A 141,924-nucleotide genomic window follows, 5' to 3' on the forward strand; every position below is an offset into this window, starting at 1 on the left:
AGGGAGGAAGCAGCAGCTTTTCCACAAGATCATTTGGCATAACAATTTTTTTCCTTATTAAACAAGAAGGACTGTGGGAGGAGCAGCTTCCTTCACCTTCTTATTACCTACAGATATTTCAAGCATGCACGTTTGTTCTAAAAACAGCTTTATACAGGTATTTCACAAGAATACAACACTTAGATTACTCCATGTCAGAAACAGGTCCTGAGGAAAAAAAAGACAAAACAAAAACAAAACAAAACAAAAAAAAAACACAACAACAAACAGTGCAAGGAAATATTGTCTTAATTGATGATACAGCAACTCAAAATGATTGCCAATCCAGAAGGCTTTGTCATACAGCGAGCAGCCCGAGTTGCTGCAGGCCTTGAGCCCTCTCCCCCTTTTTCCCCCCCAACTCTCCCAAGTCAGAGACTCAAGGGCCACCTACTCTCATTTTTAACTGCATGCACATCACAAATTATAAATGTGCAAGCGTGAAAAGGAACAGCAAGGCATCAGAGCTGTTTGAGGCACGTGGCACAGCGCAACAAAAGCCTTTTTTTTTTTTCCTGTAACACACACACCAATTCGCCTACCAATTAATTTGAACTGAGTCACCTACCAGCAGCTTTACCAGCTAAATAATAATCACCTGGTGCATGGTCTCAAGTTGCTCGAGTTTCAGGTTCAAAGCTTTAGCAGTAACGGATACAAGCCCCAAATGGGAGACTCGTCCCATCCTCTGGTTCTCACAATTAGCAACAGCCACTTAAATTTTTTTTTTTTTTTTTGCATTTCCAACAGCTGTAAATCACCACTGCAAATTCTTAGCAAAATACAAAACCGCAGCTTTACCTGATGACTTCAGCTGAATACTGAATACATCTCAGCACACAGGGGGAAGACATTTAGGGTAACAATTCACAGAAACGCTACGACACGCCCCCCCCCCCCAACCATTTGATAACATCCACTTGTTGCATTAAGGCCCCAGCTGGCTGAATTTGGCTTTGACATTCTGCCTGAAGTTTGACTGCAGGAGTCACGGTTTTTAAGTGCAGTAATCCAGCCCGAGATACAAGTGACAGACAGAGTTTTCATTTTAGGAGCTAGTTTCCAGCAGGGTCAAGTTTGCAGCTTAGCAAACACGGTATTTCTAAAGCTTTTCCCTCGAAGAAGACACAACAGCCAGTGCTTACGGTACCACACAATCTAAGCCATGCTATTCTGCTTGGCACTAGACAAAAATTAAGAGTTACAAACTAATTCCACATTCAATGTTTATTTATTTGTAATACAAATAGAAACGTGTGCCCAAATCTCGCCTTGAAGTTCTACCCAGATTGTTTAAAAAAAACCTACAGAACATTCTTTCATCATCTGACCGTTAAAAAGCTGCATTTAAAATAAACAGAGTTTTCAGTAGGCTGTCAAAACAAGTGACATTTTACTGTCGGAGTATCTGCAACTTCTACCAAGGAGAAGTACTTTCTCAAGCAACAGCGTTATTATACAATCAGTTGCTTATCATAAAAGATCTTATGATAGGACAATTTTTTAAAAATCAGGTTTCATAGAGATTTTCATAATGAAAGGAGTAAAAATCACAGAAAATCCTCAAGTCCAATTCAGGGAGGCACAGACTCCATGCTTCTTGGAAAAGCCAGTTTCTAGCAGTTTCAAGGAAGACTCTCTTTGGCGACAGACTACTCCATTAGGAAGATACAGCATTTGGAATCCAAGAGTGCAGTTTTACATCCTTTGAGTCAAAAAGGTGCATGTTGATCATTGAAACCACAAAAAAAAAAAAACAAGTTAAAAGTATTTTGAAATGTTGGGACACACACAAACACAAATACCCTATAAATTTTCTAGGTATCCATGCATGATCTTTATATATGAGCAACTTAGCTACCTAAAAAGAAACCATGACTCTGGTTCATCTCGGTCAATGTGCAAGTTACTTTGTCAATAGTTATTCAGTACTTACTGTAGTAGTATAAATGAAGAGCTTGACATTTCAACTACTATGAGATGAACATATCATAGCTGAATTTAAACCTGTATTTCCTAACAGAGCATTCCATACGTCTGTAGCTGTTGATAACTGCTGTTCAAGATTTAATTAAAAAAAAAAATAAAAATTTACAATGTTACCAACATCTTCAGCATTAACTGAAAGGCATAAAAAGATGGTGAGGTATGAGAGCAATGGACTGCTCTGTACATTGAGATTTCACTTTTAACCAACTACCACATAATTTCTGATTTTTCTTTCCCACCTCACTCCAAGAAGTTTTAAAATTTGCAAAGCTACTGCCTCGGTAGCGGTGACACGGGCTTTCAGAGGTGCCTCTGTAAGTAACTACCTAAAGCATTCGGCTGCAAATCGCAAGTGGAGATGTGTATTGGCAAGAAAACATTCTGCACAAGTTACACTGGGATTCTTTTCATTTTGTTTATAAAAACAAGAGATAACGAAGCAATTCATTTAATCAAATGAAATGACCAAAATCTCAAACATCAGATTTGACTATAGGAAAACGATGTGGCTTTTTTTTTTTTTTTTTTTTTTAACCCCCCGCCCCACCCCCCCCCGCCCTGCCCAAGACCTGCGTGAGAACTGAGGCTGCAGACTGAATCCAGAGGAACCCAAAACCAAAAGAACAGAGAAAACCAACTCCACGTCTACACATGTATTCTGCTGTCTGCAGCTGATGTCGTCCCGGGATAGCACCACCACGAAAAGATTTTACGTAGCCTAGTGAAACTTGACAAATTCTTCCAGAGTTCTGGGGATCTGGTTTTGGTAGCTGATGTTATAGATCCGTACTGCTCGGGCAGCCAGGCACTTGAGACTCAGCTTCATTTGAGTTTTAAGGAGTATTTCAGACACCCCTGTTGTACTTTTATCAAGAGGGGTTTTCTTCTGCTTATTCGTCATGTCTGTATGAGCACCAGCCTCCACCAGGCTAATAATGATGGAATGCAACGTCAAAAAGTCACTGATGGGCCTGTGGTATTGGACGATGATGTGGAGCGGACTATTCCCTTCGTTGTCCACAGCGTTCACGTCAGCACCACAGTCTAGCAGGAGTTTTGTGACGAGCGCGTTAGGAAAGCTGCAGACATCGTTCGTGTGGAAGTCGTCAACCGGCGTGCTGGAGTTGACAGCGTGATGCAGCAAGCTCGAGCCATCCCGAGTCCTGGGGTCGAGGTGAATCAGGTTATAAATCTGTTTGTTGATTCGTGACTGATCCTCTTCGCTGCACTGGGTCTTGGTAGAGATGCAGACTAAGTAGAGAAAGGTAAAAATGTTGCATTCGTAGTTGTCCATGGCTGTGTGGATGTCAGTGTCTTGGGTGGTTTTGATCCGGGACATGCCTTGTTCGATTTCCAAGACGCTGCACCTCAGAACGCTCTCGATGTCCTTGGCTTTAACGGGCTCGTTTAAGTGTATCATCTGAGAAAAGACTTGAGCAAACCTCAGGAGGTCCTTATGAGTGTTCCTGTTGCCTTTTTGCCTTAGATGCAACGCATGGAGCCATAGCTTGATACACTGTTCAAACTCCATGTTATCTGCGTAAACAGCCCCACGGTAAATAATGGGGTGAGAAACATCGATATTGTCCGAGCCCAGGATTCTTTCCCGCACAATGAGGCCTTCCATGTGCAGGGCATCTCTGTCCTGCCTAATAGACTCTAATTCCTGAGGAGTTCTGCATTCAGTCCTGTTTCCATAAGCTTCTATTTGTGGAAGAACTTCTTTTTCAATTATATTCTCGCTGTCGCGGTACCTCTCCAGCATCGCTAAATATAAATAGTGGTAAGTCTTCATTATATCATAGTTCTCTCTGTCGTTTGCAAACGAGGCACCCAGGAGTTCCAGAGCTTCAATCCGGCTTCTCCTATCGCAGTTGGCGTGAGCGAGCAGCAGCTCCACGACGTCGGCTTTGCAGCTCTCGGCAGCGACCTTCAGCGGAGTCATCCCATGGCCGTTGACCATCATCGCCGCCTTCCACTTGACCAGCTCCCTCACGATTTCCAAGTGCCCGGCTTCGGCCGCGAAGTGCAGCGCCGTGGCACCGCAGTGGGCTTTGGCGTTGGGGTCGGCATGCTGCTCGAGGAGGTACCTCACCACGTCCGTGTGCCCTTTGTAAGCCGCGATCATAAGGCAGGTGTTGTCGTACTTGTTGGCGATGCTGATGTTAGCATTGTTTTCTACCAGGTATTTCACAATGTCCAGTCTGCCGTCGAAACACGCAGCCCTCAGGGGAGTCGAATTGGTCACTGTAGTGTGATTCACGTTGGCGCCGTGACTCACCAGCAATTTGACTACTTCAAAGTGGCCGGCTCCTGCTGCACACCACAGGGCTGTGGCTCCGTCAATGACAAAGCTGCCAACGTAAAGACAGAAACGAGCAGTTAAACTGACGCTCCTGCAAAAGCATCTCTGCCAGACGGCCCAGCGGGATGCAACAGCCACGTACGTACCCGGCCATTAAAAGACATTTTGTACCCATCCTATTTTTGTACTTGAAGGGACTTACCGGCATAGCCAGGGCAAAAGAATGACAGACACAGACCTCCCAACAGAGAGACACAGTTGAAACTTCAAAGCAGCCAGGGGATTTAGCCACATTTCGCACGAGTGCTTCCCAGGCTGTTTTGAAGTTCCTACCTGCGAGCTCCAGCCTACAGAGGCCTCGGGAAGAAGAGTTACAAGAATTACCGCTTCTTTGATGCCTTGTGCCAGAAACTGACAGGTTAAAGAAAAAGAAAAAACTTAAAATTGACATATTGACATGAGAAAAAAAAACAAAAAACAAACTCAGACAGGAACAGTACAGCTATACAGCACACCGGCCCTGGCAGCAAAGCTGGCTTAAGAATTTCGCACCACTTCACTTGTTCCCTCTCCCCGAGCTGCAAAACTGCCACTGCTTCCACTGCGCCGATACTGCTCGTTCGAGAGACTGCGCCGTAAACCAGAGCAGCAGTCTGCTTACACAAATGGTACTCCCGAAATAAAATTTTAAAAAGCAGAAGTTCTTCTGAGCTGGACTGTTGCAGGCATCTGTTTTACATCGCGTCCTTCTAGACAGCTTGCTGGCACTCGTAAATGAGGGGACAGTTAACTTTAGCAAAGCATCACAGTTTCTTAAGCTGTTTTCATTCCCAAATCCAGCACGGTGTGTAACTACAAAGATAAAGGCTGAAGTCTTTTCCATTCCCCTGATTTTTGAAGTAGCACTTAAATGTAGAAACAGGTGGCGTTCACACTGCAGTCAATGCACACTCAAGGCACATCCCAAATCACAGAGGGACAAATATCTTATTCCCACACGTCCAAACAGTCGCGTTTCCCAAAGTTAAAATATCATAAGACACCAACTTAATTTTAACTTTAACAGGGATTGTTATCATTTTATGAAGCTCTCACAGAGCTCAGCAGGAACAGTTGTGTGGCTGTTTCTAAATCCCACACCCCTAGACAACACTTTAAGAGCTCTGGCATGCAGGGATGCCTACACCTTTGTTCAGAGAAATAAGTTACTTATATTGTAAATAATCACATTAAAACACTTTTACGTTAAAACATGAGGAAAGTCAGGGCCTAGGATTTGTTAGCGAACACGAGGTAATTTATTGGTGCTCTATAGATATGTATTTACAGCCGCTGTGCCACCTTATCTCAAGAAGAATGACAATAACGCCAGGATCACATGCCTCCTTCTCTTCTCACCAGGCTGCCACTGTGCCCATTGTCCCTCAGACAACACCTCCTTTAATCTGCACCAGGCAGAGGCTCTGGCGAGGAGATCACCATCCCATCGAGGCACGGCATGAGAAACAAGAAAATTCAGCAGCAGAGGGGGCTGACAGCCCTTCCTAACGCTGTCAGCAGAGGCCCTTCCTTCGCCTGAATTCAGGGCAAACCTCTCCCTAGGTATTCTCAACCAGTTCTTGCTTGTGAGAAAAAGGGCTGGAAGAGGAAGAAATTTAAAAAACCAAACCACACAGGGGAGCCAGCTCCTCCCCCTTCATTCAGCATGTAAGAACGAAGCCAGTCTTTCCCTGGGCCAGGTGGAGCTGCACAGGCGTAACTCCAGCTCATCAAGTAGGAACCAGATGAAAGATATCAGCGGGGACTCATTATGATCCCTCTCGCTCAGTATCTGATGTGAGCTCTCCCCTTTGTTACCTGCAAAACCTGAAGCTGTTCAAAAGACCAATCTACCTTCACCATTAGTCAGCCTTACATTTAAGGCTGACATACGGGCAAGAAGTTGACAAGCGCTGCGGGGGAGTTTGAAAAACAACGTTTCTCCTTCCTTCTGCCGCGGCGGCACACCGCCTGGGCACCTGGATGTCACGGCCAGGCTTCACCCCAAAGAGCCCCGGCTGGGTCCCAGTTGAGTGCCTAGCACCCAGTTCCCATCTTAAAATGTCACTTTTCACTCTACGCAGCCCACTCGCTGGCTCCCAGCAGCGGGGATGGGATGCTCCTTGGGCAGTCTGGACACCGAAAAACCTTCAATTTCTTGAGTAAACCAAAGCCTGGCTCCCGGTGCGGAGGTACCACCCTGCCCTGACCCGCTGCCTGCCGTCACGCACGGCAGCAAGCCGCGTCGCCGAGAAAAAAAAAAAGCCGCTCTGGCCCAGCGAAAGTTATTCTGCACGCCGTTTCAGGTGGAGGGAAACATCAGAAGGGCAAAATTTACAGCTCCGGCAGGAGGGGAGGGAGGGATGCGGGACAGCCAAGGGGGATTTTTAGGGCTACCGAAGCAACGGCCCCGTCGCCAACCGGCCTTGAGCCCCTTCGGGCGGCAGCGAGCTCTACCTACCCGTCGAAGCGGACCGTGCCGGTCTGCTGGGTCTGGACGCGGTAGTGCTCGAGGAGCAGGCGGACCACCTTGGTGTGGCCGTTGCGGGCGGCGATGATGAGCGGGGTGGAGCGCTGCCCGCCGTGCTGGCTGACGTACCCCAGCAGGTACTTGATGTCGCTCTCGGAGCGGTTGAGGAGGAGGGCGGCCAGGGTCAGCACTCGCCCCTCGCTCGCCGCTTTGTACACGTACCCGGCCAGGCCCTCCATCGCCGCCTCCTCCTCCTCCCGGCTCCGGCCCCGACGGCTCCGTTCGGGCCTACCGGGCTGCCCCGCCGCCGGGGCGGCCTCTCCCTCCGCCTCCTCCTCCGTCCTGCCTCGGTGCCCGGCGGGGGGCACATGCGGCCCCTTCGGGGCCAGCTGCCCCCCGGGCCCGGCGGCGAGGCGGCACAGCCCCAGCGCCCACCCACCCACCCACCGCTTCACCGGCCCCGGGAGCCCCCGCCGCCCATCCCCCGGCCGCGCCGGCGGGGGGGGGGGGGGGGGGGGGAGGCGGGACGCAACCCCGCGGCCGGAGCGCTGCTCCCGCCCTGCGTGAACGGGGAAAAGGGAGTGGCTGGGGGGGGGGGGGGGTGCACGACGACGACACCGGAGAGCGGCAGGGCCGGCACCGGGGCCGCGCGCGGGGCACCGCTACGGGTCGCCGGAAGGGCCCGGCCGCGCGCGCTCCGCCCCCCGCCGCCGCCGACTCCGGAAGCGAAACCGGAAGCGCCGCACCCTTCCCCCCCCCCCCCCCCGGCCTTCCCGTCCCCCGGCAACCGGAGGCAACGCGCGGACGTTCCGGGCCGCGGGCGGTAACACCGGCCCGGTGGGGATGAAGCTGCCGCCGTTCCCCGCCCTGCACCTCCCGGCAGCGCGCTACCAGGGAGAAAATAATTGTTGAGTTGATTTGGGGTGCTGGGCTCTCCCGGCTCTCAGTGGGTTGGGCTGGGTCCAGTTGGGCTGGATTGGGTTGGGTCTGGTTCGATTCGGTTGGGCTGGGTTCGGCTGGGTTGGGTTGGGTTCGGCTGGGTTGGGTCTGATTCAGTTGGGTTGGGGTGGGTTCAGTTGGGTTGGGGTGGGTTGGGTTGGGTTGGGTTGGGCTGGGCTGGGTTGGGTTGTGTCTGGTTTGATTGGGTTGGGTTCGGTGGGGCTGGGCTGGGTTGGGTCTGGTTCGGTTGGGCTGGGTCCAGCTGGGCTGAGTTGGGTTGGGTCGGGTTCGATTGGGTTGGGTTGGCTTTGCTTGGGTTGAGTTGCGTTGGGTTCAGTTGGTCTGGACTTTGTTGGGTCTGGATCAGTAGAGTTGAACTGGGTTCAGTTGGGTTGGGTTAGGTTCGGTTCATTTGGCCTGGGTCGGGTCGGGTCTAGTTCAGTTCAATTGAGTTGGGTTGGGCTCCGTTGGGCTGGGTTGGTTGTTTTGGGGCTGGTTCAGCTGGATTGGGTTGGTTGGATTGGGTCCAGCTGGTCTGGGTTGGGTCAGGTCTGGTTCAGTTGGGTTGGCTTGAGTTCAGTTCAGTTGAGCTGGGTTGGTCAGGTCTGGTTCCGTTGGATTGGGTTGGGTTGAGTTCCGTTGGGCTGAGCTGGGTTGGGTCTGGCTCAGCTGGATTGGGTTGGGTTCAGTTGGGCTAGGTTTCGTTTTGTTTGGTTCAGTTTGCTGTTTTCTTTAAAGAAGGGACCAGCAGCTTTCATCACCTTGGCCATGACTCCACCTCAACAAGCCCATCACGCCCAGTCCCAGCACATGCAGGATCTTCATCCTCAATTCAGGGACACCACGACCAGCCTCGCTGCACACGTATCAGCTTAACCGAGGGATAAATGCAACCCAGCTGCTTGGCTGCCTCTCCTTTCCTCTGTACAGATCATCTCCCAGAGACCTTCGGGAGATGCCCCACGCTGCGACCAGTAACATGAAACCGATAAAGGCCGCGGTAAGTAACGTGATACACAGCCTGCGCCGCTGTCTGTTGCGTGCCATTGTTTTCGAGGAGATACGGTATCAGCCGTATTAATAGTTAATTTAAAATCATGCAACTGGAGCCACAGCCCTTTGTGGAAAGTTTCGTGCAGGCCGGGCCGTGCATTATGTATGGGAGCGGCAGCCTGGCTGCGTGGCCGGCGTTGCCGAAAGGAGCCCTGGAGAGGCGAGAGGGAGGCGAGTCAGGCCACGGTCAGCTCTGTGGTGTTCAGTCAAGGAGGATCAGCTTTTAACAGCCACGTACGCTTGTAAGGCACAGCGCAACAAGCAGGGTTCACGGTAAGTTTAAGTGGAGCCTGTCTCCATTACTCCATTACCTCAACAATCTCCTCCACTTTTCAAGGATTTTTTTTTTTTTTTTTTTTTTTTAACTAGCAAATGCTGCCTGGATGCTGCTCGTGGTCCCCCGTGGGTTAGCACGAACAGCGCGGAGAGCATCCCTCGAGGAAGCACCGGTGTTGCTCCCATCCCTCCTGGCAGCACCAGAACTTCGCTCTGCAGCTTCTCGGCGCCTCATCCGCGGTCTGGACCACGACTCCTCAGCGGAAAGCTACGGTGCACCTACCAGTTACCATCTCGGCGCCGTAGCTGCCCACGGCCACGGGAATAGAGACACAAACATGTCGGTGCTGTCACCGCCGAGCTCCTGGCTCTGCCTCTGCCTGAGCAGGACCCTCAGCTCCACTGTGCTCAGCGCCAGAGTCCTCCGGCTGCCTGGGAGCCCCCCGGCAGAAGCCAAAGGGTTTCAATGCCCCAAACCACCTTCAATCCCCATTTCCCCTGACCGGCAGCACAGCCGAAGCTGGGTGTACACTTGAGGACCTCCACTTCTTTCCAAACCAGATCCACCTCCTGATTTAGACCCTAAACTACAAGTTCCATCGGGGTGCAAATCCTTCCCCGCCTCACACTTTTACTGCCCCTGAGTTGTTCCGACCTGATGACACTTATCTGGGCAAAATGGACCCGACTCATCCAAGCAGTAATGTCTGTTTGCTTTACACCGCGCGGGTGCAAGAACACCAGTCGTTTCGTTCCAGGGTAACAGAGACGAGACCTGCCACACGTACTGATTTGCTCGTGGCAATAAGCCAGATCTGTGGCAGAGCCACGCTGCGCTCCACCACTTAATTTCCATTAAGCCTCACGCTTCAAACGATACAGTGATTGCAGGGGATGGGCTGTTTTTTTCTATCTCATTCTCCACCAGCCCTTTCCCACCTCTGAATCTCATTTTCGTGGCCAGGCGAGGGCTCATATCGAGATCCGTGGCGACACCAGGGCCAAGAGCTTTTCATCTAAAGAGCGATTAAGGAGTTAAATATCATCCTTCTGCTTTTCCTCTGTTGTAATAACAGCAAAGATGATCCGCTCGCGCTTTGGAGAGGGAAGGGAAATAAAATACCCTGCCTGGATTTTGTACGGGGAGGGGAAGGCCGGGCTGGGCTGGGCCGAGCGGAGCCGAGCTCAGCCGAGCCGAGCGGAGCCGAGCTCAGCCGAGGCGAGCCGAGTCGAGCCGAGCCCCGCCGACCCGAACTCAGCCGAGCTCAGCCGAGCCCCGCCGAACCGAACCGAGCGGAGCCGAACCGGGCGCCGAGCTGAGCCCAGCCCAGCCCAGCCCAGCCCAGCCCAGCCCAGCCCAGCCCAGCCCAGCTCAGCCCAGCCCAGCCCAGCCCAGCCCAGCCCAGCCGTTCCCCTCCCCCGGCCGGGGCGGTCCCGGGGCCACCGGCCGCGCAGCCGCCGCTCGTCCCCCGGCGCCGAGGCGGGGCCCGGGCCGAGCCGGGCGGGCACATGCAGGGCGCGGCGCGGCGGAGGCCGTTCCCGGCGGCGGCCCCGGGCTCCCCCCAGCCCGCCGGGCCGCTCTACCCGGGCAGGTGAGTGGCGGGACCGGGGGGGGGGGGGGACGGGAACGGGGCACCCCCCCACCACCTTTTCCCCCGGGATCCCCAGCCCCCCCCCCCGGGGTACAACCACCCGCCCCATCCGGGATGCTGCGGCTATCCCGGAGGGTCGGGGTCCCTCTGCCTGGTGTAGGGTGCCCCCCCCCCCCCCTCCCCGGTCCCCCCCCGCCCTCCAAGCTCAGCCCCAGCACCGCAGCCTTGTGCAGAGCATCCGGACTTACCTAAGCTACCCCAAGTGGTCCAGGCTTTGACAAGCCTCTTGCAGGGACCCGCATCTCTCCCGGAGCGCCCCGATTTATCCAGGGTATCACCATCCTCTTCCTCCATCCCTCGGGTTGGGAGCGGGGGCTCAGGTAGAGCAAGCTGAGGCTGATGCCGTTCTGGTCTGGGCGCCCCAGGAGAGGGATTCACCCCCTTTTCCCACAGGGAGAGGAAGGGCCAGCGGTGCCTGAGGGCTGTTTGACTTCAGTGGGGTTGGATCAGGCCTTGCTCTGCAGAGGCAGAGGAGGAGGAGGATCTTCAGAGTGGAAGATGAAGGTGATAGAGCATCCCGAGCACCCCTCTGCTTGAGCACCAGCAGGCATCTCTGCGTTTTCAGCGTTCAGCAGAAGTGCTATAGGAGTTGGATTTTGCTTTGTCATGCAAAAGTTAAAAATAGTTGCACTTAATTCAGCGCTTAAGCTCTTCATCCTGCTTCTGTGCTCGCTTCTCAGCCAGGAAGAACCTTCTCACGGGGATGTGCCGGCTTTTATTAACAACGCTTTGCCTCGCTGTCCTGCCTCCTCCTCCCTTTGGCCTCTCAACTGTGTTGTTACTCCACAGATCCCGGTGCCGGCAGCCGGGGAAGCGCAGGTTTTGGGTGGGGATGGAGACCTGGCATCTGCTCCCTGCCTCCTTAGGGCTTGACAGTGTCACTTCTGTCATCTCTAGGCATGGAGCGGTCAAGAGCGAGGACACCTTCAAGACCTCCCCGTTTCATTTTGATCTGTGGTTCTACTTCACTCTGCAGAACTGGGTGCTGGACTTCGGGCGTCCCATCGCGATGGTGAGGGTGGCAGAGGCATCGACTTATTTAGGGTGGAGGGCGGCGGGGCAGACCCGTGGGCTCTTTTCTCCACCAAAAGGACACTCTTGAGGAGCTGTCCTTGAGATGAGAGCTGCTGCGATGTACTGGAGTAACTGGTACCAAGCTCCTGTCACAGGGAAACTTGTTCCGTGTCAGTGATCCCACAACTTTATGTTTTCCTAACCAAAGTTACCTGGAGAGGTTCCTACTGCTCTTCTCCATCCCTTGCCTGTATCTCCAGAGCGTGGGGCTCCTGCTCTCCAGATAATGCGGGGCAGAAGTGGCTGTTACCCTCAAATGTAATTTTTTGTCACTGGCGTGTGTACGTGGCAGAGGGTCGGCCGCTTCCCGGCATTCAGCTTTGGCCGGCTGAGACGTGAACACGCCGTGTGTTTAGCACCCACGCCCAGATTGCGCTTTCAGGGACTTACTGCAAGAATTGCTGCCCAGCTTCCTCACTGAATGCAAGCTGACAGTTAGCAAGCAGCAACAGTCCCAAGCAAAGATTTTTCCCTCTCCCTGTCTTTCAGCCGGTGACGGGGCTGTAATAGTAAGCCGGGTGGTGAGCGTATACTGATGTGCTTTTTGTGCTTTTTTCCCCCCCCTTCTCAGATAATTCTACCTTTGGAGTGGTTTCCTCTAAACAAACCGAGCGCTGGAGATTATTTCCACATGGCTTACAACGTTATCACGCCCTTTCTCCTGCTAAAGGTAAGCCTGGAGATGCAGGTGTTACGTTGGTTTTTTTTAATGTTACGGGTTGTAAAAACGGGGCAAACAATACAGTTTTGGAAAGGCTGAGTTTGTTAGGAACTTGTTGAATAAATGCTGGTTATTCACAAACTCCTGAGTCGGCCCCACTGTACCTTAGAGGTTTGCCTCAAAAAGAAAGAATTTGTGAGGCCACCTTTTAAAGAGCAAGGCAGCGACCATCTTAATACAACTCAATTTCCTGAATATACAAAGCAAATCGCTTCCCCCGGGAACTCCAGACTCAGGAGGAGTCAGAGCCCTTCTCCCTGGCTGAGCCAAGGTGAATTTTTAAGACAGCATCCGTCTGTGACTTAAAAGACCTTACGAGACAGCTGGAACTACAGTAGGCTTTCAAAATTGTTCAGAGCTTAATTACACTTGCTCTTGGACATTAGAATTGTATCTTTAGCTTGAATTTATCTTCCTTCAGCTGCCAGCCACTGGATTGTGTAAACCATTTATAAGGTTAAAGACTGTCGTATCATTAGAAATCTTATATTAAATACTTAGCAGCCAGAAGATATGAGAAGGCAATTATAAATGTATTTTAACCTTCATTAGCTAGAAATTGAATTACATCCCAAGATGCAAATGATTCTCTCTCTCTCCTGAGTCTGTCTGGGAGATTTTAAATGCCAGTGTGACCAAAAAGGAACAGTCAGGATCTGGTCCTTTGGGGGATGTGAAAGCTTTGAAGCTCGGTCTGACCCATTGCAGTCTGACACAGCCAATTTCTGCAGGCTGGGTGCTCATCAGATTAAAAATTGCTGTCTTGGACTTTCCTGGCAGCACAGCATGAAGGGTTGGTGCACAGAAAAAATCCACTTGTTATTCAGGGTGCGTTTCTTCTGCCCAGTGTCCCCTCGCAGGACGGGTCCCACCATCCTTTTCCATCAGACAGGAGCTTTCCCGGACCTTTTTCTCTCCTCTCCCTTCTGACTCCTCTGACGTTCATACAGCAGTTACAGAGAAAGGGGAAGTTAAGCCTCAAGATTAATACAAATAAGGAGCTTTTCACTGTTCATGAAGGGCTGCAAAGCTGATTTGGCAGCAGGGGGACGGGCGGCGAAGGCGGCCCCAGCTGATGGGTCCCTCCCCGACCCGAGGCCGGCTTGGCATCCCCTCCAACACCTGCACCCCTTGGGCTGGGATTCGTGTCTTCCAAGGTCTTCCCCGGCTTTGCAAGTGGAGCGGGGAGCTTCTTTCCAAAAAGAAGCTCCTGCCCCTCATCCCCAGCTGGGCTTGCAGGAGCTCCCCCAGGCTCGGAGGAGCACCGCGCTCCCCGCCGCCCTCGCGTGCCTCCACCCAGACCAAAGCAGCCCGTGAGCTGGTGCAGGGAGGGCTCATCGCTAAAGCTGGCGTTCAGAGGGTCGCCTCAACCCGTTTTGCTGGCATAGGTATTTCTATGGTGTAGATACATCTGTTTAGATATTTCGAGATACGGGTTTAAATGCAGCTTCCTCTCGAGAAGCGAATGCTGAGAGGTGAAGCTGATTCCATTAGGAAGAAAGACTAAAAAAATTAAAAAATCCCAAACACTTTAACAAGAGTCCTTTGAAAAATCATCCAGCAGAGAATAATTACAAAGGAGCAAGTGTTCCTTAAGGCAGGGGAGCGAAGTGCATGCGCCCCGCCGAGCGCTGCCGCTGGAGGGCACAGCCAGCCCTGCGGATCCACCAGCCCAGGAACCAGAGAAGGCAGCTGCCTTTGTGCTCCTCCTTCATCGGGTCTGAATCGCAGCTGGTGAAGGAACCACTTCGCAGACTCTGCTAGAAAGCACCGGCTCACCGATTCGCTCTAAGTGTTGGCTCAGGTTAAGGGTTCTGGTATATAACCGGGGCAAAAAAAAAAAAAAAAAGGTGGTTTTATTGTTGCAAACAGGGACAAAGCGCGCACTCGAGCCCAAAAGCCACGCAGGCTGGTGGAGACGTGCCTGAGATGCGCTGAGGGAAGGTGGCTGAAATCAGGGCAGCTGGTCCTGGGGCGGTCACACCGTTTTCCCCGGGGCAGCACGCCCGGCAGCTTCCTGCAGGCCTCTCACTCGGGGTGGGTTTTGCTGCTTTTTTTATTTTTTATTTTTTTTTTTTTGGCACAGCACCGTCAAGTCGGAGAGGGCCGAACTTGTCGCGTGTTGCTGCTGGTACCTCCTCGCTGTTCAACACGTCTCTTGTGTTTTCAGCTCATCGAGAGATCCCCCAAGACCTTGCCGAGATCAATGGTCTACGTCAGCATCATCATGTTTGTCATGGGAGCCAGCATCCACCTGGTTGGAGACTCCGTAAACCATCGCCTGATTTTCAGTGGCTACCAGCACCATCTCTCTGTACGAGAGAATCCCATCATCAAGAACCTGAAGCCAGAGACACTGGTAAAGAGGCTGTGTTTTATACAAGCACTTAAAAAAAATACATTAATTGCTTGGTCTTATTTAATAGCATCCTGTTCCCTCTGCCCTTTTAAATCTCTTTTCATTGCATTGCAGATTGATTCCTTTGAGCTGCTGTACTACTACGATGAATATTTAGGTCATTCGATGTGGTAAGCATTTTACAGTCTGACTAGCGGCCTCAGAACATAATAGAAGGAAGGGGAGATCTGACCTGATCATAGCTTAATATGTAAAAAAATAAAACGCAGGTGATGAGAGCTGGCTGGGGATAATGTTCTCATAGCCAGGGCTATGATTACAGTGGATCTCTCCCTTGGAAAATTGCCCATTCCCCCTAGTTTTGTCCCTGTCTCGGTGATATTTCTCGGGTGTGGCAGTTGTTTGACAGCTGTAGGGGCCAGAGGAGCTCTGGCTCATCTCTTCTCGCCCCTCGGGACCTCTCTGCAGGGACACCCGGGTGAAGAGAGGTTCCAGTTCAGGTCTGAGGGCTCCGCAGGCTCCTTGGCTGTCACCGCTCACATTTTTGCTCCTTTGGGGGGGTCGACCCCAAAACAACCAGGCTGTGCAGCCCCCCCCCTTGCCCTTTGCTCTCTCCTTTCGCTGGACGCAGCCGTTCGGTGACCCTCCAGCGAGAGGCAAGGGCTGCTCGCGGAGCCAGACCAGTGCCACCCAGTAACAGAGACCATGGTGATCCCACGTCCTGCTGCTCTGCCTCCACCAAACACCCCAAAAAGGACTCTCTGGCCCTTTATCCGCTGCCAGATAATCCTTAAGATTGCTGAGAGCGGAGGGAAATCTCTCCCCCATCAGGCTTTCCCGATTTATTTGCCGTTCCTTGAGCGCTGTGAAGCAAGCAAATCCCGTTCTCTTAAATAGAAAAGGGCTCTGTTGGGTTGTTGGAAATCCTGCTCCGCGGCCTGCCTTCCTGCAATTCAGCTTTTAAACACACCACCACGCTCTTACGCAGCCCCCTTAGAGCCCGGGAGTGTAACGAATGCAATTGTTAGCAGAGCCCTCGAGCCCAGAGTTGGACCTAAGCAGCAAACTTGGGCTTTTCCTACCAGAGCCCCAGAAATCTCATTATCTGCAGGAGCACCCAGGACGCACAACAGCCCTGTGACACTGCCAGAGAGGTGATGCCCTGACCGGCACCCCGGGCCCCCAGTTACCCTCTGCTTCCACCGAATTAATTTGTGGGCTCAGCACAGAAATTCATTACCTACGTGCATCGTTTGGATTGGGTGGGGAGGGATGCTTAAAAACTTCAGGGTCCCACCTCTGATCGGAGTCGTTTATATCTGCAGGTATATCCCTTTTTTCTTGATACTGTTCATCTATTTCACCGGCTGCTTCACCCCCGTTGAAGAGGAAAGCAGGATGCCTGTGGCTGCTTTGCTCCTGATGGGGCCCAGCAGCCTTTATTACTGGTAAGTGGCTCCTGTCCGCTCCGGATGGGCGAGGGATGAAGAGGGAGCACCGCGGGCAGCCCCGCAGCGTGCGGGATGGGGTTCCCCGTTCCCCAGGGCAGCTCCTTGCTCTGCAGGTCTGAAAAACCAAATCAAACCCCGTCGAAATTTGCAGCTTCTTCAGCCTTTGCAAGCTGGGCCAGCTCCAGGGTCACCCAGCAGCATTCCCGTCCCTGCTTGGGGGTGTTTCTTCAACCACAGTCCGTCACCTTGTCGTTGCTGGAGCTCCCGGCTTCCAGCCCCCACGGCGCTTGCCGTCTGGCCCCCCCCAGCCTCCACAGCCCAGTTCGCCGGGCTGTTAGACGGTTCCTCGATGATTTGGGGGGCAGGCACCCGGCGCCTGCAGCGCAGCCACCTCGCCTCAGCTTGTCGGGGGGGCAGGGGGATGCTCTCACTGTCACCCGCTGTCCGGGCATTTCAGGCAGAGCCCCAGCCGCCTGCGTGACGCTCGGCCGCGGCCTCCCCGGCTCCCCCCGCGGCTCCAAAATAGCCTTTTGAGAGAGGTCTTATTTATTTCCCATTTTCATTAGCCTCATCGTCCCAAACTGTTTCCCTGATGGCAGCCAAACAACTTTTCATTCATCTTCAGAGATGATGTTCTCTCTTGCCCATGGCTTTGCCCTCCCCCCCCGCTGAGATTGTTTTTATACAGAAAATTAATTTTTGATAGTCAAAATCATCAAGCTGATTGGGTCAGTTCCCAGTTACCCCATTGCACTTCCTTTGAATATATCAGCGTGCAACTCTGCAGTTTGTGTGCTGGCAGGGAGAGTAATTCCTCCTTTCCCCTGCTAACACCCTTTCAGGACCGGCCCCTGCCAGCGCAGGGGGAGCAGCCGATTTTTGGATTAAATGAGCACAACATCCACGGGTCAGAGCCAGAGCCTGGCTTTGGTTCTGCCTTTAAGCATCCCATTCACAAACTGAGCCCGGCACCTTTCAAATCCCACACCGGGCACATGTTTCTTTACCCATTCTCTTACCGAAGCCTCTAGCGCAGTTGTTAAATTACCGATAAGAACCACGAAAAGAAATCACAGCTTAAAAGCTGGCAGTAGGAAGCAGCACAGCTTCGCTGGCCGGGAAGGGGGAGATGTTGACCCCGGGTGAGGCTGGAAGTGCCGGGGGCTGGCGCTCGGTGCTTTCCCCCGGGGAGCACTAACGGGTGGTTTTGCTTTTTAGGTACCTCGTGACGGAGGGTCAGATTTTCATCCTCTACATTTTCACCTTCTTTGCCATGATGGCTTTAGTGATGCACCAGAAACGCAAAGGACTCGTCCTGGACAGCAATGGGCTTTTTCTCTTCTACTCCTTCATCATAACTCTGGTCCTCATTGCTCTTTGGGTGGTTTGGCTGTGGAATGACAAAATTCTCAGGAAGAAGTACCCTGGCGTGATCTACATCCCTGAGCCGTGGGCGTTTTACACCTTGCACATGAATAACCTCCATGCAGCAAAGGAAAGTTTATAAGTTTTGATATTTTAGAGTGATTTGAAGAAAAGAAAAAAAAAAAAAAATCTAGTTTTTCTAATGTAGATGTATTTCAAATAAATTCCTGACCAACATTAGCTGCAAGACGTGTTGTATGTTAACTAGACCTAACTAGGAAGGGGTGTTTTCGAACAAAAAGGAAAAATAATCTTTGCAACATAATGTTTTTAAAGCCAGGGTGGTGGCAGGGGTGTCTCCTCCAGCTTTGCTCCGGCCCAGCCCTCACAGCTGCACAAAGCAATTCTGTGCTGGACTGTTTCAGGTGTTTGCAGGACAGCACCAAATCCCTCCCGTGTCAGAGCAGGGGTGCAGCATCCCACCCCCGTCCTGGGAAGGGTCTGTGTCTGCACCCAGCGACGGATCCGCTCCCCCCAGCCGAGTAAAGGGGCTGGGAAGGGGCTGAGCTCAGCTGTGCCTCCCCCAGGACCCCACCCCAGGAGCCCCGCCGTCAGCCACCGGGGTTAAATCCTCACTGCTGGGCACAGGTGTGGTGCAGGAAGGGCCAATTTCTGCCCCAAAAGAGCTTTGGGCAGGGGGTGAGCTCCAGCATGAATCCCACTCCCCGTTTCCCCAGCTTGGGGTGATGGGGCTGAGCTCCTGCGACCTCAGCTGCGTCCCTGCCCTGGTTTGAGTCTACAAAATTTGTATCAGTGCCCTGCGTTAACGGAACCCAAGTGGGACGAAGATAAAAAAAGCTATTAGTAAAACATACTGAACAAAAATATTTGGTAAAAGCGGAGCGACTCCGGTTGCTTCCTGAAGCAGCTCTGCTCTTTGAAGGGAGCATATTTATCCCACGGGATTTAAGGACTCTGAACGTGTCTAACAAAGCAGGGTCTACCCCAGGAGGGACTGGTCCATGCTGTAGGGGTCACTACGGCCACTAAATATTTCATTCTTGGCTCTGGATCTCCACCCCAGCTTGGCACCAGGCACTTGATCCCCACACACACGTGCCAGCCCTGCCTGCACAGCTGCTGTTTTTTTTTTTTTTTGAGGGGGGGGATACGTCGAGCACTGGCAGATCCAGAGAGGCAGAGCATCACCCAGCCGAGCCATCACCCAGGGGCCAGAACGGGACAAAACTGTAGATTCACGTGCAATCCTTGCTTTTCAACGGCTTCAATGTCAACCGAGTGGCAGAAGCGTAGCGCTGGAAGGGACCTGAAGACGTGAGCCCCCCCCCCCCCCCCCCCCCCGCCACGCACCCCAGCTTAAACCCCAGCAGCTCTCCAGCTCCTCCCTCGGCATCATTTCCCCAGCATCCCCCCAGCCGAGAGCTGCAACCAGACTTGACAGTCCTGGAGGCCCTCTGCTCCTAATCAGATTACTTAAATAAATGCTTATAAAGACTCAGCCAAGGAGGAGCTTTTTAAACCAGCTCAAAAATCCCTTGTCTTCTCAGCCTGGCTGCAACGTCCCAGCCTCTCCCTGTTCACCTTCCCCTGCAAACCCACCGGGCAAGGCACAGTGCCAGCGATGCCCAGCGCCCTGCACCCAGCTCGGCCAAGCCACGCAAAAACTCAATTTAACTCCTTCTCCTGCCCACCAGCAAAACCCTTCCAGCAGACGACGGCGAAGCTGTAAATCCCCCCCGCGCCCTTCCTCAGCAGGCAGCAACAAGGCTGGATTTGTCTCCCAGCAGCCAAGCTTAGTGCAAGGCGCCCAGTTATGGGAGATGATCAAACCTTTCGTGCTCGTCCCCACCCAGCCTGACCCCAAACACCCTTAAACCCCGACCGAGGGAAGCGCTCGCCCCGCTCCTTGTGACAGCATCGCTGCTCGGGGGCCCCTCAGAGCCCCCAGGTTTTGGGCAGCTTGGGGGGAGCCTTTCTCCCCACGGGGCGAGCAGGAGCCGTGCTGGCAGCGGGACCCAGCCCTGGCAGGGATCAGGTCTCGTAGCCATAGCAGCGGGGTATTTATTACAGCCCGGCCACACTCCACCCCGGGGCTGGCGGACTTTAGCCCTGAATAGAAAAGAAAAGTAGCAGCCGACACCTCCGACCCCGCCAGGCAGCGTCAAACACAAGGAGAGCCCCCAAACCAATGGTGAGTGAAGCGTTTCGGCTGATACAAACTGCTCGCCCCTGCTCCCCCATCCAGATTTTAAAGCTGGTTTGTTTTGTTTTAATAATACTTTTTTTTTTTTTTCTCCTCTCCTTCTCCTACCCTTCTTCATGCTACAGGCAAAATTTCTTTCCCAGGATCAAATTAATGGTACGTATAGTTTTGGTCTGGTTTTGGCTTGTTTTAGGTTTTGTGGTTTTTTTTTTTTTTGTTAGTAAAATCAGCCTAGCAAATTTTTACATATGGCATTTCCCCCAAAAGAAGTGTCTTGGTCTGGGCTTGTGCTCCCCCCACTTTGCCCTCCTCCCAGCTCTCGAGGGAATCTGCTTGCTCTGAAACCACAGAAATCTCCCTGATTTCATTAAGACAGTGCTGGGCACCCCCAGGGAGCTGAACCCCCCCCCCGCGAGACCCAGCAGAGGTCAACCAGCAACCTCCCAACCCCATAAACACGTCAGCTCTGGCCAAGGCACCAGGGAGCAGGAGAAATTCCAGGAGACAATTTGCAGTACTAGGAGACTTCACCTATGATGGGAGTGAAGGTGAAGGAGGAAGAGGAGGAAGGAGAGGGTGCAGGAAGCACAAAAATCCTCGTTGTGGGGCACCGGGGCTTTCCCTGGGAAAGGGGATCCCTGCCTCGGACTGGAAGGAGGAAGGGTTTGCTACGAGAACGGCAGAAGCAAGCTGAAATAAGAGCATTATTGTAAACGTGTAAATCTGCAGCCCCTGGGGGCTCGGCAGCTCTGCAGGATGGGTGCCGGGGGAGGCCACAGCACCCACGGGGCACCCTGCACCCACGCCTGCAATAAGGTGTAGGGACGGAGAGGAGGAGGGTGAGGGCACCTAAATAAACCGATTTTGATCTGCCGGGCTGCTCTGCAGCCGGGACTGTCCCCCGCGCAGCACAACTTGCCCGTCAGCGCCGAGCGGGACGAGGAGCGGAGCCTGCGCCGGTGCTGGGAGCAGAGCGGGGGGCGCAGCCTTACCGAGGTCAGCTGCAGCCTCCCTCCGTTATTTATTTGAAAACCGCGAGGCCAGCGCCGGCGAGACTCCCCCGCCAGACTCCGGCAGCTCGCAGGCTGTCGAACGCGACATTATCAGTTCTTTTGCCTTTTTTTTTTTTTTTTTTTTAAATCCAGCCGGCGGCGGGGGGCAACTGCCAGATGCAGCACAGACAACGGCAGGGACCAAACCAGCATCCTCCACCGCTCCTCAAGGCTCATTCCTTTAGCATCCTCTCCCACCCCCCCATGAAGGCAGAGAAAAGTACTTGTTAACAGTATTCTATATATTTGGAAGCCCAACTCCGCTTTCAGACTTGCTTCATTAGGCCGAAGGGCGCCAATTAGCTCAGCTAGTCCCAAGCCTGAATTTTAATTGCCCTTGGCACTTTACCCCAGGGTCCTCCCCCACCGTCCATCGTCTTCCTTGAAAGGAGACACCCCGAAGCAGACACAATATCCCCGCTGGAACCCGACCAACGCCGCCCGGCCGGGCAACGGGAGAAGAAACGTCACTGGCAGATCAATGTAATCTTACATGGCATAACAGAGTTTTGGTTTTTAATTAGAGTTCAAGGAATGTTTTTCCCTGTACGACAAGAAACAAAAAGGCAAGATAAAAGCCTCCGACCTGATGGCAGTGATGCGGTGCCTGGGAGCCAGCCCGACGCCGGGAGAGGTGCAGAGACACCTGCTCTTGCAGAAGATTGGTAAGCAAAGCGCGGCGGCAGCACATGAATAAAAACCCACACTGGGTTATTGTTGGAGAAATTCAACTTTTCTGTGGCCAGGAGGCTACGTGCAAAGACAAGGAGGCTCCCTGGAGCCCAGGACTTAATACTCACTCTCAGGTGAAACTGCCCAGGCAATGCAGGATAACCCAGAGCAGTCACCAAAACCTAGTCTGATGTGCTAGATGGTGAAGTCAATCCAGTACACAGATTAAAATAATGCCACTCAAATAGAAAAGCTTCAAGAGCAGCAAGAGGCATACGTATTGATTATGGATTTTGAGGCTGGGAAACTGTCCAGTCCAACCAGCAGAGGCAGGAGTGATATTCATCTGCAGATACGTGTAAATAAATTCAAAGCACAGCACAAAAACCAAAGAAGAATCATGAGACAAAGCGGGCTGGGTTAAAAATGCTGGATGTGAGGTTTCAGAGCACAGGTCTAAGAAAGCTGTAAATGGTTTTTCAGGCCAGAAGAAAGGCCCCAGCAGTGGCCCGCCCTGGTGCAGACCAGTCAGGCAAGAGGTGCCCCAGGAAAGGGAACTGGTGGGGAGGGGGGTGATGCTTAGGTGTGGATCCGGACTACAGAACTGAGCCACTCCTAAAGAGTCTGCTCTTATTTTCACAGACAGAAACGCAGAGTTGGATTTCTCCACTTTCCTGAATATAATGTACAGGCAAATGAAGCAGGAGGAACCCGAGAAGGAAATCCTCACGGCCTTGTCCATGATAGACAGGCAGAATAAAGGCGTTATCAGCGTTTCGGAGCTGCGAGCCAAACTTACAAGATTAGGAGAAAAGCTTTCCGAGGAAGAAGGTATCTTGCAATTCAAAGATGTATCAAATGCCACCCATCTTCTTATTTCCTTCCTGATTTCCCTCTGTAGTGGAATCTGGGATCGGGCGCTTCTAGCTGGGAAGCCCGAGGGACCTGTGGTAGCAGGAGCCTCAGCGGGGGGGGGGAGGAGGGATGTGTGTCCCCCCTCACGCCCCCGACGCGCAGAGCACCAGGGCGTCGAGGTTTGAACCCGGCCGGCAGCCCAAGCCCACGCAGCCCCTCGCTCCCCTGCCCAGGGAACGGGGGCGGGATTGGAGGGGCAAAGGGAGGCTGGGAGGTCAAGATAAAAACAGTTTAATAATTGAAATAAACCCGAAACAATCCTAGAAAGTATAAACGGGCGACTGCTCACCGCCCGCTGAGCGATGCCCGGCCCGTTCCCGGCCAGCGGTCCCGAAATACCGAGACCCCACAGTCGCAATCCTGGCAGTGAGAGAGAACCCCCCCCCCCCATCCCGGCCACCCCTCCTCTCTATGCTGAGCAGGACGTTACACGCTATGGAATATTCCCCTGCCCAGGTCGGGTGCTCTGCCCGCGCTCTCCCCCAGCTCCGTGTGCACCCACCCACGGGCAGGACACGGGGAGGAGGTGGAGAGCCCCTGAAATCTCCGCAACCACCGAAACCATCAGCAAGTTATCGGCCTTCTCCTCCTACCACATCCCCTCCCGACCCCCAAACACAGCGCTATCCCAGCTACTAAAAAGAAAAATTAACTCTCTCCCAGCCCAAACCAGGACACGAGACATCGTGCCCAGCACCAGACCCTTCCCCGCGCAGCCATACGATGAGCTCGTGCTTTCGCTTAAAACACTTCGCCTACGTAAACAGCTGCCCCCGAACCGCGACACCTTTTTCCCTTCCTCGAAGCTGTTTCCCAGATGATGGGGTTTCACCCCGAGCTGCTTCGCTGTATTTATAAAGCGAGCGTCTGCCCCACGCAGGGCCCTGGGAGCGCGGCGCCCCGCCAGCCGCAGGGATGCTGTACGGAGCACCCGCAGCTCCCCAGCAGCGCTGCTGCGGCGAGCTCTGCGGCCAGGGCAATTTGGAAGAGGGAGGGGGGAGGCTTTTTAATTAATATTTTTTTTTTTTTTTAAAAAAAAAACCACCTTCTTTGTCAGAATTTTGTTTCCAAGGGGCACAGTAGTAGGGAATTTCCAGGAAGCTGGAAATTATCAAGACCTTTTAGACAGGCGATTTTGCCCTCGGCTTTTTAGCACGTATATAAACTTTCTAAATGCGCACCCTGCTTCTCCAGCTTCCCCAGGCTGCAGGAGGGGGCTCAGCCCTGCAGACGGGGCGTCCTGTCCCCTCCCTGCTCCGACCCACATCACCTTTGGCTGCTCGTCCAGCTCTTGCTGAGCCCTCGCCCCTCCGACCCCGCTGCGGGGAGCGGGCGCCGGAGCTTTCAGGTTGCTCGCTCTCTGCCAAAGACAGCATTCGAAAAAACTCCGTTTGATACAGGCAAAGGAATGAGTTTTACCAGGGTTATGGGGTTTGCTCAGACCCCGTTAGGCTTCTTGAGGCTTTTAGAACCATCCTTTCTAGCGTTAAAGGAGAATTTAATGAGAGCAAAGCCGGTCAAGTCCAGTCGCTGTCACCAGCTTCACACGTGATACACCAACAAGGCATTTCTCCCGAGTGTTTTCTTCAATTGTTTAGCTGGAATAATAATTCATGCAGCTATTTGCATCTGAAAACACTTTCAGAGCTATTATGAGATCCGAACAAACAGTGAGGACGTGGAGACATCAGCCCTAATTAAAAGCATGCGAGCAAGAACCGCTATTACATGAAGAAGATTTGGGAGCTGCAGGAGGATTTCCCGTTGCTTTGGTGTACAGGCAGCGCATCTACTCCCAGCCTGTATCAAGGCACTCTAGATCCTAATGTAGGAAGCGATGCCTCTCCTCAACGAGAAATTCCCCCTTTGGCTTGACACACTGAACTCCAGCTTGCTAAGCTGCTATAAATATTTGATACCGGAACAGACTCAATTTCATGAGCACCCGCGACCGTTCGGTAACTACCGGCACGTACCTTCATTTACAGTGGCTCCAGAAAAGCCTCCACTTCATTTTAATTTAATGTCCTTTTACCAAATGAGAACCGACACATTTTTCTTCTGTGTTATTTTTAAACGTCCTGGGAAGGATTAATTATTTTTTTAATTTATGTCCTTAGAAGCGTTTGATTACCGCCAAGGTATTCTTTTTGGAAGGAAGAGAGAAAAAACTGTTACTCACCTTACAGTACCAGCAGTTTGCGCAACGGTCCCTCATTCACCCCACGCTGCAACCAAATCCTCCCGGCTGCAGCTCCCACGAGAGCTACGCTTACCCCCCCCTTCCCCCCCCCCCCCATACATTGTCTGCAAACAGAAGACTCACAGAGACCTGCCACAATTATTTACAGTAAAACAGCTTTTTTTTTTTTTTTTTTTTTTCCCCCCCCCCCCCACTGAATGCCTCCCCTCTCCCACGACCTTCCCGCCCCGGATTTCACAACTGGAAAGGCAAAGTTATTACTCCGTGTTCCAGTACGAGTACTTGGAGTTTTATTTAACCCGGCACAGCTTGGGTCTCCCCGGTATCCCCAGCCCCGCAGCTCGCGGGTAAGAAGGCGAAGCGGCCTCGCGAGACCTGCCGGCGCCCGCCTCGCCAAGGGAGAGAACTCGGGCCGGGCTCGGTGCCTCCAGCCCACGACGGAGGACTCGTCACCAGAGCATCACCACGCTCAATCTCTCCGTTTCGACCGCCTACCGACGGGCTCCGGCCACCGAGGCGAATTAAATATCAAGTGACAAACGCAGGCCCGCCTGCCCCATCGGCCGCGGGCTCGGGGGAGGCACCGGCACCCCGGCCAAACCGGACACACGCCAGCAAAAACCTCTTCTGGGCTGCACTAGAGACCTTATCAAAGGAAACTGCTGCCCCAAATGTTTATCAAAGAAAAGCTGCTGGGGCTCTTCGCCGTTTCTTTCGGCGCCTACGCACCATCCGTTCAGCGGGCAGTGAACGAGCCAGGGAATTCACCTCCTCTCAAGTCACCCGAAGGATGACGGCATCTCCTTCCCAGTAGCCGCTTCACTCAGCAACTTAAACATCCCTTCTCTGCGTGTCGTTCGGTACTGTAAGGTGAGTAACAGTTTTTTCTCTCTTCCTTCCAAAAAAGAATACCTTGGTGGTAATCAAACGCTTCTAAGGACATAAATTAAAAAAATAATTAATTCTTCCCAGGACGTTTAAAAATAACACAGAAGAAAAATGTGTTGGTTCTCATTTGGTAAAAGGACATTAAATTAAAATGAAGCGAAGGCTTTTCTGGAGCCACTGTAAATGAAGGTACGTATTTTATTGACATGATTTGACAGGAAAAATACCTTGTAATGGTTTAGGCGGCACAGAAGGGCAGCATTTTAAGTGAGGTAACTGCTGCCGCTGCCAAGGCGTTCCCGAAGCTGGGATGAGAAGCGTCATTACTGCCGGGTGCCAACTGCAGCGTTGCCACTTCTGCTGAAGTATTTTCAGCGAGAGCCTCAGAGCCCCAGCTGAGAAGGCATTCTTTGCCTTCAAACACTAAAGGCCCGCCGACACTAACAAGCGCCACGTAAATCTCCTGAAAAGCCGGGCACATCAGCTGCACGAGCCCTTCGTTCCATCTCGATTGAGTAGGGACAGGTTTGCTATTCGAGGCAAACGGGCCACTCCGACCAAGAGCAATTAAAAGCCGATTCGGACTAAATTTGTGATTCTTTTCCAGTGTGCAACTCACAGATGGGTATCTCCAAAAAAGTTAGATGTGAAAATCAGAATCGGAGTGCCAACTGATGCTTGTTTAAAACCGTAACCAGGATGGCACCTCCAACTGATCCCAGAAGTCACTATTTCTAACAAAAATGATTTGAAAACCCAAATCCTGAATTGCTCTTCTTTTGACTGTCACAAACTCCCTAATACATGCCACTCAAAAGTGTATCTTTTATTCTTTCTTTCAGTGGATGACCTGCTAAAAGAAGCCAAAGTTGGACCAAATGGAACAATGAAATATGATGAATTTGTCCGCATGATTTGTCTTCCTACAGCTGACTATTAAAATTCAAACCGAAGAGATTTGATAAGAGCAGGACCCAGAACTTTGAATTCAGTTTTCCCTAGTTACTACTTAGACTCAGGAATCATCATTTGCATTTAAAAATCCTTATTTTGCCTTCATGATAGTGCTTATGCTTACAACACAGGTTCCCACCCCGTCTCCGGAGAAATGCTGTCACAGAATGTGAGCTCTCTCTTATTGAAATAAATTGAATGTGACATTCCCTTGTGTAACATGTGTCGTGCTTAAAAAAATAAAAAAAAAAAATCTTATTTTAAAGATGCATTCGAGTCTACAGACTGCAACACAAACGAGAACTGGTAGTTAGGGTCTCACGGTGACTGTGTTCCAAGAAGTCAACATCACCCATTTGCTGCTTCCACACACCCAAGCCCAGACACGGTTCTCCGCGTAGAAAGAGATTCCCCAGGAAGCTTGATCCTGTCACGACAGTGGTAAATTCGGTGTAACTATGCGCAGCTCCCTGGTATTTCTCAGCTCCATGCTATGATCCCAACCAGACGTTCCCCAACACGAAGCTGTCAATTCAAGCGGGCAATTCCCCAGCTCCCCCAGCCCGTGATGCTCACCGGCCGCAGAGGACAGCAACTGGTCTCCACGCACAGGAATGGGCTGTGGTGGCTGTCTCCTTCCTCCTCCTCCTCCTTTGCACCTCCAACAGCCAAGACGTCTGCATTCTTGTGCTTCTCACACTATTTATTAAGGTGCAGGGTCCTGCAACGCCGAGTTTCTGTGCAGTTCAAAACGCAGTTTAGGCAACACGCTGAAAATGCTGTGCTTGGTAAATATATCTGTCACCAAGTTCTGGGCTAGCTGCCCAGAACATACTCCCAGAGACAGCCTGGCAGGGCAAAACAGAGGCCATGAAAAATCAGCTTCTCTACCGCAGGAAAAAAAAACCCCACCCTATCTCTCTTGACTTTGACTGATTAAAATCAATGTGACCCGCAGCCGTCGCCACCGATCTTATTCCATCTACGTCTCGGCAGCCTTAGCCGAGGTCCTCAGACTGGTATGACACGTGGGGACAACACAGAGCCGACCGATTCCCTCGGGAGGCTACTGGAAATCTGCGCAGACCTCATTCGTGCAGCACACCCAGCAACCCGTGAAGTACGCAGGAGCCGCTCTCCCCGCCGTGTCCGCGGGGGCTCCGACCCACGGGAACCCCCTTCCCCGCCCGCCAGCCGTGCCTCCCCTTCCTTTTTTTAATTCTCAATCTTTAATTGCTGCAGCAACTAACTCCATCTTTGGTGAATTTGTGACACGACCAGCAATTGAATCATTACAGCAACCGCAGATACATCGCATTTATCCCCTGCCGAGGCACCCAGCAGAGCCCAAACACCGCAGACTAAGGCCACCGCCAAAACCATCGCACACCGCTGCAACACTTGGAATCAACCGGGACTGTATCCAGCACAGACCTGCTTATAAACTCAAAAAAACAAAGCAGGAGCCAATCTTAACCCTTCCAAATCAGTACCAGTGTCTCCAGAAGGGTAAAGTTGGGATTATTCTCATGGATCCGTTATTACGGGGGGGTAAAAAAAGCAGAGAAGATTAAATGACACGCCGAATGCTACGCAAGAAACGGGAGCAGATCCAGAATGTATCTTAAATTATTTAAGACAAATGGCAGTTCTGTGCCCAACCTCCCCTGAGTCGGAGCCAGGCTGCAGAGCCTGCAGCCCACACAAGGCGGCAGTCCCAGCCTAACCCAGTAAAGCTCAGACTGGGCTCCTGACCTGCCAGGGTACTAACCCCAGGCCCTCGGAAGGATGGTGCTTCGAGGGCAAATGAACTCTGCTCCATGTAAAACCGACACGGCACGTCAGGCCTGTCTCCCGCATCCCTCCCCTCTTCTGTGCGCTCTTCCTACCCTGCAGACAGAAAATAAAACAAAAAAATCCCTCGTTTCTCTGAAAATTAAAGTTACAAGCAGCTCGACACTCGGGTAACATTGCAGAAAACCACTGCACAGCGCAACAGAACTCAGAAAAACCAAGAACAGGTTCCGACCGACAGCAAAAGGCAGGATTTCCTTTGTAACTCTTTTCCAACTGTTCACAGTTAATCTCAATGTTTGGACAAAACCCCCACCTACCTCGCCGGAGCCTTTCTGCACTAGTGCCTTTGGGAGGGGCTGCCCCCCCCCCGAGCTGTTCCAGACCTTTGCTACAGAAGCACCAGCGATGAAGGCGAGCAAAAACCTCCACTGCTTTGAGTGTAATTAGCTTCTGAAACAAGGAGTTCATTTCGAAGCATTTGTTTCCAATATGCATCAATAGCCAAATTACAAATGATCCAACACACAGCTTAATTCTTCCCTATTGACCAGAACAGTTGATTAACAAATCCTTTCAGCTGCTGACAATATAAAAGCTTGTATGTCATGGGGATTGATCAGCTCAAAATCACTTTGGATTACTCCAGAACACATCTGTATCATAACAGGCGGTTCCTACCCTCTCTGGGTGGGTAAACATTACCCAAATAAAAGCTAGCAGAAAGGCACCGCGCTTCACACACACTCACAGAACAAAGCGGCATTGTTGGGGCTCCCAGGGACAAGTGTGAGGCACTCCACGCCACAAAACACTCAGCAGCAGAGCATTCCTGTTCAAAAGGGACCTTTGCAACTCCCAGTCCACAGAAAACACCCTCCTCCCTCCCCTTTTTCATCCCCCCCCCCCTCCCCCCCCAGGAAACACAACGTAACTGAATGCATTTTATTACATCTAAAGATTTCTACATAAACAGGTAACATCCAATAGGTAAACCTTTTTTTTTTTTTTTTTTCCAATGCATATAATAAATATTTTCACTTGGTACTTTTATACAAACTGACATTGGTCTACTATACATTTTTAAAAGCCATTTACTGGTTTGGCATGCCGTATGGAAACTAAGAGAAAGTTTTAAGGCAATGAATGACAGATTTAAATTCATGGAATTAATGGTAATTTTAATAATCTGCTTATATACATTTTTCCCTTTGTTAGTTAAAACAATTAACAGCAGCACTTTCGGGGACCATCAGCAATTTTCCCTTGTTAGAAATCTAAGCTCTGTTAAAAAACAAACAAACAAAAAAAAAACAAACCAAACAAACAAACAAAAAAAGTTACACTGCTAAAACAAAATCCTTTCTATCTAAAATGTGCTTAAAACCCTGAAATGTTTAACTGCAACAAAGAGTTAATTTTCAAAACGTTCTCCTCACAGTCCTTAGCTCTGCGTTGGGAGGCAGGTCCGAGAGAGAGTCCAAGGAAATTCTATCAGTCATCCCGTCCTCGAAGGGCTCACCGAATCCTCGCCACGGAGAGGAAAGGGCAAGCCCGGAATCGCTGTCACATCTACCGCTACGGAAGCGCGACCAAGTTTTTAACAGGCGGCACAGGTTAGAGTTTAGCGCGTTTTTTTTTTTTTTTTTTTTCCTCTTGGAAAGGGCCCATCAGAAAGCGCCCCCGGGAGCGATTCGAAGCCGCTTCCACCCCGCTGTTGGGAGAGGCGCGTACCCCCAGCCCCGGAGCGGGTGGCCGGGCCAGCAGCCCGCAGGCTCCGAGCAGCCCCGCCACCCGCCAGGGATGCTTCACCGACGCCCCGGGACCGACCGGAGGTCGGGGCTGGCAGCCGCCCTTCGCAGGGAGCTCGTGGAGAAACCCCGGCCGAGCCTTCCCCCGAGCCACGCTACCCGTGGTCAGAGGCACGGGGAATCACCAACTCTAGGGAACACCCCGGCGTGGAACAGGAGTACTCGCCAAGCCTGTGGGATTAATGCCACAAAGGAGGACTTCAGAACGGTTCCATCCCTTCTTTGTAGAGCCATGAGGTTAAAAAATAATAAAAAAAAAAAAAGGACAACGGAGAACTGAACGGCCTTCCTTCCCTGCGGGGTAACGCGCGAGGAAGCGGAAGAGGTCACCAGGCTGAGCTCGCTTTCCAAAAGCGAAGACAGGCATAAAGATGTCAGATGCTGTGTTACCACACACTCGCCACATTTAATTTTATATGTGAATTAACAAGATTTTAATACCATTGTCAAAAGTGACACAAGCTGCTCTTCAGGGCATCTTTAACAATACAGTCAATGACAACGTTGCCACGATCGTCAGTGGAACAGCCACAGGCTCCCCCGAATTTCCTCCAGGTGCTTCAGCAGCTGGGGCCGCGCGCGCCCCCCGTTACACTGACGGCGGTCGTACTCCAGGTTTACAAACGGGATTACAGCAAAGCATATGCTCTGAAGTTACCAGGTTAGTAGTATTCATGACTAAAATGTATGAGATATATTCCTAGTGTAGGCTTAATCACTTCAAAATCAGACTGAGTTTAAAAAATAAGTATTTCCCATTTTCTATCCTTTTATTTATTTCTTTAACTGACATTTAATAAATTATAAAATTGGTGTATGGTGAAATATATATATCAGCCAGATATGTATGAAATACACATGCATGGGAAAAACTATTTAACTCACTTTTAACTCACACACACAGATCTATAAATACATATATACACACACATATACATATAAACACAAACATTTGTTTTCAAAATTCAAGTCAACTATTTAGTGGCAGAGGGATGCTGTAAAAACACTAAAAACAATTTTGATGCCACATAATGTGAACCTTTCAAATAACCATACGACTGATCATACAGCAATACCTAATGCTACTTGGATTAAAGATTTTTTTTCTTTTTTTCTTTTTTTTTTTTTTTTTTTCCTTTTTTTTTTCTTTTCTTTTTTAATCAATGCAAGATTTTGAGACAACTTCATAGGCAAAAGGTGGCCCTTGTCAATGCTCAAAGCAACTAACTGCAATCAACAGTTTTGGACATTAAAAATTCAGACAAGAATCTGCTAATTTTAGTATTCCTTAACTCTCTTTCCTGATAAACTTGTTACCTGCACTTTCAACGAGTTATAAAAATATTTTTCACACCAGAGGAAATATTTACTCTCTCTGACATGGACTTTGGGACACAAGAGAATCGCTTCCTTCCCTCCCCCTTCTCTTACTCTAAAGAATCTCCTGAAAAACTGCATTCCAGCTATTTACACATTTCACTCTTTAATAAGAATGGATCAGCCCAAATGACCCATAAGTTCTAAAAAAAGATTTCCTTATGTCATGCACAACTTAAAAAAAAAAAAGAGAAGGGGGGGGCAGGGGGGAAAGAAACCAGAAAGTAAGTATGGCTCAAAGTTCAACATAAACGTACTGAAAAATCAGAGAAATCAAAATAATCAGAAGGCCAAAAAGAGAAAACTGCATTTTGAAGCCCACTACCCTATGAGACTTCAATAGGTAGCGATATGTTTGAGCACCTGGGCTACAGGGTGGGGCTTTTTTACTGGGTTGTTTTTTTGGTTTGACTCATATTGAACATTTCGTATTAATTTTGATGAATGTGAACTCAGGAGACGGTGTACCGAGACCATTACCAGCTGCACAACCATGCAATAGTGTGTCGGCATTTGTGTTTTCTTCCTTTTGTTGAAAAGTTCACTTTTAAGCAGAAATTTGATCTACTGCAGCTAAAAGTAGGTTTTTCTCCAGACAGAACAAGACAGGCCTCAATTCAATAGGCCATTTATACAGGCATGGCTAACTTTAAAGCACAAGCAGTTCCACAAATTTAAAATTGACACATGCTTAATATTTTGCTGATTAGGATCTTGAAGTTATTTTCAAAGGATTTCATAGTAAGTTCTTAGAAACAAAACCCTACAGTCCAATGTGACAATGCTTTTATTCGGGGCTAGATTCTATAAAAATTCTGTCTTGTCCAACATAAACACAGCCAAGTAATTCCTCAGCCTGAGATTTTATTGAGTCTGGCCCTCAAGAATAATTGGTGCGCTAATGAGCTCGCAACATGCTTGACTAAAGCATGGAATTTTTAAAAAAATAAAAATCATCTGAATAGAGGGTCACAATCAGAAATGACCAAAAAAAAAAAAAAATCCCAAAAAGGAAAAACCAACAGAAAAGAAAACCCACTCCTGAAAGACTCTGTCCTGCAAACAGAGGGGATGCTGTGGAACGAACGGCCTGGGTAGGGTTTATTCCACTTTAAGCATAATAAAATCTGCGCTAAAAATGGGATGGGGGAATTAGATTCCACCACCAAAGATAAATGTCTCCAAGAGGAGAAAAAAACCTCTCACAAGTTTGAACTTTAAAAGTTCAGCTCCTTTCCTGTTTATGTTACTGTGAAGAAAATAATGCCATTTGTGTCCAAACTGGGGGGGGGGGGGGGGGGGGGGGGCGGAAGTAACTCACATGACGAATGCACAGGTGTAAAATCTTCAGCATCCACAAAAACGAACTGAAGCTCCTTGTTTTTGTTAATTTTTTGTTTTGTGTATTTTTTTTTTCTTATTTTTACCAGTGAGGCCATCTTAGGTTTATATACAAAAGTAAAACTGAAAATATACTTTTGTTCTCTGTACACATAAATTTTTTTCCCTAAAAAAGGAAAAAAAACTTGTCTATGTTTCTAACATAAAGTAAAACCAAGCACAAAGATTTCCTCTGACAAGTTCATTTACTCCAAAAATCAGTCCAACGAAATAATGTCTGGTATGATACCAAAGATAGACGCCGTGTCCGTGCTGCTCCTACTTGCAACTGGATGACCATGATTCTCTCGCAGGCTGTTGGAGGAAACAAGACTGCTGTTACTGCCACTATTGCTACCATTTGTGGCTGGCAGAGAACTGCTTCCTCCTGCATTTAGCTGATCGAGAAACATCTGAGATGAAGTGTATGGGAAAAAACGAGAGTGTAAGAGTTCTTGATCATCTGATGCGGAAACTGCCGCAGCTGCGGCGGCAAGAAGGGATGTGTTGTAATGCTGGGGGGAAAAACAACATTTTCAAGTTACATTTCAGACACCAGTTTTGATTCAGACCAGCACAAAAGAAGGTATTTGTAAGCTAAAGCTCTGACAGCTTCTGGATTTCACACCAGCTCATCTACTCAACCTTTCTGCAAGGTAAGTGGACCGATGCAGTGAGCTTTTACCTCTGCAGCCCCTGATTTCTGAAGCCAAAAGAAATTGGAAATACTAGTATTAGTACGAGCAAACACTAGAAAAGCAACAGTATCACAAGACACCTAAAACAGTAAGGAACAGTAAGAAGCAGCATGCTTTTACCTCTTCAAAAAATTCCTTGGGGGAAAAATTCCCCCAAATTGAAAGAAACATTTTGCCATCCCTCTCCTCCACTCAAAAGTCACAGACCAACCCCAGCTGGTGAAACTATGTGCCAAGCACTGCCGGTGGAGGAAAGCATACTTCTGTGAAAAATGCATTTAGAAATAGCACGCTTAGCCCCACGGGATGGCAGCAAGGGCTGTCCCAAGCTACACTCTCTGTCGGGCAGCCCCTTATAGGCAAGAACTTTAGCTATCGAGAATCAAATTTTAAATACAATCTCTCTCTGTAGGGTAATTTTGCTCTCGATGTTTCTCTCCACTATGACAAAACACACATGCAGGCTGTTCAGCCTCGTTCCCCAGCATTTATGCACTGGTATAATTATGCCGTATCAGCGTAGCATCAGAATTCTGCACTACTTGTTTGAGAACAATTCTCATATTTATGTTTTACTGAATATTCGGATAGCTTTTCTGAAGCCAAATTCTACAGTGTGGGCTCTGTTCCGAATTATGCTAAGAAAGTTTCCCTCTCTACTTAGTGAAGTTCTCCCACTTGAAATTGCACAACAGACATGAAGGGGCAAAGGGCAGGAGAGCCACCCCAGCCCCCTTCTTTCCTCGGAGGCCCAGGAGGAAAAGTGATCAAGTAGGAGAACTTGCCAACCCAGGCTCCTTTTGAGAATGACCTGTGTAGTTCCCAGAGCTGGAAGAGCCAGCACCAATCTCCCCCATTTCAGTAAATATTTACAGAAAGGTGGCGAAGATGGTAGGAACAGGCACACAGCCTCAGAAAAAACAGAGAGCTGCCCCTGTCTCTCCGAACCGTGTAAAGGACTGTCAGGTGTCCCAGCGGTGGGGCCCAGCACTGTCCGGTGGCCAAAGTCAGACCTCAGGGCTGAAAAACAACGGAGGTGGCTGGTGGCCCTTCAGCCACGGCCAAGGGTCATTCCACAATCCAGCAGTGCCTGACTGAGCTTAACCCTTGGAAACAGAAATGTTTACCTTTTGTTAGGCATTATCCTACACCCCTATTTAGACAATGCTTGTGTTTGGTCACAGCTTCTATGTGTATCAAATAAAGCTGCAGCCTGCCTGCATTTACACCTACATCATACATCTGCTCCTTCCTTGCCTATACATCCATGCCAGCAAGTCCTTCCCAGAAAAAAGTATCTGCCATATGACTTCATTTTCCTTGACTTACCTGATTGTCTCCTGACAGGAAAGGGAAGAAATCTAAACCTGTAAAGAGCCAAAGAAAAAAATTAAGCTTCTCAAAACAAAAAAAGCACCTCCCCATTTTTCCACCATTTATTTAAAATAAAACCAGCGTAATACCGATGATACTTCAGATTCTCTTCACTACCGGAGCTTGCAAAACAACAACCTTTTAAAACCTAAATTTTCCCTTCTTTTTTTAAATACCATCCCGTCCTCGGTGGACGCAAAATCCACCAGTGGGCCATCGAACGACTGCGTGTTTAAATCCTTTTACGATATTATTGCTCGGAGAGCTGTACTTACAGCTATGCACAGTCAGAAGCTCACCTTGCAAGTCATAAGGCATAGGTGTCATATGGAATGGATGCCTGTAGTCTTGGATAAGTGATGTGTTGATGTAGCTGGTGTCAACAGCAGGAAGGCTTGGTGTTCTTGACACGGGAGATGCTTGATGGGGTAAATTTAAAATGCTGGAAGAAACGGAGGCTTGTTACCGGTGCAAAATATAGTCTTGGCTTTAATGCTAAAAGAACAGCATTTGAAGATTCCTGTTGCTGTCCCATGCAGCATATGTCTAACACAAAGTCAAATTTAACACAAATTCAACGCCTCCATATGCATTATGAACTTTGTGACAGGTGCGCAGCTCCCCTGCTAAATTTCAGAGCTTCACTAGAAAGCATTATGGTGCTACAGCACCCCAATGAGTCTCGTAGGGACTGGAAGGGGGTGGAAGAGATAGGAGCATCCCACGTTCCCCAGGCTTTCTCCTCACAATGACGTTTTATCAGAAAAGTTATTTCAGTCCGAGACAGCTGAAGTTTAGCAAAAGAAAGTTCAGTCTCAAACAGCAGAAACTGATGACTCTCACTATAAACGGTAGCGGGATCTCTGCTATAAATATGCTACAAGTACTCCTAAGCCAGGACAAGACAATTCTGCAAGTATACCGAACTCCCCAAAAATATATAAATCTGTGTACCACCGCCACATTTATACTCTACAAGGTAATTAGCAACGGAAGACAGCCAAAAAGGTCTTGAGAAGTTTTAAGCGATCACCGAGTCATTTACATTACTGGAGTAGTAATCACTTCAACAACAGGATCCCTTCGGTTTAGCCTCAGTTTTCATCCCTGCGTGTTTATGTAAACGGGGTGCTATTAACAGCTTGGCTGCTTAGGTGTGATCAGGTTATTCTGGCATTCTTTATTAGTATGCTACTGGCAGCAATCACCGGCAAAACCCACACACTCCCATACCACACCCATGTTTCTCATTGCTCTCTCTCTCCCTTTGCGCTGCTTTTATATTTCTCTAAGGAAGAAAAACATTCCCAGATTGGCAAAAAACATACTCCTAAGCCACAACCTTTTGCGCCAGTTTACACTCATTTTCACAAATACAACTGAAAAAACGTATCGTGTTAAGCACTTCACATCTCAAAGCTGTTGTTCCAATCTTCTCAGGCCTTGTGACCTGAGATCAAATCCATTTGCTATAAGCTACTAAATTAGCACATAATACAAAATACAGAACTTTCCAGACACTAATTCTTCTGAAGTTTGTTACTACTCTCCATCGCGAGTATATTCTTTCTGCATCGGCTTATACGTTTTATTCTCACCCCTTATTATTTAACGGTGATGCTGGAGATATGGAAGGACAGCTTCTCTTTGCAGATGGTTCTTCCTCCTCTTCATCTGATGAGCTGTCAATGGTTAAATCAATCACTTCTACTTTCTTATTTTTATTTGACTGTTGGTGAGAAGACACCTGATGTTCCAAGGAAGAGCTTATGCATCCTATACAAAGTAAAGTCAACATTATAAGCTGTAGCTTACAACAACACTACAATCATCGTAACATCACAGCTTATTATATGTCTTCAGAAATAAAGCTTACCACATAGGATAAGACAACAAAATTACGTAACGTCGATAACTTAAAAGTACCATCAGCCCCCAACAGGTATTACTCAATCTCTCTCACAAGTGATCATTGAAAGCTACAAATACACATGCAAAAATGAACCCTCTGAAGAGATAAAGGAACGTCGATACTTAACAGTTCAACAGTATGACACTCAGTCCATACACCCCAAAACACCACTTACCGTCAACTCCATTGTAAGATGCAGTTACTTCCTGCACCTCCTTCTTCGATCTCATTGGGGCCCACGATCCATCCTCCTTAAACTGAATTTCATCACAATCTGTACAATACTTCAGGATTTCCATGAACAGCCTGTCAATCAAAAACAATTATTAGCAGTCCTCCAAAACAGCTTAACTCCTTTTTTTCCTCCAATATTTTTCTTAGTCAGTGGAAGTTTGAATTGGTGTTTAAAAAGAGTTGAAAGCTTTCATTGTTCTACCCTTCCCCCATCTGCTTCCTTGATAAAAAGAAGTCACTGAAAATTCAAAAATATTATGTAAAATAAAAATCTGCAGATTCACTTAGAAGAACTACAAGAGTGGAATCCCGCAGAGCTCGTGACACAGAACGCTCCATTTCCCAAAATGAAGGAATAATGTGAACTAGGATTAAAAAAATATAATCTCCTTCTTAAATACTATCAAAGCTAAATATGGGTAACTGAGGATGCCCATATCTTAAAGGAGTCTATATAGCTATGTAAGGACTAATACTTCCTGAAACCTCGTTATAAGCAAAAACTTCCTAACAGAACCTGAGCATGTGAATCTAAACTTGCAGCCTCTTCTCCTAGCTGTGTTTCCTAAAACTTTTAGGATCCTGGCACCACACCACTCCCAGTGGGAATTCCAGCTTTTGACCAAGACTATTCATGTGGTTCTGTGCAGAAAAGAGCTTTGCTTTAATTAGTAAGAAAATTCACTCTTTCCCAGATTGAAACATTTTCTAGAAACAACCTTCTCTTTGGGAATGCACGAAATGAGGAAAATGCGTTAATTATTACTACACTTAGTCTTTACTATTTTAGGCTGAAACCTGGAACAAGAACCCCACAGTTCTTTGATCCAAAGCACAGGACCTTTAAATCTCAGGGTCCATGAATCCAAACCAGCCTGTGTGAGCCCCAAGTGTCTCTTCAAGGGCTTTTTGCAAGCCTTCAAGGGGATCCCGAGCCATCTTATGCTTCACTAAGCAGGTCACCAAAACAAAGCACACACTCACTAAAAAAGACTCCATCATTTGTGAGATGGTTTTCGGGGGTTCTGTTCATTTCAGGGTTTTCAGTTTTGCTTTTTGGGGTTTTGTTTGTTCTGTTTTGGTTTTTTTTTTGTTTTTTTGTTTTTTTTTTTTGGTTGGTTGGTTGGTTGGTGCAGTTTTTTATGGGTTTGAGTAAAACATTCTGAAAGTATTCTCAGAAGAGTTGACTTGTTCTCTTCCTTTATCACACTTTGGAAAGAAGATTCCTACCTAAGGAATTAAAATGCAAACCCAGGAACACATACTTGGCATTTCTTCATGGAGACCCGTAACAGATTGATTTTTTGATTTATTTAATGTTTTGCAGGTAGGCAGTACCAGGGAATCAATCTCTATGCCACTTTCTATACACAGCAGCTCCCCTTGGAATTGTACATGCATGGGGGGGGGGGGGGCAGTATTTATTTGATCTAACATGAATGTCTGCTACCAACTATGCCAGATTTGTGCAGTTGCTCCATCAAAAGAAAAGACAACAAGTGCTGTTTTCACTGAGGGATCCAGCACTATGGAATATTAAAACAAAACCAAAACCAAACCACAAGGAAAACAAACAAACAAACAAAAAATCACAACTGTTTTAGGTCAGACAGATCAAAAATTTACCTAGGATTTTAAGGAATACCTTTCATTATGACCACAATTCTTCCAGAATACCGAATGAAGAGGTACCTGGTTAGTAATTTTTCACCAAGAGCAGGGAAATGGAAGGACATGGTAACTTAAAACAGGTCACAGCCAGATAACCAAGATTTCAGAGCACTGTATTCTGTGCAGCACAAGAACAGTAAGCAGAGAGCATAAGGTATATTCCTCATTTTGATTCCAGTTTTACTTACCCATCAATAATGAGATGTTCATAGGGAGCCTTCTTGTCACAGACAGGGCAAACCCAGGTTGGTTTCTTTTCGTTCATTTGAATGTAGAGAGTGGCATCAAAACATTGCAGGTGTGAACAGGTCAAGGCCCTACATGGTATGGTTAACCTCATTTTACCAAGCTTTAAGAGAAAAAAAAAAAAAAGAAAACCAGGATTTTATCATCTTAGTATTAAATTAACAGACAGGGCTCTTCTGTCTGAAGAGAGACAGAGACAGGTTGAATTTTACTCCAGAAAAAACTCTCACAAATCCAAGTTTTGATTAAAATACATGCCACATGCACCGTTTTGTCCTTCCTGTAGGTTTGATTATCACATGAAAACTACTAAAAATCACATTTTTAACTACATTTGATCAAGGAAACTGAAGACTACATCCTTTCATATTCCTTTAACAAAATTCAGAGTCCACTGAGCACCTGTAACATACCAGTGTCTTGGACGAACCACAAAAAAGAATTCTTCATCAGTGTTTCAAAAGCTGATGAACATGGGTCAGTCCTCTCCTATTCACTCTCAGTTCAAGTGTGTATTCAAGCTGCTGTCTGCACTTCACTCAGCAGGGCACTACCAGAACTACTTGTCTAACTTTACAGTCACAGAAGCAAGCATATAGAAAAAGCATTTGCAGGATTACGGATCATTTCCTGATGCGTTTCTCTAACTCCATTTTCACTACTTTCTCCAAAGAACTGTCAGTGACTACTCACAAATCAGTCACACCTGGTAACTGTTAAGAAACTATTTTATACTCCTCCTGCTGCAATTAACACCACTGCTACGTATACAGTTGTGAGCTAACCTGAAATTTCACTGCCTTTTTTCTGTGTAAAATACAAATAGCTGACCATCCCCTAATAAATACCATCGCACCTTTTCAACACTACATAGGGCCTGCAAATGTTAATGAAAGATGAAGCAGGAGAAAATGAGTTCTAAAGTACACTTTCAGGCGGAGACCATCCTTTCCTTCGAGTCTGTAGGAAGGCCAGGAGAGTGAGGTTTTGCAGGCCAGCACAAAGCTTCCACAAGTTTAATACAAAAAGCCCAGCTGAGTGCTTATGCTGAGCAGATAACGCTGGAGTGCTAAACACAGTGAGTGTTTAGGCTAAATTGTAGAACGGGAACATTGGAGTTTGGATTGGATAAATCAGTGCTAATCCAGACCACATAACATTAACGTGTGATCATATTTAATGCAAAATTGATTAGATGGTGAGAGGCATTTCGTATTAATCTGAAGCAAAAAAAGTCTCCTCTCCCCCCCAAAAAATCAAGCAGTTGTTTTCTGGCAAAGTGCTTATGCTGTAGTTTAGGAGAGGCTTTAACTGACCACACTAAAGGTAAAAAGTAGGAATGTCTAAACAAGACTTTTCCCACATTAAAAAACAACAAAACAATTATTTATTAAGAACTATTTATACTGAGTATTTTGAAGTTATATATATTTGACTAAAATATGCACGATGACTTCATTTGAAAACCTTCAGCCAATTCTAGCAGTGGATAGTAGGAGGAACTGTTTTTAGAACGGCTTAAGCAAGCGCCGTGGTCATGCATACTGATTCTGAGCAATGCAAGATGGGTGCCACAGGATGGCACTCCATCTCAGAATATCAGAAAAGTAAAAAACAATATCACGAACAAAGGCCCTACTCACAGTCCACTACTTCCTCCATGATGCTTTTTCTTTTTTTGCGTCCCCCAGAAGCAGAAATCCCTCCACCCCATTCCCAGGAAATTCGGCTAGACTGCAGGATATTGCTTATTTTTCTTCCCTCTGGCTCTCGGTCACTGTCACAAACCTCACCACCAGATGGGAGGGGAGCAGCAAACTCCCCGGGGAGCCTGCAGTGATGGTGCTGGGGATCTCAGACAGCAGGAGGTGCTGTACGTGCCATGTGTTTGGCACCCCCTCCCCCCAAATCCATGACCAAGCACATTATTTCTATCACATAATCAACCCCCAACAAAGCAAGGCCCCCTGATCCATGGATTTTATGAATTCTTATCTCCCAGATGGTAGGTCAATGGCTCATTTGTCTTTTGGGCACAATATGAGTCTCCTAGCTGAGCCAGGATCAAGAGTAAGAGTACCAGAGAAAACCTGGATGCTTCTATGTGATGCAAAATAAAACTAAGGAAGGTTGAAGACATGAAGGAAGGCTGCAGGAAGAGCATAAATACCTGTCTCCTGACCAAAAAAAAAAAAGGCAGATTTAAGCCAGAAACATTTTCACAAGCTTTTGGTATAAAAACTGTGGCTCTAATTTCTAAGCAGCGGTCGGATTTAACGGAAGCCATACGCATGCAGCCAGAATCAGCGTACTCAGCGTTAACAAGTTGATGTCTCCTTTCCCATTTTTGGCATTGAACCTCCCGGATCAGCTCTGCCATACTGGCCAAGCTGTGTCAGAACTGACAAAAGAAAAGGTCGTAAAAGAAGGGATGCGTCCCAACTTTTGAAAAACTGTGTTTGCCAACACTGTTACTGTTTTGATTCCTGCCTGTATGCAGCCAAAGAAACACTGCATTAATTTCTTTTACAAGCGTACAAAACATCGCTATCTTTTCATGCTAAAAAAAGCACCCAAAACAGGAGTGAAGGATTTGTAAACAAAGCTGCACAACCTACAGTAAAATGCTAGATTTGGAATTTTTGTTCAGTTAAGTATTCGGTCCGTCAGCAGAGCTTGTGGATTTATTTATTTTTATTTCAAGGGGAAAAAAAAAAAAAAAAAAAAAAGAACATGAATTCAAGTGTCTTCCTGAAATACAGACTCAGTCCAGCCCATTTGCCTGCTGTATCTTAGATAGATTCAGCCAATAGTTAAGGACAGCTTTTTCTCTGCACTCCACAGTCTCGGAGGGAGAGCAGGCCTCTGTGCTAAAAAAAGCTCAGCAGCAATCCAAAACAAATTCAGAGGATGCTGTCTCACACTGCACTTTTTTTGAGGGCAAAATAAAGGTTATAAAGTCTAAACCTGCCATGCCCATGGAGATACGCAATTCCATTTATTTTATTGAAGTATACACACATGAGAATTACACCCACAACAAATGAGGTGGGAGAACAGAACCCTCACATTAACAGAGCTGAAGATGCATCATTCTTTAATTTTTGGTTCTGTTGTTGGAGACGAAATCAGCATTTTCAGTGTGTACTTTCAAAGCATACCCTGTCCATTCAACCGTTAGAAAGAAAGCACAAAATATTTACAGAAAAATTCTCCCCGAGCCAAACGTTTACAAATTAGGAAATAAAAATATGGGGGCTATAATAAAATTGCCTTCAGACCCGAGGACAGCCTGGATCGTGCTAATAACCCTTCTGTTCATAGGACAGGTTGAAAGGTGCTGTCTCTGTCCCAACGAGCCTTTGCAATGATGGATTGTTCCAAGAGCTACAGTGAAATCAGACAGCATTGAACGAGGAACATACTGGAAAAAAAGTCAAGCGTGCAGGTTTTGTAGACGTTATTAAAATGACAGAGACAAATATTCTCCAAATAATCTGCTACAGACTTTGTTTTGTATCCCTATCAGAAAAGCAATAAATTTTAAAGAGGAAATACTGACAAAGGTAGGACTTCTGAAGAGCTACATTCTAATGTCTGGCTGCTGTTTTGTGTTTAACCCTAGCAGAACTGAGAAAGCAAAATAGAATTTTACATCTTTAGAAAACATGCAGTCCTAAAAGCATTATTGTAGAGGATATTCCTGCTCTAATACTAACTCATCTGAATCGCAGTGATAAAGGGAAAAAAAATGCACCTAAAAGCACTGCAGAAGAACTTTTATCAGTAATGGAGACAATCAGGACAAATATAAGAACAAGAAAACTGCCTGAAGTGGCAGTTTTGACAAATCAAGTACGACTGAGGTAAAAAGCCATAATTCCAGAAGATGCATGAAGATTCACTTAAGATAAGGAATTAATACATAGGCACTTCTAAATTCTTACAGCCATTTAATTCCTACTAACAGATTGCTATTTTTGTCTGTATTGGAAACTAATTTTAAGCGCTAAGAATATTGTGCCTAAAGAATGACAAAAAACCCAACACAACTGTCGTTGTGCTTTCTAGAATAACGAAGTGCTAACAGCGCAACACAAATTCAGCTGTAACAACTCAGCAAAATAAGGTGCCAGGTGTGGACTTGAGACACTTCTGCGTTCCAAATCCGCAGCAGTTTCGATGTGACACATAAATTCATAGGTTTACAAGATTATAGGTTATGAGGTTCTAAGTTTACAGATCAGGATTTTATTTTGTAAATTTAATCCGTGTATCTTTCTTACAGATAAGTTTTATCTTCCTTATAAATGTGTTATTGTGTAGTTAGCATCAATGTTGATATGGAGAAAGTCTAAAGATTGAAGATCGTGAAAATATCACATTTAAAGATTTACAATAACTTAATACATATATAAAAAGGAACCACAATGTCCACTGTGCTTTTTACAAAGCAAAGCTTATATATCTAAAAGTTTATCTTTACAGTGATAAAGAACATATTTAATCACTTGAGAAATAAGCTTCAATTTTGCACGAATCAAGTCAGCTTTCTCCTTTAGATTTCAAAACTGACAATTTTGTGTCAAACTTGAGCAGATTGAGCCAAAGCAGGAAACAGATGCATCCTTAATCTTGAAAAGAGGTTAAAAGGTTATACTGCAATGAAGATACTCTGTCAATCAACAGAGACAGCAAGCTTTCTGAAGGTGCATGGTACTGGAAAAAAAAAAGAGCACTGAGTCCCAAAGATTAAAAAGAGTGCACTTAATGTTAATATTGTGCAGTTTACCAATGATAAAGTAAGGTATAAACTACTGCTTATCTCTGCAGCTGCTTGGTTAAAAACAGTTAGTAGGTCAAGATGCAGTACGTCTCTGCTGCTTCCACATTCATTGGAACAGTATTCTCCCATCAAATTTGGATTTGAACTACCTCTAGGACACTGTTTCATTTTTAATCTAATATTATTAAATACTCAAAGTGTATACATGCATATAATCAACTTCAGTTAAGAGATGCTCAATTCTTTGACTGCAGATAATGACTGAAGAGCTATTTTAAATAGTTAAGATTCACCTACCTTACCACTGAGAGTGGTTTTATCACAGTCAAGGACCCAAACTGCACCCACAGATCTAATGACAGATTTAAATGTATGCTTACATATAATTTTGAATTTTCAAGTGAACAGAATACTCATTTTCTCAGGGGTATATCACGTGCACATGATATAAGCACAGGTACAGATAACTTCAGCACTGGATCCTAGCCCCACAAAGTTAACACACAGATAAACACAAGCTAACCTCTACCAAATGCGTGTCCCAGAAGAGCCACATTTCGACCAGAATCACTTCTGAGGGAATTTAAGGAAACAAAACAAAAACAAAAACCAAAACTTACTGGACAAAGAAGAGAAACTCTTAAGCTTGTTGTTGCTATTTCGCTGTCTGGATCGGCGGTCAGTTTCTCTTTAACTGTTATTTGAAAGAAGAAAAGGTTTGTTTTACAGTTGGTTTAAAACACAAAATGGATGATAAATAAAACAAATCTGAAACTGTATGCTCAACTTTCAGTTTGCCATATCTACTGGAAGCAAGCAGCAGCGACTATTGTTTCAGACTCACGTAAGCAGTCTTTACTCTCTAGAAAGATCATAAACGACAAGATTTAAGAAAGTGGAAAGCAGGAAAAGCTCATCTTAAACCAAGATCTCTAGAAAATGTATTTTTACAGAGATGCCTTTTTTCATATACATGCAACTTTGTACTTGACACTTATTTAAAATTTACTCCCAAGATGAGCCACATTGAATTGACTGTTAACTTCAAGCACATGAAAAAAATGTGTTTGTGACTCTCACATGGACAAGCACCACTGTAAACCTCTGAAATACTCGTCAAGCAATCCTGTGATTTAAAATTGAAAAGCAAATTGGGAAATAGGAAATCAGAAGCACCCTGACAAAATCTGAATTTTAAATAACTGCAGGGAGTATTAGCACTGCAGAAGTCTTTCATCTCTACCCATCCCCTACTTTTACTTAGAAGGACTGTTTTATAAGCAGTCACTGGTTAAATGAGGAAGTCAGTTGCACGTTCTTCCTGCCCCATGAACCAAACCTAGACCCTCATTCTCGCCTTGTGTACACAGAGCAGTGGCCACCTGGAAACTCTCTAGGTTTTTGTGCATTTAAACCATCATACTGCATTAGCACAAGCTTATGTCCAGCACTATATGCCACTAGCTTTGTAGCATTTACTGGGGGGCTATTTTCTTCCCTTCTGGAGAAGCTCCTGTTCTCTCATACAGTGCACATTAGCTGAGCATTAAGGAGTCTGACCAGCAGCTGTCAGGTGCTGGTATTTTCACCCTCTCCCTGAAAAGGAAACATGCAGCAGTCTTTGCTTGCATTTTTATTGTACAAACTTATAGCAACATGTACTCGTCAGAGAAAACAATAAAGCAGCAAACCTCACACTTAATTTGGAAGGGGGATGGGAGGAGTACTGTGCTAGACACTCTCTCTCTCCAGGAGCTCACTCCACAACACCGTGCCAAGGGAACAAAAACTATGTTGATGGAGACTTTCCTCCAGCATGTCAGCATCAAGGTTCAGTATCAGGCATTTAGTTCAGCTTGCTTGAGGTACTGAATTACCAGTTAACTATATAAATACAGTTGTTCTGTTCTGAAGAAACAAAGCCAGTATGGCTGAACTGAAAGAGATTCTCTTGCATTTTTCCCTTCACAGTGTCAACAGGGTTCCTGGACTGGCTCCTAGTACAAACAAAGGCCTCTGAGTCTTTGAATTGGAACCGAATACAAAGAACACCACTATCAGATTCTCAAAACCCAGAGAATTGTAGGAAGTCCAAACCTCAGTTAGCACAGTCCTATTTCAAATATCCTTTTACAAAAGCTATTTTTCCCTTTTTAAACAAGTAGTACATCAGACATACTTAGTGCTCTAGAATGATCAGGGTTCCGTATTCCTTTTGCTCGCAACCTCTGCAGTAACACCGTAGAGGACAGCTGCTTTACAAGATAGACTGCCACGGAATAGCTCTGGAAAACAGAACAGAAGATCAAAGTAAAAACTGTTTTAATCAAAAGACAGCTTGTATTTTATACAATGCTTATGCACTTTGTTATGTGATTACAGGCCACTGTGTTTCTGAAGCAGTTAGCAAGACTTTAGATGGCAAAGCTTTCAGACCCGAGAAAACCCATTGTGCTTCAGCAAGTTCACAGGACTGGAGTTTCAGAGATGCAACAAAAGTGACTTCACGCTTCACTGAGAGTAGACTTAGCTGCAAACCAAGCTGTAAAACCAGCATTTTGGACACTTCTGGAACTTCTACATTTAACTCAGGACAGGCAGTCTACAGTCCACTTAAGAAGGGTAATTTTACATCAATAATGTTAGGTACTACAGTTGTGTCAATACATTTAAGGGAAGTTGTCAGGTCAAATATGACCAAAACTTTTTTTTTTTTTTTTTAAATAAAAGCTTATTTCATTTTAAAATAAGAAAATCAGCACTGATGCCTCTTCAAAAGCAATACATAAAAAGATGCATAATCTGCAGTATTCCCTACTCAGTCTGGAAGCACTGTTCAACATTGTTTCCCTTATCTTCCCAAACTCACTGTCTATGAAATGCTAACTTCACTGCCGAAGCTTACCAGAAATAAGGCAGTTAAAGAGTTCAGGAGTTCAGTGGGGCCAGGATGTACTCCAGCGAATCTAACCGGAGCGGGCAAAAAGTCACCACTGCCAACTGTCTGCCCTTCCCCTCTGGAAGAGGTTAAGTCACTCCCCCGTACAGTCTCAACTGAACGGACCATGCAAATATTCCTTATCGGTGTGAGCAAAAAGCCACAGATGCTCGCTTCTGCCACTACAGAAAATCATTTGCCATACAAGCAGGTCAGATGTGGACCGAACATCAGCTCCCCCGAAAGCAGGGTAAGCCTTCCCCCCCCAAGGGGCGAGCAGGAGCGGCCGAGTGCTCTTCCTGGCATCGCTAACTGATTTCAAACCACAGTCTGAGATTTGTGAAGCTCTCATTTTTCTTGTAAGCTAACAACAACAGCAGGCAATAACTGTCTTTCTAAAAATGTGATACTGTACTACGCATTCATCAGCAACACCCTTCTCGCTCCCCCCACCCCCAAAATGGAAAGGACAAAATTTGTGTTCTCGCATTAGGGTACATCAATTACTTTTTGTTATAAACAGTATTCGCTAAACCTGTAGCTGCACTCATACACTTCAAACGGAAAAATTAAAGACCTCCCCCAGCAACTGCCATGTATGTTTCCACTAACAAAAAAATCCATACAATTGTGACATCTACCATCCTTTATTTAGGATGCCACCAGAATCCAAAGATGGGATTTCAGTAACATATCTTACCACAAGATTACATAAACTGAAATAGCATCAGAAACACCACATTCTAAATATTTTATTCTTACAATGAATGCTTCTCACATCGTTAAAAACCACTACTGCTTTAACTTGTTTGTTTAATGCCTCAATTAGTATAGAAGTTAGAAAAATGCTAATTAACATTGTGAAATTATTTACCGACAGCTTGAATCTACAAAGCTAGGAACTTGCCCAAGGCATCTTGTACAGAAGGCTCTTGAAACAGATTGTGTAAAAATCACAATTATGCCTTCAGGAAAGGTAGAGCACACCAGTTGAGACATACAACTGACTCTTAAAGGAAAAGGGGATGAGGGGGAACTCCAATTTTGTACTATACAGGCACATCCAAATATAAAACAATTCCTCACATTTAATGGTCAAGGTCTCAAACAATCGCTTTAGGATGCATTACATCTCATGAGTGGGGAACTTCTGACTAGCATCTAAATCTCATGAAATACACTGAGAATTTGTCACTCTCGTTGGTTTTGTATTGGAAGCTAGAAGTTAGCCAATATGGCTTTTATAACTGAAATATCTATGAAGCCTGAGAGTCTAGCTACTTCACAAGAGACTAGCCTAGGGTCCACGCAGGCTTGTGACATTTCTTTTCCCTAAATCCTCACTGGTATCCTTAAGGAAAAGTGCAGCAGTGTGTTCAGAGCAATAACCAGGATTCATATCAACTCGCATGAAGGCACTTCTGCAATGTAAACCAACATAGGTTCATTTTAAAAGGCTTATTTCTGATACCTGCAGTTCTCGTTAGATAAAAGAAGGTTAAAAAAAAAACCAAAACATTCAGCCATCATTTATTCTATCATCTGAACGGAGACTGTTTTACGCTCCACAAGAAATCCATCATGAAATACCATCGTGATGTTTTATAACTGGCTATTGTGCATGATTGGGCTGTAAGCATTTTTCCACACTGGTTCAGGAATCCCGGGCTTTGCACACTGACAAATTCTTGGACAAGGTTTCATCTCAGGACGATTCTCGGGACTTCTGAAAACAGGACGGTTGCAATGGCAAAGCCACCGTTTTTCAAGTACGTGTTGACTCTGGAATGCATATCTAGCAGGTTTTTTGCCACCAGTGAGAGCAGCGCACTAATTCACAGACTAATTTATTGAAGTAACTTTTTGCAGCATGTTCCAGATTTAATTAGTCCAGTGGAACATCAGCAATTTTATAATACCAATTGTAACATTCTCCCCACAGACACAAAAAAGTTATAAAAACATGACTTTTTAAATATTAAGTATAAGGAATGCAGTTGTGAGAACAGAAATGTAAAAAAGGCAAATTAAATCTCCTGGGCCCTGCTGAGTTGCTGTGCTCTGTGTCCACATTTACACAGTTATAAAAGACCAGTCTGTACTGAGTGTCCCATGCTAGTTACAAGTTGAAGCCAAGATAACATTTGTCAGGTCCCTAAAATCAGGAAGTTTGAAGTCTGAAGTTAAGACAAACAACCAAAAAAAGGTTTTACAGGCTGTCTCAATCCTTGGGCCCTCACTGAATCAACAAAGGCAGGTGGGGGCATGGGGGTGAATAGGGAGAGAGTGCACCAAAAAATATGAGGGCTACTGATCTAAAGGAGCGTGTCACATCTGCCTAAATGAAGTAACACAATCAAAAGAAGGAACAGTCTGCTGCTAAAACATGAAGTATCTTCTGCACAAACTTGCTTATCTTTCAAATCTTTCAAACAGATGCCAAAGCAGAAACTAATAAGCCATAGACAGCATTATGTACCAAAGTTACTTACTCTTCCAATTTCCGCAGTCCATGAGACAACGATTGTGTTTGGTACCGTCGTAGACAATCTGACGAGTGAGGTAATGTTGATTGGTCGGCTAGGTCGCTTTGGTTCAACACCGTTTTTGGTTGGTGGAAGATAGCCCTAGAAATCAAAGTATTTTTCCCCTCAGCAAAAAAAAAAAAAAAAAAAAAAAAATACTGCTTTCTCTTTCTCCCCCTCTCCACAACCCTGTCCCAGTAAAAACTGTCTCTCACCTGAACCAGGGTCCCTCATCAATTTAAAGAGAGATATATAAATATGTTTTTATATATATATATATCAGACAAGAAAGTATCAGGCGTTTTACAAGCCCTTTCTCTTTACACTGAGCCTCACACTTTCCAAATCCTAACCCTGACCACAGAACACTAAAAGGCACCATTGCCACCTCTCCTTTCTCAGTACTGTTACTCAATCTGCCTGGTTAATGTTGCGCACTCTAATCCTGTGCACTGACCCAGGACTGTAAATTGGCATTTTCCTCTTTAGTCCCATTGGTCAGTGGTAGTCTATTCCCTGCACAGACAACCTCCAAAACAGAATTCAATTTCAGCCAGACCCACTGGATGTTTGTCAAACATTAAAACTTACCGTCACGTTTTTTGAAAATTAACCTTCTGGACCTACTGGTTGATCTCCTGAGAAACAATTTACTTAACTCTCTTTTCCATTCATTTAACCATCTTCACATTCAAATGCTCCAAAATGTGAAAACAAAGGTTAGGATAAATTCTCAGGCTAATTTCTGACAGACAGTTCCTAACAGCGCTATCCAAATATGTACATCAAAATAGCATCTTACTTACTGGAAGGCTGCATGGTTTCCCATTTACTTTCACACACAGATTGGGTGGGAAGTGATCTTCTTGTGGACAACTGGTTTCTGATAAACAAAACCTAAAAGCAAAGAGCTTCCATCATCTTTCACTTCTAAAGTGATTTAAAGATCATCTCTTCCTAGAAGGAATTTTTTTTTTTTCTACTGAGTTGGGAAGGCATGACAAATCTGCTAAACACAGTCCCCAGATTAGCTGTATCGATCATTAAGCAGGAAATCCCCCCCCAAAATCATAGGTTTGGATCAAGATGGCTGTAGGTTCCTCCTCAGATTTCTTGAATTCCTCTGACTGACTGACTCATTCAGCTACACAGGTTCCTGTTACAAAAGACAGAGCATCCAAATTTCTTTCCTACCATTTCTCCTGTCTGAGCTCTTGATACAAGACCAGGGTTTCACAAAGGACAAAACATACAGTTTCTTCAACTGTACCTCCTCTAGTTTCAATAACCCAGACAACTGTTTAGCCACAGCACCAAATGCTGTCCTTGTGCCTCTGTCAAGCCTCTTACAGTCAGACAGTTTTATTTATTTACTTAAGTTCAGACGGGCTTATTTGCTGCTGGCACCAAAAGAAGACACACCCTTCCTTGTCGTACAAAAATGTGTGTAGGCCAAGATCACAGACAATAGGCAAAGGACCAAAAAGAGCCTCTCAGCTCCACTCGATTTCTCCCAGGGGACCTGCCCCATCCATGCAAATGTACCATCACATGAGGGTACAGCTATTCAACGGAGCTGAGCCCAAGGGGCTGCTGCTCTCAAAAAAGGGGAGCAAAACAACCCTCCCTGCACATAGATTTTGAAGGCCCAGGCACCTGGAATCTGACAGACATGGAGTTAAAGAAAGGAGTAGACAAACAGTCGAGAATAACTAACTGAAGAAAATCAGCTGGCTATAGCTAAGTACGTGCAGTATTCTGACACGCCAGGTATCAGGACACCAGCAACTCCAGGAAAGCTGCCTATAACGCAGGCAAGTCGTAACATCTGCCCTTCTCAAATCAGCCAAGAGCAAGCTTTTCTCAAGAAAACAACAGAATGAGACTCTTCTCCATAAAGGAAAGCCCGATCGGCTGGGTGGTTTATATCTGATATCTCTTAAAAAAACAACAGCATCAAGAACAGGTGATACAAATACATACCTTAGCTGGACCTGCACTGTGAAGTCACATTTGGTCCCAGAAATATCCCTGGAAATAACAGAACACAGGTATAAACAGTATGTTTTAACAACAGGTTCAATATTTTCTCAAGATTTTGCTAAATCACTCTTTCCAGTATATATATCTATATATATCTCAATCACTCTTCCAATATACATAGTGTATAGCATACTTTCCTCCTGGTCAAACCACCACTCTCAAAACACACCAAAAGGTACACGTTTTATTTTTCAAATTAAATAAATAAATCAAATTCGCAACTGATCTCCACCATTTCTTTTTTCTAGTATACTATAAAGAAAATTCTGATGGGTCACTATGAAATACCATCTTTATAGTGAATAAACACAGAACTTGACAAAGGATCTGACTGATGACAAGAAAGGGCTGCAAGAAGGAGAGTTACGCATTTGTACAGCGCTTCGTACAGCAGAAACCTGCCCAATACTCACTGGACAGTGGTGGTATTTAATTCTCTCTTCCTCACCCTTTTACTCTTCATCAGCTTACAAAGGAGAAAAGGATCCCTCAGCAGAGTATTCTCTGAGGCACTAAACACACCTCTGTGTTCCTTAAGATCACATTTCAAAATGAAAGATATGGTGAGCTAGTTCCTTATTTATTTTTATTTAAATACTGTATTACTGATCAAACTCACATTGAACTGCTGATTTGCTGCACTTGCTGTGGTGTCAGTGCAAATGCAAAGCAGGTTTCTCGAAATCGCTGACTATTATCTGATGCTAGAAGAAAACAAGAGATCATCACTTTAAAAACAGCAAATAGAAAATAATTAACAGAACGATCTCCTTTCATTAAAGCTTCTACATATATATACACACACACATTTTTATAGCAAGCCCAACAGTACAACACACATCTGTTTCTGTAAACAGTGTTAGAGCCAACATGAAAGTTGCCATTTAAACCCTCCTGTAAACAAAAATACAATAAACAAACCTTATATGCTTATAAAGTATACCTTTAAAAAATGATACAGATAACGGCAAAGCTGAGACAAATCAGTTTAGGACTTTATATCAGCCACGATAACGCTAAATATCCTTTGGTATTAAATAAAAAAAACTTCTTAGGAATTCTCAGTCGTTTTATTTCCTTTAACGCACAAGATCATGGATTAGCCTGTAAAAGCATACAGAGTGACTGAGAACATGCAACTTCTCACGTTTCAGTAAGATACTTTATGGAGTTAAATGCACCAAATATATAATATCCAAACAACTCAAGAGAAATGCAAGAGTGAAATCTGGTTTTGAAGTCCTTCAACTCTGTGCCATAATGCTCCATAACAAAACAAACACTAAAGAATTAATGCACCTGCAGAAAATCAAAGTAATGTTAAACACCTCCAAAATAAGGCTTGTTATATCTAAAACACATCCCTTCACCAGGGCTTCATGCACCACTGAAGTACAGAACCATACACAATGGCAATGAAAATGGCTTTTTTAAAAAGTAAAATAAAATTTAAAGAAAATAAAAATACTAAAAAAAAAAAAAAAAAAAAAAAAAAAGAGAGAAGAACTTCTCCCCAGGGAACTGTTCAATGTGTTGAAGTGAAAGTTGAAAGAAGCTTGCTATTCAATTTCATTATTCTTAATAATTTTATATGGTTATGAATAACTATATTGTGTATTAAGCACTCAATAAATTTATCATTTTTTGTTTTACTATAATACGCTTCCTGACTCATCCTTGAGTGACAGATGAGTGAATACTTCAGGGCGATACTTCAGATATTTTGTTAAAAACAGCATGTGGTAGGTTGAAACCGACAATAGAATAGACATTGACTTAGTATAAATATTAGCAGCAGCAATCTCACAAAATTACATTTATAACTTTCTTGCATGACAATGCTACAAGAGCTGTATATTTTATTACATTATATGCAACAATCATATGCAGTTCATTATCATTTGCTCTAAAGGTAGATGGGTAAGAATAGGCACTGTATAGCAAACAGCAACTTTTGTAAAAATACTAGTAATAGTAAATCTTTTTTAAAGCACTGTTATAGAAATAACTTTTTATATTTTTAAACGTTTGCATTTCTTTTTTTTTTAATAATAAATTCTACTGCAATGCTCAAAAGCTCCATCAGGGCCAGGGTGCAGCACGCAGACTCAAGTTAGTTTAGTTAGATGCTCATGCCTACAGTATCCAACATCTATTTTTATTTTAATACATTTTCAATTACATTTCTTCAAATGAGAAACATGCACAGCTTCAGATGACAGCCATTCCTGTTATCACAATGTAAGAATTTGCAGGAAATACAAACACAATGTATACAATTAACAATGAAAATCTGTTACAATATTTGGTTTTCAATGTAACTAAAAATAGGCATAAAAATATAAATGTAAAGATCAGAATTATATACTGTAATCAAGAAAAGATGAATTAGCAAAGTTAATGCACTGCAGACCAGAGAACTGAATGAATTCAAGTTATTATTTCATATTTTTACATGCTGAAATGTGGCCCTAATCTGTGGGGTTTATTTTCCTCTCATGCATTACTTGCTTTACCCTAGAAATTGTCAGCTTTGGCTTTATTAGAAAAGTTCTGGAAGACCTTTGCAAACTTTTGTTGTGAACGAACTCCAACACCTTTAATTAAAGGACAAGACTGCTGAACTTTTAACTAATTCTACCTTCATTTAAAACTTAATTATCCAAAGAAGTTAAACAGCAGTAACCAAAATAAAAAGTCTAAACCCAAATTTCCCAAACAATCTTCTTCCCTTTCAGCTGCTCATCTTTTTGCTTGCTTTGGTTTTGTAGCATCCCCAATTTAAAGATTCAAGCAGGTAATACGGATTTTTGCAAGTGTTAGAAAGAAGGGAGGAGCAAAACAACTGTTAGCAAAACAGCCAAGGTTCCAAAATTCAATCTTTTTCCTCTGTTTATTACTGGCTGATCTTCATGCAACACTTATTTTTGCTAAACAATGATACGTGATCTTGAAAAGTGGGTTTCTAACTTGTATATATTCAGTTTCATCACACTCTCCCATTGGCCAAATTAAAGCATTATACATTAACATGGCAGAAAATTAAAAAGGACATTCTTCAGGGCTGACATGGGAACTCTCATAATTCCAGTTTTCTTCACAAGTTATAGTTCTAACACATTCATAAGCCAGTAAATAACCTCTGCTTGAATAAAAAGGTTTTGCAACATAAATAGCCACTTGGAACTCGTAAGCGTTAAAACACCACAGAAGCGTAAGCCTTACCAACGCCTACACTGTGCACATTGTAGTTAAGGAATTTACTCTTAACTAGAATCCACCTAAAATGAAAAATGCAAGCAGGAAGGCTCTGGGGTTGGGGGAGGCTGGTTGGCTGGTTGGTTTTAACACTGTCAGTTTAGACTAAGAACAAAAAGGCCTCCAACGTTTTTTCTTATGCTGGCTATTAACTTCATATTAACTCGTCTTAACTGCAAGCAGAAGTCTATGAGCTGATAGATCAATGGTCCCCAGTGATCGGAGACGTACTTCATCACATGCTGCTTGATGTGTCTTTAGCTGTAAAACAGCATTAATATACACATGCCGTGTTTTCAATACATTGCTTTTGTGTACAAGCAATCATCGTGATTACCACGGGAGCAGGGCCAAATTGCAAAGAAGGAAGAAACAACTTGTTAATTAAGCAAAGATGATCCAAAATCCAATCAAAAGATTTCAAAACTCTTGACAGATTGAGCAGTACAGACAGAATAAGACAGACAAGAAGCTGTGTTACTCTAAAGTAAGTGAGTTATGGTCAGGCTCTTCAACTAGTATTAGGATCCAGCTCTGCCCCTTGGACGCGTAACTACCAACAGGAAAAAGAGCAAATTTAGTCACCAATTGCCCGATTCAGTATGTGCTACCATATGTAAGTGTAACCTTTAGGAACAGGCACGCTGCAGCCAATTATAAAGACATAATTTGAAGCTTTACATTCAGCACAATACTAAGAAATGGCAAGAACAAACTCTGCAAAGAACAGACTCAGTTAAACACAGACACAAAACAACTTGTAAAAGAGGCCAGAACACCAGTGAAAATATTAAGCTATCGCATTTGAAAGCACAGTTAAGTTTTACAAGGGCCGTGGTGGTGAAAAGCATTACTTCCATTTTCTAATTTCCAGTTAAGATCCAGCAATCGCCCCTTCAACACCAACACACCGGGACAGCCTCCCACCCAGCTCCCCGCGCCGTACCGGCGTTTGCAGCCAGGCTGTGGAGAGGAAGGCTGGGCAAAATATACCCTCCAGCTGCAAAATCATGGCAAGTTAATTCAAGCAGAGGTCAGTTACCTATGGCAAGGAAAAGTCAACAGCTTCGTAAAGACCCTGCTTACCCCACTTGAAAACCCACTGCCTGTTTATTCTGCTGCCGCATGTGCTACTGCAACCCAAGGCTGTGAGGGGGCTTGTCCTGGGGGGCCGGGGGACACGGAAGGGGCAGGTTAGGGAGGAAGACTTTGCACATCTGGGGCTTGTCTCGGAGGAAGGGGAAATGCAGCAAACAAAACCAAAAGCATCCTCTGGAAGGAAGATGAGAACTGTTGTTTCTTTGTGGTTTTCTCTAATCTTGTCCCATATGTTTCCATTAAATCTTTTTATACGCATATCTGTTCTTCCGAGATCTACTTACCCTACAAACGATGCATGAAAATTTCAACAAAACACATTAAACAGAGTTAATTTAGCAGCTTTATACTATTAAATATGAAGCTTCCAAGCTTATCTATGACTATGCAAACTCCTCTATTTCTAAGGGCTTCAGATTTCTCAAGGAAGAGACACTGGAAATCTGGAATTTAAGAGTGCCGAAAAGCTAACAGATTTCTATTAATTCATCTGGTGTATCTGCTGTGTTTAAGAACACCAAACAGATCCTGGCAAGTCAAGCACATCGTTTACTTTTAAAGTGCTGGAGTATGATTAAAACCAGAAATATGCAAATATATAGTTTAATACACGAAAATCGTTTTGATGACTAGAAATATACAACCATGCCTTGCAAGCCACTATTATTATTTAATAAAAGAAAGGAAAAAATAGATCTCCAATTGAAAACTGAGTGGATTAAAATAGAATTTATAATCTAATAAAGCTGGAATCTGGCCAGGACAACAGAGTTAGTATGAACATTCTTAAGAAAGTTGCCAGGAGTTGTTTTTTGGGGGCTGGGTGGTTGGTTTTTTTCCATAACTATGAATTATGAAATTTTATAACCTTTTCTTTAGCACTCTCTGAACGGCACGGAGCTTGGAGGATTAGTCAGGAGCGGTTTATAGGCCACGTCTCCTTTGCAATCTCGGAAAGGAGGAACAACGTACAAATGTCTAATGGACTTTTTTGTTTATTTATTTACATATGAAGAGCAAAATCACCATAATTAAAAAAAAAATACTACGAATCACAAGCATCACTTTACCTTGCTGCTAAAAAATTCCCCAAATAATTCATAAATCTGAAAGGGCAGGTTTTGAAAATATGATAAAAGCTTTTAAAGCAGACTTGTGTAATTAAAGGGGTGTCAACAAGAACAGTTTCAGACAAAACGTATAAAATCCACCTCTCATCTTACCAGAATCTCACCATTTTCCAGGGGGGTGCTGAAGGGGAGCAGGTAGAGGGGGGTATGTACTACTTCTTCATTCATCCAGCTTAAATCCAAGAAAGGCAGTGAACAAAATCCTCATTTTCTTGTAAGCACGTACATACACTTACTAAGAACCAGCACAAGCTCAGGCCCACCGCCTCTGCAGGTTCCCAGCGTTAGTATGCACTAAAGTAACTAAAATGTTGCAAAAATGTTACAGGGCAGAGTTTCTTCAAAGCTATTATTTTCACCAATTCACTATCACCACAGTTTCCTCAATTATTTCCTGCTTACCTCACGCAAGTAAGGATCCAAACAGTATATGGGATTGGTATATATTAAGTGAGAGTGACCCAATTACGCCTTGCTAGTTGTATATTTTGTTAAACATTTCACATGAGTAATGAGTTTTCAAAATTTGAGCAAAAACTATTTTAATACATGATAGTATCATTCACAGGACCAAAACACTTCATATTCTGTATGAATGTATATATACATATGTGTGTGTATATATAGACAATGAATATAAGTAATAATAATGATACATAAAAACCATTTCCTACCAGTTTTGTTCTTTATTTTGGAAAAACCCTATAGTGCTAGAGTGAAAAAAAGAACCCAGCTTGAGTGGCTGCATTTTCTACAGCTCTAAAAATATTCTGTTCCACCTCACCAGTACCCACGGCTAAAAATAGCCACACAATCTTTCTGCAGTAAAATACCTCTTGCTGTCTTGAGAAAAAGCCAGTCTCTAAATTTCCATTCAAGAACAGATACCTTAAAACCTTTAATGAATCTTATGTTATCACATTGTTGAGGTGGTGATGCTTCCTAATGCAATTGCAGCTGACCATCATACTGCCAATATACTAAGGTTAATCTTTTCCATCTATCATCACCGAGTGCAGCTTATTTAATAAGTGAAGGGAATAAATTACCTTCTAATACAGCAAGATACTTGGACTAAAATTAAACTTGCACTTTACACTGCAGTAATTACCTAAGTTCAGGCCATAAGAAAAGCTATCACTGAATTGGCCTGTTACCAGTGATTTCCAATAATAGCATGTTTATTGCCAAAGGCAAAAATAGTTATGTTAAATAAGAGTATCAGGACTATAGCAAATTTCTGCTACATGCTGTAAGATAAACAAGAGATATCTAATTGGTTATTCACTAACCTAATACAGTATATAATTTTGATCAGTTACATTTGACAAAATATTAGCCAGAAAAACCTAAACATTGCAGAAGTTGTCATCTCAACACATAAATAATTCTTGCTTATCTTCTCCAGATAGGTAAGATACCTCATTTTGTTGCAGCTCAGACATTTTGCCTTTTCTTTCAAACAACAGAAGGCATTGTATCAATTTGTGTTCACTCCTCTTTCGAATATCACTGCTGAAAATTTAATACACTGCCTCCAAGCTAGACCAAAATTACTGCATTCAGATTAAGGCACAGAAAATGTTTACCTTTTAAAAAGGTAAAATTCAGACAGCCTTTGAATTATGTTCGTTTGCAGCAGAAGCCAGGAAATCCATTACTCAGTACTACGTACACATAGCTCCTCATAATGTAGTCTGTCCAAACCCACTTGTAGCAATCCTGAACCGGGCTCATTTTTACAACTGCTTTTGGATGTGAGATCAAGTGCCTGCGTACAGTACGTTGCAATACCCGTATATAAGAGAAACCAAGCAGCTACTGCGGAGAGAAATGATGAGAGCATACACCTTAATGGGGGGATCTACAACATCTCAGGATGCATCACCAGCCCTTTTAAAACCACCACAACTTACGAAGTTCCTGGGTAACGCAAGTGCTCACACATAAACACTTCCTTTCTCTTAACCACAACCTCTTAGCACCAAGCTCCTGCCATCTTCTGGAATCAAACAGCAGTACCTTTTAAACGACACTCACCACAGCCTTAATTTCCTGCTCCCCATTAAATGCATTCGTAGTGTGCAATACCAGGTCGGTCCCAGCTAGCCCCCCCCTCCTCGGAGAGCCACCCTCTCCCCTGGGAGGCAGGAAAAGCCTCTCGCTAATCCCTAGAGCCACCTCAGACCAGGCCAAAGCTGGACCCTTCGCCCTGCCCAGCTGCGTGGCAGCCATCGAAGAGCAGCAGCATGCCCTGCACCAGCCCCGGGCTTCAGGGCTCGGCCACATCCAGCTCACATCCAGCACCAAGAGAAATCCCAGATCCCCGGTTCTGTTTTGTCACTCGTTTGCTGTGACACCTTGACCGTTTCACTTCATTTCAATCACTTATCACAATGGGTGTTGCACAACCTTAACATTTCCAAGCACTTCAAAACTACTTGAAAGGAAGCATTTTAGTAAACAAATCATTCTTTCCTTGATGGTCGTGGCTAGCTCTTAACCCACTTCCACGGGTTAAAACTGCACTACACTCACAAATGCACTGCATTACTGTGAAGTGACAACGACACATTCTTCAGCTTAAAACAGATGAAAAACTGAACTCAGGTTCTGGTCAGTCTGCTGCATTTATCACTTATGATAATTTTTAGATTCTGTTCAACTTAAGCTTTTAACAGTTAATACTCAGAAGGAACAGGCAGAGCTACACTGGGGGTGGGAAAGGCAGGGAGTAGAGAGACGCGAAGGAGCTTATTTGAAATAGTGCCTAAAAATATATATATGAAAATAGCCTGGAAATACTCCAAGGGTTACAATTAATTCATAAATATTACATATTTTATACCTCTCTATGATATGGTGTATAAACAGAGTAGATCAGCTGGAAACTCTGTGCAATTGGACAGATATTTGATTATTTTTTTTCCATCGGTCATGTATTAGAGCAGTTCTGAGCAGTGAGGATTTCTGAAGACCTAGAGTAAGTATTAAGGGACAATTTTATGCTGACCTTCAGTGCCAGAACTCTGTGCCCTCCCAACCTACCTCTGCAGAGTAAATACCCACCTACCCCAGCTCTGCTCTCACTGCTGCCGATCCTGGGCCCGCAGATCTCCCCAGCACATCTGTTGTTCCATCATTTTGCCAGAGGGAAGGAACATCACTGGATCCTCTGCACTCAAGTCACTTGATTTCTTTAGACACCTAAATGTACGTCCCAGAACTGAACTGCCACCATTTAGGCTTGAAAATTTTAGCTTCTATTCCTAAGAGCACTGACAGCAGTCAAACACTTCAAATGAGCAGTACCAAAAAGCTAGCACTGCCACGTCCCTACACGGGGTATCCTGCTTCTAGCATATTTTTAGTCTCGACAAGAAAGTAGCACATTTTATAAGGCTAACAGGAAAGGCAAAAAATTAAGTTTAAAGTTCATGATTAGATAAGAGAGTCCCTAGTAAGCTCTCTACCAGGATTAGCACAACCCATACCATCATTTTCTAAAAGCCATCGTAAAGTGCCTGTGGTGGGTTGACCCTGGCTGGACACCAGGTGCCCACCAAAGCCGCTCTATCACTCCCCTCCTCAGCTGAAGAGGAGAGAGAAAATATAACTAAAGGCTCGTGGGTCAAGGTAAGGACAGGGAGATCACTCAGCAATGACTGTCACAGGCAAAGCAGACTCAACTTGCAGAAATTAGTTTAATTTATTAACAATCCACTCAAAGTAGGATAACGAGATATAAAATCAAGTCTTAAAAACACCTTCCCCCCACTCCTCCCTTCTTCCCTGGCTCAACTTCACTCCCGATTTTCTCTCCCTCCTCCCCCCCAGCAGCGCAGGGGGATGGGGCATGGGGGTTGCAGTCAGTTCATCACACGCTGGTTTTGCTGTTCCTTCCTCCTCGGGGGAAGGTCTCCTCACACTCTTCCCCTGCTCCAGCGTGGGCTCCCTCTCACAGGAGACAGTCCTCCACAAGCTTCTCCAACACGAGTCTTTCCCACAGGCTACAGCTCTTCACAAACTGCTCCAGCGTGGGTCCCCCCCGGGGTCACAAGTCCTGCCAGCAAACCTGCTCCAGCGTGGGCTCCTCTCCCCACGGGACAACAGGTCCCACCAGGAGCCTGCTCCAGTGTGGGCTACCCACGGGGTCACAGCCACCTTCAGGCACATCCCCCTTCTCCGGCGTGGGGTCCCCCACAGGCTGCAGGTGGGGATCTGCTCCACCGTGGACCTCCACAGGTGCAGGGCATGGCCTGCCTCACCAGGGGCTGCACCACGGGCTGCAGGGCAATCTGCTCCAGTGCCTGGAGCACCTCCTCCCTTTCCTTCCTCACTGACCTTGGTGTCTGCAGGCTTGTTTCTCCCACATATTCTCACTCCTCTCTCTAGCAGCTGCTGCACAGGTTGTTTTTTTTTTTTTTGTTTTTTTTTTTCCACTTCTTAAATATGTTATCACAGAGGTGCTATCTCCGTCACTGATGAGCTTGACCTTGGCCAGCAGCGGGTCGGTCTCGGAGCCAGCTGGCACTGGCTCTATCAGAAACAGGAGAAGCTTCTAGCAGCTTCTCACAGAAGCCACCCCTGTAGCCCCACTGCTACCAAAACCCTGCCACACAAACCCAAGACAGGGAGATCGAAGTATCTCTAAAAGACTCCAAGTTACTGAAAACTTCCAAGTCCCAGCAGCATTTCCAACAACTAGTATGTCATCTCAACATCTCGGTTGCAAGAGGAAATCTTGAAAAATACATATGGCCATAGCACAGCTTCCTCTCCCATGCTGTGTGAGCACCACTGCTAGGCCTCGAGCTCTCCAAACACTTTATTAACGGATTATTCACATGCTTTGAGACAACCACGTGGTTTGCTGTAATTCCTTCTACTAAAAGGTTTAATTAGAATCATAGAACAACCTGAGTTGGACGGGACCCACAAGGATCATCGAGCCCAACTCCTTATCAAATTCTCAATTATCAAAAAGATATCCTCCTCTGATTTTGGAATGCAAAGTGGCTTCCTAGATCCATCCACATCAGAGCAGCAGGGTCTGAAAACATCCATATCCTGTAAGGTCCTGGAATTTGGGTGATCTCAGTTCTATGCATGAAAAGACTGAGCAACCAGCTAAAGTGAGCAGTAATAAATTACACTCCACTTCTTGTAGCACAAGAGCTACCCATCTGGTTAATGCTCTCTCATACTTAAAAGAAACAGACTCTAGACTATGGAAAGAGTCTCTATACATGAACTTGAGGCATACCACATGCAAATACAAGTTGAAGCCAAAAAAAGAAACTTAAGCACACTGTAGTTCTGGTTCAGCTACAGCACATGAACAAGACAGCTAATAGCTCAGCTTACCCTTGCACAGTTAAAAGCTATAAAACCGGAAGTCAGAAAACTCAAGCCCTAGTTGAGAATATAGTGTTTTGTTGAACTTCCTCCCACAAAGTACATTTGAAAAAATAACAAACACAGAAGACAGTAAAAGCGTGACTTTCATACAAACCCTAATACTGATTGCACAAAGCAACAGATCAGCTTGCTGATATGTGAGAGGGACAAATACTTGCCAAATAAAGCTTTTTATAGTTCCCAACTTGGATTTCCAAGTGCACTGAATTGTTTAATTGTTTAATAGTTGTACCTGGAACTACAGTCACCCTAAAGATTTTAGCCAGATTAGTTGCAAGATCTGTCTTCAAGAACACAGCATGCCCAAGTAACCGTGATGACAGTCAAAAAGAAAATTTCAAGGTAAATGCAAGTCAGAAGCACAAATGCTGGTTAGTAAGCACATAATTCTATGTTTCTCAGAGAAATCCTGTTATTAGAGTCCACAGATTAAGGAATTAAACTGAGACCTAACCAAATCAAGACAAGCCTCAGTAGAGCCACTGGAAGCTCCTTTTACCCAATGAAGCCAGTATCTGGAGTCTGGCAGCATGCTTTCTGTAAGTGATACTCTGATTCCCCAAAAAGCCTGATGTTTGTCTCTTCTTTACAGAAGGCTGAGACCTGCAGGCAAAAAACCTGATTTCCACTGCTCAGATACGAGTTTCAGTATTGTTCGCCCTATCACTTAAACCTGAAGCACAGCAACTAAATTGTAGATGATCATCCATACGCCATTCAGACAGCTTTTAAAAGAGTAGCAGAGCCCACAGCCTCTTTAATCCATTAAATTGAAAATAAAAGGTTAATTTCCCTTTACAGATAAGTAAAGGCCCACAACCTAGTTAAAATGTTTTTTGGAACGACTACATAGCTAAAGCAATTAGGAATGACATATGCTGTAACAAGAAGTATTCTTAAGATGTTGTTTAACCATCTAATGTCCTTCCCGTAACTATCTGGCAAAATTTTGGTACTTGTTACTCATCTTACAGTAAACACAAAAGAGATCTTATCTGTGTGTTAGAAGTTACTTTTAGAAAATTGGCCCTATGCTTAAAAAACAACCAATTAGCAGTCTCTGTGCACTGAGGGCTGAAAATAGGGAAAAATTAAGTGAAAGCTGCAGCTTCACTTGAGAAACTAACAACCAAAATTCTTCTATTTAAAGGAGTTCCTATTCAAAAAACAACAGAGAAGTCACAACAAGGCAACTTCCATACATACCATCAAGGCCAGACAGGATAGCTTTTCCTCCAAAAAAAAAAAAACCCAGTCCTATAATCACATCAAATCATGGTTAACCATGGGGCAGAGTGCTCAGACTTCTCACTAGAGCTGCAAGAGCTCTGTGTACAGATTCATCCACTGACATACGTTTTCAGAACGTCGAGCATTCCTAGTTGGCTTGTACACAAAAGCATCCAATATAGATGCTTTCTCAATTTTGCAATGAGGATGACTAATAAAATATGCATCAAATTCGACAGCTCCACTGAACGTGGACAGATTTCTCTTCGTCTCAGATAAACAAGCCCACTGACAGTCTTCTTGGGAGTAAAGAAAATGCTGTCATCCCCCAACACCACAGCCAGCATAACCATAATTGTCAGTACTAGCCACACGGCTCTGAAAGAGCTAAGCAGGAGTCATGTACTTGAAACACTCGGAAGGAAGAGAAAGACTCTGCTATCTGAGCAGTGTAACAGCAGGGGAAGAGTCCCACCGTCAGCAGGGCCTAGCTGCTATTTTCAGTTCTTCAAACAAGAGCCGGTTGAGGTAGCATAGGCTGAGTTTACAAGTTCAACTAGCTAGGTGAGTCTACTCTTCTGCAAGCATCCTTTTCAGTGCTACAAGTTGTATGGGCTGCTGTAAACCAGAAAGTTTAAAAAAAAAAAACCAAACAAATGAACAAGCAAGCAAACAAAAACATTAGCCAATAGCCTTCTAACCTTAGCTTGTCAGACATACTTCAGTCAGCCGTGCTCAAGTAAAGATTCTCAATAGCTGTTGGTGAGAAAGGGATGGATGGATAAAGCACTGCATATCCCCCTTGCCATTAATCCTGCCCAGCAAGCAGTCAGCATGTGGATTTTAATCACAGTTCAGAGCTACCTTTTGAGAAAGCAAGTGTGTGAAGGTAACATCCATTTCCTCCTTTTGTTATTGACATTTAAAGTAATAGTTAGCAAATTTAATTTCCTTATCTGTTATTCACATTAGCTTGTGTACTACACACCTACGTAAAATATCTGGGTACAGAATGCATGTTCAAGTGCCCTGCTGTGCAACTCCCTTCCCCACAGCTTTGGCAAATTACTGCTTTTCAAATTAATAATCACATCTTGATGGGACAGAAGACTACTATAGCAAACCTTCCAAGCAATTCCACCTCGACTTGGGAAAGACAGAGGAGAATCACTTCCAAAGATGCACTTTGCCCAACTTTTATGTAATGACTGTCATTTCAGAAGAATCCAAAAATCCTCAAATCAGCGGAGACCGCATTCTCTCTCTCTCTCACACACACATTTTTTTTCTATTCCAGTAGGTCCCATTTTAAGCAGGCAGATAATTATTCAAAACCCCACATCAGGTCATCTGTTTGTTCTTGTGGTGGAGAGAAACAGAGTAAATGCAAAAGTTTCTTATCCCTACCCCATGAGGAATCCGATGGGAAAAAGCAAGCAGGAGATGATGACCAAATGCCACAGAAAAGTTCTGAGTGTTTGTAATCTGCATCTGCCATTTGAAAACAAAGGCAGGGAACCTAGAAACTTGACATTTGAGGAACCTCACATTGTTAGCAGTGGTGAGAAGGATGCCCAAACCATTTGGGGCAAATACTCAACAAATCATTTAAGAATACTTTTAGTTAAGAGTGCCAGTAACTGCATAAATGGAGAAAATAAATGCAAGTATGGAGCAGGCTTGCATTAAAAACTGCTAAGTTGTATGCAATATTGTTCCAAGTTGTTTTGAAAGTGTATAAAGCCGCATACCACCGGTTATTAACCCAACAGCCTTTTTCATTAACACACACACACGCACACATATATATATTTATTACTCTAAAATACCTTCATGACATTTATAGTTAGCAATTTTACAATCTGTAGCAATGCTACTTTCCACTGCAAAAGGAAACAGCCAACCGTTTCTCATATGCATGGACACTGAAGCTCTCTCTTCCCCCCAAAAGCACAAGAAAAAAAGTTTTTTAATATTATTGCTTGAGACAGAAAGATATCATAGGATGCACATGCAAAACAAAACCCTCAAACATACCTTTCTAAGCAATCTCTGTTCTTTCAGTTAACTGAAGGGTATCTGGTTGGAATTTCACTCATTTCCATTTTCGTACCCCAACTCTCAAAGAGTCCACAAAGAGAGGAAAAAATATCCTATTGTATATATTGCATATACTCCTCAAGCAGTAAGACATGACAGAGCATGAATTACGATCTCTTCATTTGGGTCTAGTTTGTCAAACATGGAGCTGACAGCGAAGTGTTCTTACCACATCGAGGAATAAATGCATACCATAATTCCTGCATTGGAATGTCTTAGTGAAATTATAGCATTATTTTTAAGTATTTATAACGTAGAAGTGATGGAGACACATACTGAATCCATAATTATCATGTATCACCAGCATTTCCTGGAATGCTTATTAATCAATTAGGTTTTAGATTAAAGCTAAATACATACAGTATACCTCTTAAAAGAATACCTGAACCAGAAGATGAGATTATCAAAAGCTATCTAGTTTTCCCTCAATGTCTCAGTTATAACAGTTAAAGCAAAAAAAAAATACGCAAATAACTGTGCAACACACTTCAGAAATCTGCAGACCACCATCACCACTCACATATGAGGCCACCTACATCCCTGTAGCTGTTCAGACTGTCAATGTGAAGTATCTGCTCATTTTTGTTTACGAGGGATCTCTTTCACAAAGGACATTTTTTCCCACTACCCACCATCACCCTGTATCTACTCTCACAAATCTCCTGCTACCAGCTATTCTCGCAGCGAATCTTTTCCGGAGTTTCAAGACAGCAGAAGGCTCCAACATGCAAGCAGCCCCTTAAGAAATCAACAGGACTACTGTACTTAAGCAGTATTTAAGAGTATTAAAAGTTAACCACGCTGTTAAGTGTTATGTGGAGTCAGAGCCAGAAAAATCACACGTTGTTATATAATGCTCTGTAAGCATCAGATTATTCTCAGCAGCTACACCAGTGATTTATACCTTAGTACAAAAGACAGTTTAAAGAAAAGTAGTCACAACTGCAAAAGAACCACAAGTCTTCCTAAACGCAGACGTTCAGGCTGTATTGCATCACAGCAAATATCTAGCTTGGCATTCTTTCCCAGCACAGATGAGAAGATTTTGTGGGCTTGATGGATTCAGGGGTATTTTTGCTTTGGTTTTTTAAGTAATTAAATTTTATGGTTTATAAGAACTACTGAAAGCGAGCAGGTTTTTTCCTTTTTCTAAGGTGTAGTTTGTTTCTTGTCAAACTCACCCCTTAAATATAATGGATCTTTGAACAGTATTTAGTGGCTCAGCTAAAGCAACTAATGAGTGTTACGTAAGATGTCTCTCCATGTAGAACAATCTGTTCCAAAAGTTACCAAAAATAGCGATTCTCTAAACACTGCTGTGATGCAATATTTAACCAGTTACTGTGTTAGCTGCTGAATTAATCCATTACTATCTAAAAAAAAAAAAACCACACCAAAACAAAAAAATCCTTCAAATATTATTACAACATTGGCAACCTTACCTAGGCTGGTAGGTTTTATCAGCTCGTCCAACAAGTCATAAAAAGGTAATTTCTGAAGTTTTATGTCAGGATGGACAGGGTGGAGCGCAGATGTGAGATGGGGGAGTTCCAGTTCATGTTTAGGTCCCAGAAGCGAAACGGGAAGCAATGGTGACGTGGCAGGGTGGCCATCGTAACTGAGCTGTGGAATGGTAGACGGAGACAAAGTTGCTGGCATGGAGCTCGAGTGTACACTGGGGATAGATAAGTCTGCAGGTGTCATGATTTTCTGAGGGAACCTTCGCCTATAGAGTTCTTTGATTTTCATTTGTACAGCAGGACTGCAGCCAGCCTTTAACAAATGCAGTGCTTTTGTGAGAAGTTCGTGTTTTCGTCCGTGCTTGTTCCTCCCCGCGTAACCCAGAAGTAGCTGCAGTTCAGAAACTCTAAGGCTCATAACCATTTGCTTCAAAGAAACAAAACAAAAAATTAGTATTCAAGTTACATCATCTTAAACACTAACATCAGAATATGGCTTAATCCCATTAAGCATACAGTTTTTAAAGGCGTACCACCACTGCTACTGCCCCACTGGTTATCTGAAATAAAATGTAAAACAGTATTTGTTCAGACAGATAAACCTACCTCCGAAGTCTGTAATAAGCAATTTTTAAAGGGATTTCCATTTGCCATACACAATTCAGGACAGCAATACCGGGGGAAAAAAAAAAAAAAAACGAGAGAACAAGTTGCCAGTACAAAATAAAGCTTGTGAATGTAACTATTTTCTAATCACTGTTCTGCTTGCATCTCCAATGCTAGCAAGTTTTATTCATCTAGATGGAAGGCAAAAAAAGTCACACATTGACAATATCCAAGCCTCGCGTACTTGCACTTAAAACCTGTGCCAGTCCTTAACTCTGGAACCCTACTTCACTTTCAAGTCCCTCCCTCAATTTTTAGCATGCAGCGTAACTAATCCACACAGGTTCAAAGGAAAGGAGAGGAGAGAAATGACTGATGTTAAAAAGAGAGAGAGAGAGAAATTACAATCCAATTTGTGTGCAATCCCATATGATCATTACGCAGTTAAAGGAAACTTTTTCCGATTACATTTCCCTATTTCTCATATCAGAGCTGCATATTCTGTTTTGGATGGAGGAGTTGGGCTTTGCCTTCTATTAATTAGCACCCTCATTTACACAGGCTTTCACTGACTCCCAATATGGCCTAATGAATCAAACTGGTAAGCCCTGTAAACTGTTTCACTTCTTCAGGAACCAAGAAAAACACTATGCAAAGTAGCGAAACCAGCAATCCCCTGTGTGCACTAAGTACTTCCCCACTGGTCAAGCAGGAGCCAGAAAGTCAACTTACGAGTCTAGTTTCTATTTAAAAACTTCTTTCAGTGCTTGACAGTGGCTTGTTTACCATTGCAAGGCCTGTGACACCAGCTGAAATGCTATTCCTGCAGAATTCTGGATTCCCAAGAACTCACAAGAAAGCGAAATGCCGAGAACCCATCGCCACGACTGGCTATCTCAATCTTCTGTATGAAGCCATTAAATATCCTGAATATTTTCTACTCAATCCCAAATGATCAAATTCAAAATAATACTTGAAGTATATATTCGGGACTAAACCGGCTACTTAGAGCATATCGGGGTTCTGCAGTTTCCCAGCCAAACAATCTTTGCAAACAATCTTTGAAATGAGAGTACAAATGCTCCCATCCTCTCTAGTTCTTCCAACTGTGCAAAGCATTCAGGCACATACACTACTCAAGTTATTTTCACATTAATTATTAAACCTAAAGTGCTAATATTAGAAAGTAAACTATCCCTAGCTTTAGCAAAACCAGCCTGAAACTCCTATCAATTCCTCAAGCCTCCAGCACCTGCAAGAGATCTTCAATGCACAGGTGCCCGCGAGGGGTATTTCCCTATACTGAAATAGGTCATGTTATTTAAAAGCCCTAAATTAGATGATTCATGTACTTAATGAGGTATGCACCCAGATAGATTTAACTAATTTTGCCACACAATTTCCTCTCTGTTGAACCACACCAACAGAACTGAATAACCTTGCTGCAAATCTCTGATAAACCTTGCTGAAGACTACCAGAAACACTTTGGGTATAACAGGAGTTGGATGGCTTTTTTTTCTCTGAATACCCTGAGAACCCGCTTCACAGTTTTAACCATGGGACTGTCAGGGAGCTACTAATGAGAACAGAGGAGATACTTTGTAAGAAACAGAGATGTCTTAAAAGAATAAGGCATTTCAGTAACAATCTGAAGTGTTGACAGCTGAAAGTGAAACAAATAGATCTGAAACATGGAAAACCACTATTTATAATGCTTTACAAACATTTCTTCAACAGAATGAGTAGTTACAGCTGAAGGGTTTAATGCCTGCTACCATCACCATTAAAAGCCACTTCCTGAACAGCCAGAACCTCTCAGAGCTTCACTCTGTTCTTGTTTTGTAATAAACTCATAGGCCTAAATTGCAAAAAACACAGAGGATTAAGAAATAATTGAACCAACAGAGAAGCTCCTGCTACATGTTGGATGCTTTCCATCTTTTTAAGGTATAGGCAAGCTGGAAATAAGCATACAGAAAGTAGGGTCTATCGTGTAGCCAGCCTCACAAACCAAAACAAATAAAATTCCCCACATCTTCCCCACCCTGGCGCATTCCTTACAAAGGAGGACAAGAACGTTTTTAATTGCGACTAACAAGATACATCGACTGAAAATGCAGTCATGGAAAAAACAGCAATAAAGGCTTATGGTTTTATTACAGTTTTCTACTTCATTGATAAACCACAAATAAAAGGAGGCAGTGCCTTAAAACAATCCCCCCCCCCACATCCATAGGGTTTTGCCAGTGGATCGTGTCAATCAGTGGCACGGGGAAGCAGAGCCCAACAGACAGCCGTGCTGGCAAAAGTCTCTCACGTCGCTGCAATCTGAATGTGAAAATTCCTCTCCCCTCCTCCAACACAGTTGTGTTTTATTTGAGGACACAACCCAGCTCTACCAGCAGAAGTGCCACTGCCTGCACAAGCGCTATCCAGCCTACAAGCCCTTGGCCCATGTCATACTGGTACCCTAATCTTAGAACAGACAGGATAATTATAGCAGGGAAACAAACCAAGTGCTGTCATACACACAAAGCAAATATACGAAAAAGCTGAATTTTTTTTTTTTTCTCCTGTCACATCTCACCTCATCACAATTCAGACCCCTTGCTGGTTTAGTTACACCAGCAAAGCTGAAGGGTAAAGAGACAACGCGTTTTGCTTCAGGAAATCTTGCTTTTTTTCCCTGTTGCCTGAAGTACAGTAGTAAAAAGATGACTCACAGCAGTACACCTGCATCTGCAGCAAGCTACAAAACCCACCACAAAGAGTCCGTCTCCCAACAACAGCAAATATCCACAATGCAAATAACTGCCCCTACCCTCTGGCTGTTTATCGGAATTAACAAATGGTTGGGTTTTTCTTTCCTAGCTCAAGAGAAAGTAACAAACAGTAACAAACCCCCAGCCAAACATAAATAAAAGGATATATACAGCTACCAAGGACAGACTGCAGGATAGCTGCAAACTGCAATTGCAGATAACTAGGTGTTTAGTTATGTTTTCACGTACAGGTAAATTACATGTTCCTCCAAACCACACCAGAGCACGAGAAATTGATGCTATTCAGCTAGGAAAAGGTTGAGCTACTTGCCCCTTACCTAACCAGTGTGAGAAACACAGCAAGCTGACTGCAAGCCAGTTTCAGATACAAGAAATCCCAGTATCAAGAACACTAGGTGTTCTGATGATGCTGTGCATTTTGGTACCCATCTTACCTAGGCACTATCTAAAATTCAAAGTGAGGGCGAGGACAGTAGAAAAACTGTTCAAAGAGTATGAACGAGCTTTACAGAAGCTCAACTTATCTCAATTTAGCAGAGTATTTCTGTTTTGACTCACTGTGAAGACATTCACAGAGTTTAGAAGGTAACTCTCATCTATAAACATACATCTGGCATTTCCTGCTCGACAACACAACACAAACACGTGTTCCTCCACAAAAGCTGTGTTAGTCATGGGGATTGCCTGCCTCATTAAATACACTCCCCCTTCAGCCCACGTCCCCTCACCCAAGGCTTGTGACCACAGTCCATCCTTCCCAAAGCCAGCAGGTCATTTCGCCATCTTAAGACAAGTCACCTAATTGTATGTGTCAGGGAGGAGGTCCATGGAAGAAAAAGACCAGTTCATTTTCCCACCTCCCAGTTGCTTGTTTCCAAATTTGCGTCACTTTTCTCCTGCCAGATTGTGTGAACCCAACCATTTGATGCAGTTCGTGCTGCAGCCACACGAGCAGGTGCGTCTCCCTATTTCTGCATGTTGAGGAAACATTCTCGAGCAATTCATCTGCAAACAAGGATTATTTCCTGCTCCACGCCTACTTCAGATAACCAATAAGGTTTGGAAGAAAATAGCTTAAGGATGCAAAAGCAATCCATGGGCGGCGTCCTACGTCATCCACCTACTTCTCTTCTATGACTATCAATAGGAAAGGATGTTCTACCTACAGCTCTCTCTTTCAAAAAAGTTGTTAGGCTTTTTTAAAAGCTAACAGATACAAAAATTGTTTAAGTCCCCCAAAACAAAAATTGCAGGCAGATACTTATGATGCAAGAAGGAACAAGAGTTTTCTCCAAGACAGGCAAGGAGGAACAAGGGTTTTCTCCAAGGCACCCGCAGAAGGACCATTAAATAAACAGCATCAGTCTGCAGTGTCAGAGAACATTTTCTCTCAATAAACAAGCATGGCTGGTTGGAGAAACGTGTCTGTGCCACACAACAGGACCACTCTGCTTTGTTAATGCTGTTCAGGCATTCAGAGTAAATACTTTACCAGGATCCTTAACTTCTAACAGAGCAGCCAACGTTAAGAGCCATTTCTTTTGATTTCTTTCTGCAAAGAAAACAGCAAAGATAAATCTTTATTTTTAAAGAATGGTTTTCCACAGAAGCCCAGTCATTCCACCCATCGAGGAAAGATGCCCAGGCCAGGCAGCTTCCTGGCTAGAGAAGTCCAATCGTTAACACAGGTTAACAGGTCTGACCAAAGAAAATTGCTTTCAAGAAACGGACCTTGTGTCACAGCTCCATGAAGGTTGCAAATTAAGTTTAAAAATAAATAAAATTTAAGTGTTAGCACCTCTGGATAAGAAATTCCTTTGATAATCCTGTGTGGCTGCTCCCACTGGCACGTGATTCAAAGAGCAACTGAAGAGACAAGCAGATTCAGGCAGAGAACATAATTTCTAGACTGGAGAATACACGGGAGATAAAACACTGGTTTGAAATGGCAGGAACATGAGCTGAGCTGTAAGTCTCGCCACTCAAGAAAGGATCAGATAACCTCTATCTGCTGAGATCCAACACTACAGACGATGAGCCTTCACCTTTTTTTCCCCATTTTTCGAAGGGAGGGTCTTGCCTGAGAGGTAAAAAACAGGCAGCAGCCAGTAATTATTATTTTTTTTTAATAAATTGAGCCATGTCCATAGGAAAGCATGATGGACCATACTGAAAATTTATCACAAATACCAGCATCACAAGATACTGTCTTCAAAGCAGCACATTCATCCATCAACAGCAACATTAATAGACCCAATAATTTGATGAATACTTTCTAGAAAGGGTATTTCTACATCTCTGGTAATCAGTCCCGGGATCTAGCTGGAGAATTTAACAAGCTATTTCCGCTTGTTTATGATAACTAGAAGCTGTGAATAAGCTCCAAAACACATTCAAAAGATTTGCCAGCACAACAAGAAGTATCTGGCTAGGTACCACACCGCATTTTGTGCCTAAAGCTATACAACAGGTCCTCCACAATTCTCTAACCATTAACATGAAAGTTAAAGGGGAAAAAAAGAAAAGAAACAAATATCACCTTAATCACTAGTCAAAAGATTGAAGAAGAGAATAAGTAAAAGGAGAAAGAAGAAATGAAAAAACAGATACCAAATGGGGAGGTCACCCATTTATAATCAGCAATTTAAGACAGTGACAGTAAATTTCTTCTGTTATTAGAAACACAGTGATTAGCAACAGGTTACTAACAGGCTCTGAAATTAAGAACCATTATTATGGAAGAGGGCAAGCACTGCAAGGAGTCACTTCAAAGGCAAAGTGTAAGCCAGAACACCCCTCTGACACTACCCCTGTACCCTTCCGAACGCTGCACCAAAGGAGCCTCCACACTGACACCCTGCTCAGCACCTTCCGCCCCAGCTGCAGTTTGCATTAACAGCGTGGACACATTTGCACCAGCAAGGCTCTAACACTGTTTTCATGGCCAATGCAAATTGAAATTTCCCCCTTATGAAAGAAGGGAACTACTATTCAAGGAATTCCACAATGCACTTCCAAAAGACAGTTAAAAAAAAAAAAAAATCAAATCAAAATTCTTCTTTTTTATAATAAAAGCCACGAGGAAGCATTAGATTAGTATGGAAATGGTTTTGAATTAATCTCAGTATGCCTCCAACACCCAGCTGTAAAAATACAGGAGAGTTCTTGCATGCTATGAACTGCCTCTTTAACCCCTGATATAAATCTTCTGGAGAAGAAAGCTATACCTGAGCTACATGAACTCTCCACAGTTATACAGACTAAATTCTTGGGTTCTTAGACATTTAAGATTTGTGAAAATGGGAAATCACGAAGGTAAAAATATTCCCATCTTTTATGAAGGCACATTCCCCCGTCCTAAATTCTATCTGCAAGACTCACACAAGGAAGCTATCAAGGCTAAACTATAAAAATTGAAATCAGTCTACCGAAAATCTGCAAGAGGGAGTGAAACGACCAATTCATGGAAGCTCAAGCGCCTCGATGACAGGCTGTTACTTCCTGCGTTTGTCTAATGCAACCAAAACACTCAAAGGTTGAAGTCACCGTAATTCAAAATGGAGGGGAGGCAAAAGCACAGAAGAACAGTCATAAATATGCAACATACTACAACCTTTAAGGAGGCTGTTGGTTTTCATAATGAAAAACTCATCTGTCTCCTAGAGCGGTTTGTACAATGTTTTGGCAAGCAGGGCAGCACTAAAAGAATAGGTACAAACCAACGGTAGGTACAAATATAATTTGCCTTTTGTTACACACACGAGGAGACACAATATTTCTTAATCAAAGAAACCCTATATTTACACAGTATATCAGTGCTCGTAAAGAACGTGTCGCAACTGTATGACCGAATCTATGCATTCGTCTAGCTGGTAATAAAAATACATCTTCATCCACTAAAAACATGTCAATAAAATGATGTCCATATATTGTAAAGGCCAAAAATAGCCCGGACTAACCTATTGTTGGTATCTCCATAGATGTGGGCTTCCTTAAGGTCTAACACTGTATTCATGATTTTCACCAGGTAATATTTCTTCCCATGCTAGCGGAGAAAGTACACTATAAAGCTTAAGTCATCAGGTGTTATTTACTTTAGCATGCTCACAAACAATATATTTCCTTGTGAATGATAAGGCTACATATCTGTTAATATAAACATTATGACCCTTGAACCAACCTACCCGAATGATGAAGCTCAGGTTCAAGCTCCTGCTAACACTAGGAATCTCTGGCAGCGAAGAGATCATCTAAAAACTGTAGCAATTCAGTCTAAAGTGATTCTGGACGAGCGGTCCTGCAATTCCCTGCTGCCACCCTTCTGCATTGAGTTCATATAACAATTTACCAAGTATGCCATAACCACTTAACACTTAATTCCACAGATCAACTCATACAAGAAACATTCTTCTTTTACCTGGTCTTGGCAATCACTCTTGCTTGTATCTGTTGTGCTGGTAAAACTTGACTACCCTCCAATCTAGTTAGTAAGGTCAGAGCAATGCTGTATTCATACAGGAAGACTAATAAATCTAAACTCTCCTTCCAGCCCACAGTTCAGAGGCCTCCATCTAATCCTGCACCGATGACACTACCAAATTCTGAGATGTCTGTCTCTGACTGGAGACAAGAGAATCCACAGAGATAAAAGTAACAAAATCCACTGAAGAGTGAAAGGATATTGGAGAAGAAAACAGTAAGACAGCTCTAGCCCCAGAAAACTGGCTGCTAGTAACAACAGGCAGGCAGAGCTTGGAATTTTTAATATAATCCCCACGTGTTAAAAGTTGTCTTAAGTTTTTTGCAGATGCCTGTGATATTTTGCTATGCTACCATATATGTGAAATACCTTCTGAAAGCCATGACACATAACCTGGCAAATTAGTGTAGGCAATTGCCCTCCTAGACCTCCACTTCACCCCTTTTCCTCGAGGTTATTTCCTCTGGAAAAACAGATTCAGCAGAACAGACTGTGTGCCCATGTACCCAAAATGCCACTTCAGTATTCAAACACTTAGATCTGTGGGTTGTTTTTTTTCTTTGTTTTGTTTTGGGTTTTTTTGTTTGTTTTGTTTTGTTTTTTTTCCCCACCATATGATGGCTTGCAAACCACATTGTGTCTTGCCCTGCCTCCCTGGCTACACATTAACGCTGCTGGAGACGAGAAGTGGGGTGGGCAGCTGGGGCAGGAACTTGCTCACACTGCAAAAGCCAGATTTGTTGGAGGAAGTCTGCCAAGACTTTAGTCACGTCTAAATTGTATTTGATTTAAAGTAAGCCACATTTTATCTTATTCCGTAACAAAAGTTTTACCGTTCTCAAGAGATTTTATTCACTAGGTGAACTGTATTATTACTTTTGATATTAAATAAGGTTGCTGACACAGTAGTAATCTTCATTTTGGTTCTTGGAGACTCAAGTTTTTTTCAGCCACACTCAAACTTAATTGTCCCTAATGTATTTATCTTTGCAGATGGGAATTCTTTTTACAGACCTATGTGCTAGCATGATTTTCATGACAAGTAATTGCAGAAATACTAGTTTAGACAATCTCTGGATACAAAACAAAGTGTCTCTCTAAAGACAAACAGCTTACACCTAAGGCTAATAATGAAGACAATTATTTTCAGCTATGTGGGAGAGGGTCCTTGCCAGACAAATTTACTTTTTATTAAGAATGTTCTTAACTAAGCCTTTCAACTGGCTGACAGAAGAGCTAATTCCTATGCAATAAGCTTCAATGAAGCCCAAGCCAGCCACAGACACAGCTGTCCAAAAAGCTTGCTAAACACAGTATGTCCTATTATAATCTCTCTAACAAATAACACAAAAGCTCTACATCGGTATAATCAAAATATGACAACTTATATGGCATTCAGTAATAGTCTGAGAGATTGCCGCTCTGTATAAAAACAAAAAAAAAAATAGGACCAAGAAGTCTCAAGCTTCTGGAAGTCATACAGGAGGTTACAACCACACATTTACTTCCCCTCCCTCAGTGATATAAAAAAAAATATATATATATATATTTATAAAATATGCAATTAAAAGCAACAGTTACATAAACAATTTGACTGATTTGGGATTTACAGTTAGGGAGTATACTAAATGAGAATCCTTTCAGCCATTTGTTTTCAGCAGAACATTAGAGAATGAAGCTCTAGTTACTTTCTAAATATCTAAAATACCTGCATGAAGCACATGTAGCTTTTGGAAGTCAATTTTGAAGGAAAGCTAGGGAAGAATGTACCTGGAATTCAATGAATGTACTCAAATTGCAACACGGATAAAGAAGCAGCTTCCACAAGCAGCTTCCAGAACCCCTTAACAGCAAGACATACCACAATTTCAAGACCTACTTTATTATATTCCATCTTTGATGTTTGCTTGCAACAGTTACTTAAATCTCCACTGCATCGACAGACATCATTTCATTGTGTGTGTTAGCCAATTTAAGTATCACCTGATTAAAACAAATTATTGCCATAATAGATGTGTATTTTTCTCCAAGATTTTTTAAAAATCTTTTTATTTCTGTACCTTACAGAACTGCAAAATGATCTATTCTCCACACGCCATAAGTTATCACCCAGTGCTGAAGAGTTAATTGTTCACTATAAACAAACTTCTGTTATTTAATTAGCTTCAAATGAAATAACACTTCAGGATATGAGATTATGCAATCAAATATACCCAAAACACTTTTACATAAACTACCTTTTTTTCTTTTTTTTTCCCCCCTCATTTGTCCCATTTTCTAGGGTGCAGCATGGGAGACAGACTACCTTATCACTGACTATTGCTTTGGTATCTCAGAAAGTTTTTAATGAACAATCGTATTAAATTTGGATACAGACTTGCTAGGTACTGAACAGCAGGCTGAAGCCAGTATATAATTGAATCTCGTTTCTCTTAAAAGTAGCCAACTGCTATGCTAATGCCCCAAGGGAAGGAAAACTAGAAAATCTGAGTTATCTGTTCACAATTCTCGGTTTAAAAATAAAAAATTGTAAAGCCAAAAAGACACGATAAAATTAGCGGTTTCTTTTGACTTAGAAGCAACCCTTCTCACAGAGTTCCATTCTGAGAAATGTATTCCCAGGCTCTGTGAGTTACACCTAAAAAGAGCGATTGGGAGATGCTGAGCTCCATCACACAAGCAGGATCCATCCACGGAGCTAAGGACAGCAACAGCCGCAACGCCCACAGGGCCACAGCTGCCATCGGCCCGGGTACCACGCACCAGTGTCACCTTGCTCATGAGCTGCCTCACAAGACCCACGAGAATAGCAGTGCTTTTATCTGTAACCACGGGAATATACAAAAGACTCCAACAGTAGTTAATGACATCTAGAACAAAAACTGGGGAGGGAAGGAAAGGCGGAAGGAAGGGAGAAAAGGAAAATTAAGAGATCAGACACAACATCGGGTATTGGAAATACCCAATAATTTATCATTAAAAGATTGCCTTTCCAAAGGAAGAAATGGAACACGAATGAAATAAAACTGCTGACAACAAATACCTATGAAATACCTTGGCCAAATACCCTATCCCCTTCTAATACTGGTCCACCGAGAATAATAATTTATTATTACTAACAATTAGTCTTAATTGTTATTGCAGAAATAAGCAATGGAGCCAAAAGTTCCCACTGTGTCAATAAGCTGAAAACAAATATTCCATCAAGCAATCACATTGGCATCCGTATAGTCTTTTTAAATAATAATAATTAAAAAAAAAAAGGCACTAGTCATTCTGCACATAATTGACTTTGTAAGGTCTTCAAATTCATGTATAGAAATTACCTAATGAAGCCAAACTACACACTTCTTTTTAAGTAGTCATATAGCAGTAAGTCATCAAGATGAATTAAAAGCTTGAACAATACTAAGAAATTTTCTTTTTACATTATTGTTCCTCAGAGTATCAGGTAAGACGCACAACACAAATCAAGTATCTATTTTCTTACCAGTTCTGCAGAGACTGCCTAACACAGCATGAAACCGAGGGAAGCCCCAAGTTTCATACATCAATGTTATCGCAACACAGATTATCATAAATCGGCCTCGACTTTGATGAAGTATTGATTTCAAGCAGGTTCTAGTGAAGCTCTTCAAAAGCATTCCTTTAGTGAAGTTTTTCTAAGTCCTCATACAGTGCAGGCAAGAGAAGCATTTTCTCTGCTCAAGTCGTCCTCCTCTTTCACAAGGAGACACCCATTCTCTTGCTTTTCCTCTACTTATTTCTGAAACAACACCATCGCTACAAAGGAGAGAAGATGAACCAAGTTCTCTTCACACTGCTTGCTTTGCCCTAGTCCTTCCTAGAAAAAACTTGTCCTAGATGTTTGCTGGAGACCAAAGCAGGACTAACAGTCCTTTCTGGGTTCCTTAGCTCTGAAATATTTTCTTGTTTAAGCAACACCGTTTATTTGGGAGCCACTTCTCTGTTTCTCGTATTTTATCTATCAATATTGCAGTGGCTGTAAACAAAATGATGCAGGAGAGGTAAGGCTTGATGGAAAGTAATGCTTTTTATTAAATTTAGAGAAAGGATTTGCACGTCTGAAATGTTTTTCAACCGTATCAGTCTGTCTAAGAAGAATGACTACCCCTTTATATTTTATAGAAGCATCCACCTGTGAACCAAAAGGTTCAGGTTTTTAGGCACCAGCCTAAAAACAAGACCAAGAAATAGCATCCACATGTTTACATGACTCTTCTAGCCCATGACCACTGTCATCACATTAAGAGATAACTGCCTATGAAACTCAAGGTTACTAAACATAAAGCAGGCAAAACTGGAGGAAAACCTAAATTTCTCATGTGTTTTTCTCATTACCTAGCTAATGGTTCAGGAGAGGAACTCGGGCATCACTACAGACAGCTCTTCAGGCACCTACAGCCAAATAAGCAGATTTGCAGGGAACTAGTAGGCTAGACAACCTTGGAAGGTCCCTTCCAACCTCTGATTCTGTGGATAAAAGTATTTTTCAGAACTGAAGAAGTCGTCCAAGAAGGGGATGAAGAACTACAAATGAGATGGTATGACATATCTTGTCCTACAGTCATTCCAAAAAGGCAGAGAATTTCAAAATACATACTGTAAACCTCAGAAACATGGGCAGAGATGGACAGGAGAAGAAAGCATCAACGTGGGAATGGTTTGTCAGTGGAATATGACTACTCATGACTATCCTAGGAACACATAGGGCTCGGCAACCAGATCAGACCACCACCTAGTAAAATTAGTCTTATCTATCCTAGCTCGTTTTCTCTAGAATAGAGAGTAGCCACGTAACAGCAAACTGCTAGCAAGAAAACTATGCATGAACCACATGTGGCCACCCAGTAATTCAAGAAAAGTCAGTTTTTCAAACTCTGAAGAGCTATTGTCTGTCATGGCACAATGGGGAACACAAATTATAGGTCTTTTTATTTATAGAGCAGTTAAATGTACACTAAAGCCTAATTTATTCCTAACTGTACAGATGCATTAAAAATGGAATTATTTACTGCATGCAACAATATGACATAGAATTAGTATTTACATCACATACTGAGACAGAACAATTTAAGTGCCAAAATACAGTTGTTATTATTATAGAAAAGAAATCAGTAGCTAGATGAAAAAAAATCTTCTCTTAATGTCACTTGTCCAAACCTGAGTCAAAATACTGGCAGTCAGAAGTTCATCTCCCATTTCAAAAATCTTACTGTGTCGGTACTCAACCTAGTTCCCACCGAGGCGGATTCAGGATCCTAGGTCAGTCAAGTTAATGAGACATGGATGACTTCTTTGGCTGCTATTCACGACACTAAAGCATCAGTAAGACTGTCAAGAATCACACTGATTCCATTCCAAGTACCAGCACAGCTTGGAAGGAGAGCAACGGGGCAGCAGCGGTGCCAAACACTGAATGCGTATCCTGGGGAAGACATCTAAAAGAGGCATGGGGACAAAGAAAAGGAAAGCAGGAAGCTCAGTTTTTCATATCACCCACAACGACTGGTTTCTTCCCACTATGTAAAAATGCAAAAAGATGATGGAATAATAGGAGAGGAAGCAGACCTTCCTGCTTTTCTTCAGCATTCAAAAGAGGATAAAGAAACCAGTTCCAAATGACAACATGCAGCCAGAGACAGACTGAGAAGATGCATCTTAGGCAAGACCTAGACTCCTGACAAAGCTGATCCTAAACCCACAATCCTACTTCACCCCTCTGAATTTGGGCTACTCTGTCCCTTCACTTTCCAGTGCTGTCCACACCAGAAAATTGTATTTTTACATGTATTAGCTGCATCATCTTATCTGTAGGCTCAAAGACAAGCATGCAGTGCTTAAGAACCCATTAGTTCACAACGATTAATCCCAGGACAAAACATTCAACAGTGCATTAGAAAACTGAGAATATATTCTCTGTGCAATATTTTCCTGGCCCACATATAGCACAGACAAGGCCTATAGAAACATTTCTCTTGCAGTCACACTTGAAATGCTAAGGAGACATACTGAGGGCATTTGCTCAGGGGGAAGAGGGGTATTTCATTTCCCAGTTCCGTCAAACTGACATACTGTCCCCCTCTCTGCCACCTCATCCTTCAAGCACTGTATTTTTCTTATAATCAAAGTAAAACTGAATTCAATTAATCTATTCACACAATAACCTCTGCCCTGCATGGAAACAAACTGCTTGATGAAACGAAGGTTTTTTTCTAAGCCGAGTTTCAGCCACACCTATGATTTAAAATACATGAAAACTATTGCAAGTAAATTCCAAAACCGATACTGCATTTAACTTGGCTTCAGCCACAAGAACAACCAGAATCGAAAGCGCTGCCTAAGAAAACTCTGATAGCATAGTTAAAACTTCCATGGAAATCCTGACCAAAAGAAAACAGAAAACGTGCAGTCTTTCTGCAGTACTGACTGCAGATGCAAGCACTCCCTCACTTTTCCTAGCCTGCGGTGAGCTGCCTCCCCCTGAACTCCCACCCTCTTGCAGGGCAGAGGGAGGATGCTGCTCCAGTCACTGCTCCTTTTCATCTTTACTGACCAAACTATTGCCCCACCCCATTAACCGCACTCATCCAAATCCCACTCTGAATAGGAATTTGCATATATACAAGCTTTTTGCAGCTCATTAATGTCATTTGAATGACTCTCACATGTTCATGAATTTATACTCTGCCTGTCCCTTTTTACATATACAGGCCAAAGGCATGGGGGCGGGAGAGGAGTGGGGGAAGTGGGAGGGTGGAAATTATTTCGGATCTCATGACAAAAGTAAGCATTTTCTGGGTTTCAGCCTAGCACTTTAGTACAAAGTGTCTTCACCCTTTTGCCTCCTGATATACTCACTAGGCAACATATAGCTTCAACTTCCAGGGAAGGATCTTGTAAGCATCATATTACTTCGCAGCTTTGCTCAGCCTCTATGTCAAAAGCAAAAGACAGTCTAGTTTGGGGGAAAACATAAAAATAGAGGTGCGAAGACATCAGCCATGCACAGCCCTGAAGAACGAAGGAGTCAATGCAGTTAATCAACTAATACTTAGCTCAAGCCCTTTATTAAGCGATGGGAATGTACTCTGAAAAACAAAGGCACATTTTTTTAAGAACTTTTCTAGTTAACTGAACATAGGAAACAAGTTTCAACACATCTCTGCTTCCCCTTAAAACAGCTTGGCACTACCTCAGAGTTCTACGTATGTTTAAAAACAACAGAATAGTACAGGTCAAAGGAAGCTATGAAAATCCAGTCTGTACACACAAGCTAAGTATTCTTACAGCACTAATAATTCAAAAAGAAAAAAAAAAACAAAACAAAACAAAAACAAAACAAAACACAAAAACAAACAAACCAGGCCATAGATCCTTAGCTTGCTATTCAAAGTTCTTCCATTACCAATGCATCCGAGCTGTTCCAAGACCAAACAATAGAGGAAGGTCATGCGTGAAGTTCTGCAAGGGCCTGTGCTGGCACAGGCAGCTTAACCTATTCGTTAACAACCTAGAAAATTAAGTGATCGGTGGGGTGCCAGAGTTGTTGACCATATGATGTGGTTGTGAAGATGAAGGCAAACTGAAGAATCACTGAAAGACCTCAGTGACAGAGCAATTCAATGTACATAAATATAAAGTGATACCTATGGGGAAAAGCAGACCAGACAGACCTAGCTTTACATATAAAGTGATGGGCTCTGGGATGACCTTTACCACACTAGAGCAAGCTCCTGGGCCCAAGATAAACAGACATACGAAAACATCAGCTCAGTAGCAGTCAAACACACAAATCACTGTCAGAAATCATTAGAAAGGGAACAGAGAGCAAATGGGAAATCATTATACACTATATAAATCCATGGTTCACCCAGATCTCAAAGTGCAGGTGGTTTTGGTGGTCTCACCTTAAATTAAAACAAAACAAAACAAAAAAAAAAAAAAAAAAAAACAAAACAAAAAAGAACCACATTAGAAGTAGAAACGTTCACAGAAGGATGACAGAACTCCAGCACATGACTTCCCTAATTAAGAAACAACAAAAGCTAAGATTTTTCATCCTAAAAAACAGAGAAAATGGGAACAGATATGATAGCCATGTAGAAAACCACAAACAGCACAAAGCGAGCGGACAGGGATCCACAGTTCAGTCTCATTATACAATATAGTGACCAGGGGTCAAAGCTGGCTGGAACCCAGCTCAAAACAAAATGAGAAGGGTCCCCACGCAGCCAGCAGCAGAACAACAAAAATCCCTACCAAAACACTGTGAAAGAAAGAAGCTTATATAGGTTCCAGAGGAACCTAGAAAGGCACTTGGAAAATAGATTTATTGTGGCTTGTCCAGCTAGTAGCCCCCACCAGGTTCAGAGGTATGAGCTGAAAATAGCTGGAGACCAGCAGAACATTGCAGGGAGGCGACAGTTATTTCTCATACTTTGTCCTCTTTTCTTTTCCCTACGTGCTCACTTCTGGAAGCTGTAGGAGACAATACCGGGCCAGACGGACCCTTGGTCTGAGCCAGTACAGCCACTTTAACATTCTTAAGATTCAGTCTATAATACATGCTTATTTTTATCCAGATACCCAAACAACACTGTCAAAAGCCTCTAATAAAATGTTACTTCTCAACTTGTCAAATTTTAACACCAAAGAGGTAAAAGTGGGAATTAACCGAATGAAAACCTGGGTATACACCCTTTAGAAAAATATTATCTAAAATACTTGTAATTCAAACCTACAACAGTTCTGATATTTGATTAAAAATATTTGAAGCCCTGCCATCAAGTGGCCTCAGCAGATTCACTGAGGAGATACTGCTAAATCAACATGGAACTTACAAAAAAGAAGAGATTTGTTTCAGAACTGCCGCTAAAGTTTCTACATTTTGGTACAATATATTTATAGGTGCACTAACAACTCCATAGATAGCCTAAGCAGAGCTGTCTTGAACAGACTTTTTAATAAGATGAAAATCTACACAAGTACTTGGACTATTTCAAAGACTCTTATTTTGCACCAGGGAAAGAAGAAACAACATCTGTACAGATGTGAGATCATTTTGTCAAGGGAGTCTCAAGAAACAATATGAGGAATGAACGTATCAGAAAACATTCTGATCCACACAACTTTTTACAACGCACTCCTACGGCTCAGATTACAGATTTTACCTGAACCAAACACATTATCCCTATTGTATTTGGCCTCTGCTTATATCTGCTTTTTAAAAAAATAAGTAATAGTGAGTTACACCTATGCTAAATTGCCAAGCAAAACTATGTTCGCCGCTATTTCCATCCTATATTCTATTTTGCATGTGAACTAATCAGGTTTTCATTTGAAAAGCTGAACAGAGTGGCTTTACTAAGTTCAGATCCTGCTCTACAAAGAAGGCAGGAGGAACATCTTGCATAAGACTGTAAATGAAGATAAAGAAGAATTTTCAGCTCTGACCGATTCTCAGTGGACTGCCCCACTCTGACAGTAAATTTTTTCATGTGTCTGGACAGTGAAAGTAAGCTATCCGCTTACACAGCAAAAAAAAAATGAGGTGCTCTTCTTAAGAAGGTAGGTACACTTCGTCAGGAGGAAGCTCTGGCACTGTCACATGCCAAACAAAGCCCGAGGATCCTCGCGTGGACTGCTGCGCTGATCAGACCACAGGTACGCAGAAGGACCAAGATTAGTCTAGACCAATGAAGTGACTCTCGAGGCTACCAGTTGTTCTGCAGAGATACACAGAGCCAATTTGAATCCCCTAAGCAACTAGGGATAAATTATTTTGCTAAGCTCTGCCTTTTGGCTCAGCTGCCAATCTGCTCCCCTTTGTGAGCCCCAAGAACAGAGTAGCAGCACTGAGCCGATACACGGTCAAGAGGGCCAAGGCTGAAATCTGAGGGACTTAAGGCACCCTACTGCAAACTACACCCCCTGAAAATGCTGCAGATGGCAGATCCTACAGCTGCTCAGTAATGAGTTGTACAGTATGCAAAGGTAAAGCCACAATTCTGGCTGGCAGCTTGAGTACATGCCCAGTAGGAAGAACCACTGTGAATACAAACGGCTACAGCTACACCAGAATTTTATGTTGAATCTAAAGTACTCTGTAGTTTTATACTTGGTCATCTCTTTGCAAGATAACTGTTTTTTTCCCTAGTATAAACCTAGGTTAGAAAACCAGTCCTCTAAGCTCAGCTCTGTCCAAAGTTTATGATTTAACTCCTGCCCAACACAAATTTCTGAGAACATTTATCACACATGTTGGCACACTCAAATGGCTGTGGCCACAAAAGACGCCTCTTCAGGAAGGGAAGGCAACGCTGCAACCAAGCAGTAAAGGAACTGAGCTCTGTATCTGCTTTATAACCACGTATTTAATGGGAGGGAAGGAAAGAGTGGGAGAGCTTGGTATAACCATTTTCAAAATGGACAAGAATCCTGCGGAACCTCCTGTCGAAGAAATGCCTACCTACCATCTGTCATCATCTCCCCTCAGAAAGTTCACCACTTTTGAAATGTCATGTTTTGAAGCAATCCCCACCTTTTCCAGTGATACCAGTATCAGGATACCTGGTGTCAGGAACTACTTTTGCAAATTTCTGAGGATGTCATGGATTTTGTAATACACCTCCACTAACAGAAATCCACAGGAGTAAATACTCCCCAAGAACTACATCTGTGGCATGGAATCATCTGCCCAAACTCCATCCCCAAACAAGGTGCTGGTATCTTATTATCAAAGATGCGAGGTACAGCAAGATGATCTGGCAAGAGACTGGGGGAACAGGACTTATTCAGCTTGGTGAAGAGAATGCTTTGGAGGAACCAAATGGCAACCTTCCAAATGTAAAGGAGGTCATCAAGAAAACAGAGCTACGATCTTCACAGAGGTACACAGCAGAAGAATGAGAGACAACAGGCACCAGCTGAAATAAGAGGTTCAGGCTGGTTATAAAAAAAAAAAAAAAAAAAAAAACACACACCACTATTTTCACCATGAGAAATGGTGCATGTTTTTGCCATGCCCACAGAGGCTGTGCAGTCTCCATCCTTGGAGGTTTTAAAAACCAGACTGGATAAAGTCCTGAGTAACCTGTTCTGACCTCATAGCTGATCCTGCTTTGAGCAGGAGGTTGGACTGGAGATTTCCCAAGGTCCCTTCCAACCAAAATTACCAAAAAATCAAAATGTTCAAGATCAAGGGAGCAATCAGGTGTCAAACTGAAAATGATACCAAAAATAGTTAACAGGAGAGTCCTACAAAAGTTGTTGGTTGTGTATCAGCCCCAAAGCAGGGTAGAGCTTGAAACTCTCCCTTTCTTACTGTCTCCCACTGTTAGATGTGGAAAACAGGATGGAAGCTGGCAGCTGAAGCATTACCTACAGCCCACGCAGTCCTAGCAGAAGCAGAGAGGAGACAGAACTCATGTTTATTAGCATATATCCAGAAAGCTCATTACCATTTCCTAAGCACAACAAGGGAAGTTCACTACAGAGAAACCCTCAGTGATGCACGTGAAGTGAGTAACACTTATCTTCCCGTCCTCCATGCTAAATACACTTTAGCATACTCAAAGTCTGCTGTACTGCAGAGCCTAGGACTCTGTCCTTACCAAGCAATGGCTTTAAAAGGCTCCTGTTCCTTCTCCGCTAATTATCATGCCACTTCCTATAAAAATCTCTTGTATATCATCTCCTATAGACATAAAGGTCAAGCTTAGGTTGACCTTTGGTCTAATTGTATACTAGTTTTTCATTTCTTTGTTTCACCTATTCTAGGCAAGCTCCATTATACCAACTTTCTGCTAATTCCTACTCTCCCCTAGACCTGGAATACAATGCTCGCTTACAGAGCGCTCTGGTATCCATCCAGTATATGCTAAGGGACAGAATAAAACAGCGAAGGCATGGCACTACATCTACAGCCATCCCTAACCCCAACAGGAGAATAAGATTAAGCAAATTGCTGACAAACTCCTGGATCAATACAGCTGCGACAGACACGGGAGTCTCAGCAAAACAATACGAAAATAAATTACAATAGAAACGTCTGTATCACAGCACACAGAGAACAACAATATAATGTTACCTGGTTTAATTTGGTTCTGGCTGCTATTGAAAATTTGGAAGATCAGAACAAGGGTAGATAAGCTCATATCTCCCATCCTCAAATCCATATATGCTCATTTTCACAGGTTTAACATCTTTTACTTCTTGTCGTAGCCCCAAAGCCTCTAATTTACTTTGAAATAGCCACATTTCATGGCAGTGAGTTGTTGTAGTTGTTCAAAATGGATTTGATAGCATTGAGTAAAATTACAGAAATAAGCACCCTTTTGTAAGCTACTGGAGCTCTTTTCTTCTCCTCATATCCCCCTCCCCCCTTTAACTAGCAAAACAACCTACTTTAAAGAAAGGCATTTATTTTCATGAATAGACTACCATTGAAGGTACTATATGCAATTTTTGCATCACAAAATCCAATCATCTTCATTTAAAAAAAAAAAAAAACAAACCAACACTCCTAACATTTATTGGGCTACACAAAGCTGGAATAGTGACAGAGCGATGAAACTATCGATACCTGAGCTTGATCAAGAGGATTCCGAAATTGAGCTGCCCAAGCATGTGCCACAGCAGTCATGCAAACAATACGTTTCCCCTTTTCTCTCCCCCTAAGAACAGGACAAACATTTTCCTGTGATTCCTGCAAGCACATTTGTGTGTGAACCAGAGGTAAAGTTCCTAGTTAGAGAAGATAGCACAAGCTGAGGCAGCTGGACAGCAAAAGACACACAAGGTATATACTAACAAGTTTTTAGCATAAAAGCCACATTTGCATTCTTCACTGAAATCATGCCTTTTCCAAGGCTTTTACTACTTTTTATGGAGGGTGATAAAGCAGAGTCTTCCATTAGAAGGGCACCTGTAACATCCTTCATCAAAGCAAAAGTTTCTACAGTGGAAGCACAGCAGCAACAGTAAATAGACATTTCTGAGACAACTTAAGAATTGTAGGGAGATGTATTTTTTTCCTTGTGGAGCCAAAGGACTAAACACCGATATGACCATGTAAGAGAAGAGCTGCAACAGATCCAATCCATCTCCCAGCCATATATCCTCTGGGACACTGGGTGATGCCACGGCCCCAAAAAGTAACCCTTTCAAAACAGTGATTCATAGCCAGAAAGGTACTATTACTTCAAATTCAATAGTTTCCACAGAGACTGATGAATCCCATGCCGATGCAGTCCACCAGCTGACCCAGGGGTTCAGCTCCAAATTCGCTTATAAGCGTTATTACAACCAACAAGGATTACAAGAGATGCTTCAGAGAAAGGCAGCAGCTAGGTACTCAAGAGGATCGGACAGGGCTGGGGGTATCTCCAAACAATTACAGGGAGCACTCAAGCCTCAAGTGTTTGGAAGTCCTGCTTTGTTTTTCACTATAATGGCCCTAAAGATAAAAATGATGAGATGCTGAATTCTACCCAAACGGATTACAGGAACTAAACTCCACCGTGCCAAACACATTAGTGACAGGTCTGCACTTATCTTTGTGCTCTATATGAATGCAGGTCAGAGTATAAACCATACCAGTCATCTATATTCCTATAAATAACTTCAGTATCTGAAGATACCTTAACTGTCTACACCCTGCTTCATGGGATGCTTTTAAATATTTGTCTTGTGTGTCTGATCCATAAACATTCTTATCAATGGCCAAGCAGTCCTGAGCCCTTCCCCTCCCTAGGGTAACATTTTTCTCTTATCTCACAGAATAAAGCTAAATAAGATGCATCTTCTACCCACTTCTTAGCTTCTAAGCCTTTTAACTGTCGTTTCTAAATACCTTTTATAATCCAAAGAGAAACGAAGTGTAAATCCATTAAAAATAACTACTATGAACTACTGGTTCTTATACCTTCCTTCCTTCTCACAAGTGGCAAGGAATAAGAATTTCACTTGCATAGGCCTACAAATACTTCCAGGATGGCCCCTAATATTCATGAAGGGTTTACACTAGAGGTGTGCTGACACTATATTTACACGTACACAATATGCAATCTGGTTTTTATTGGCAATAAAGAAGTGTTATAGATTGGGGCTTTGACAGTTAAGCAGTGATGCACAGCTGCCAGTTTTATTCATCTGTTATCTGCAAGTCCAGTGTGGAAGACCAAAAGCTCAAAAAAAGATACCTAGACCAAAATACAGTTAAAAATACAATTATACTGACATACGCCAAATTACAGGCATGAAAATAACGTAATCCATGGACTCAGATAACAATGAAAAGTGGATTATATTGACTTTAATCACAGAAACACGCAACCCCAGCAACTTATAAAAGGATTAAGCAAAAATAGCTCATAATACAGAAGAGTAAAATTCTAATTGAGCACTGAAATAGGTAGCTTACGCTTATTAGCATTGACGATGCAATTTAACACAACCGCATTTCCATACCAGAGATCCATTTGTCACTATTACCACCACCACCTGGAAGCTGTGCTACTAGCCTCTCCCCCTCAAAAAACTGCTTCACTGTATTTAGGGGAGGGGTATTTCCCAACTGAATATTTTTAAATGGTTTGTTTTCATCACCATTGTGTGGAAATGCTATTATGAATTTTCATGCAAACTCTTGGCTCACTTTTTTTTTTTTTTTAAAGTATAAATTGTGTCTAACAAGAAACACACCAGGGATCTCTTCAATCCCCAAAGGCACTTTCTTAAAAGGAGAGAGAACAAAGGAGAAAACCTCCCAGCATGTGCTTTCGAAACCAGCTTCTTAGGACAGTATCAAGAATGACAATACCAGAACATAAGCTTTTCTTTTTCATTCTTTGATCCATGTATAATTGAATTGATTATTGCAAACTGTGTAATGATTTCCAAAAGACCTGCGTAGAAGGCAAAGATCACAACAATCTAATAACCAATTTAAAGAGATGTAAGAAATATTGAAGGAAATATTTAATCACTCAAGTATACTCCTTCCAATTAGAAAGAGCTTTAAATAGCTTACCTTGAGATAAATTAGAGTCTGTATGCAATTATACAGGAATAGTAATTAAGATCGGGAAAATTCACATATGCCTCAGCCTATAGAGTCAGGGAGGTAATTCACAGAAGAACAGACTTTTCAGTTACCTTGTTTCATCAACAGAAGTGAAAACATACTGGTTCAATTTATCCTAACCTTTGAGAGTACCAAAGAATTCAGTAACCTTGCAAGTCTGGGAACTGCAAAGTATGTTTGCTCTTATCTGATTATTTTTTTTCCAGTAGAACAAACATTCTCAAATGGGGCAAGAGACTGAAATACTCTTGATCGTGGTAAGAAAATACATTACAGGAAACGCTATTTCATGATTTAGAAGTCTATGAAAAATTATGGCAAGTAAGAATGACCACTACTTCTCTGGAGGAAGCAAGGACTTTAATTTTACTTTGTGCATTTGGCAATACCACCCGTCATATCACATACGCCAATTTACATGTGTGTACATTACCCTCATGTAACTCCATAGTTTCTTTACACAGGAAAGCAAGAAAGTTTTAGAAACTTGAGTAAGTTTTTCTGACAAACTTTATCTGTCAAGGCAACTGAGCTACTGTGCAACCATTACATTTGATTTTAGTTTTTTTAAAGGTCACTAACTGAAATCAATGCCGCTTGCTAATTAATCGGAGGAAAAACATGAAAAGTTTTTACCTAAGAAAATTAAAATAATGAAAGGAATTCACTGTTCATTCTTCAAATAGCAGAGTCTTAATCACAAACCTTCCCTTGGTTACCTTTCAGCGTTCAAAAAAACAAAGATTTTTAAAAGCACGTTTTCTGGGGATGTACCGCTACTTAAAAATATCCGCTGCACCCAACTACGATGTAACAGCTTTCCATTAGCCACATTTTTCCGAGGAGCACTCACCTCATCTAGTACCTAATAACTGAGCTGTACCACTTCTGGAAAACTGATATGTGACAGCTACAACTCTAAGCAGAAATTTCATGTCCCCCTTGTTTTTCCCTCTCCTTCCTGACAGAAAAGGACACACCCACACACCTCTTTCTCTTTGTACAGTCTAGAGGAAAAAAAAAAAAAAAAATTGCAGTCTTCAAAGTAAGAATTTATCAAGTAATTGTTTTCTTATGTAAATTGCCAAGCCCCCATAGCTACCAAAAAAAATCCGACAACTTTTCACAGAACGCAATGCTACCATCCTACAGTCCCAGCTTGCAAGTACCACTACATATCCTGAGCAGCAAAGCGAAATTGAAAATAAACTAGTCAGCTTGGCATTTACCCTTCAGATCCCTGAGGTGGCAACAGTATTTAAAAAAAAAAAAAAAAAAAAAAAAGAGAGAAATCATAATTTCTCTTGACCAGTTCTCAAGAAGTGGGTTTCAGAAAGAAATCAATAAAGAAGTCCAGGATGACAAGCAGACACAAAAAGACTTCTATGAAAGCTCTACCTGTAAAGCTGCAGAGAAAAGGAGAGGTCTCTACGCTACTCTCGCGCAGACCAACGGCACTCCAACACGTGCATACGTACCCAGAGCCCGGAGGCTCTGCGATGGCCAAGAGGAGAGGGTTCAGGTTTCAAAGCTCCTAAGATCAATAAATTGTCAATTTTCAGAGTAAAATCATGCCCTTCAGCACTCTCCCTTGACCACCATCCTGCCATCTTAACACACATCCAAAAAAAAAAAAAAAAAAAACAACAACACAACTTTATTCTCTAGCTCTCATTTCTTTTAATTCCATTTGAGTCAGTCTTGCTTATAAAGGTATCACAAAATCCCAAATTGGCTACTGCCCACCGAAAATTCTCTGAGTTAGTTACCAAAACACACTACTCTATTTGCCACGCTAAGATTAATGAAAGTTTAACACTGGAATCACATCTCAACCCTTAACCTCGTTATGTGGGAATCAGAATTTGGAAAAGAAAAAAAAAAAAAAAAAAAAAAAAAGGCTTGGGGACAACACAGCTCAAGAACTATGCTCTGCAGGACACCCAGAAAAACAAAGGACAGAGAAGGATTTAAAGGAGGGTCTATTTGTCCTGACCTGGAAGACAGAGACCCCCAAAAGCTGGAACGTGCAAAAGATTTTATACTTCCTTACATCCTGACAGCTCTTTAAGCATCTAAAAATAAAAGCACAAGAAGCCTTTGATACACAGAAAAACAAAATCTATCAAAACTCTAGGGAAAGACAAAATATTTCCCTAGACATACTTTACATATTCTGCAGTTTATGTTACACACTTAACATACTTCTGATTTGTGTCTTTCACTGTATTAACTTTAAAGTAGGAGACAGAAGCCCTCCTAATGAGTAACAACCCTACAACAACCGCAGTGAGATTCTCAAACTTTTAAATACACTGCCGGATACACAAGCCAGAGTTCGCACCCCCACACACCTTGCCAAAGTGACTGGAAAGTTTTGGGGTGGTTTTTTTTTTTTTTTCCCCCTGTTTTTTTTTTTTTTTTTTGGGGGGGGGGGGGGGGGGGGTGTGGGTGCATAGCGTGGATACCCCACCACCCGCAATTCCACCAGTACTATTCCTCAAAACACCCGAGGAGACGGGCGGCGCGGAGCTGCTCCCTCTCCTCCTCCCCGGGCAGAGTCCCACCTCACCCCCCCGCGCAGCTTCACCCACTCGGGGAGCTGTAACTTCGCTCGAGGGTGCTCCACAGCACCAGGCTGCGATGCGTTCCGCAGGATGACAGGGACAGCCGCAAGCTGAACACCTCCTAACTCCTCACCATCTGCCTGTGACGTCCTTTATTTACCGGGGGGGCAGCGGGGCGCGGCAAGCGGGGCTCTCCCGGCGGTGGGTGTCCCCGCGTCCCCCCCCCAGTTCGTTAGGATACGGCCGCCTGTCAACGGCGGGCAGCGCCGTTCCTCAGGGCTCCCTCCTCGCCCGGCGCCGCTGGCGGAGTCCCCTACAAACTTTGCGGGGAGCCCGGGGAACCGTCGTGTGTGTGTCCGTGTCCCCCCCCCCCGCTTTTCGGGGGCGGCCGAAACGCGCTGCCCGACGCCGGCAACTCCCGGGGGCTCCCCCGGCCGTCGCCGCCGCCCTCACCCCTGCGCCGGCCCGGCCCGAACCCACCCGCCCCCTCCACCGGCGCGGAAGGGAGCCCTCCCCGCTGCCGCCCGGCGTGGCTGCCCCGGCGGAGAGCGGGCGGGAGGCGAGGGGAGAACAGCTCCGCTCCGCTCCCCACCCCGCTCCGTCCCTCAGCCCCCGCTGCCGGCGGGGCGCCGCCACCGCCGCCGCCGCCACCCCGGGCAAGGCAACGCCGCGGAACGCCGGCAGCGGCTCGGTTCGCCCCCAGCGCGGAGGAGAAGCGCAGCCCCGGCGGCCCCGAAGGCGGCAGCGAGGGGCATCGCGAAGGGAATTGAAGCTGCGCTTTACCTTTAGTTCCGCACTGTCCGCCATCTTGCAACTCCGGGCGCAGGCGCAGTGAACCCCGCCGGGACACCGCCCCCCCGCCGCCCCCCCGCCGGCACGCAGCGCGCAGCGTTTGAATCGCGGCGCCATTTTGTCCCTCTTCTCCTCTCCGCTCCGCCGGGCGGAGGGCGGCCCGCAGGGTTCTCGGGCTCTTCGGCGGGGGATCTCCGAGCCTCTCTGAGGGCGGCGCGTCGCTGCCGCCCAGCTTGGAAAGTTTTTCCCCCCCCGACAGCGCGGCCCTCTCGGTTCTGCTTTCCCCGCCTATCGCTCCGTGAGGGGAGCGGGCCGTTGAGGGTGTCCGCGCCCCGGCTCTCCTCAGCCGCGCCGGGCGGGGTGCCGGGGGGCCCTCCGGAAGAGGATCACCGGAGGGAAGAGGTGGATGCGCATTCCTGTAGCAATAAGTTGATTAAAGTTGGAATTTTCAGCTCCGCTTCCTGCTGCTTAATCCGCAGATTTAGGTTCCTGAGGAGGGAGGCAGCAGGGGGTAGGCTGGGGTCCCTCAGCGGGCGCGGGGGTGCTCCGCTCGCCCGGCGGGAGCGATGGCGGGGCGGGCTGGCCGGGCTCCGGCTCCGGCCGAGCCGCTCCGCTGGGCCAGCGTCCTGCCCTCAGCCGCCCGCCGCCTCCTGATCTGTGCGAAGCGGGAAATTATAAGTTTTATTTCCCCGAGCTACTGCGGAGGAAGTTCAGGGAACCAGCGTGAGCTTTCCCGGGGTTTCCTCTTGCTTGGGAAAAGCAAGACAAGTGTTTGTAGGGAGGGCCTACAGAATCAGAGCTTTTAGATTGGAATTTGCCTGCGTCATGGCATTATTTGAGTGAAATGTGGGTTCTTGCAACAGCTGACCAGATAATGCTGAGTGGGGAAAATAAATATCAGAAATGCTACCTGGCAAGATTACTGCATAGGTTGTGAAGTTCATCGGCTTAAATACTGGCATGTAAGTCACACATCTTGAATCAGCCTCATTTTACCTGTGTGTTACTCTATAATTACAGATTGCTGTGACACTTTCTTCACTTGGCCTTTACTTAGTGCGTAGCAGGGAAGAAATTTGTTCAAGACGGCCAATATTCTACATCCATTTAAGTGAGAGAGAGATACAGAATTTGCTATTTTTCCATAGCTGCTATAAAATTCATCATCGTACATCCAGAAAGCACTTATATTATCTGCACTGCAAGACAAAAAAAGCATTAATGTCTCCACTTTACAGATTAAAGAAAGCATGCTTGAGGCCACACAGGGAATCAGCAGTAAAAAGATTACCACTCTTGATTATTACTGAATTATAATTTATGTCTCCCATAAGACCTGAATAGTTAGCCACAATTTAAAATAAGGTAGTTTCCATTGAGGGAGGAATGCGATAGTGGTATCAAATATCTTTCTAGCAGGTAGCTGTTTGAAACCATCCTGTTTATTAGGAAGAATATATATGAAACCCTGATTCTCTCAACAAAGGAAAGCAACCCACATCTCTTTCCAAACATTTCATTTCAAAGCATTTCACCCAGAAACATTCCCCATGTTGGTCTCAAGACCAGACTGACAGGAAACACAGGTGCATCTTTTGACTCCTCACTGGCATCCCTCTTTCTTCTCCAGGTCATTTGTACATCCCATTTCTATTGCAGATATGCCATGTATCCACTGTTCTCGTTGATTTCTTTTACAGTTCTCAGCGTTCAGCATCAGCATATCAAATGAAGCGTTCAGAAAATGAGGAGCAATTAGAAAAGGCTGATAAGTAATACTCCGGCTTAATACTGCATGTAATGAAGACTTATCATGGTGTCTAAAATGCTGGTTTGGGGAGGGGGCAGGGTGCTAGGCAAGATATCTAAAAAAATAAAAGTCAGATGACTACCCAGTACACCCACATGTACCATAATTAGCTGATCTATTTCAGTGGTCTGAACCAGCCCAGTTTAGAATACTTCGTTTCCAGTGACTGAATATGTTTAATAATCATGATCTATGAGTTTGTGTCTAGTTTAAAGAATTTGGCAAAAAGATCTATAATCGTATAAAGACAAATCCTTTTTTTTTTTTTGAACTGCCTTTTTTTTTTTTTTTTTTTTTTTTCCCCTAAAAGAGGCTTGCTACACAGCAAGCAGTTTTTCCTCTGCTTCTGTACTTCCTACCAAATTCAGTGGGATGTGGACATGTGCTTAAGTGCTTTGCTAAATCATGGCATAACACTATCAAACCTGACACATGGCCATAAACCACAGTGTCCTCTTTCAAAACTTGCTTTAAATAAAACAGGCTGAGAATGTCTTCAGATACATTAAAATAAGGAAGCAAACTAAAAGAGATGATACAGAATAGTCAATTCAAAATGGTTCAGCCTAAATACCATAAGTGTTTTTACAGGTGAAGCTAATAGAGGCCCTTTATTTTTCAGTTTGGACTTCTGATAGACACTTTCTTAATGCGGTGTGTACTTTAGTATGAAGAAGGAACTTAATGTGAAAAGCAATCTGTGCTTCTATTTTTAGACAATTATTTACATGTTAAGAAATTTTGTTCCTCTCTACTCCTGAGACTTGGTTGATGGTTTCTTTGCCAAGAAAAGACTTTGTCAACACGCAGTAATTTTCAAAGGTGCTCTCAGTTGCTCCAGCTCTGCTGCAGCAATGTCAGCGGTGGCAACACTCAGATCTGTCACAATTCTGTCTTCATTTCAACAGCGCGTGCCCGTCAAGTAGCGCAACTGGAGTGCAACTGGAGCAGGTGAGAACAACTCCAAAATAGTCTACCAGTTATCAATCACCTCTGTTTCTGAGCTAAAACTACAATATTTTTTCTTTTAACCTTTGGAGAGGGAAAGGCAGAGAGAAAGAGAAAGATCAGAGGGTTCCTCAACCATTCAAAGTTTCGGTATTTTCAATTCCCAATTTTCATAAGTTGATTTCCTCCTTTTTGCCATATTGCAGTAAAATAAATGACTTCCAGAGTCTACCTCCCACCCCCATTTCTTCTATTTTCCTATTCTGTTTCCACCCAAAAATTGTATCGTGTCACATAACTCACTTGCTTAAAACCATATTCAGACACAATAACATTTTTAAAACAGATACTCATTTTTTTTCTAACATGTTGTTTTCATTAGTCCAAGTCTCCAAGACTTTTCCTTCTTTGTCTAATAGTCCAAACTTACTCTCTGCTCAAAAGTAATGTGGGGGCCATTGTTGATCCTGAATATAACTTACTTAATGATAGATTCTCAATGGCTTTATTTCTTGATAGAGAAATGTGTCTAAGTCATTAAAAACATCTTTTATTCCTGAGATTGTTGGAGGGATAAAAAACATTTAGATGTGTTACTGAAATAGCCTTTTCTGGGAAAAAATAAAGTAATAGAGATATATTTCAGTGAAAATTACTTGGCTGTATGTGAAGAAAATGGAGTAGCCAGTATATCAGATAAAATAAGTCCATTTCATTATTTATAAGCAGTACACGTGGCTCAATATGCTGTAGAGTAAGTTCAGCAATGTTGAGTGACTGAGACTTGGCTGGTGCACACATCTCCCCATAAATTCACATCCAAGTGCAATATTATATTAAATCATATTATATCATATTACGTTACCATCACCTCTCAAATTTGGCCCAAAGCAAGGGCTGCCACTTGCTTAGAAAAGAAATAGTCCTCACGTCTTTGCTGCCTCTGTTATTAAAATTTACAGAGGAGGAGTTAATTGCCTAAAATCCTAAATTAGGGAATGATACTGGGCCATTTTGTTAATGTCATCCCTTTTATATCCTTAGACCTCCCGGTATAACAATGGTATTGCAATATGGAGATATGTAAATCAGTTACTATAATCTTTAATTACATATGCAGAATTTCAGCATGACACATCCGAGCTTCATTTGCGTATTTCCTGTTTTTTCAGTTCTTAAATATCAACTTGCCTTATTACTGTACACCTATGAGTGCAGTTTACAACACCAAGTACTCAGAGCCTACCACGGCCACGGTACAAACTCTTTCCCCATTACAATCTTTGCAAATCTTTCAAAATTTTAGTTGCACTCCTTGATATCTGAATGCCCTGTATATTATATTCCCTGCCTGGCATTAAGCATTCCAAGTCAAGCTCAGCTCCCTATGTACTTTACTGCCATACAAAGCGTTGCAGCTGCAAGACAATAGTAATAGGCACAACAATTAGCCCATTCTTTAAAATTATTTGCTTAGCCTTTTCCGCTCCGATACCGGTGGATGGTGCGTGCTTGCTCACAGCACTCCGCTAATGTTCTTAAGGCCTGTCCTTCGTAATTAAGTTAGGCTATACTTGGACCGAGTCAAATGAAGTCAACACTGGTGTCAAATGGAAACCACGTTTTCAGGCGAGGATGAGGAGAACGAGCTCTTCCCGCTTGCCTCCCCTGGGGATCCGCCTGCCACGGCCGCACGGATCGCAGCGACCGTTTGCTTTCTGCCCGGCCCCTTTTGGGTTTTGCACCTTTACAGGGCACAGGTGCTGGAAAAGGAAAGTGCCCGGATTACCTCCGAACCGGCCACCGGGGTATCATGCAAAATGCCTTGTTTAATTTTACACGTAACGCCGGTAGTCTCAACAGCAAAACTCATTTACACTAGAGGAGTTCTATGTCACGGGGAACTGATTTCTGTATTGAAACGAGGCGCACGTGGTGCAGGCAGTCCGACCTAAGAAAGAAGGTAACAGCATCCTACTGGCCTTGCAACATTTAGTTTAACTTACCTAAAATTAACTTCTGTAACTTTTACCCTGGGAAAATTGCCCCTGTTGCATGGACCTAGCTCCATACGTACCTTCGCTCACTTTTCTCTGGGCTTTTATTTGAATTGTTATCTTCATTTTTTTCAAATTAAAGCTAAAATAGTTTTTTTTCTCTGAGAAGAAATGGTCATTCCCGAGATATTCATCTACACTTTTAAAAGCATTTCCTTTGGCTGAGTTGAATCCAGATTTTTTTGTCAACAAAATTCCACTTCACTGAATCACAATTGGGATTTTTTTGTCATTAGCACCCATTTTCATAATGTGTGGATGCAGTACAAGAAGAAAAAGTAAAAAGCAACTGCAACAGGCCATCATCAATCCATAGCGAGCCATAAGTGTGCGGTGCCATATCAGAGCCAAGTAATATCTAGAGTGTCAGATGCTTCAGAAGCTTGAAATTGGCCAAGAACTATTCAAACACGAGGACAGAAACCTACAGAAAGCTACATCTAGTTCCAAAATATCTTCAGAGAGGTGAGGCGGACTTTTCATTAAGCTGTGCACACTTACAGCATCAACAAAACCGGATTTTAACTGTGACAAACTTTCATTCCGAGTAAAAATGATTTTATGTGAGACTGCAAGGTCCCGGTGCTTGAGAAGCTGCTTTCTACAGATACTAAGTAATTCCAAATAAGCAAAGTTCTGTGGAAAAAAAAAAAATAAAAATAATCAAGGTGCTAAATTTTCCCCAACTTTGAGAGCAAGTCCTTGTTACGATGTTACGTGCTGCTCCCCCTCTTCCTCTACTCACACAGTACGTGTAAAATATCGACATTTTCATGCAATCCTAGTTTATAACAATTTTGCACGGGCCATCAGTCACATATGGTGATCTAGAAAGAGGCAGAGACCTGTTACCTCTTTCCTCCTCCCTGTCCTACAATTTCCATTAAGGACCACACATGGAAGTAACGTAGACAGTACAGGAGTAGATTTTGCTCGTCTTTTCCAGTTCTCGTCTTGCCTGAAGTGATTCAGAGTAGAGGTGGATAAAATGCTGAATAAAGTGCCAGCAGCTAGGTTTCTGCCCGCTGGCATGGAGACGGGATCTGGTATGAAGTGCTCGCATCTTTATTTTTTACCTAATCGCTATTTCTAAAGAATCACTTGAGTCATGAGAACACTGTAAATAAAGCTGAGTTCCAGTAGCGAGCAGAGTTCATTTCAGATGGCTCATATGAAAACAACAAAGCTAATTATACTGTAGTAATTACCTGAAAATTATATGTGTGTTGTTTTTCCGCCAGTCAATACTGCTATTTTTGAACTTTGCATTGTTCTCATGGATTGCTGGAGTCATGCTGTCTCTAAATGGTCTTCTCATCTCATCATTAACTTGGCCTCTGGTTTGGGGAGAGTGTTTTTTAGAAGTAGTTTCATCTGCAGCCTTTGCTATTTAGCTCAGATCTTTTGTGCTCACTTGTGCTCTCCACCACAATATATCCTCACCTGTGCTACATTTGAGAAATTGTTTCCATTTTAATGGTCTTTTTGAGTATGGATTATAAGACTCTGACTCTACAACAGGACTCTGAAACAGCATCTAATTAAGATTTGCTCTTACACACTAGAAGATACTGAAAATTCACCCTAGCCCGCTCAATAATTCTGATTTTGAGGAGTTTTACTTCCTCACCTGTCCTGGGTGTGGCATGTTATCATTATCTTTTTTTGTTGTTGTTGTTGTTTTAAAAGCAACCAATAAAAGCACCCGAGGAAGGCAGGCAAGCGCCGCGCAGGTGAGTGTCGCACCCCACTCCCAAGAAGGGAATGCTGTCTAGCAGCAAGAACGGGAGAATGGGAGACAGGAATTTTTGGATCCGTCCCAAAGCGACTCCTGCCGTATTACCTGATTTTGAGCGAGTCACGGGGTAAAAGGCACCCAGAATGACTCCTTTGTGAAGTGGGGATGATAATAATAGGTATCTCCCTGGACTGTTGAGAGGAGATTAATTAACGTTTGGAAAGCACTTTGAGATTCTTGGATGAAAGATGATGGAGCTGGAATGCTGGCAACATTAAAATAAGTTGGAATAATGTTGATATTTATTGCATACAGTGCTTTCATCTTCAAAGCTCTTCACTAACATCAATGAATTAACAAAGAAAATATTAATAAAGATGATATTTACCCATAAAATTATTCTCCCGAACCATATATAAATAGATCTGCCTCCAGTTAAAAAACATTATTAGAAGAAAACCTAAGCACCAACTCCAGTAGCATGCTCTAAATCCCTAGTGGTTCTGTCCATTGCAAATCTACTTTGAATGATGAATTATTAGTTTATGCTTTTAATGAGGATAATTGGATCCCAAGCCTAATCCAGCAGCACTGAAGTCACTGGGAGCGTGTCACCAGCTACCAGGGCTGAAAAACCAAGACGGCAAAGGGAGAAGGAAGAGCAGTGGTTAGAAAATACCTCTGCTGTGCCAGAGAGGCTGCGCAAGGGTGTAGCGAGCGGGAGACGGCATTTCTCTCTGCAGGAGGATATTGTGCTTAACTACAGTTTGTTGTGTCTTTGCAATAAGCTACGGAGAACAGGGCAACACACCGTACCCCCAGGAGAGATAGGCAGCAGCCCTAGATATTTCTCGGTCAACGTATAGAATTCAGCGCATCTCAGACTAAACTATCCCCGTGCTGCTTGCAAGGAATCGCAGACTTTTTTCTTTAAAGCGTATTCTTCCTGGCACAGACATGACTATCACATTACGACTGGGAAGCACAGCCCAGCAATTTGCTGAAAACCAGTAAATGAGACAGTCCTTCCAAGTGCATTATCCGCACTTGTTTTCAAACCAGGGCTTAAAGAACAGCAAGGGACCTTTCCCTTTGTGTTTCATTTTCCAGTCACCTTATGCATTGCAGTCTCTTCAGCTGTAAAAATAAATAAAACCAGAGAAAAGACACTCTGTTGTTAGTCCCCCGCCCCTTTATTTTGAATTAAACACATTTCCATAGGTCTCCTTCAGCACGGCAAATGCAGGGAGTTGCTGGCACTCTCTGCGATGATGGACTCGGATACATTCCAGAACATAATGGGCTATAATAGATTTTTAAAAAAATCTATGGTGCACTTCGTAGACTCTGGAGGTCATTTTAGGCAGTCCATCAATGTTCAATATAAATATTTCTGTTCAGCGTGTTCTCTGCACACCGATCAGTAATGTGCACTTGCCAGATGTGCGTGCCACAAAACCAAAGCCGTTCTCTATTTTCTCCAGACTTACTGTGAAAAAACACATTATCTGTGGAGTGTTCTGTAGCCCAGTCTTGTCAAGACTGTTGCTGTTTCTTCAGAGTTGGCTGAAGGCTTTACAAAGTTATTCACAGATTAAACTGTCCCAGTTAATCTGCTATACAACGACGTTCAGGCAGGGCTTCAAATATGTTTGGTTTTGGATAGAAATCAAATGTTACCTTTGGGAAATATGCTTATTATTAGAATTAGACATGGCTTTTGGTTCACGTCCAATAACTTTGTTGAATTATAGGGGTTTTGTCATTAGGCTTTCTTTGTGCCCTGTATTTATGTATCGTGGCCGGACAGACGCTATTTTTTAACATTTACTGTTTCTAGTGCTCCCAGTACTATCAGAGAGATTTGCAAGCATTAATTACTCTGCGTAACGCCCAACACATGGCCGGGATCCAGTTAAGAGTATATCACCTCTCTGATGTGGTCTCGTGAGGCTGGCACATTTAGGCACAGGTAGCATTTTGTAGGCTAGAAAAAAAAAGCCACGTGAGCAGGAGACAGTTATTTCTGTTAACAAATATGCCGTAGCTGCAGAAAGCATTTTAATGACAGGCGAGACTGACATCCAGACAAACAGCCAAGGTCTTTTTCTCACCATGTGATCTTTTCATAATCCTCCATTTCTCTCCTAGATCAACAGGTTCCTCTTTATTTGTCATTGTCAGCTCTTAGCACAAAGAGCCTTTTGTCTGTAGCCCTGACCCAAACACACAAGACTTTTTTTTTTTTTTTTTTTTTTGTCCATTCTCGGCCATATGCTTTCAAATGGACTAATGGGTTTCCAAGCTATAAAGCAGAACCTTGACCCCAGAAGGGGAGATGGTTGCGTGACAACATCTCTCTGTTTTGACATCATAATTTATCCCCGCTGCAGCCCCACCGGCAGCACGAGCTAGCGAGGAGACAGCACAACCCCGCAAAAATACTTGAACCTGATCTGCTCTAAAGCTCGTGCTATGGATACCGACACTGGAATCGCAGCAGCTTCTGACGCTGAGGCTGAGAGCAGGGAAGACCCGAGCCCGTCAATAGCTGCCTCTCTATGTCCTCTTCTTCTTCATTATCACTGGCGTGATGAAGCTATCATGCCTCCTTTGTAAGGCAGCACATGTTGCAGCAGAAATCACGCTAGCCATAAAGCCCAGAGGATTCCTGCCAGAGCCCTGTCACAGTTCTCTTGTGCTCTGTTATTTAAAGTCCCGTTATGGTTGCATTGCTGCATCCAGGGATGTCACTCTCAAAACGCTTTGCCGAGGGAGAAGCCGACAGATGACAAGAAGTTATTTATTTGCCCTGTTTTCTCAGTTTCCCAGACTATATCACCATGTTGCACTCAGCCTGCCTAATTAAGAAGGGTGGAAAAAGCTACTGATGGCTCGTATGAACCTTGCTGGTAATAGTCTGCAGTTCACACAGTATGAAAAGAGTTCATACCCTTTAACTGGCACTTGTTCCAGACCATCACAGAAAGCCTTTTGTTTTCCAGTAGAAGTAGCTCCAGAGCCAAATTCCTACCTGTGTCTTTCAGGGTGTGTTGTTGCCACATCACATAATATAGTTTTGCTCAAGGTAAAACTACCCTGGAGCTTCAAGGGTGGCTTCTTAAGAGATATGGTGGGGTGCCGATGAGAAGCGGAACCTGGTTCTGATTTTTTTTTTTTTTCCCATTTCACTTCTTTCACCAAAGATTTGTATTTGACAAATCCATCTTCCAGAGACCGGGGAGGGAGGGGAGTGCGACGCGTTTCGTTTTGGAGCCGCTTTCCCATGTATTTAACAGAGCCTGCGGGATTTCAGAAGCGGAGCCTCACTGTTTGCCGGTGCTCCAGATGAAGGAGGAGAAGGAAAAGAGCTTCTTATCTCCTCATTCAGCCCTTATCTGAGCCTGCCAGCTGGGTCACGCTGTGGTGGCGGCAAGGGGGAGGATGGACAGCGTCTATAGGGAAGCAAGGACAAAACCTACGCGCGTGTAAGAGAAGGGGGGAAACCTGCACCCAAAAGCACCTCTTGGGTTATAAAAGGCTCCAGACCCAGGGTCGAAGCGGGGAGAAGCAAACCGCGCTGGCCTGGAGCTGCCATCGCCTGCACAGAGTCAACGCCACCAAGTCCCGCGAGCGCCAAAGCCCACCGACGAGTTTTTCCAATGACATATCAGCACCCACACGTGCACACAGCCCAACCGCGTTGTCGGCTGGGGCACGGCCCCAGCGGGTCGAGCCCAAGACAAACAGCATTGTAGCATACGCTGCCTGGCAGGCGGGGGAGCAACAAAGACCCGCCTGTGCTCGGCCGTCCTCGCCGGGGCAGGACGGAGCACGCACGCAGCATCGCCAGGAACCAACCTCTCCAAAGCCCCAGGGTTGCAGTTTTCCCTTATCGACATCACTATCCGTCCTTCCCGTACGGCACGGGCTCCCCCCAGAATTTGGGCTTCGGCCTTGCGACGGGCATTGCTTTGGGGCAGCGTGAGCCAGGGTTACCTAAGGCAGAGCCGCCGTCTCCAAGTTACAAGATCAAGTCTTCCACAATTTGTAATAGGTTAAAAAAAAAAAAAAAAAAAAAAAATATATATATATATATATATGAGACAGAAATGTGATGACAGAATTTCTTTCAGAACCTCTGTTACATGAAAATGAACACTAACGCTTTTAATTTACCTAAGATTTCTCTTTAAAGAGAAAGACATACAATTTGTTCAAGACTAGTTGACAGATGGGAATATGAAGTCCTCCGTTATTGTTCCATTTGCTGGATGCAAAAATACTTAACGCTGACAGAGGACTCGGAGGATGGGAAGAGCTACAGAAATATCAGCTCTCCGGACAAAAATTAAAGACAGAAATGTCCAGGTCTGATCCTGGAAGATGCTACGTGCTTTCAGCTAGTCCTAAAATCAGTCTTTTCCTTAGCATTCCTCAGTGATTTTCCTGTGGTAAAGCAGAGGAATAAATGGGTGAATTTAATATTAGACCTAAAAAGCAGAGTTGCACAAGATCCTTTCAGTTTGACGTCTCCACCCAGCAAACTCTTTCAAAACAGTAAGTTCTCTCTTTCAGTTGAAACTTCCTTTTTCTTTTTTAAAGTTGGAAGCCTTTAACTGAAAAGTCTGTCTTTTCTCTACTAATAAAAATAGGCTATTAACACTATTTCTCCCCTTTTCATTGAATATGTCCTGCAGTTTTCTTCCATTTGGGAATCAAAATTCTTTAAAATGATACCAAGAAATAATTGGCACCTCTTAGCCAAATCGCTCAGAAACGACCGAGCAGTCGGTCCTGTGCTCACATCTGGGCTCTCTCGAACAATGAATAATGAATTAATGAGACATTATGGAGCGGACTTGAAGCCAAATTCAGTTCTGGGAAGCATGGTTATTACAGAGCTGTCATACCAGGGATGGTCCCGTACGCCAGCCAGGGCCAGGGCTTGAGCTGATGTAGAAACTGCCTGTATAAAAGGCCAATAGCCAGAAAGGGGATTTAAAAAAAAAAAAAAAAAAAAAACAAAAAAAAAAACATTCCCTCAGCAATATCCACTTTCCTCCTCCATGCACAGCAGCAGCACGGCATTGCCTGACGGTTTAAAGCTCTGGGACTGGTTTTAGGTGCTCCAAGCCGTGGACTGCCTGTGTTCAGGACACCGTGTACCACAACAACCAGGAGTAAATTGTTTCTGTTTATTTGGAGCCTGTTCCTCTTTATCAGCAGAGGTCCTCCTGCATTTGCAGCTCATCTCGGGCGTCCCTTTGGGTTTTGCTGAAGTGATGGTCCTAGGAAGACAATTTGCCTGCTCGGTGGTTAATCAGGATGCTGGTTTACCATCAGCCCCCTTGGGACACACCTCAGGACCCCATCCTACTCGCCTGGCTTACAAGAAAAGTCTCGCTGAAGGGAGCAAGAGTCACACGAGCAGGGTTTGACCCTCCGTCCCCTCGCACACCCGTTGCCCCACTGCCCTGGAGTTAACAGCCGCTTGCATGTTTCTTCAGGAGAAACCCTGCTTGCACTTTTAGCCTTTTTACTGTTCTTTCAAATATTTGTTTGCCTGTGGATATTTTGAAGGGGGGGAGAAGGAAAAAAAAAAAAAAAAAAATCCCAATTTAAAGCAAGTCCATTGTTCTCACTAAACTGAGCTATAGAAAGATTTCAGAACGTGGTTGTGATTTGCCACATCTGTTATTTTTATGCATTGTTTTCGTGCCAAGAGTTTCATAAAAGGTGTTATATAACCACATCGTATCACATAATTCAACATGTTTCCACGATTAGGAGCCCACGTGAGCATTTAAGCAACGATCTTGCCTGGGGTTTTTATGTTTCTGTACATCTTTTAGCCCAGCCAGCCTGAGATACAAAGATGAACTGTGACTGTGGTTTCCTCCTTTCTCCTACAGACTCTGCTGTCATTTACTGATGGCCAAGTTCATCTGTGATCCGTGCTGCATGGATCACTGCTGCATTTGCATTTAAAAAATAAACATATACTGCTTGAATCCTGTGCACTGTCTAACAGAACAAGCAGAGATTTATCCCATGGTTACGTGTAACTGGATCATCTCTCTTCAAGACACTAATAGGTTCATTGTTTCCCAAATATCGCAAGATGAGCATTTATCACATGAAAAGAAAAATACATTTGCACTGAAAGCCACTGGTGGGCAGTTGGATCTAAGGCTGGAAAAACAATGGTTGCAAGCAATTTAAATGATTAAATATAAAACTGCTTTTGCTGTTCACTTGACGAGCAGCTCTCTCCTAACGCTTAGCGCTGAACTCCAGATGACTCGCACAAACCCAGCCACCGGTCCTCGCAACCCTCCTGGGGACAGCCCCATATTTCTGAAGTCTCCCTCCCGTAAATGTGGAAATATGATGTATAAATGGGCCAGGGTGGGGTGTGGAAAGCGGGACCAAGCCTGCACAGCCATCACGGATCACACCCCAACAATGCCCTCGTGCCTCCCGCTGCCAGAGAGAAGGGCAGGTCAGTAACAAACGCGGAGGGATCCTTGGGGAACCGCAGCATCTTCTGCAAAGACCACTCATGGAAAAATTGGGGGGGATCTCAAAGAGGTTTGCAGACACGGGGTGCCATCCAGGCAGGCAGGGTTCTGCACGGAGCCCGCTGCCGCTCCAGGTGCCCGCTCAGCAAAGCGGCTTCAGCTCCATTGCCCCTTTTCCCCACCACCTTCCCCAGTTAAAAAAAAATAAAATAATAATAATAATTAATGGTTTGCCATGAAATCAACTCAGAAATATCTGCAAGTCTGTGAAGACAGATGCCATTTCTGGAAGAATCCTCCAAAGGAGACTCTTCCCACCTGTGAGCAGGGACCAGGAGTTTGGGTCTGACAGAGGTTTGCTCTGGAAGGGACAGGTTTATTAGGAGACACTCCACAGTTTTGCCATAGGTGAACCACCAAGAACTTTGGAAATTTCCAGCCTGGCACTGCTTTAAATGAAAAGCTCCATCTTGTTCTCCTGGGTCAGATATTCTGCATGCAGTTTCTAATTTGGACCACAGCTCTGGAAAACTTGATTAGAGCTGTGAAAACGGAATTTTTATTAGGGAGAACTGAGCTTTTGCCAAGGTTTATTTTTCAAGGGAGTAGGACCTAATCCTAGAAGTAGTTCCAGGGCTGTGCTATTCTGGATGCCCTTGCAATGGTTTATGGCAATTATGCAGCCAAACCTGGACTGACTGGCAATGTTTGCTTTGGACAAGTTGCTACAGATGGCACGCAACTGCAAATATACTTCTCAACCTGGTGCAGGCATCACTGAAAATGCATTTTCTCTACATTGCTCTTTTTTTTTTTTTTCCCCCCCTCTCTATTTTTTCTTCATTTTTACACAATTACTATGTTCCCAGATCCACACTACCTAAAAACAACTACACATTTAAAGGCACGCAGAGAACAGAGAGTAACATATCTGTGTTCAGACAGAAGCCTGTTAGATGCGATCACTGGATAGACAAATCTCCTTGCCAGCTTTCAAAGCTCAAGTTTCTGCAAAATCAAACATAAAACCCCTCTTTAGGTAGATGCTTTTCAGGGAATAGCACATCAGTTTCCCCCAGGGAACCCACAAAGCTTACGGCGTGGAGTGACCCCCTGGAGGGAGCTTTACATCTATGCAGCGAGCAGTAACCAGACCGAACTAAGCCATAAATCCAGGAATGCATGGGAAAAGAGCAAATTAAAATGTGCTATACTTGGCAGGTTCCTTTGCAAGCGTAGAAAACTTGTGAAAGGTGACATTAACGGCCCTAGCAGCTGAAGGCTGCTCTTTCTTCCAGAGCTGGGGTAGCACAAGCAGGAGCAGCGAAAGCTTCCCAAAAAGGTGCTCCTGTCCTCTCCCAAAAGGGCTTTGCCTTGGGTGCGAGAGCTTCCGCGGCGCTGCCCACCCGCGTCCTCCTGCTCAGGGCTCACCAGTGGCAATTTGGGATGAGGAACCCATCACAAAAAAGAAAATATCACACCAGGGATGGGGGCAAGGGGGTCTCATGGACTTCAAGGTCGTCCACTGGGCACCTCGGCTGGCAACGAGCAAAGTGGGACCAACACTCCTGCAGCTCTGCCTGCAAGCGCGCTGCCCACCGCTCCTTTCCTGGGCTACCAATTAAATTAATTGCAACACAAGAGAAGTGGCCCTGGGCAGTCAGACAGCCGGGGCGAGGGTCTTGGGGATCCATCAGCTCCAACACACGACGGACTGGAAAACATCCCTTCTCCAGCACAGGCACCAGTCCCCCCCAAACCCACCCCCTCCCCACTTAATCCGCCTGCGCTGTGGCAATAGCGGCTTAACTCCTCCACAGAAAAAGAGTGAGAATTAATTTGTTAGTGTCAAATTATACCTTTGGATGTGCACGTTCAGCTCTTCCGGACTTCAGTGAAAGCCTGGCCTTCACACAGGCAGACGCGGGCGTTTCGTGCTTGTAGCATGCTTTGAAGCTGGGCTGGTGTTAGGAGGTGTGAAATGCTCGGGAGAGGTGAGCTCGCCCCACTCACCAGCTCCGCCACGGTCAGGCAGCGAAGCAAAGCAAAAACAACAGGCGCGATGCGGGAAGTCAGATCCCACAACTTCATTAAGAGTCAGAAAGGAGATCAAAGGAAAGAATTTTCAGCTTAAAAAAAAAAAAAAAAAAGAGGAAAATATGTTTTAAGTTTCCAAGAAAACCACAGAGTTCACTTTGTTACATGAAAATAAATAAGTGATTTTGTAAGCAAGGAAGAGCTACCCTGCTGCACGCCCTTCTCATCCATGCAGCGCAGAAAATCTGGTTTTCACCCAAACCTCCATCAATTTAATTAAACCCACACCACCTCCTTGCAGATACTCCAGCCTGTTCACGTACAGCTCCCTACCGTCCTACCTGCACTTGTCCCCAACATACAAAAATTAAACCCAAAGGGCACCGGCCATACGCTTCATTGCACAAATTAAACTGATTTACAGAAACCACTTAAGATGAAGGCAGAAGGAATCTCCAGCCAGGCAAGGACTAGACACGCACCTTGTCCCCAACCCCTTGCAGCCAGCCAGATCCTGAAATAATCAGGATTTTTCCCCCTAAGAAAGGGCTTTTTATGTTATGTTTCGGTCCCAACTGCACGTTTCAGGTCCGCTTCAGCCACCCGGACAAACAGACGTCTGTGGTGCCAGGCAGGCAGCACCCGAGGGGCTGGTTGGTGTCACGCTGGGGCCACTCTGGTTCATCTCAGCAAAGCCACGGCGGCGCTGATGACTGGGAAAAGGCAAATACGACACCCAGCTTCCGTCTGGGAAACGAGGAGGATCCCGAGGGGTGCAGAACACTTGGCCTCACCGGCATCACCCCAGGGAGGCGATGGAGAAAATCCTGCTGGAAAGCATTTCCAAGAGGCTAAGGTGACAGCGACTGGGAACAGCCAGCACAGGGTCTCCGGGCACAAATTGTTCCTGGACGGCCTCTGTGATGAAAGGGCTGGCTCTGTGGATGAGGGGAAAACAAGGGAGTTTATTTACCTTGACTTCTGCAAGGCCTCTGGCATGGCTTCCTGTAACATCCTCATAGCCAAACTGGTGAGATACAAACCGGCTAAGCAGACTAGTAGGAAGATTGGCCAGACTGCCAGGCTCAGACACCGGTTTTGGGGTACAAAGCCCAAACCAGTGCCATGCCTCAGAATCAATGCTGGCCTTATTAGCCACCTGGGTGATGGGCCAGAGCATTGGCAGATGACACCAAAGCTGGGAGGAGCAGTTGGTGCTGGGGGGGGCCAGGCCTGTGATTCAGAGAGACTGGGGCGGGCTGGAGAAGGGACCTGGACCTCGTGAAGGCAAATGCCACGTCCTGCCCCTGGGCTGGGAGAAGCCCACGCACCAGCGCCAAGTTGGGGTGATGGGCTGGAGAACAGCTTTGCAGGAAGGGACCTGGGGGTCCCGATGGGCTGAAACGTTTGGGGGCTGGAGCACGTGGTGTATGGGGAGATGCAGAGGGAGCCGCGTTCATCCAGCTTGGAGAGGAGAAGACAAAGGGGAGGTCCCGCTGCCGTCTGTAAATCCCAACGAAGAAGGTACAGAGAAGGGAGAAAGCGGCTATCCTCAAGAGAAACACAGCAAGAAGCGATGGGAAACATGAGAAATTCTGAGTAGATAAGGCAAACCTTTTTTTTTTTTTCTTTTATCACGAGGGAAGCCCAGCGCTGGAAGTGGAGAGAAACTGTGGAGCTCCTTCAGCTATTTGAGTCTCAGCTGAACGTAGCCCTAGGCAACCCAATGCAGGTGGCCCTGCTTTGAGCAGGGGCTGGCCCAGAGCCACAGGTCCCTTCCAACCTGGATGGGACCTGCTGGTTTCCAGACCCACCCTGGGCCTGGACGGTTGTTAGAAAAGGGAACATGTTTTTCCCCGTGTCTCTGCACAACACTCACCAGCCCACAGATAATACTTGCTATAGTAATATATAGTAAAGCATTCTTACCCATAAAATATAGTAATGTATAGTAAAGTATGCTTACTATTACCACAGATAATACTTACTATAGCGATAAAACAGCATGCTCAAAATCAGATGAGTCTTGCAAACACATCTTCCACAAAGCATACCATGCTAGCCCAAGATTAGACAACGCGTTTTCAAAAAGATTGATTGGGAGATTGTTTTTCCTCCCTGTCACCAAAAGCAAGTGGTCCCTTGAAATCAAAGGGAAGTATAAAACAAAGTTAACACTTCTTTAGATGCTTGCTGGCAAGTGCTTTGTACTTAATGATTAGACTTTCCAAGCAAATGTGTCTTTTGATTTTACAATTGGTGAAACCTAAATAGTCCTCAAGGAAGCAAATTAAGGACCATTTTTTTTTTTTTCTCTTCACTTTTAACTTGAGTGATAGCCTTCCTAGTGTTCACCTGAGTGCAGCACTATTTCCCTGGTACTGCTCCATAAACCTGGTGAGAGCTTTATGCATTTACAGAAGAGCCTGTCCTTACTTAGGGACAGAGCAGCTCAGATTACATGGGACAGTACCGCTGCTCTGGTTCCCAGAATCAGGTCTGTGACCTCTGGTACAGCCCAGGTTTCTCCTGACACCAGGATTTCATGGGAAAGTCGCTTTTCTCCCTCTCCCCTGGGTTGTGGGGGGGTTTAATGAACCTGCAAGGGACACACCAGCCTCTCGGGACTGCCCCCATCCACAACACCACTCCCCACCCCAACCCTGCACGAATGGGACTGACCCCTTGCTCATTTTCTCCCCTTCAAGTCATTTAGCTAATATTGTCCGGGCACGTTTTTCACTCACTGATGGCCCCCATCCCACATGGCGGCAGCAACACCCATCGCCCTAAAGCCCCCAGGGACGTTAAGAGCCTGTTTTCTTCTCCTGCCCCCAAATCTGCTGCTTCAAGGAGAGACTCAACAGCTTCACCGCTGCACATCCATGTCGCGCAGAGGCAACGGCCCACTTCGGCTTTCCGCCCCCCACCCAGGCTCAGACTTACTCTCCCAAGGGATAATTCTGATAGCTTCCATGGAAGTTGCACAACACCTCTGTGCAAAACCAGACAAACTCCGGCGAGGAGCGCTGCGCAGAGTGGCACTGGGAACGCCATCTCCTGGCGTCCTCTGAATCCGGCCAGGCTGCCGCAGGAGAGACGACCCTCACCCGAGCGGGTCCCGCTCCGCACGGGCTTGGCGGTGGAGATTTGGGGCCTGGGACACACCGACTGAGCGGGCCCCACTCACCCACACCACAAATGCCCCGACGGGTTGGGCGCTTCGCGGCGCCTGCTACGGACCCGCTGGAGAACCTCCACCAGCCCCGAGCCCACCGTGCTCCAGGGTGATCCCCTTCCTGCGCGAAAAGCACCTGCGATTCAACCCCAACTTCGGCGCAAAGCACTTCTCAAAACGAGAGGCCAGGCTCCAGCCAGTCCCTGGGATTTTAAAGGGGGGGGTGGCCCTGACGTTTGGACCCCCGCGAAGAGGCGAGTTGCTCTGCAGAGGGGACTGTCAGCTCAGAGGCAGCGAAACCCAGAGCAGACACGGCTCCAGCACCGGGAGCCACCACGTCTGCTTGTCTCCAAATCAACAGCTTTGTGTACAAGAGGAAAATAGCATATGGGGAGAAGCCTGGGCAAGGCTGGAGGTCTGGCGATCAGCTCCTTGGAGCTGCTCTGCCACTGGCCTGAAAGAACAACTCCATCAGCTACAGCAAACAGACCTTCTGCTTCTCCCAATTCAGAATTCATCACAGGCTCAAATACAGACACTCCAGGCTTTTTCCTGCTTTAATTATTTAAAAATCCTAACTCTGGCTGTTTATTTTCAGGGGCTATTACGGCATTCAACTATTTTAAGACTAGGGGGAAAAAAAAAAAATAAAAACCTAGAAGAAAAAATTTGAAGCCTTTCCCTCATTCCGCTCATGAAGTTTAATTCACTCTAATTATTTCATATTACTTAGACTATAATAGTTTCATAATTTCTAGTATATTAAGCACTTAATACGTTGTGTCATTTGAAGTCGCATATTAAATTCCGCAAAGTACATTTTAATGAGAGCTAAGTAGTGTGAAAATATTAATACGCCACAATAGTTCATTTTTGCACCCGCGTCGGCAAGCGCCGCCGCCACGCACGGTGCGGCCGGGCAGGTGAGCGCAGCCGAGGCCAGAGAGCTGCTGGGGAGAGCACGGCTCTGGCAGCCCCACGCGAGGAAAGCGGGAACTGGGAATGCATGGAACACCAGAGCCCGGCTGTGGGGGCTGGCGTGGGGCTGGGGTCGGGAGTGAGAGCCCCTCCGAGGCGCGGCAGCGCTTCCCCCCAGGGCCAGGTCCCCAGGCCAGGCTCCTCCATGGTTCCTCCACAGAGTCACCCTGGGCCACCTCCAGCCCTCGAGGTGCCAGCAACACCCCAACTGGAGAGGCGCAGAGGGCCGTGTCAGAAAAAAAAAACGCTCAGCTGCTCCCCTACAAGCCCCCAAAAAAGGCCCAATTATTTCATCCCCTAAAGCGACCCACCTCTCACCTTGCAGACCTTGACTCTACCATTTTATTCACCTCTTTGACACCATCTCCCTGGTCGCTGCATCCCTTCCACGTCCCAGCAGGATGATCCCTCCTTCCCCTAGACGTACCTGCACGAGAGGTGCCACCAGCAGCCCCAACCTCGCCGCTCCCACTCAGGGTCACATCGTGCAGACACCTTCTGCAGCTCACACGGTTCGGAAGGATGGCTGTCCCCAAACAAGCCACAAGAGCCTTGCCAGATGCTCTGAGAAATGAGGAAAAAAAAACCCCAAAAGTCAGCTCAGCTTTCACCCCAAGGGTTTTATAACCTTCAGCCCAGCCAACCGTGTCCACCTGCCCCAGCTTTGGCTTGAGTGGTCTTCCTCCCCCACAGGTGATGGGGGATGCTGCTCCTGATCCAGCACAGCTGATCCCAGGGTCAGGCACCCACTGCCCCATAAAAATAAAACCCATGGGGTTTGATAAGGATTTAGGCTGGGAGGCACCTCTAGAGAACCCCCTGGACAGGGTTTAATCAGGATTTAGGCTGGGAAGCACCTCTGGAACCCCCCCCGACCTGACCCCAGCGTGGAGCAGGGGCTGCCCATCGGCGAGGGGAGCTGCTGGGCAGCCCAGGACCCCTCTGTGCTGGCAGGATGCGGCCGGGCAAGAAGCCGAATGGGGCCCAGAAGCCGAAGTGGGGGGGACACACACGATTGGGGGGGGGGGGGGGGGGGATGCGGGGTGGCTGCACCTCCGGCTGCGCCCACGCGGTGGCGACCCAGGCCGCGGAACCGCCGCTGCTTCGCTTAATGAGAGTCCCGAAACTAATTAACGGCAGAGCCGCGCTGCGCAACTCCACTCGCGGGGACGGCTCCCACCACAGAAACCCCACCGTGGGCAGCGCCGGGATGGGCAACCCGTTCCCCCCGAATCCATCCATCATCCCCCCCCCTCCATCCCGCACTGGTCCCGGGCTGCTCCCGGTCCGCCCCCCTCCCCGGCAGATCCCGGTGGGATGTGTGTCTCCCTCCCGTCCCCAAAGCGCCCCAGGACCCCGGTGCAAGGTGTATCCCCCCCGCCCCCCCCCCCCGGCCACGGTTCCAGCCCTGCAGCCCCCGCGAGATGTCGCGCTAGGTTAATCTGGGGCTGAAAACAGGTATTTAGGGCTAATAGGTGTGCGAGCACCTCCACACCCGCTCTCAGAGCTCATTAATGTAATACTTTCATGTGTGAAACGAGCATATAAATGGGCATTAATGAGCTCCCGGCTGCGGCGCGGAGGAGGAGGGGGAAGGGGAAAAAGGGGGAAAAAAAGGGGGAAAAAGGAGAACGGCCCACCCCCACCCCCGTGACACCCGGTGTCAGCCCGCCCCGGGGAGCCCCTCCCTCCGCGTGCCCAGTGTGGGACACACGGACACCCCCCCACACACATACACCCCCCTCCCCCGGGACAGCCCCACGGACCAGGCGGCTTCTTAAAGTCGGTTTTTATTAAAGAACCAAAATCACGTACAGAGGGGTCTCTCCCCAGAGCGGGCGAGCGTTGTTCTGCCTCCGGAGTCGCGGACCGCCCGTTAAAGTGCTGTTACATCCATAAATTTACAGGGGGGGTGGTGAGGGAGGACGGGGGCCCGAGGGGGTGGGGGGGAGAATAAATATACATCATAAATAAATAAAAATCCAACAAATACTGTACCAAGAGAATCACAGTACATTTATATCCATTGCACATAGCCACTTTTGTTTCCAGTCTGGACAAGGGGTGGAGAAGCGGACACGCAGGGAGGGAGGGGGGAGGCGGAGCGGGGGGCCCCGGGGGGCGCAGGGGGAGGGCCCGGCTCCCCCCCTCCCGCCGGCCCGGGGCCGCTCCCCGCCGTATTGCCAGTCCGAGGAAAACCGGGCTCCGAATCCTCTATGTACAAATGTCTCCTCGTGGAAATGGCTTGTGTGGGCTCTGCCCGCATGGCTTCGGGGGAAAGAAGGGGTCCGGGGGGGGGGGGGGGGGGGGGAGTGTTTGGGGGGTAAGGGGGCGTCGGGGTGGGGGGGCTCACTGGGGCAGCAGCGGCGGCTTGAAGGAGCAGTTCCCCGTGCAGTGCCGCGGGGTCAGCATTTTGCAGGAGAAGTGATGCAGCGCGTCGTGGGCTTCTGCGAAGTGACAGAGCGGTCACCCCCCGACCGTCCCCCCACACACACACACGGGGGGGGGAAGGGGGGGGGGGCGTCAGCCCCTCTTTTAGACGTCTGTGCTCCCCCCCCCCCCCCAAATCCTGCCCCGGTACCTTTCAACTTCTGTTGGATGGCGTAGCGCGCTTTCCTCTCCTGGTCCAGCTCGTTGCACAGCGTATCTAGGGGGAGGGGGGGAGGGTTTGAGGGGGGGGGGAAAAGAGCATCACAACGCGCCGGGGGGGCCCAGGGAGCGGCCGCCCCGTCGGGGATGCGCTGGGCTGAAGGGCACCGCGCCCCTCCGCAGCGCGGGGTGTGGGGGGGACACACAGACAGGGACGTGGCGGGGGGGGGACGACACACACGATGCGCGCAAAGTCGGGCATGGCTTCCCAGGTAATTTTACGCCCCGGTTTTTAATTTAGCCCGGGTGGAAATTGCTGTGAGAAGGAAGGTTCATTCGCTCCCGCGTAATGATGCCTCGCAGCCGTTTGCGGGGCGGCTGGAAATCCCGAGACGAATCGGAGCGAGTGAAGGAATATCGATTAAAAAAAAAAAAAAAAATATATATATATAAAAAAAAAGAAAAATAATAATGGTCGTCTGGCCTCGGCTGGGCCTCACCTCTGACGATCTGCAGCTGCTGCACCATCTCCTCCCGGTACGCCAGCTCCCGCTTCATCTGGTCCTGGAAGTTATCTGCGGGGAGCAGGGGGGGTCAGCACTGCGCCCCAGCCCCCGCAGGCCGGGGGGGGATCGCGGCTACCTTTCAGGCTCTGGAAGTCCCTCTCCAGCTTTTTCCTCAGCTCCATTTGTTCCAGGACCAGTTTTTGCAACTCGTCTGTTTAAAAATACATGGCGGGGTTGAGGGGAGCCCCCACTTTTCCATATGGAGGCGGCTCAGCGCGGCGCTAATCGCATTACGTTACATTAATCACAGGAGTTAATCACTCCTGCAGAAAACACAAATACCTCGAGCTGCGGGGAGAGGCCGGGGGGTCCCGCCAGCCTTCTCCCCCCCCCCCCCCGGCCCTCCCCGGGACACCGACCCCCGCAGCCCCCCGCCCTGCCGCGGGCCGCGCACCCCCCCCTCACCTCGGGCCAAATTTTCGATGTCCTTTTCTACCAGCTGCGTCCCGGCGACATCCATGCCGAGGCCGTCCTCTCCTACGGAGGGGGAGGGCACAGAGCCGTCAGCCCCTCCGCGGGGGGCTCCGCCGAGCGCGGACGGTCCCGCGGAGGGGCCGCGGCGGAGCGCGGCCGGGCGCTTACCTCTGTCGGTATTTACAGGGCTGGGATGCGAGACATTCCTTTGGTCCTGATAGGATTTTCTGGTCTCTAAATCCTCTGCCGCAGAGTGATTGTCGTCTTTATCTTGCTCTTAAAGTTAATAAACCGATTTTCAACCGTAAGCAATGAAAGTATGGCCCTGCTATATCCTTAATTACATAATTACGGACAAAGCCCTCGTTAAAACCTTCTTAGCGGACATCCTAATCGCTTTGCTATTGGAAAGTAGCTTCCTGGCGGGATCTCTGCCCCGCCAGCCCATCCCCGCCGCACCGGCCCCGTCCGACGGCGGCATCCCCGGGCCCCGGGGGTGGGGTGGGGGGCCTGACCCCTTCCCCTGGACGAAAACCGTTAGCTTTCGTTTTCCTCTCGAAATCCCTCAAAACGAAAGCGGCGGTCCGGCAGCCCCCCCGGGGCTGGGAAGGCGGTGGGAGGGGGAGCCCGGGGCCGCGCCCTCGATGAGCACCGGCCCCCCCCACCCCCCCTCCCCCGGCCCCATTTACCCTTCGCCTCGGGTGTGCAGAGGTAGGCGGCCGGGGCTCCCAGGGAGGCGGTGGTCTTCAGCGGCTGCAGGTGCTCCCCCCTCTCCGGCGCGTACACCTACAAAAGAGCGAGTCAGGGCGGCGGGGACAACCCCCCCCCCCCCCCCCCCCAACACACACACACGCTTCCCCCCCCCCACGCGAGTCTCTCACCTCGTAGGCGCCCCGGCTGCTGCTCCGCTCGGGGCTACCGTCGGGGGGCTGGCCGCCCTCCTGCGCCGCCGGCTCGCCCGCCTTTTCCTCGGGCCCATCGGCCCCGACGGGCGGCGGCTCCTCGGTACCGGCCAGCAGCCGGGGGGGCGGCGGGTCCCGTCCCTCGGGGGGGGCGGCGGCGGCGGCGGCGGCGGCGGCAGCGTCCTCCTCCTCGTCCTCCGGGAAGCGGTTGGACTCCACGTCCACCTCGGGCTCCTCGGCCGTGTCCCCCCCGGGGGAGAGCGAGCGGTAGCTGGAGCTGCCCTCGCTGAGGAAGTCCGGGGAGAGGTAGCCGGGGCCGCGGGGGGCCGCGCCGCCGTACGCCTCCCGGGTGCCGTAGAGCTTGGCGATGCTCTCGGCGTCCTTCACCACCGGGCGGAAGGCGGAGAGGTAGCTGCCCTTCCTGGGCAGGGGCAGGGGGGCGAGCAGCGCCTCGTCCCCGGAGCGCTCCTCCTCGCCCGCCGCCCGCGACAAGGCGCTGGGGCAGCGCTCGCCCTCCGCCCCGGCGCCTTCCTGGGGGGTAGCGCTGCTCCTCCCGCTGCCCGACGGCTCCGAGCCCTCCAGCTCGCCGTGCCGGCCCGACAAACCCGGCGGTTCGGCCGCCGCCGCCGCCGCCGCCGCCGCCGCCGCCACCACCACGGCCGTGGCCGCCGCCTTGGCCTGGCTCTGCGCCGGGTAAGGCGGCACGGGCAGGCTACCGGCGGCCGGCCAGAAAACGGGGAAGGAGGGGTAGACCCCGGTGTCCTTGGCGGCTCCGGGCTGGTGGGGCGGCTGGGCCGGTTGGTGCGGGTGGGGGTGCGGGGGTCCCCAAAACATGCCGGGGGGCAGCGCGCCGCCTTTGCCCGCCTCGCCGCCCCCCGCGCCGCCCAGCGCGTCCTCCTGCTTTTTGGGGCAGAGTCCGAAAGCGGCGGCGGGGAAGCCGTACGGGTGGGGGAAGAGCGGCGGCGGCAGCTTCTGCAGCATCCCGAAGCCCTTGCTGGGCACCGGGATCACCGGGTAGCTGCGCACCCCGCCCGCCCCGCCGTGAGCCCCCGCCGCCCCGCCGTGCGCCGCCGGTAGCCCCAGCGCTCCGCGCTCGCCCGCCGGCTCCTGCCCGCTGCAGCGCAGGCTCTTGTGCGCCGGGGCCAGCTCGGGACCGGCGGGCGGTGGCGGGTGTAGAGCGGCCTTGGCGGCCGGGGAACCGGCGCCGGGCCCGCCGGCGGCCGCCCCTTGCAAAGAGAAGGTCCGCTTGCGGGTGCCGCCGTTGAACATGGCCTTGACATCCTCCCAGGCGTGCGACAGCTCCTCCGTGGCCGTCTTGTCGCTGAGCTTGAGGTGGCGGCGCCAGGAGTTGAAGTTGGCGGCGTCGGGCTGGGTGTACTTGGAGTCCGGGGTGCGGTGGGAGTGGAAGATGAACTTGTTGGGGGAGAAGTACATGCTGCAGTAGCTGCACTTGATGCACTTGGCGCGGGAGCTGTTGTAGCGGGCCGGGATGAAGCTGCCCCGGGAGCCCCAGGCGCACTCGTGCACCACGTCGAAGGCGAAGTTCTCGGGCAGCTTGGGCGGCTTGTGCTCGCCCAGGAAGGACTTGCAGAGCCGCTCCGCCTCCCGCTTGGTGATCATGCCGCAGCGCCGGGAGGAGATGGGCATGGCCCCGGCCCGCCGCAGGATCTCCAGCTGCACCGGCGTGCACTGCACGCAGGTGATGCCCAGGGCCACCCGCCGGTTGTGGATCTCATTGTAGCTGTAGTTCTTGAGCAGCGTGTTGGAGATCTGCGCCAGGCACAGCCGCTCCTGCCCGTCGATGACCAGGGACACGATGGGCACGCCGTACAGAGAGGTCTCACCCACTTGGTTGGGCTTGAGGGTATTGGAGCCCTGGTAGGGCTGCAGCTCTTGCTTTGAATTTGGGGAGGAGCTTGCATCTCTCCCATTTCCCATCTGACTGGCGATCGCCTCCATTCCCCCCAAAACGCCCCTGCAAAAAAAAAAACAAAAATCGGGGAAAGGAGCGGGTTAGAAGCGCTCCCGGGGCCCCGCCGCCGCCGCCCGGCCCGCCGCTCCCGGAGCCCCCGGCCGCTCCCCGCTCGGCGCTGCCGGCCCCGGCCCTCAGCCCCCACCCGCCTCTCCGCGGGCGCTGCCGCAGGACCCCCCCCCCCCGCCCCCCCCCCCCCCCACGACCCCGTTCCCCGGCCGGGGAGCTCTGGCAGAGCCGTAGCGCATCCCCCGCGCCGCGGCCGCCGGTCCCGAGCCCCGCCGCAACCGCCGCCGGTGCGGCCCCGGGAACCCCGGGGCAAGGGCATCTCCCACCCCCCCACCCAACACACACACACACACACCTCGACACACACAGCCCCCCGCCCCGGGTGATGCCGCGTCCCTTCCCTTTGTGCCGGCTCGCCGAGCCGTGCCGGGCCGCCGGTCGCGGCGAGCCCCGGGCGGGATCCAACAAAACGCGCCGGGAGATGCGACCGGCTCGTCCCGCGGCGGCGGGGCCGGGGCGGGGGGAGCGACCCCCGGGCCGGCCCGGGCGGGCCGAAACTTGCCGCTCGGTGCCCGTTGGCGGGCGTAGGGGGGCGACGGGCGCGGCTGGCCGGTAGCCCCTTTGTCGCGTCTCCTGGTTGGCGATTAGGAGCGGGCGGATTAGGGGCCGGGGCGGGCAGGACCGGCAGAACGCAGCGGCAGAAGGGCAGCAGGCAAATTGGCTTAGCGGGGAGGGCTCACGGCGGTAAGCCGCTTCCGTGGTCGTTACACAAAATAACGGGGGGAGATTCTCCCGAAAACGCGCCCCGAATTCCTTCCCCCCCCCCCCCCCGCCCACATCCCCATCCCTTCCATCCGCCGCCCGCTCGCACTCACCGCGCCGGCGGAGCCCGGCTGGACGTGCAGGCTCTCCTCGGGGCTAGGGCCCGCAGCCCGGCGCCGGGGCCGCCATCAGCCGCGGAGGGGGGGGCCCCCGTCCCCACCGAGCCCTTCACGGCGGGCAGCCGCCGGGGCGCGGGGCGGGCGGGCAGCGACGCGCCCTTCACCGACGCCTCGGGGCCGCCGCCCGCCCCGGCGAGATGCAACAAGAGCGAGTGACCAGCCGCGCCACCGAGGGAGGATCCGGATCCGTACTTGGAGACGCTGCACATTGATCCGGTGACAGCTAAAATAACGGGAAGACACACCCACTTAGCACCAGCATATTTACATTAACTGCCTCCGGGACCCCGCGGCCGTCAATCACCGATGCGCTCCAGTCAATCACGGCGCGGCTTTAAGGCACGGCGGAACGGGGAGGGAGAGAAAAGGGGGGGGGGGGGGGGGGGGGGGGGCGTGGGGGGCCGCCACCGAGCGGGGACCCGCCCGGGCTGCCCGAGGTAAGAGCGGGGATCAGCCCCGGGCCGCACCTGCGCGGGGCTCCGCGCTGCTCCGCGCCTCTCCGCGCCCCCCCCCCCCCCCGCCCGCGGTGTGGGTATCCCCTTGGGGGGGGAGCGATGCTCGTTGAAAGTTTGCGTGGGGAGCGGGCGGCAACGAAAAGAGGAGCCCGGGGGGGGTGGCGGAGGGGCCCCATCGAAATCGGGGATGCGATGCTGCCGCGCATCCCCCCAACCTCCTTCCCGGCTCCGCCGGCGGGGCGCGGATGCGGGAGCGGCCCCGGGGGTGAGGGGGGGACTCCGGGGCGGCAACGAAATCGCCGGGAAGCGAGGGCGGGGGGGGGCGCGCCCGTGTTTTTTCGTTCCCCACGGGGTCCCACTCCGCGTCGGCAGGACCGGCGACCACCGGAGGGGGATGGGGGGGAGGTGGGGGGTGGGTGTGTGACACGGACACGGACCCCCCGCTCCGGTGGCCGCCGGTGCTGCCGGAGTGGCGGGGGCCCGTAGCCGCGTCCCTTCCCTGCTTGGGTTCCCGCATGCAGCGCTCGTCATGGCCACGTTAATTAAACTGTAATTAATCATCGCGTCCGGCCGCGATCGGCGCAATTACACTGATCAAACAGAAGTTAATAACGGCGCGGATCGCCCCCAGCTATCACTTTTGTGTGTGTGTGTGTGTGTGTCCCCTTCCCCGCCATCACCAGCGGCGCCGGGAGGATGCGGCGGAGCCGGCCGCGGAGCGCAACGCAGGTGCGGAGCCACCCATTCTCCTCCGCGCTCCCCGGGCCGCCGCGGTTGAACCGGCCCCGGTCCCCGCTCCCACGCGGGAAAGCGGCCGCGGCTCCCCCCGGGACGTCCCGTCGCAGGGAGGTGGGTGGGTGGGGGGACACACGGGGACGCGGAGCGGGTTGCTGCCGGCCGGGCCTTGCGGCGCGGCCTTCCCGCAACGATCGCAACCCGAGCCGGTAATTATTCCTCGCCTTTTAATTATTTATCCCCCCCCCCCCCCGCCCCGCCATCATCCTCCGGCTAGGCGGGCGCAGGAGCGCGGTGAGACGCGCCCAGCCCCGCTACCCCTCTCGCCGCCGCTTTTCGGGGGATCCCACGGCGTTAAATCCCCGCAGTGGCTGCGGAACCGGCTGCGAGGCACCGGGAACGGGCGGCGGCGGCGGGGGCCGAGCCGGTGTGTGTGTGTGTGTGTGTGTGTGTGTGTGTGTGTGTGTGTGTGTGTGTGTTTCCCCCCCCCGGTTCCCGGGGCCGCTCCCGCGGCGGCACGTCGGGGGTGCCGGGGGGAGGGGGGGGTGAGGGTGGCGGAGGGGGGCACAGTTTGGAAGGTGCGGCTCTCCCCTGGGCCCCTCCGCCGTGCCCTCCCCCGGACCGGGCGGCTGCCCCGGTGCCCGCGATGCTCCGCCGGAGCCGCGGGCGGCGGAACCGGCCCCGACGGCGGCAGCGCCGAGCCCCGAGGTGCGAACCGGCCCCGGCCCCGCCGCTCCGGCCGCTCCCCCCGCCGGCGCCCCGCTCCTCGCCGCCGCCGTATCTTTTAACAGTTGAATTGACTGCAGTTTTTGTCAGTTAATTAGGTTTAATTTACATAATTAGTACAGTATAAAGAGTATTGGGGATAATCAGGAGGTACGTCTCGCTTACTGTGTAAACACGGATTCGGAATTAAAAATCAGATGTAATTAAGGCGTGTGCGCGCGGCTTTTAATTGTAATGAATTTCTAATTAACGCTCAACGATCGCCGCACGCCAGAGCCGGGACGTTTGCGGGCTCCGCCGCCGCCCCGGGCGCCCCCCCGGGGGCCGCCGGACGGACCGGGCTGCGCGGCCGCGGAAGGGGAGCGGAGGGGCGCGGAGGAGCGCGGCGGAGCCCCCCCGGCCGCCGGGGAGGCGGCAGGCAAGGCCGTGCTCCCCGACGGGACCCCCCAGCGGCCCCCCAGCCCCCGTCCCGGTGCCACTGGCAGGCGAGGCCGGCGGATAATTTAGGTTAAAACTTAGGGAGCCGTGTCACGGGTGTATAAATAAATAATCACGGGGGGGACGGCCGCGAAAGGCCCCTCTCTCCTGGAGGGCTGTGCCGAGATTGCCACATAAATCACGGCGGTCTAATTCAGTGGAAGTTTAATAAACGCCTCCTATTGGAAATGAATGTTCCCCATTTAACAGTTGTATCAGCACCATATAAAACCATGACCCCAATAAATTTAATTTTAGAGGCCGATCAATCCGGGCTTCTCTCTATCGATCCGCAGCGGCTCTGCGCCTTTACAGCCTCTTCCGCGGCCCTTCCCGGGGAGGCGGGGGGGAAGGAGTGTTTCGATTAGACTCTTTATTAGGAAAAGATTGCTCCGAGAGGCCTGAAAATTAAACGGTGACATTTTAATTACTGGACATTGACAAAGGGAGCGGGCGGCGGCTCTCTGCAGGCCGGGCACACTCCGCCTGACCCGGTGTGCTGAGCCCCCGTGGGGGTGGGCAGCATCACGGTGGGGGGGGCTGCAGGATCGGCCCCCCCCCCCCGGGGGTGCTGCCGTGCGACCCCCGGGGAGCCCGCGGGGGTCCTCTCGGTGCACCCTGGGGCTCTTTGTAAATCCCCTGGATGTGCATGCCCGGCCCCCAACCCCATCCACCCCCCCTCTCTGCACCCCGGGTCCCCCACTGCCCCCCCATCTCCGCACCCCAGCTCTCCCACTGCCCCCTCCTCAGCTCCCCCACTGTACCCCCCATGTCTCTGCACCCCAGCTCTCCCACTGCCCCCCCATCCATGCATCCCAGCTCTCCCGCTGCCCCCCCCATCTCTGCACCCCAGCTCTCCCACTGCCCCCCTATCCACGCACCCCAGCTCTCCCACCGTGTCCCCCCTTTTCTCTGACCTCCACCACACCCACCGTGCCCCCCCCCCCATACACCCTCCCATCCCCACAACACGCACCCTGGCTCTCCCCAACGTGCACCCCTTGCTGTGCCCCAGGTTCCCCACTATCCAACCCCCCCCCCCACCACTGCTGTCACCTTGTCCCCTGCCCCCCTAACCGCCCCCCCCGTCCCCCCATGCCCCGCACTTTCCCAGCCCTCCCCTCCCCACCCCATCCCCACCAGCTCTAAATCTGCCTCATTTCCCCCGGCCGGAGAGCGGCTGCGGGGCGGCCGGGCTACGCAGGAACGGTGCGTGCAGGATCGATAGACACGACTTTATTGATTAGGTTAAAGCAGCGCCTTCACGGAGACGGAGCGGGATGAGCCGAGGCCAACAATTAACGCTGCCTCCGTCCTGCCAGGCCGTGCCGTGCCGGGGACAGCCGGCCACCGCGACCCTCGGGGCCGGGGCTGCGTTCGGGGCCCGGCCAGCAGCTCTGTCTCGGCCGCAGAGTTTTCCTCCTCCTGCCTGTAAAAACCCCAGACAACCATTTACCATTAAACATCTCCTGGCCTGACCGGCTACTTATAAACCTTGAACTTTCACTGCAGGATTCGGCGGCGAGAGCAGCCGCAGTGGGGTACCGGCGAAGCAGCAGCCGCTCCAGCAGCCGGTAAGGCTCAATCTATAAATCCTGTCCTTAGTGCACACTTGTAGTTTATGGCCGTACCCTTTAGTGAAGGTAAAGCAGCCCCGGGTCAGCGCAGCTCCTCGGCAGCCGCACCGCAGCCCTCCCGCCGCAGCTTCCCGCAGGGAAAGGCACCGACCTCTGAGCTTTTCTTTTCTGAAAGCACCACCTTCTTTTTATTTGATATGCCCCAAATTAATACAGTTAGAGATTTTTTTTTTTTTTTTTTTTTTTTTTTTTTTCCCCCCCATTAGGCTTTCACAGACCAGGCCAGGCGGCCCCGTGGTGCAGCACTGGTGAGCAGGATGAGGCCGGCAAGTTCAGAGGATGTTCCCCAAATCCCTCCAGATTGGTGCCTCATGGTGCCTGTGAGCCCCCCCCTCCCCACCAGCCTCAGTGGTCCCCCAGCAAAGGCTGGAGATGGGTTGCCCTTAAAATAACTGCTATAGTTCAGGACCTTGCTGTCATGCGATGGCCCTCGGCTCCCCCTCCTTGCCAGGGCCCCCCTCTGCTCCCCAGGACCCGGCTCCCACCGCGGGGACATGGTACCCCCCAAGCTGCAGAATTTGGGGCTCAGGCTGGTCCCTGCCCGCATCCCCGCAGGGCAGAGGGCAGCCCCAGGACAACAGTGGGGCAGGAACTGGGCTGCGTGGGGCAGGAGTCACCCACAAATAACCTCACACGGCTGAAGAAAGTCTCCGGAGCACCCTCTGGAGAAGCTGAGAGGCCAGAGGGGGTTCTGCAGCCCTCCAAGAGCTGGGGTCACTGGTGATGTGGATAACCCAGCCCTGCCAGCATGCCGAGCCCCGTGTGGGGCGGCTCCGGGCAGCTGAGCGAGGACGGGTCTCCTGGGGGTGTTGCGGGGTCTCTTACGTGTTTGTCTCTGCCGGTTATGCATCTTGGGGGAGCAGGGGGGAAGAGCCTCTGCACAAAGATGCTTTGTCCCTGGGAGGCTGGGAAGCCCCGGAGTCCTTCGCGGGGAGCAGCGTGGGGGCTGCCTGCTCCAAACCCCTGCAAAGGCGGATTTCCCGCTCCCATTCAGTGCCCGGAGAGGTCGTGCCCCCCCTGTGCTGCGGGGAGCACCTCGGCTTGTCTCTGTGAGGGGGATTCCCCCCCCTCCTCCCAGAGCAGAGCCCCAGCTTGGGGCATCTCGGCTTTTGCAGTCCCCTGACCTGCTTCCTCCTTCCTCTTCCTCACTGGCTGAGGCTGCAGGCTCCCTGGGGGGGGGGGTCGCAGGTACAGCCCCGTGGGGCTGGACACCGATGGTCCCCCTGGGCTGTCAGAGCAGTTGGAGCCCGAAGCCGAGTGAGCTGAGCCTCTGCCATCGGCTCCCAAAGCCTTTGCTCTTGCTCAGCAGAATTTGTACCCTGCAGGATTAGGGATCTTTTATTTTATTTTGCTTTTCTTTTTTTTTTCCCAGCTAAAACCCAAATTCCCAGGTTTTGCTTCAGACATTGCCCACATGCCCCCCTGCATCACAGCAGTGCAGGGTCCCTGCGGTCCGTCCCTTTTCCATTGATGCCTCCAGGTAAACTTTCCCTGCAAGATCACAACGCTCCGCAAGGCAGGAAAACACATACGCCACTCCCAGATTCAATCCTCCAGTTTGCTTACGCTCGCGGATGTCAAAGGGATCCAGTGAAGCTCCTAAAAGCTGTTCCTAGTGATTGTTCAGTTATTAACGTGAGCATATTGCCGGCTGCTGCCGTCCCTGCTTGACAGACGTTAAGCCCGGGCAGAGGGACGGGTTGGGGACCCCTCGCAGCCCTCGAAGCTGCAGCCCCCTGCAACTCCCTGGTTTGGTTTCTTTGCCAGACACACACACACACATACACACACGCAGGTTTTCAGGCTGTTAGTCAGAAAACAAAGACTGACACTTTGTCTTTGGAAAGCTGACAGGAGGATGTATTTGGCCACAGGATACAAGAAACAAAATATTTTCTGCTTTTCTAATTCAATGCTGTGTTTCAAAGCAAACGACCGTGGGCTTGTCTTGAAGGATGAGCTTCGCCTGGCAAGGATCACAGGCAGGGGAAAGTGGAAAATGTTGGAAGTTTTGGCACAGATGGGACAGACCCAGTTTTTCCCAGAGCCTGCAAGCTCCTGCATACACAGTCCCATAGGAGACTGGGCGTATCAGTACCAGTATGAGGTTACAGGGAGGGGAGACAAGAGCCGTGAGGCTGGTGTGGGGCTGCTGGTGGAGTCCCTGAACAAGCTGGTGGGATAAAGAGTGGGATTGGAGAGGCTGGGGGGGGTCACTCAGCACATCTGTAGCATCCACCACTGAATTAATGTTATGCACCCCCCACTCCCAACGCTGACTTCTGAGCAGGACTCAGCTGTAAGGTATAACATTGCTGCGTTTTCTGCAAGCTTTTCAGCCAAGAATTGCCTCGATTCGGACTCCAAAAAGTTGCAAGTGGGAAGGAGGAGAGAGGCCCAACGTCCCCAGGCAGCCCCAGCTCCGGCGCAGCACGGAGAGCAGAGCTGCTGGGCCCCTTGGCAGCACCCAGCGCTTCCAGTCCTGCCTGGCAGCTGGGAAAACCTCCTGGTGCTGGTTTGCTTCCCGTCCCCGGAGCGGGTTTTGGGGCCAGGGTGCCGTTACACGCAAGGCTGGCGGCAGAGCCCGGGGCCCCCTCAAAGTCACCCCCGCCTGCGCGCAGCCCCGGGCAGGATTTCCTCAGCCCAAACGCAGCACGGCCAGCCCCCCCTCTTTGTCACCCTGCTTGCAGCGTTGCACCCCAGGGGATCCCGCCAGCTGGGTTTGGGGTGGTTGGGGACACACACACACACCCCCCCCCCCCTGCATCGCAGCGGGGTGCCCCAAAGCAGGCTCGCCCTGACGCCCCGTGCGGCACGGACGCGTTGGCACGCACTTGCTGCAGGGAGAGGAGCGGCTCTCCTGGGTGCCGACCTGCTGGGGAGCTGCCTGCTGCGGGTGGGGGGCACCCAGCAGCGCTAAACCTGCCCAGATTCTGGCCTGATTTTATTGCCTTCCCCCCACCTCCTTGCTTTTGCCCGTCGGTGCTGACGGGTGGTGGCGAAAATCGGGCCGAATTGCTTGGATTGGGATGGTCTGTGGGCACCCACGGGTGCAGAGCAGGGCCAAGGCGCAGGTTTTCCCCCGGAGCTGGGTTTTCCCCAACCTGCTCGCTTCGCTCTCCCATCCAGCCCTAATCCCCCCCAAAACGGCGTTGACCCTGCGTGGGGAGCAGAGCCCCGGCTGCTCATCCTCCCCCCCCCCCGTCCCCCATCCCCACCAAACTCAAGGACTTGGGGACGGAAAGATGACAGAGGCCCCAAACCTCTCCCATGATCGCTGGCTTGATTAAGTATACTGATGAAGACAGCAAGGTTAATACGCACGCCAGTGAATTATAACACTGTCAGCCCGTTAGCCAGGAGATTTTTCACGTTTCCATCAGCTGGCATCCCGCGCAGATTTTCAGGGTGACGTCTTCCCCTCCCGACCTCCCTGCCAGGGAAAGCGAGAGGAAAAGCCTTGGTTTTACTGACTTTTTAACTAAATCCAAGGGAGAGACTTTTTATCCGGAGAAAGCTAATGCAAACTGTTAGAGATAAATAAATGGAAGAGCTGCCTATAGTCTGGTTGGCTCACAGGGAAGAAATTTGTCTCACTTTAGAAAAAGGACCTGGAGGTATGGGGGCCGTTGACTCATTCATTGTACTGTTATCTGCCAGGGAGGTTGTGACATCAGAGCAATTAAGACAAACTTTAGTCTATAAGTTCATGCCTGCAACCTCTATACTTCAAAAGAAGACAAACGATCCCTCCAAGGAAGGAAACAAAGTCTTTTCCAGGCTGCTTCCAGAGTAACATTTAGGATTTGCAGTGGTTCAGGAGGAATTTTTCACCAAATTTTTTTTTTTTTTTTTTTTTTTAAGCTGCTGGTATATAATAAACTACCTGAGCTTTTTTGTTTTTTTAGCAAAAGTTTATTTCTAATGCAAAGACAAGCAAACAAAAGCCCCAACCTCCACCCCCACCCACATCACACACCCCAACCCTGCCTTTCACCGTCCTCCTCTCTTCTGATTTTTTTTTTTCTTTTTAATAAGCTTCTTAACACAAGGACTGATTAAATCTGTGTCAGACTCTTGTGGAAGCATACACGGGAATTGCAGGAGTAAGAAACACACAGCAGAGACACTGCAGTCCTTCTTTCCTTCACGGTAGCAGCACACCTGGGAGCCTTTGCTCGACCCGGCTGCACCCATCGTGCAGCGACTCCGGAGTCAGAAAATCAGTGATCACAGCAGAGCTGCGGAAGGCAAAACGCTTCCAAGAAAGCCACAAACTGCTGTGATGATAACCAAACTGATGCTGATCTATCTGCCTGCCACGCTTTTCCTCTGGAAGGGCTACCCCTCGCCTCCTCGCAGGATGGGCAAGTCCAGATCCATCTTTTTTGTTTGCTTGCTTTTGTTTTACATTTAAAACCAGCATTTCGTGGGCGTCTGCGCTCAAAGACAGTCAACGACTCCTTACGACACCCTCGGAACACTCAGCATGTCATTTGTACAATAGCAAAAGACTAACAGTTAAAAAATACTCTGGATCCAGGAAATATACAATACATTCAATAACAAAAAAATATAGATATAAAATACTTGCTTTAAGGCCATGTACAGTTTAACTGAAGATAATCTGAGGACATGAAATTGCTCAGCAACAAAAGAAACGTGGGAAGAAAAATCCTTAATGTGGCGGTGAGGGAAAGGCAGCAACAAATATCCTGAAAGATTTTGCTGACGTTTCTAGAAAATATTTGTAGGAGAAGACGATCCAGAGAGACTGCGAGTCCGAAGCGCGGGGCTGGTGCTGCTAGTCCAGGAGGGGCCCCTGCCTGGCGCTTTGCGGTGAGCCAGCCCGGCTCACTGGGCTCCTTGGGTCGATCGCCGTTCCTCAAGCATCCTGCACACCCACATGGACACGACTTCTGCATTCCCATCGTTGTACTGCACGATGAACGGGTGGCCCTGGAAAGCGGGAGAGGCAGAGTTAGCCAAGGGAAATGCAACCCTTCCAGCGGAGACCCAAAAAGGTTTGGGGGGATTTAAATTTTTTTTTTTTTTTTTTTTGAAAAAATACATTGGAACATCCTGCAGTTACAGTCATAAAGACGCAATAAAACAGTGATTCAAACCAGTGGAGTTTGTCTTGGATCCGTATTATCCACGTACACTGTTCATACAGAGGTGGGAGGGCTGGGGGAACCCTGACTCTTTGCTGAGGCTTTAGCCTAGCACTCCTTGAAAACACTGATTTTTAGGTTTTTTTTTTTTTTTTTTTTTTTTTTTTTATGTTCAATTAGCTCCTTGTGTTTTGAACCAGCTCCCTTCCAGGATGGCCTGCCAGGCTGTTCAACTTCTAAATGATATTTTGGCCAAAAGATATCCTGACAAAAACACTCATCTACTAGACTTCTTGTAAAGGTTGGTGATCTCTTAATTTTCAAGTTTCTCTCTCTAACAGCCCCCTCCGTGCACCTCTTTCATGTGTCTGAACCTAATACTCCCCTCTGTCGAAGGGAAGGTGTAAGGGCAGTTTGTGTTCACACCTGAACTGCTTTGCAGGGCAGGGACTGAACGGTGCCACTGGGCATACGAAAACACGCAGCTGCACGCACGCCACGTTCACTTACATTTGTGTAAGTGACTTTTATCAGTGGAAACCTTATGCCTTGCCCCGTGCACAGGCATCCCTTAAATGGATGGTTCCGCAAATTACCTAGGAAAAAACCTAAAATTTAGTGCTAAATTCCGTTTGTTACTGGGTCACTGAGCGCTGCGCCGGCAGATGCAGCAGGACCAGGCGCTGGGCTCTGCAGTACTCACAGCATCCATAAGGAGAGGGATTTGCTTATGCACATACACTCCAAGTCCGTGTCATTTGGAGTCATTGGTTGATATAGAAAGGAAAATATCACCTCTGTGTAACTGGAACAGGTCTTCATGAGAAGCTGCTGTGGGACTTAAGTATGATGGCAGGAGGGGTAACTAAAATATTCTCGACTGTGAATATTTTTGGCTACCGCAGGCACTGGAAGATTGTGTCTTAGACACCTCGAAAAATCAGAACGGCATCTCAGGATGAAACAAAAATATGGCCTGCAGTTTCAGCAGCCAGCTTAGGCAGTTCATGTCTCAATCTGGCCACATTCCTAGAGATGGGAACATGCCATCTTCAGATGAATCTCAAATGAAGTATAAAAATCCACAGGAAACCGAGTACCGCAATTACATAAATGACTGAAAGAAAGCAATCGCCAGGAGAAACCATCACAGATGATGAAAACCTCTACTCCAAATCACTCAAAAGCAGCTCAGTTTTTGCAACACTAAACTTCATGGCTCTTGCAAACAACGCCTGACAGGAATCGGAGGAGATCTGCCGGGGAGCCTCCGGGGAGGGTGACGTCCGTGTGGGAATCACCGGCGTGCGCAGCCCGACACAGGGGGAGCGGGCGCGGGTCTGTCGGGGGGCCCGGGAAGCCTGGTCGTCGGCTGGGTTGGGATGACACCGAGAGGAGCAGTGAAGCAGCGCTGGGCTAAATAGAGCACAATAAATCCTCGGCGGCATCAGCTCCAAGCCATAAAACACTCTGCGGGCCAGGGCCAGCAAATGCGGGAGCCACAGGAATAAAATATGCCATTATCTACAAGAATTATGGAGGAAGAGCGAGATGCTGTTGCTTCAACTCTTTGGGATGGCTGGAAATCTCAGCTAGAACTTTTTGGGGAGAAGCCTGAGATGCGGAGAGCCCTTCTTCAGGTCTTAACCGAGACCAGCTCGGTTGCTTTCCCAGTTAACCTCGCAGCAGACAGACAGAAGGAATACTCTGCTGGCGTGACTCAGTTGAGCGCGAGGTCCACCACGAGCAGAACACGACACACAGGCTACGCCACGAAGAGCTTACAAATGTCTCGAGCGTTTTTATTTCGCCACGCCAGCTTCAGCTGCCCTGAAAGCTGCCTGAGAGCCCTGGGCCCGAGTTTCTTCGCAGCACCTCCCCAGGCTTTTGGGAAAGGCAACACAAGGAAGGGGCAACGCAAGGGAAGAGGCATCACAACCCGGGCCTGCACGCACGGAGCAGAGCCCAGCTCAAATCATTCCCCCACCTTGGCACCCAACACCTCAGCTCAAAAAAGGGTCCTGGTCCAGCGGCAAGAAAGATGCTGCCGCTCTGCTGCGGTGCCGATGAGCTTTGCCACTTGGTGTTTTAAGCTCAGAGAAGAAAACCAGCCCGCAGCGATCTCCGTGCCAGTAGGTCCCCAGACGGGCAGCTACAGGCTCCTGCAGCCCACAGAACTAGCACGTTACCTGGTCGTTATTTCTTCGCACTTTGCAATCTCTGCTGTGCTCTTCTGATGGGGAAAACTGCAAATGTGGCTCCTTCTCTGAGTAGGTGGAGGAACACCATAGTAAGAGGCAAGACAAAGCTAATAAACACGCAAAGGTGAACTTGTCAATAGCTGGGAGCCAGCTCTCCTCTCCATTCACCTCAAAGGACTAATTCCCACAATTAAACTAGCGAGAGTTGAGGTGGTAAAGCCCACAGGCTTGAGACAAGAGGTGCATTAAGAGGAAGGGGTAAGGTTGAAAAAAGGTGAGGGAGAGACCCTCAAGGTGGGGAATAAACGAGAAGCAAGTTTGCCTGTAAGCTAATAAAGAGCTGGGAGGGAGGTGGTAGGAGACACAGCTGCACCAGTCAGGACATTGAGTGGCTCCACCTCTCAGCTTAAAGCAGATTTTACTTTGGAACTACTTAAATGAAACTTCCCTCCATCCATTTATCAGAGCGCAAGAGGCTGCACAGGGTTATGGTGTGAAGCACACTTACAAGACTGGCCAGACCTTGGTGGAGAGCAGATAATTCCATCTGAACAACCGTACCCCAGCCACCTCCCAACAAACCTCCCCGCCGATCACCAGCGAGCACCTCAATAATTTCAGCAGCTGCTGGGGTAACCGTGTAACAACCGGCGATGGGGAGGTCTGTTACCATCTGCTAGTGCAAGGACCACGCCACAGGCAGAGCACGGTGCTGGTGACCGGGTGTGCAAGGCGCACTAGGACCGCTCACACCCCAACACGTGTTCCCTCCACCCAGCGCCCCGCGATGCTCTATCGCAGCCACAGTCGGTATTTCAGCCTGGGCAGGGAGAAGCTGCAGCCGTGGGTTTTCCTCACCAGTATCAGCATGAGCAGGCCAGGCTGGCAGGCTCCCCCTCCTTCTGGGATTTCTTTAGGAACGCCTTACGTTCACACTGCAGGCTCCAACCCGACGGCTGCCCTGCTTTTTCCCCCAAAGAAAGCTTCAGCTTGCTCAGTCTGTAACTCAAATTTGCAACAGCGGGGGGAAAAAAAAAAACAAAAAAACAACAAAAAACACGCCAAAAGCCCACAGAATCTAAAAGACACCACAGTGACTAGAGCGAAGCTACAACAGAAAAGGGCACAGTTGCAGTCTGAAGAAAGCTCATGCGTTTTTTCTACGCAAAACTCTTTTTGTGTGAAAGCCCACATATGTGTGGATAGTCACATCCTACAGAAACCAACCACCGAGATGCTCAAATTTGCAGACATCAAGATCACCCGACTCCTGTGAGATGGAGGCCGCCGCGCGACTCTCGTGTGATTACAGGTTTCCAAAGCAAAGTCAGTTCAAAGAACTCGCCTTCCCCTTCTCAGATTTGTCAGTGCTTCCCACCAGGCTCGGGCTGCAAGCCCTTAATTTTATCTCCAGGCCTTTGAAATTGTGGGCAGCTGCTACCTGCCACTGTAATCGACCTTTCTGGGTTTGCTCTTTGTAACTGCTACAGAAATAGATGGTTTCCCCCAATATTCAATATTTTGAAGCAAATTGCTTCCTTTCAGCCATTCCGAGCTGTAGACAGCAACTTTAAATTTGTCAGAGAGCTCTGAATTTCCCATCCTGAGTGCTCGCACTCAGCTGTTGCTTGGAAAATGGTCCACACCAAGGAGGAACAACGTATCCAGAGGTACGAGAGTCCATTCGAGAGCTTTGAGGATGGCAGCACAGTTCAGTGCCACCAAAGAGAAGATGGATGATCTTAAAATGATGCATTTAAGTACACAGATGCTTGCGGCACTGAGCATATGGACAATGTCTTTTTCCTTCCAACACCTGGCTACTAAAAATCTTGAGCTTTGGTCTTGAATGTCTAACATCAGGAACAACACTAAAGACAGACAGCAGCCTCTTTTTTTTGTCTCCTACTCCAGACATCCCACGTATGTTTGGGTTTCACTGTTTCACTAAACAAATTCAATTGGAAATAATCCTGATTTTACCTGGTTCCTACTTACGAAAACAGTTCAGGAGAGGGCACGGTTGGGAACCCAGAGACAGGAGACCTGGCACTTATTCCCAAGCTGTCACATACTTTCCAGCGTGACCTTCACAAAGCTGCTCAATCTCCCTCAGCCTCATAGTTAAAAAGGGAATAAATGATTCCGCTCTCTCCCGAGGCTGCTGTGAGAATCAGTGCAAGCGTGTTTTGCCCAGCACTTTGGTACTTTTGGGTGCAAAAGGTGCAAGAGTAAGGTAGATGCTTATTATAAGCAAGATAGCCTAGAAGTAGCTGTTTCGCCTCTTAAACAAAACAACAGTCAAGGACACTAGTGAGAACTAGGGAAAAACAATCAAGATCCCACAGACAAGGAAGAGCAGATGCATTGGGGCAATTAAAAAACAGCTATTAAAGCCAGTCCGCTTCTCCCATGAATCTCCTTTACGACGGAGAGACTCCCCGCAGAGGAAGACATCTCACACCCAGTATATCCTTGCATTTAAGCTACTCACAATGTGCAGAAGGAAACTGCAGGCTACGCAAGGTTGAAAACGTCAGCTAGCCATGCTGTTCACCCGATTTGCTTTGTTTTGTGAGGTTATTCCACTGAAGCCTGGGGTTTTACACACTCACTTTTCTCCCTAGGAATAAGTTTAACTTGAAACTACCCTTTAGATTTCCTGTGTTTTCAGACTCTACTGCTCGAGTGAGGATTTTTCTCTGGCTGAAGGGATGTTTTTACTAGAAGCCGTTTTTCAGAATCTGTTTGTTGCTTTTCAGTTTTGCTTGGTTGGTTGGTTTTTTGTTTGTTTTGAAACAGGGAATGGGAGAACAGAGATTTCCACCAAAGCTAAGACCACAGTGTCAGTGGGACCCGCCTTTGCAAATCTTGGTGGACAGCCCACGGCATGCTCAGGTCGGGCACTGCAAGCAAAGAGGTCACAAGTGGCCCAAGGACGTTCAACGTCCATGGCTGAGTCTACCCCAAAACCACTTTGCAGCTTCTAATACCTGACCTCGCAAAACCTGGCTCAGCAGCACCCTGCCTGCTGCAGTCACACCTGCACCTGCAACAAAAACACACATCACAGAGCAACACAGAACGGTGGACAGTGCACGAGTCCATCAAGCTTGCCCTTGGCCTGCTTGCAGCAACAGTGGGAGTGAAAATGCAGTACAAACTACGTAAGAGGGACTCACGGTTGGCTCAGCATCCAGAAATGTCTCTGGGAAAACACTGAAGATTTCCTCCAAAGTCTCCAGCCGCTGCAGTTGCGCCAGCAGCAGTTTCCTCTGCTCTTCAGCAACTTTTTAAACAACTTCTTCACGAAGTCACCCTGATGGGTTCTCTGCATTCTGCCACTATTCAGCATCTAGTCCCCCCATTCCCCCTTTTTCAGGCATCCAGAGCACTGCAACCATTAGTTCCCTCAGGCTGAAACACACACACACCTCAGAAACCACTGCCTTAAACTGGAGATACCTTTTGAATAGAGAGTGGAGAGAAGGGGCAGGGAGGTTAGGGAGGGAGGGAAGGAAGGAACAGGGGGAAAAAAAGAAAAAAAAAAAAAAAAAAAAAAAAGAGGTAAAAATCAAAACTGCTAAAGGAGAAATGCAGCTGCACCACTCCTGGTCTAGCGCGTGCCCAGGCTGCAGGATGGGGCTGGGATAAACCGCCACCTCAAGAAAGAAAAAACATGAAAGTCACAACAGCTTGGACACTATTAATAAATTCTGGTCACTGAGTGTCTCAGCCACAAATAAAAGTCCCAGGCCTGACTTCAACAGTGAGCAATAAGTTCTAAACCAACCACAAGCAACCCGCTGTACTTAAATATTCCCGTATTGATTTATTGTGCTTTGCAAGGTAACACTGAAAAAAGTTACACGTGGGGAAGCCTGAAATGCATTTTCTGTTGCAGTGGCCGGTTTCTCACCGCCCTGTAAAGATTATGCTCTCTGCTTGGTGTGGCACACATACCTTTTTTTGCAGCATCCAAACCGTCCTTTTTTTTTTTTTTTTTTTTTTTTTTTGCTGTGGGGAAGTTAGCTGGCCTCCAGCACAGACCAGTCCTGCACTCGCACCCCTCTGGGCAGCAGCAGAGCCGGGGTGCTGAGCCGCACCCCGCTCCAACGGCATGCCAACGTCAGCAGAGAGAACAGCTCTTTTACACTGGCATTTACGTCCGCTGTGAATTGGCAAAGGAGGGATTGATATTAAAGCTTCCTCAGTAAAATCACTGCGATGGGAGACTGCTCGTGCCCTACCAGTGATGGTTCAGCCAACACCTGAGTCTCAGGAACGTGCAAGAGCTCACCGGAACACCGACAGGCGTAATCGCGGGGGGAAGCACACCACCAAGGAAAGATGCTGATGAGGAGAGCCCGAAGGCACCGCGGGATGTCCCCACGACAGAGCCAGTCCCATCCCCTCGTATTTCATATTTGCTCAGACTTCTACACACGTTTATTACAAAGCAGTGACCACCTCCTTGCCAACTCAGCCTTAAAAACACCCGGCGATGGGGACATCCAGCAGACCCAAGCAGCAGAAAAGAGGCTGAAAAGACACCACCAAACTGTTTTGCCGTGCCAGGCAGGTAGTGGCCTGCCTTACCCCGGCCGGGGGTTTGGCTTGGCTGGATGCACGGCTGCACAGCAACTCCTGCAGCCGAGGGGGAGCAGCCGCCGGCGAGCGCCCAGCACCTTGGAGCCGAAAAGGTCAGGCAGGACGGGGCCAGGGCTAGCCCCAGAGTGAGTGTCAGCCAGCCTAATTTTGTGTGTCAACTCTGAAAATTAGATAAACAATGACAAACCAGGCTTTTTAAATGAACTTGTCTCATCTCGTTCTCTTGATAAAGGGTACATTTCTCAAGTTGCAGTGTCCCACCAGACAGGTTAACTCTTTCAAAGGGGAGCGCCTCGCAGAGGGTGATGTAAATGATTTAAATATCTGACATGAAATTAAAAGGGCAGCGCCCCCCTGAACACACAGCCCTGGTAATTCAAACTCATTGCTCACAAACCATCAATCATTTAGCCCAGTCAATTAAATTGCCATTATTCGAGGGTAAAAGTTCTATAATTCTACCTACCCTTAAAATTCAGCAATTGGCTTTCGTGGCCTTCTTCTCCAGCCTGAGAAATCTGCGTTCCTGATAATAACCCATCCAGAGCTTCCTGTAACAGACTTTACATCGCATCTTCGGCAGGACTGCAGACCCACGGGCCTTTTCCAGCACCGAGCGCCCACAGGCAGCTCTGCTCCAGATCTGCTTGCTGGCCTTGCTGGTAGGAGAGGGGGTGAAGTGTCCAGGGGAGATGGCAGTCCCCCTGGGACACAGCCCTAATACGAGGCCTGTGCATCCCCCACAGCCCCAAATCTGGGCTACCCAAATCCTTTCAGCTAACTGGTCTAATGCATATGGAACAGTTGGCATTGCCTCGCACGCAGAACGCCAGGGAAGACCAAAGCTTCACAAAAGTCTCTCCCATAAATAGGTTCCTCTGCCACCGACTACAAAACGTTTGTGTTTGGACGGCACCAAGGAGGTTTAGACCCACACCGAGGCTCCTAAACACTGCCGAAAGACAGGCAGACAATAAATAACACCCCTTAAGCAATGTTTCTGTGATTTCAGAGGATTTTCCAGGGACAAAGGAAGTGAGTGTTTATTGAGACTGGTTTAAAAGGTCCACGAAACAGGCAGCTACCGACCTTAGCCAGGACGGCGACCAAGTACATTCCCAACGTGAAATACTGGTCAGTCACCAATTTCCTGGTAAATCTGCAAAAATGACAGGGTGGTGTTTCCTGGGGCAGAGAACATGAGGCAGAGAGGGAGGACGCAGCCAGGCACCTTAATCTCAAACGGTGCTCAGCGATAGTGCTCTTTTTCCGACCGCGCATCCAGATCTACCCCACAACGTCATCTCTTTGTATTTTTTCCCTCCGGGGGCAGTGAGAGGTTGATTGGGGTGGGGGGCAGCACGACTTGCTCCGAGCTCTCCTGGAGGACGTCAGCGCTTGCTCGCTGCACTGCCCTGGCTGGAATTGCCCAGGGACACCTGAGCCAGCTTGGAGAGGAGGACTTGAAGGTTAAGGGGAGGAACCTGGGAACGCCAGCCTGCATCCCCGTGAGAGCTCAGGGGTGGCTGCAGCCTCAGCAGCGGATGCACAGGGAGGTGAGCAGCGCCGTGGCTTTGCTGCCCGTGCTGCAGCCAGGCTGGGGGGGGGGACAGGGGACGGGGAGGGGGGGGACACTGTGCTCGCCGCCAGCAGCGCAGCCACGCGCCCCCGCGGCACCACCTCGGCATCTCCTGCTGCTTTGGTGGCAGCAAAATGAATCCAGAAGAGGAAAGAGGGACACCATCAGAGGGACCAAGGTCTTGTGTTAACGACTACACGACAGCCAGACGGAGCCACACCACCGCACAAATTAGAAATGGCAGTAAAAGCCCTTATGCTTACGCAAGGTACATCAGGATATAAGCAGCAGTGCTGCTGGTTGCAACAGTGCCATCCTTTTAATGTCCTTTTTTTACAGGAATCCTCCCAGACTGTGCAGCTAAAGGACTGTGCTCCATTTATTACAAAGAAGCACAGACAAATTATGCATTTCATTTAAAAATTTGAATTCAGCATAACAAAAACCGTAACAAAAAGATCCCAACTGTTGCAGGCACAGCCTATCAAGACAATAGCAGTGCCCTTAGACAGCATTTCAAATACAGTTTATTAGCGTGTGATATGAAAAGGGTATTTTTATTGCATGATATAATGCAATGGGACCTTGGGCGCTCTGCAGAAGGACCTTGCACTCAGAAGTGTAATGAACCCATAGTCCAAAAAACATTATACTGTACATTAACCTATCATTAATGGCACATTAGGGCTAGGGGCATTGCACGCTTGCTGGTCAGGGCTCCATCAGGACAGTATGGAGGAAACCACAGTCTTCACAGGCTTAAAACAAATAGAGAAAATAAATATTACTGATGGCTACAGGCTGCTTTAAGGGAAGCTCACTCTCCGCTTAACATGCAATTTTGATGCCATTTTTTAAAGGGGGGGAGGGAGAAGACAATGCAGCAGTTTATTAGGCAATATTAGAAATGGCACGTCACCGCTTTGCAGCACTGAAGGTCTCCGTGGTGCACCAGATCCATCAGCACAGAGCTTTTCCTGCACAAACCATGGCACCTCTGAGCACTGGGGCACCTTTTCAGAACAAAACGGAAACTGGCATCCTGCTCCCCGCTTCCCTAGCCCTCGGTGACAGTGGTAAGGCTTTCCTGGCAGCAGGAGTGGAGCCCCAGGAAGAGCATCCTCTGACCCAGCTCTGCACAGCCCCATCGCTGCCCGTTGGATACCTGGGGGCCTCCCTGATTGCATCTGCACCCATTTCCACCCCACCACGGCCGAGAGCCGTTCGGCAGAGCCCCAGCCTCCGTCTGCAGTAACTCCAGTGTAAAACATCACCGAACCGAGACCCTTCTTACGCCCCTGAATCAGCTGGGATGTCCCATGCCTTCCTCCGCTGCAGGTGCTCTCTTTGTTCGAAGGCAAGCTGGATCAGTTGGCCACAGTGCAAACGTTAAATCAGAAAAGCCTGGCTGGCAACTCATCCCTAGCTGGCTGGAGAGGCGCAAGCCCTGCAGTTCTGGAAAATAAGAACTTGGCTGTAAAACAGCGCACCACAGCTCTCACCCCAGCTAGTTCTCCCATTGCTGCCGATGTGTCCGTGCCATTTACAGCTCTTGTAATTAACTGAGGGCACATACTCACGCGGAAATTCTTGCCCGTTCACACGTTTAATGGGAACACAAGTCAGACCTCCAAAAGGACAAATATAAATCTCAGCTCTGGAGCTGTCCTATCTTCCCAGGACGCCTGGAAACACAAAGTGCTGAGTAACCCAAACTACCCCGGACTGACCCCGTGTCCCCCTCCAGTGACCTCAGCGTGTATAAGATTTCATCACTCCCCAGTACTGGAGGATTTTACATCTAGAGCTCCTGCCTCCAAGGACAAGCCAAACTAAATGCTGTTCTAATTATCTGTGCTAGCTATCCACAAGGCTGATTTCTGCTCCCACAGCCAGGAATAGCAGCAAGGAATCCTCAGGCCAATACTCTATTGCCGACTCCCAAAACATTGTTAATTCACAGGCACGGAAGGTGTCAGAGCCCTCCTCGGGGGCTGCCCCATGCAGCAGGCTTCCCCCTCATCGCTCACTTCTAAGGCTCGAGAGCGGGCTAAAAAAAATCGGAAAGCTTCAAACGCTCGCACTGATCCATGGAGACACAGAACACACAGACGGGTGAAAAGACCCTGCAAGAGGCTATTTAAGTGTCACCTGGCTGCTGCATCTCTGGTTTCACTCCTGCAACTTTAGGAGGTGTTTTGACCACAGGAGGTAACCCTTTAAAGGAAAGTGAAGTGCTGAAGTGCTCGAAACAGCAGTGACCGGGAGGCTGAGCACGCGTGTCTAGAAAGCATCTCCCCAGTGTCCCAAAGCTGCAGCAAAGTCAACCCTCGCTCTGAGACACGCTCTCCTCCGGAATTGAAGCCTCCTCGTCTCTTCCATGCAGCACCTGCAGCGATGGGACCAGATATGTCAAATCACAGCAGGTTTAACCATAAAGTACCAGCTTTTTCTATCTACCTGCATGGCTGGGTTTGACCTGGGACCAAGCGTGTACTGGCCCAGTTCTCTCTCCCGGATCCTATCCTCAGAATAGCGACTATTCAGGGCAAGGACTGCCTCTCGCTGTGCTTGGTGAGGAATTCAGCATCCCGGAGAGCCTGTTCTTGGCTGGCTGCTAGAGTGACATCTCCCATAGCAGGGGCCAAAGACGCAGCGCTTCGGTAGATCTGCAGGAGCCTGCAAAGCCGGCGGGCTGAGGCACAGGGACTCCCCCGTGTCAGAAGACACAAGCACCCAGAAGGGAACGTTTCCACGGAATTTCCCACCCCTGCGAGGACATCACCTGTAGCTTCTGCCAGCTCAGAGAGCAGAAGGGATCGACTGGTCTAGAGAACGGAGCGGGTAGCAAAGCGGGCCAGAAAGCCGCATCCATCGGTGGTGGTTTCTGGGCGGAGATGAAGCAGGGACAAGAACATGTCCATAAGCAAAATCAAGTATCATTAGTCTCCTCGAAGTTTCTGCTCTCTTTCCTCATCCCTTATTCTGCGCCGCTAACAGCACGGCCCCAGCCTGCCAAGCAGTTGCACGCGGAGTGTCGGGAAGTGGTGAGTTTTGTTTGTTGCATGGCCTCCCTAACATACACTGTAATTAAAATGTTGATTACTAAACAGTTTAAATATATGACAGACAATGCAGTTAAAGCCTACAGTTAGGTCAATATGTGATTTAGATTTGCCATTTAAAAACTCTCATTTAAATTTTGCATACATTAATCACTACCATACTTCAATGTTCTGATATCCACCTGACTACACTATTAAAATAAAACTTGCTGCCCCAGGGAAATCCTACTTATTCTTAATTGTTTCGAGGCTTTGATGGGCTTTTAATCTAAGATTAATTTATGCAATTTTAAATAACTCTTCTTATGATTAATAAGCTTGAAAATTAAAAGGAGTCTAAAGCAATTATAATGAGCATTTGGTCATAACCTCATTAGGAGAAGGAGTGAAGGATACAGCTCTGGAATTCTTACAAGACTACAATTTAAGGTTACTTTCAGAGGAGTCAAATATAGTTCTTGAAATTGCAAAGGCAGATTAGCCTGGGTCAGTGTTAGAACTATGGCTATCTAGATGAGCACACTAATGATTTTATCCCTGTGATGATATTTAAGACAGTGAAAAGGATGATACAGAATGTATCAAACAAAGATAAATGGATAACACTATGAAGCGGTGAAGTCTTGGAGCTGTATTTCCTGTTTATCCTTTTTTTTGAGAAGGATTCCTTTTTTTTTTTTTTTTTCATATTATATATCCATTTGTAGATTAACTTTTACCAATGCACATTTACTTTCTGTACGGTAAACTTAACTGCAAGTGATTTTCAGCTGGTTTGGTAGTTTCGTTGAGGCACCCAAATTCTGCTGAAATTTACAGAATTTCTGTTTAAATATCAGCAGCCCCCAAGCATAACGGATGGACCAAGAGGAAAACTAGCTTGACTTAAACCTGAAAACCCTAACCTTAAGAGGAGCTATCCACATATCACACCCGAATTTCCATTTTTAATCAGCAATACAGATCCTTCCGTTACGATTAAAATCCTTTTTTTTCAACCACCTGCTGAAGCTTTGGACATTGGCCATAGCCAAACGATGTGCTGGTGGCCCCCTAAACAGTCCTCGCAGATCCCTCGTGCACTTGACTGATGCGTCCGGGCTGGCGTGTCATCAGCAGACTCAGGGTCAAGAGGGATTTTTTTTTTTTTTTTCTTTTTTCAGGTCAGATCAGCAGGAATCAGTGCAACTCCACTCT

At 47.0% G+C, this 141,924-nt stretch overlaps 6 protein-coding genes and 1 long non-coding RNA gene across 10 annotated transcripts in view; 3 read left to right on the forward strand and 4 right to left on the reverse strand.

The window, feature by feature from the left end:
- Nucleotides 1-1,251: 1,251 nt before the first annotated feature.
- On the reverse strand, nucleotides 1,252-7,252 carry FEM1B (fem-1 homolog B). The gene is made up of 2 exons (XM_032994213.2): nucleotides 6,834-7,252; nucleotides 1,252-4,382 (listed from the first exon to the last, which is right to left on the reverse strand). The coding sequence occupies exons 1-2, from the start codon at nucleotides 7,079-7,081 to the stop codon at nucleotides 2,747-2,749; spliced, it is 1,884 nt and encodes a 627-aa protein (XP_032850104.1). The 5' UTR covers nucleotides 7,082-7,252; the 3' UTR covers nucleotides 1,252-2,746.
- A 369-nt stretch (nucleotides 7,253-7,621) lies between these two features.
- Nucleotides 7,622-10,456, forward strand: LOC116961908. Of its 2 annotated transcripts, XR_006166600.1 has the most exons (4): nucleotides 7,622-7,749; nucleotides 8,520-8,781; nucleotides 8,911-9,107; nucleotides 9,204-10,456. It is a non-coding gene; the product is annotated as an uncharacterized LOC116961908 (long non-coding RNA). The 2 variants fall into 2 exon arrangements; XR_006166599.1 differs by having other exon boundaries at nucleotides 8,520-9,107.
- A 116-nt stretch (nucleotides 10,457-10,572) lies between these two features.
- On the forward strand, nucleotides 10,573-17,969 carry CLN6 (CLN6 transmembrane ER protein). Its single transcript, XM_042804012.1, has 7 exons — nucleotides 10,573-10,702; nucleotides 11,660-11,774; nucleotides 12,408-12,506; nucleotides 14,728-14,916; nucleotides 15,031-15,086; nucleotides 16,242-16,364; nucleotides 17,586-17,969. Exons 1-7 carry the CDS (start codon nucleotides 10,620-10,622, stop codon nucleotides 17,872-17,874), a joined length of 954 nt encoding a protein of 317 aa, XP_042659946.1. The 5' UTR covers nucleotides 10,573-10,619; the 3' UTR covers nucleotides 17,875-17,969.
- Nucleotides 17,970-19,222: 1,253 nt separating this feature from the next.
- CALML4 (calmodulin like 4) lies at nucleotides 19,223-26,849 on the forward strand. Its single transcript, XM_042804393.1, has 5 exons — nucleotides 19,223-19,944; nucleotides 20,082-20,112; nucleotides 21,533-21,673; nucleotides 22,323-22,511; nucleotides 26,529-26,849. Exons 1-5 carry the CDS (start codon nucleotides 19,942-19,944, stop codon nucleotides 26,624-26,626), a joined length of 462 nt encoding a protein of 153 aa, XP_042660327.1. The 5' UTR covers nucleotides 19,223-19,941; the 3' UTR covers nucleotides 26,627-26,849.
- A 3,782-nt stretch (nucleotides 26,850-30,631) lies between these two features.
- Nucleotides 30,632-93,519, reverse strand: PIAS1 (protein inhibitor of activated STAT 1). Of its 2 annotated transcripts, none has more exons than XM_042804081.1 (14): nucleotides 93,456-93,519; nucleotides 67,109-67,553; nucleotides 52,049-52,133; nucleotides 51,370-51,417; nucleotides 50,193-50,283; nucleotides 49,354-49,488; nucleotides 46,103-46,208; nucleotides 44,544-44,617; nucleotides 39,080-39,240; nucleotides 37,162-37,292; nucleotides 36,673-36,850; nucleotides 35,374-35,516; nucleotides 35,030-35,067; nucleotides 30,632-33,317 (listed from the first exon to the last, which is right to left on the reverse strand). In XM_042804081.1, exons 1-14 carry the CDS (start codon nucleotides 93,477-93,479, stop codon nucleotides 33,282-33,284), a joined length of 1,695 nt encoding a protein of 564 aa, XP_042660015.1. In that variant the 5' UTR covers nucleotides 93,480-93,519; the 3' UTR covers nucleotides 30,632-33,281. The 2 variants fall into 2 exon arrangements, with proteins under 2 accessions (XP_042660015.1, XP_042660014.1); XM_042804080.1 differs by having other exon boundaries at nucleotides 30,632-33,517.
- Nucleotides 93,520-114,712: 21,193 nt separating this feature from the next.
- Nucleotides 114,713-127,896, reverse strand: SKOR1 (SKI family transcriptional corepressor 1). Of its 2 annotated transcripts, XM_042803806.1 has the most exons (10): nucleotides 127,482-127,896; nucleotides 120,062-120,350; nucleotides 117,185-119,180; nucleotides 116,993-117,089; nucleotides 116,472-116,579; nucleotides 116,295-116,366; nucleotides 115,966-116,040; nucleotides 115,824-115,898; nucleotides 115,316-115,381; nucleotides 114,713-115,181 (listed from the first exon to the last, which is right to left on the reverse strand). In XM_042803806.1, the coding sequence occupies exons 2-10, from the start codon at nucleotides 120,334-120,336 to the stop codon at nucleotides 115,084-115,086; spliced, it is 2,862 nt and encodes a 953-aa protein (XP_042659740.1). In that variant the 5' UTR covers nucleotides 120,337-120,350; nucleotides 127,482-127,896; the 3' UTR covers nucleotides 114,713-115,083. The 2 variants fall into 2 exon arrangements, with proteins under 2 accessions (XP_042659740.1, XP_042659741.1); XM_042803807.1 differs by lacking the exon at nucleotides 127,482-127,896 and having other exon boundaries at nucleotides 120,062-120,373.
- Nucleotides 127,897-128,049: 153 nt separating this feature from the next.
- The window catches only part of MAP2K5 (mitogen-activated protein kinase kinase 5), a 139,940-nt gene continuing 126,065 nt past the window's right edge, over nucleotides 128,050-141,924 (reverse strand). Inside the window, exon 22 of the mRNA XM_042803808.1 lies at nucleotides 128,050-129,116. Within this exon, the coding sequence (XP_042659742.1) occupies nucleotides 129,012-129,116 (105 nt within the window). The 3' untranslated portion in view covers nucleotides 128,050-129,011. The remainder of the gene's footprint in view (nucleotides 129,117-141,924) is intronic.

This window comes from Tyto alba, unplaced genomic scaffold, assembly GCF_018691265.1.
Source record: "Tyto alba isolate M040663 unplaced genomic scaffold, T.alba_DEE_v4.0 Super-Scaffold_41, whole genome shotgun sequence".
NCBI lineage: Eukaryota > Metazoa > Chordata > Aves > Strigiformes > Tytonidae > Tyto > Tyto alba.

Excerpts from the sequence above, each read along its gene's own strand:
- FEM1B (XM_032994213.2), bottom strand. The coding sequence starts at position 7,081 with ATGGAGGGCCTGGCCGGGTACGTGTACAAAGCGGCGAGCGAGGGGCGA. Across the intron at positions 4,383-6,833 it reads GGCACGGTCCGCTTCGACGG|CTTTGTCATTGACGGAGCCA; the intron begins GTAGGTAGAGCT and ends TTACGTTGGCAG.
- CLN6 (XM_042804012.1), top strand. The coding sequence starts at position 10,620 with ATGCAGGGCGCGGCGCGGCGGAGGCCGTTCCCGGCGGCGGCCCCGGGC. Across the intron at positions 12,507-14,727 it reads CGCCCTTTCTCCTGCTAAAG|CTCATCGAGAGATCCCCCAA; the intron begins GTAAGCCTGGAG and ends TTGTGTTTTCAG. Across the intron at positions 14,917-15,030 it reads ACCTGAAGCCAGAGACACTG|ATTGATTCCTTTGAGCTGCT; the intron begins GTAAAGAGGCTG and ends ATTGCATTGCAG.
- CALML4 (XM_042804393.1), top strand. Across the intron at positions 20,113-21,532 it reads TTCCCAGGATCAAATTAATG|AGTTCAAGGAATGTTTTTCC; the intron begins GTACGTATAGTT and ends GTTTTTAATTAG. Across the intron at positions 21,674-22,322 it reads CCTGCTCTTGCAGAAGATTG|ACAGAAACGCAGAGTTGGAT; the intron begins GTAAGCAAAGCG and ends TTATTTTCACAG.
- PIAS1 (XM_042804080.1), bottom strand. The coding sequence starts at position 93,479 with ATGGCGGACAGTGCGGAACTAAAG. Across the intron at positions 46,209-49,353 it reads GGACTGCGGAAATTGGAAGA|AGCTATTCCGTGGCAGTCTA; the intron begins GTAAGTAACTTT and ends TCTGTTTTCCAG. Across the intron at positions 44,618-46,102 it reads TGATCATTCTAGAGCACTAA|TTAAAGAGAAACTGACCGCC; the intron begins GTATGTCTGATG and ends TTCAAATAACAG.
- SKOR1 (XM_042803806.1), bottom strand. The coding sequence starts at position 120,336 with ATGTGCAGCGTCTCCAAGTACGGATCCGGATCCTCCCTCGGTGGCGCG. Across the intron at positions 119,181-120,061 it reads AGCCGGGCTCCGCCGGCGCG|GGGCGTTTTGGGGGGAATGG; the intron begins GTGAGTGCGAGC and ends TTTTTTTTGCAG. Across the intron at positions 115,182-115,315 it reads CATCCAACAGAAGTTGAAAG|AAGCCCACGACGCGCTGCAT; the intron begins GTACCGGGGCAG and ends GTCACTTCGCAG.